General features: G+C 48.8%; 3 protein-coding genes, 1 long non-coding RNA gene and 1 other non-coding gene across 8 annotated transcripts; 1 reads left to right on the top strand and 4 right to left on the bottom strand.

Moving 5' to 3' along the window:
* Window positions 1-7,039: 7,039 nt before the first annotated feature.
* LOC134350332 (uncharacterized) lies at window positions 7,040-27,573 on the bottom strand. 3 transcript variants are annotated; one of them, XR_010018872.1, is made up of 4 exons: window positions 27,237-27,573; window positions 27,090-27,155; window positions 22,310-22,462; window positions 7,040-7,786 (listed from the first exon to the last, which is right to left on the bottom strand). It is a non-coding gene; the product is annotated as an uncharacterized LOC134350332 (long non-coding RNA). The 3 variants fall into 3 exon arrangements; XR_010018870.1 differs by having other exon boundaries at window positions 27,090-27,573; XR_010018871.1 differs by lacking the exon at window positions 7,040-7,786 and adding an exon at window positions 19,700-20,273 and having other exon boundaries at window positions 27,090-27,573.
* Window positions 27,574-31,367: 3,794 nt separating this feature from the next.
* LOC134350330 (E3 ubiquitin-protein ligase TRIM65-like) lies at window positions 31,368-70,570 on the top strand. Its single transcript, XM_063055386.1, has 7 exons — window positions 31,368-32,013; window positions 32,491-32,586; window positions 36,435-36,665; window positions 36,876-37,056; window positions 56,555-56,716; window positions 60,780-60,872; window positions 66,774-70,570. The coding sequence occupies exons 1-7, from the start codon at window positions 31,633-31,635 to the stop codon at window positions 67,307-67,309; spliced, it is 1,680 nt and encodes a 559-aa protein (XP_062911456.1). The 5' UTR covers window positions 31,368-31,632; the 3' UTR covers window positions 67,310-70,570.
* Window positions 66,236-66,354, bottom strand: LOC134351233 (5S ribosomal RNA). Its single transcript, XR_010019083.1, has one exon. It is a non-coding gene; the product is annotated as a 5S ribosomal RNA (ribosomal RNA).
* A 6,624-nt stretch (window positions 70,571-77,194) lies between the features above and the next one.
* On the bottom strand, window positions 77,195-87,937 carry LOC134350329 (uncharacterized). 2 transcript variants are annotated; one of them, XM_063055385.1, is made up of 2 exons: window positions 85,721-85,838; window positions 77,195-80,138 (listed from the first exon to the last, which is right to left on the bottom strand). In XM_063055385.1, the coding sequence occupies exon 2, from the start codon at window positions 80,119-80,121 to the stop codon at window positions 77,947-77,949; it is 2,175 nt and encodes a 724-aa protein (XP_062911455.1). In that variant the 5' UTR covers window positions 80,122-80,138; window positions 85,721-85,838; the 3' UTR covers window positions 77,195-77,946. The 2 variants fall into 2 exon arrangements, with proteins under 2 accessions (XP_062911455.1, XP_062911454.1); XM_063055384.1 differs by lacking the exon at window positions 85,721-85,838 and adding an exon at window positions 87,808-87,937 and having other exon boundaries at window positions 77,197-80,138.
* Window positions 87,938-93,572: 5,635 nt separating this feature from the next.
* On the bottom strand, window positions 93,573-97,532 carry LOC134350027 (uncharacterized). Its single transcript, XM_063054933.1, has 3 exons — window positions 97,302-97,532; window positions 94,906-95,385; window positions 93,573-94,475 (listed from the first exon to the last, which is right to left on the bottom strand). Exons 2-3 carry the CDS (start codon window positions 95,378-95,380, stop codon window positions 93,970-93,972), a joined length of 981 nt encoding a protein of 326 aa, XP_062911003.1. The 5' UTR covers window positions 95,381-95,385; window positions 97,302-97,532; the 3' UTR covers window positions 93,573-93,969.
* Between the last annotated feature and the right edge of the window lie 20,181 nt (window positions 97,533-117,713).

Here is a 117,713-nt window from a genome sequence, read left to right as displayed (position 1 = left end):
TCCTGCCTTTCCCATTCCCATTCCAGTGTCAGTCCAAATATAGAAACCATAGAAAAACAAGAGCACAGAAACAGGCCTTTTGGCCCTTCTTGGCTGTGCCGAACCATTTTCTGCCTAGTCCCACTGACCTGCACACGGACCATATCCCTCCATACACCTCCCATCCATGTATCTGTACACTTTATTCTTAAATGTTAAAAAAGAACCCGCATTTACTGCCTTGTCTGGCAGCTCATTCCATACTCCCACCACTCTCTGTGTGAAGAAGCCCCCCCTAATGTTCCCTTTAAACTTTTCCCCCCTCACCCTAAACCCATGTCCTCTGGTTTTTTTCTCCCCTTGCCTCAGTGGAAAAAGCCTGCTTGCATTCACTCTATCTATACCCATCATAATTTTATATACCTCTATCAAATCTCCCCTCATTCTTCTACGCTCCAGGGAATAAAGTCCCAACCTATTCAACCTTTCTCTGTAACTGAGTTTCTCAAGTCCCGGCAACATTCTTGTAAACCTTCTCTGCACTCTTTCAAACTTATTTATATCCTTCCTGTAATTTGGTGACCAAAACTGAACACAATACTCCAGATTCGGCCTCACCAATGCCTTATACAACCTCATCATAACATTCCAGCTCTTATACTCAATACTTTGATTAATAAACACCAATCTACCAAAAGCTCTCTTTACGACCCTATCTACCTGTGACGCCACTTTTAGGGAATTTTGTATCTGTATTCCCAGATCCCTCTGTTCCACTGCACTCCTCAGTGCCTTACCATTAACCCTGTATGTTCTACGTTGGTTTGTCCTTCCAACGTGCAATACCTCACACTTGTCAGTATTAAACTCCATCTGCCATTTTTCAGCCCATTTTTCCAGCTGGTCCAAGTCCCTCTGCAGGCTCTGAAAACCCTCCTCACTGTCTACTACACCTCCAATCTTTGTATCATCAGCAAATTTGCTGATCCAATTTACCACATTATCATCCAGATCATTGATATAGATGACAAACAACAATGGACCCAGCACTGATCCCTGTGGCACACCACTAGTCACAGGCCTCCACTCGGAGAAGCAATTCTCTACCACCACTCTCCGGGTTCTTCCATCGAGCCAATGTCTAATCCAATTTACCACCTCTCCATGTATACCTAGCGACTGAATTTTCCTAACTAACCTCCCATGCGGGACCTTGTCAAAGGCCTTACTGAAGTCCATGTAGACAATATCCACTGCCTTCCCTTCATCCGCTTTCCTGGTAACCTCCTCGAAAAACTCCAACAGATTGGTCAAACATGACCTACCACGCACAAAGCCATGTTGACTCTCCCTAATAAGTCCCTGTCTATCCAAATGCTTGTAGATTCTGTCTCTTAGTACTTCCTCCAATAACTTACCTACTACCGACGTTAAACTCACCGGCCTATAATTTCCTGGATTACTTTTTGATCCTTTTTTAAACAACGGAACAACATGAGCCACTCTCCAATCCTCTGGCACCTCACCCGTAAACAACGACATTTTAAATATTTCTGCCAGGGCCCCTGCAATTTCAACACTAGTCTCCTTCAAGGTCCGAGGGAACACCCTGTCAGGTCCCGGGGATTTATCCACTTTAATTTTCCTCAAGACAGCAAGCACCTCCTCCTTTTCAATCTGTACAGTTTCCATGATCTCACTACTTGATTCCCGTAATTCCATAGACTTCGTGCCAGTTTCCTTAGTAAATACAGATGCAAAAAACCTATTTAAGATCTCCCCCATATCTCCGACAGGTAGAGATGTATTTCATTCCACTACTTCCTCTGGCAGCAAGTTCTGGTTAACAACAGTCAAAGTGAGTTTATTGTCAGATGCACATCCTTGTCTACACGTGTGCTATGACAAACTTACCTGCAACAGGTTGAAACACAGAGCATCAGGATAAGCAGCATTCCCTCAGAAAACTCCAAATAGACAGCATAAACATGAGGTTCTGAAGGTGCTGGAAATCCTTTGCAACACACACAAAATGCTGGAAGAACTTAGCAGGTGAGGCACCATCTGTGTAGAGGAATAAACAGTCGTTGTTTCAGGCCCAGACCCTTCATTAGAACTCAGTGCTGATGCTCCCTAATCTGCTGAGTTCTTCCAGCAGTGAGTGAGTGAGTGTGTGTGTCCACATTTCCTGCATCTGTAGAATCTCGTGATTATTATTTTTTCTTTAGTTACAACCAAGACTTTGACTGTTCCTAAAGTTCAGGTGAATTCCCTCCTCTATATCTTTTTCGCAAAACTGATGAACCAGCCCTCTTGCAGGGCTGCACCTTATCTGGGTCCTGCATCGATCTGCGTTCTCAGACAAATTCCTGACATTCCCGCTGTTCAAAAGCTGTCGAAATGCAGGCTATCCAGTGCACAGATCACTCTCACTGGAGGGACAAAGTACTAACACATTTTGTCAGTCCTGTGTAAGCAGGCACCTGCCACTCATTTCCAACTCCTCCTATTTAAACCCAGTTCTCATCCACAGTCATTGTTAACCATTGAACCAGCCGCCTCAGCCAGTTGCTCCAAGCCCAGTCACCTTCTTGCCTGTCGACCTAAGTATCTGATCTCTCCTGTTTAGTCCCCCCCGCCCCCCCGTGGCTTGGTATTTCAGAATCAGGTTCATTATCACCGGCATGTGACCTGAAAGCTGTTAATGTAGCAGGATGCAATACATAATCTAGTAGGAAAAAATAAATAAGTAAATCAATTACAGTATACAGTACATATATTGAATAGATTAAAAAATGTGCAAAAACAGAAAAGCTGTTTATTAAAAAAAGTGAGGTAGTGTCCAAAGATTCAATGTCCATTTAGGAACTGGATGGCAGAGGGGAAGAAGCTGTTCCTGAATCGCTGAGTGTGTGCCTTCAGGCTTCTGTACCTCCTACCTGATGGTAACAGTGAGAAAAGGGCATGTCCTGGGTGCTGGACATCCTTAATAATGGACGCTGCCTTTCTGAGACAGAGCTCTCTGTAGATAGAAACTACTGCACAGAAACAGGCCTTTTGGCCCTTCTTGGCTGTGCCGAACCATTTTCTGTCTAGTCCCACTGACCTGCACACGGACCATATCCCTCCATACACCTCCCATCCATGTATCTGTCCAATTTATTCTTAAATGTTAAAAAAGAACCCGCATTTACCACCTCGTCTGGCAGCTCATTCCATACTCCCACCACTCTCTGTGTGAAGAAGCCCCCCCAATGTTCCCTTTAAACTTTTCTCCCCTCACCCTAAACCCATGTCCTCTGGTATTTTTCTCCCCTTGCCTCAGTGGAAAAAGCCTGCTTGCATTCACTCTATCTATACCCATCATAATTTTATATACCTCTATCAAATCTCCCCTCATTCTTCTACGCTCCAGGGCATAAAGTCCCAACCTATTCAACCTTTCTCTGTAACTGAGTTTCTCAAGTCCCGGCAACATCCTTGTAAACCTTCTCTGCACTCTTTCAACCTTATTTATATCCTTCCTGTAATTTGGTGACCAAAACTGAACACAATACTCCAGATTTGGCCTCACCAATGCCTTATACAACCTCATCATAACATTCCAGCTCTTATACTCAATACTTTGATTAATAAACGCCAATGTACCAAAAGCTCTCTTTACGACCCTATCCACCTGTGACGACACTTTTAGGGAATTTTGTATCTGTATTCCCAGATCCCTCTGTTCCACTGCACTCCTCAGTGCCTTACCATTAACCCTGTATGTTCTACCTTGGTTTGTCCTTCCAACGTGCAATACCTCACACTTGTCAGTATTAAACTCCATCTGCCATTTTTTAGCCCACTTTTCCAGCTGGTCCAAGTCCCTCTGCAGACCCTGAAAACTTTCCTCACTGTCTACTACACCTCCAATCTTTGTATCATCAGCAAACTTGCTGATCCAATTTACCACATTATCATCCAGATCATTGATATAGATGACAAATAACAATGGACCCAGCACTGATCCCTGTGGCACACCACTAGACACAGGCCTCCACTCAGAGAAGCAATTCTCTACCACCACTCTCCGGGTTCTTCCATCGAGCCAATGTCTAATCCAATTTACCACCTCTCCATGTATACCTAGCGACTGAATTTTCCTAACTAACCTCCCATGCGGGACCTTGTCAAAGGCCTTACTGAAGTCCATGTAGACAATATCCACTGCCTTCCCTTCATCCACTTTCCTGGTAACCTCCTCGAAAAACTCCAATAGATTGGTCAAATATGACCTAACACGCACAAAGCCATGTTGACTCTCCCTAATAAGTCCCTGTCTATCCAAATGCTTGTAGATTCTGTCTCTTAGTACTCCCTCCAATAACTTACCTACTACCAACATTAAACTTACTGGCCTATAATTTCCCAGATTACTTTTTGATCCTTTTTTAAACAACGGAACAACACGAGCCACTCTCCAATCCTCCAGCACCTCACCTGTAGACAACGACATTTTAAATATTTCAGCCAGGGCCCCCGCAATTTCAACACTAGTCTCCTTCAAGGTCCGAGGGAACACCCTGTCAGGTCCCGGGGATTTATCCACTTTAATTTTCCTCAAGACAGCAAGGACCTCCTCCTTTTCGATCTGTACAGTTTCCATGATCTCACTACTTGTTTCCCTTGTCCTGGGTACTTTGTAGGCTAGTACCTAAAATAGAGCTGACTAGATTTACAACCTTCTGCAGCTTCTTTCAGTCCTGTGCTGTAGCACCCACTCCCCCATACCAGACAGTGATGCAGCCTATCAGAGTGCTCTCCACAGTACAACTATAGAAGTTTTTGAGTGTATTTGTTGACATGCCAGATCTCTTCAAACTCCTAATAAAGTATAGACGCTATCTTGCCTTCTTTATAACTACATCAATGTGTTGGGACCAGGTTAGATCCTCTGAGAGCTTGACACCCAGCAACTTGAAACTGCTCACTCTCTCCACTTCTGATCCCTCTGAGGATTGGTCTGTGTTCCTTCGTCTTACCCTTCCTGAAGTCCACAATCAGCTCTTTTGTCTTACCGACGTTCAGTGCCAGGTTGTTGCTGTGACACCACTCACCACTAACTTTAGTGGTACTCTTTGCTGCTCTACTATGGGTCCATCCTCATCTATATTTCCTGATTCCTTTCATATTTAAAGCAGCTATCGATGGGAATCGTTAAGCTGTTGGTAAAGTTATTCTGCTTCTGAACCACAACTAAACAAAAGAAATTGATTCTCTTGCACTGCATGCTGTGTTTTTATTTATATTAGGAACTATCTGTAATGAATAGCCATTCCATATTAAGATAAAAACATAGCTGTTTGAATCACTCAGCTGGTTAGTCAGCAAATGTGGAGAAAGTATCACTGAACATTGCAGTCACAGACCTTGGAGAGAAAGAGAACTAGGTAGTTTTGGATTGCAGAGAAAATGGGGGCTGTGGGAGATGCCGATTGGGGAAATAGGAGGGAAGGGCTGTGGGAACAGTAGTGGGATGGACAGCCCACACATTCTGCGGTGGTGGAACCATGGTGAGGAAAGCAGAGGGAAGTCTGGTTGAGAGAGGGGTTGCACCTCTGGGAGTGATGGAACCATCCCCTCCCCTCCCCACCATCTCCAGACAAACCTAGAATGAGAGAGAGTCAACTGCAAAGGAAACATCATCAGCGGTCACACACAAATGACAACGGCTTCATTGTTCAATAGTGATATTATAACCTCAGTTAACTCTTAAACCTTCAGATTTGTGCCTGCAATTAATGCCAGCACTCAATATTCAATCCACAGAGGGAAGGGAGGGGTTTTCACACAGGCCAGGAGCAGAGCTGGGTGCTCGAGGGTGACATCAAAGTGTGTGGCTGCTGGGCTGGGGTTATAGGGAGATGCTGGGCAGGCTGGGACTGTTTTCGCTGGAGTGAAGGGGGAGGAGTGGTCCCCTACATAGTTCTGTAAAACCAGGAGGGCCAGAGATAATGTAACTTGGCCTCAAGGCACTAAGTTATGGAAAGAGATTGAGCAGATTGTGTCGGGGACTGAGGGTTGATCATACAGAGGTACACCATATACAATCAGTGGCCACTGTATTATGTACCTCCTGTACCTCAAACTGGCCACTGAGTGTATGTTCATGGTCTTCTGCTGCTGTAGCCCGTCCACTTCAAGGTTTGACGTGTTGTGCATTCAGAGATGCTCTTCTGCACACTACTGTTGTAACGTGGTTATTTGAGTTATTGTCACGTTCCTGTCAGCTTGAACCAGTCTGGACATTCTCCTCTGACCTCACTCATTAACGAGGTATTTTCACCCACAGAATGTTTTTGTTTTTCACACCACTGTCTGTAAACTGTCGACACTATTCTGTGTGAAAATTCCAGGAGATTGGTTGTTTGTGAAATACTCAAACCACCCTGTCTGGCACCAACAATCATTCCATGGTAAAGCACTTAGATCCCTTGTTTTCCCATTATACACACACAGAATGCAGGAGGAACTCAGCAGGCCAAGCAGGGTCTCAGCCTGAAACATCAATTGCTTACTTTCTCCCCCCGCCCCCCCCCCCAGCCCCAGAGATGCTGCCCGGTCTTCTGAGTTCCTCCAGCATTCTGTGAGGGCTGCTTGGATTTCCAGCACCTGCGATTTTCTCATTTGTGATTGGTCTTCCTCATTCTGATGCTTAGACTGAATAACAACTGAACTTCCTGACCATGTCTGCATACTTTTGCTGCTACATGATTGGTTGATTAGATATTTGCATTAATGAGCAGGTGTACAGGTATACCTAATAAATTAGCCACTGAGGGTAAGATTGTGAGAGTAAGATGAATGTGGCACAGTCTTCTTCCAGGGGTTGGGAAATCATGAACACTGTCATCATAAAAGACATCCTCATATCAGCCATCAGTCTGGTTTGGTGTTAGCATCCTCTCATGATATAGAAAAACTGCAGTGAACTGTCACATCAGCAGAAAAGGTCATTGGCTGCACTGCAAGACTTGTATGTTTCTAGGACAAAGCAGTAGGCAGTAAAAACGTTGCAGACACTACCCAACCTGCAAGCTGTTGTTTCCAAAAACACTCGTCTGGAAAGTGTTATAGATTAGATTATGAGAACACTCAGTCCTCTTTTACTGTCATTTAGAAATGCACACATGCATTAAGAAATGATACAATGTTTCTCCAGAGTGATATCACAGAAAACAAGACAGACCAAAGACTAACACTGACAGAACCACATAATTATACCATATAGTTACAGCAGTGCAAAGCAATACCATAATTTGATGAAGAACAGTCCATAGGCACAGTAAAAAAAAGTCTCAAAGTCCCAAGTCGATAGACTCCCGAGTCCCCGATAGCAGGTGGCAAAAGGCAGAAACTCCCTGCCATAAACCTCCAGGCACCGTTAACTTGCCAATGCCTTGGAAGCAGCCGACCACAGCCGACCCCGAGTCCATCCGTCCGAAAACTCTGAGCTTCCGAGCAGCCTCTCCGATACAGTCTCCCGAGCGCCATCCTCTGCCGAGCACCTTCAACCTCTCCCCGGCCGCTGAAACACGCAAAGCCGAGGATTTCAGGGCCTTCTGCTCCGGAGATTCCGGTTACCACACAGTAGCAGCGGCAGCAAAGCCGGCATTTCAGAAGTTTTTCCAGATGTTCCGCTATGCACTCATGTCTGTCTCCATCAAATCAGGATTGTGCACGGTCCCCACTTGACAGATAACAGATATTCATCACCGAAGCGGCCGCGCGCGCTGTCGTCACGCCACCATCTTCTCCCCCTTTCCTGGTGGAATTATAGCACTATTTTAAAAAAAACTTCACTCCATCTTAAAAGTTTCTTCCTCAAAGGGCAGTTAATCTGATCAACCATTCTTGTTAGCCCCACCACCCCCTCTATTACCCCCATCACAGCACAAAACGACTTAAGTTATTTTTTGTAATTTTTTTCGACGGTAACACATCGAAGCTGCACCCTCTCTAACATGCTGGTAGAGAGAGTTATATTTGGGTTTTTAGCGCTGGAAATAGTTACATCCCGACACGCAGGACAGAAGCAAGGTCGCAGGGACCAGCTACTTGCGCTTATGCCGGCCGGTTTAGCGAGCAGAGCGGCGGACACCCCTGCTGAAATCTGGAGGAAAACACAGAGGTTGCAGAGGGGAACACAAAGGCGAGGAAAGAGGACCGGGTCGAGACAACAGAGACTTATGGAGAAGAGGAGTTCGGTGGGTAATAAAATGGACGAGTTCACAGCACTAGCCAAGGCATCAGAGAACATTTCGGGAATGCAGTGTTATGTGTTTTACTGGAACGGGGCTGCACGAGGTCATACCCGATCAAAACTTTTCCATGGACGGCTTCCAGACTGTTCCGGCTGACCGGAAGTGCACTGAGAGTGGTAAGCATAAAGGAGTTGGGTGCTTACTGCTCTGGTTAACAACGGATGGTGCAATCCTGGTCATATTACGATCGAGGAACATGTTTGCAGACTGGATATTGAACTCTTTACTGTTGGACTTCAGCCACATTCCACCGAGATACAACACTGGGCGGCACGGGAGGCCATTCCTGCCTGTGGCCATCGAACTTGCAGCTCCTCCCGTGGAGGGTCAGACACCCTGAGCCAATAGGCTGGTCCTGGACTTATTTCCATCTGGCATAGTTTGCATTTTGTTGTTTGATTGTTTGTGGTTTTTGTATTGCTACATTTATGCTCTATTCTTGGTTGGTGCGGCTGTAACGAAACCCAATTTCCCTCGGGAATCAATAAAGTATATCTATCTATCTCTGTACTGTAAACTCTAAACCATATTTTATAACGCTGTTCATATTGTAAATACATGCTAGTACTTATACATTGAAACACATTTTATTCCACACCCTTCATGAGATTGTGCAGTCTGTGGATCATTAAAAGTACTTTGCCGAAAGGGGAATTGTACACAGCAGACATAACCCACTAACACAATCTATGGACGGTGGGAAGAAACGGAGCATCTGGGCGGCAGCACACGTGGTCACAGCGAGAAGGTACATTCTCCTTCTCGACCGTGGTGGGAACTGAACGCCAGTCGCTGGCACCGTAAAGCATTACCCTAACCACTAAGCTACCACGACACCCTCTTGGCCAGTTGGGTTGAGGCGTCTGCTTCAATATGGCATTGCTTTCCGATAGTGGACAGGGACGTGCAGCAAATGTGGGCAAATTGGGACAGATTAGACAGATTGGAGAATGCAAAGAAGTGGCTGATGGAATACAGTGGAACCAATTGTGTGGTCTTACACTTTGGTAAAAGGAATAAAGACACTGACTACTTTATAAATGCGAAGAAAATACAAAAGTTTAAGGTGAAAAGGGACTTGGGAGTCCTTGCACAGGATTCCCTAAAGGTTAACTTGCAACACACAAGATGCTAGAGGAACTGAGAAGGCCAGGCAGCATCATTGGAAAAAGTACAGTCGATGCTTCAGGCTAAAACCCTTCGGCAGAAGGAGGAAAAAGCTGAGGAGTAGATTTGAAAGGTGGGGGTGGGGAGGAGAGGGAGAAACACGAGGTGATAGGTGAAACCTGGAGCAGGAGGGATGAAGTAAAGAGCTGGGAAGTTGATTGATGAAAGAGACAGAAGGGCATAGAAGAAAAAGGGGAGGAGCACCTGAAGGAGGCAACGGGTGGGCAAGGAGATAAAGTGAGAGAAGGAAAAGGGGGATGGGAAATGGTGAAGGTGGGGGGGGGGTCGGGTGAGGGCCATTACTGGAAGTTTGAGAAATCGATGTTCATGCCATCAGGTTGGAGGCTACCCAGACAGGATATAAGGTGTTGTTTCTCCAACCTAAATGTGGCCTCACCACGACAGTGGAAAAGGCCACAGGTGGACACCTGTGGAATTCATTGCCACAGACAGCTGTGGAAGCCAAGTCATTGGGCATACTTAAAGCAGAGGTTGATGGGTTCTTGATTAGTCAGGGCATCAAAAGTTATGGGGAGAAGGCAGGAGAATGGGGATAGAGGGATAATAAACTGGCCATGACAGAATGGCAAAACTGAGTTGATGGGCAAATGGTCTAATTCTGCTCCTATGTCTTATGGCCTTACATGGGATTAGTTTAGATTGGAATCTGGGTTAGCTTGAATAAATTGGGCTGAAGGGTTTAACTCTGTGGCCCCGAGGTACCTGCTCCCCAAGCTGGTTCCAGTATCCAGACCAGCGGAAGCTTCAACCCTGGGTTCAGCAATGGGAATCTACCCCCCCAGCCCCTCCCACAGAAGGAAAGTTACATGGTGACATCTGGCCAATCAGAGCAGAGCTGAGCACTGGGGCCGAGGTGACTGAGTGGAGGCGGAGAGGGCGAGGGTCAGATTGACCACAGTAACCAGCACCACGGTACACCGCCCACCGTCAGGGGAGCGAGGGAGCGTCCCGCTCTGTGAGGGAGCAATGCAAGTGTGAGACAGCACTCAATCTGTGTTGAGAGCGCACCCACTCTGTGAGGGAGCGACGCACAATGTGAGGGAGCACTACCATGTAAGGGTGGACCCACTGTGTGATGGAGTGCCTACTGTGTGAGGGAGCACCCAGTGTGTGTGACAGTTCATGGGCTGCTATGTGTGGGTGAGTGGTAGAAACGGGGGGGGGGGGGAGGAGGAGGAGCATATGGTCCCAATAACTGTATTCATGGTCAGTTTGTGAAGGATGGAACCAATTCGGACAGTAAATTGCACCTGAATGGCCCTATTCTCACATGGCTCAACCTCTTGCTCTTCACATATTTGTAGAATGCCTTGGAGTTTTCTTTAATCCTGCTCACCAAGGCCCTTTCTAGCTCTCCTAATTTCATTCTTAACCACCTTCCTCACAACCTTGTAATTTTCTAGGCTCAAACAGTACCTGGTTTCTTGAACCTTTGGTAAGTTTTCTTTTCTTCTTAACTAGATTTTCTACATATTTGTACCCCATGGTTCTTTAACTCTACCATCCTTTGCCTGCCTCAATGGAACACGCCTTTGCAGAAATCCACGCAAACATCCCTGAAGATTTGCTACATTCCTGCTGTGTATTTCCCTGAGAACGTCTGCTGCCAAGTTTCTGACTAATAGTATCATATTTCCCCCTACATCAGTTAAATGTTTCCCAAATTGAGTCAGCGGTGAGGAAGGTGGTGAGGTTTAGAATACAAGAGCAAGGATGTGATGCTGAGGCTGTATAAGACACTGGTGAGGTCCCACCTTGAGTATTGTGAACAGTTTTGGGCCCTCATCTTAGAAGAGATGTGCTGGCATTGGAGAGGGTCCAGAGGAGGTTCCAAAGAATGATTCCAGGAATGAAAGGGTTATCATACAAGGAACATTTGATGGCTCTGGGTCTGTACGCGCTGGAATTCAGAAGGATGAGGAGTGATCTCATTAAAACCTTTCAAATGTTGAAAGCTCTAGACAGAGTAGATGTGTAAAGGATGTTTCCCATGGTGGGAGAGTCCAGGACAAGAGGGCACAGCCTCAGGATAGTGGGGCGCCCTTTCAAAACAGATGCAGAGAAATTTCTTTAGAAATTTCTTTAGTGGTGAATTTGTGGAGCTGAAGGTTAAGGAACCCCTATGGGAACAGTGGTCACAATACAATCGAGTTCATGGTGAAATTTGAGGAGAAACTAAAACCCAATGTGTCGGTATTTCTGTGGAATAAAGGAAATTACAATGGCACAAGAGGGAAACTGGCCAAGGTTGACTGGAAAGGGATACAAGCAGAAAGGACTGCAGAGTAGTAATGGCTGGAGTTTCTGTGAAAAAATGAGGGAAGTGCCAGACAGATATATTCCAAATAAGAAGAAATTTTCAAAGGGAAGAAGGACACTACCATGGCTGGCAAGTGAAGTTAGAGCCAAAGTAAAAGCAAAACAGAGGGCATACAAGGAAGCCAAAGCTAGTGGGAAGATAGAGGATTGGGGAGCTTTTAAAAACTTGCAGAAGGAAACTAAGAAGGTCATTAGGAAGGAAAATATGAATTATGAAAGGAAGCTGGCAACTAATATCAAAGAAGATACTAAAAGCTTTTTAAGCTTTTTAAGTATATAAAGGGTAAAAGAAAGTTGAAGGTAGATATAGGACCAATAGAAAATGACGCTGGAGTTAATGATAATGACACAGTTAATGAAGCAGAGATAGCAGAGGAACTGAATGCGTATTTTGCATCAGTCTTCACAGTGGAAGACGTCTGCAGTATACCGGACATTCAAGAGTGTCAGGGAAGTGAAGTATGTGCAGTGAAAATTACAGCTGAGAAGGTGCTCAGGAAGTTTAGTGGTCTGAGGGTGGATAAATCTCCTGGATCAGCATCCTCGGGTTCTGAAGGAAGTAGCTGGAGAGATTGTGGAGGCATTAACAATGCTCTTTCAAGAACCGTTAGATTCTGGCATTATACTGGATGACTGGAAAATTGCAAATGTTACTCTGCTATTTAAGAAGGGTGGGAGGCAACAGAAAGGAAACTTTAGACCTGTTAGCTTGACATCAGTGGTTGGGAAGTTGTTGGAATCGATTGTTAGGGATGAGATTATGGAGTACCTGCAGTCACATGACAAGATAGGCCAAAGTCAGCATGGTTTCCTGAAAGGAAAATCCTGCCTGACAAGCCTACTGCAATTCTTTGAGGAAATTACAAGCAGGGTAGACAAAGGAGATGCAGTAGACATGGTGTACTTGGATTTTCAGAAGGCCTTTGACAATGTGCCGCACATGAGGCTGCTTAGCAAGACAAGAGCCCATGGAATTACAGGGAAGTTACTAGCATGGGTGGAGCATTGGCTGGTCAGCAGAAAACAGAGTGGGAATAAAGGGATCCTATTCTGGCTGGCTGCTGGTAACCACTGGAGCTCCACAGGGGCCGGTGTTGGGACTGCTGCTTTTTACGATGTATATCAATGATTTGGACTATGGTATTAATGGATTTGTGGCTAAATTTGCTGATATACAAAGATAGGTGGAGGAGTGGGTAGTGTTGAGGAAACAGAGCCTGCAGAGAGACTTAGATAATTTAGAGAAATGGGCAAAGAAGTGACAAATGAAATACAATGTTGGAAAGTGTATGGTCATGCACTTTGGTGGAAAAAATAAATGAGCAGACTATTACTTAGATAGGGAGAGAATTCAAAATGCAGAGATGCAAAGACACTTGGGAGTCCTTGTGCAAGATACTCTAAAGGTTAACCTCCAGGTTGAGTCAGTGGTGAAAAAGGCAAATGCAATGTTGGCATTCATTTCCCGAGGTATAGAATATAAGAGCAGGGATGTGATGTTGAGGCTCTATAAGGCACTCGTGAGACCACACTTGGAGTATTGTGTGCAGTTTTGGGCTCCTTATTTTAGAAAGGATATACTGATGTTGGAGAGGGTTCAGAGAAGATTTATGAGAATGATTTCAGGAATGAAAGGGTTACTGTATGAGGCATCTCTTGGGCTGTAATCCCTAGAGTTCAGGAGAATGAGGGGGATATCATAGAAACATTCTGAATTTAAAAGGCCGGAACAAATTAGATATGGCAGACAACAGGAATTCTGCAGATGCTGGAAATTCAAGCAACATACATCAAAGTTGCTGGTGAACGCAGCAGGCCAAGCAGCATCGACAGGAAGAGGCGCAGTCGACGTTTCAGGCCGAGACCCTTCGTCAGGACTAACTGAAGGAAGAGTGAGTGAGGGATTTGAAAGCTGGAGGCGGAGGGGGAGATGCAAAATGATAGGAGAAGACAGGAGGGGGAGGGATGGAGCCAAGAGCTGGACAGGTGATAGGCAAAAGGGGATACGAGAGGATCATGGGAAAGGAGGTCTGGGAAGAAAGATAAGGGGGGGGGGTGACCCAGAGGATGGGCAAGAGGTATATTCAGAGGGACAGAGGGAGAAAAAGGAGAGTGAGAGAAAGAATGTGTGCATAAAAATGAGTAACAGATGGGGTACGAGGGGGAGGTGGGGCCTTAGCTGAAGTTAGAGAAGTCAATGTTCATGCCATCAGGTTGGAGGCTACCCAGATGGAATATAAGATGTTGTTCCTCCAACCTGAGTGTGGCTTCATCTTTACAGTAGAGGAGGCCGTGGATAGACATGTCAGAATGGGAATGGGATGTGGAATTAAAATGTGTGGCCACTGGGAGATCCTGCTTTCTCTGGCGGACAGAGCGTAGATGTTCAGCAAAGCGGTCTCCCAGTCTGCGTCGGGTCTCACCAATATATAAAAGGCCACATCGGGAGCACCGGACGCAGTATATCACCCCAGTCAACTCACAGGTGAAGTGATGCCTCACCTGGAAGGACTGTTTGGGGCCCTGAATGGTGGTAAGGGAGGAAGTGTAAGGGCATGTGTAGCACTTGTTCCGCTTACACGGATAAGTGCCAGGAGGGAGATCAGTGGGGAGGGATGGGGGGGACGAATGGACAAGGGAGTTGTGTAGGGAGCAATCCCTGCGGAATGCAGGGGGGGGGGAGGGAAAGATGTGCTTAGTGGTGGGATCCCGTTGGAGGTGGCGGAAGTTACGGAGAATAATATGTCGGACCCGGAGGCTGGTGGGGTGGTAGGTGAGGACCAGGGGAACCCTATTCCTAGTGGGGTGGTGGGAGGATGGAGTGAGAGCAGATGTACGTGAAATGGGGGAGATGCGTTTAAGAGCAGAGTTGATAGTGGAGGAAGGGAAGCCACTTTCTTTAAAAAATGAAGACATCTCCCTCGTCCTAGAATGAAAAGCCTCATCCTGAGAGCAGATGCGGCGGAGACGGAGAAATTGCGAGAAGGGGATGGCGTTTTTGCAAGAGACAGGGTGAGAAGAGGAATAGGGGAAGGCCTCAAAGCTCTACGCTTCTTTTTGGATTCCAGACCTAATCAGTTCCCCTCTACCACCACTCTGCTCCGTCTAGCGGAATTAGTCCTTACTCTTAATAATTTCTCCTTTGGCTCCTCCCACTTCCTCCAAACTAAAGGTGTAACTATGGGCACCCGTATGGGTCCCAGCTATGCCTGCCTTTTTGTTGGCTTTGTGGAACAATCTATGTTCCGTGCCTATTCTGGTATCTGTCCCCCACTTTTCCTTCGCTACATCGACGACTGCATTGGCGCTGCTTCCTGCACGCATGCAGAACTCGTTGACTTTATTAACTTTGCCTCCAACTTTCACCCTGCCCTCAAGTTTACCTGGTCCATTTCCGACACCTCCCTCCCCTTTCTAGATCTTTCTGTCTCTGTCTCTGGAGACAGCTTATCCACTGATGTCTACTATAAGCCTACTGACTCTCACAGCTATCTGGAGCCTCCGGGTCCAACATATTATTCTCCGTAACTTCCGCCACCTCCAACGGGATCCCACCACTAAGCACATTTTTCCCTCCCCCCCCCCTGCATTCCGCAGGGATCGCTCCCTACACAACTCCCTTGTCCATTCGTCCCCCCCATCCCTCTCCACTGATCTCCCTCCTGGCACTTATCCGTGTAAGCGGAACAAGTGCTACACATGCCCTTACACTTCCTCCCTTACCACCATTCAGGGCCCCAAACAGTCCTTCCAGGTGAGGCATCACTTCACCTGTGAGTCGACTGGGGTGATATACTGCGTCCGGTGCTCCCGATGTGGCCTTTTATATATTGGTGAGACCCGACGCAGACTGGGAGACCGCTTTGCTGAACATCTACGCTCTGTCCGCCAGAGAAAGCAGGATCTCCCAGTGGCCACACATTTTAATTCCACATCCCATTCCCATTCTGACATGTCTATCCACGGCCTCCTCTACTGTAAAGATGAAGCCACACTCAGGTTGGAGGAACAACACCTTATATTCCGTCTGGATAGCCTCCAACCTGATGGCATGAACATTGACTTCTCTAACTTCCGCTAAGGCCCCACCTCCCCCTCGTACCCCATCTGTTACTCATTTTTATGCACACATTCTTTCTCTCACTCTCCTTTTTCTCCCTCTGTCCCTCTGAATATACCTCTTGCCCATTCTCTGGGTCACCCCCCCCCTTGTCTTTCTTCCCGGACCTCCTGTCCCATGATCCTCTCGTATCCCCTTTTGCCTATCACCTGTCCAGCTCTCGGCTCTATCCCTCCCCCTCCTGTCTTCTCCTATCATTTTGCATCTCCCCCTCCAGCTTTCAAATCCCTTACTCACTCTTCCTTCAGTTAGTCCTGACGAAGGGTCTCGGCCTGAAACGTCGACTGCGCCTCTTCCTATAGATGCTGCTTGGCCTGCTGCGTTCACCAGCAACTTTGATGTATGTTGCTAGATATGGCAGAGTTATTTCCCATGATAGTGGTGTCTAGGACAAGAAGGTACGACTTCAGGATTGAAGGACGTCCATTTAGAACAGAGATGCAGAGAAATTACTTGAGTCATAGGGTGGTAAATCTGTGGAATTTGTTGCCACAAGCAGCTGTGGAGGCCAAGTCATTAGGTGTATTTAAGGCAGATGTAGATAGGGTCTTGATTAGCCACGGCATCAAAGGGTATGGGAAGAAGGCAGGGGAGTGGGGATGACTGGAAGAATTGGATCAGCCCATGATTGAATGGCAGAGCAGACTTGACAGGCCAAATGGCCTGCTCCTGCTCCTATATCTTATGTTCTTATGGTCAAGTTGTCTGTTTCTATCCCTCTCCAGCAGTAAAGGAGGTAGAGTTGTGATCACTACCTCCAAAATACTCTCCCACCGAGAGATCTGACACCTGGCCAGTTTCATTTCCCAATACCAGATCAAGTACAGCTTCTCCTCTAGTTGGTTTATCTACATATTGCATCAGAAAACCTTCCTGAACACAGCTAACAAACTCCACCCACCCCTCAACTCCTCGCTCTCAGGAGATGCCAATCAATATTAGGAAAGTTAAAATCACTCAACACAACAACCGTGATAGATAGATAGACAGACAGACAGACAGATAGATATACTTTATTGATCCCGAGGGAAATTGGGTTTCGTTACAGCCGCACCAACCAAGAATAGAGCATAAATATAGCAGTACAAAAACTACAATCAAACAACAATATGCAAACTATGCCAGATGGAAATAAGTCCATCTTATTTCTGCATCATTCCAGAATCTGTCCCTCATCTGCTCCTCGATATCCCTGTTACTCTTTGGGGGTCTATAAAAACACCCAGTAGAGTTATTGTCTCCTTCCTGTTTCTGACTTCCACCCACACTGACTCAGTAGACAATCCCTCCATGACTTCCTCCTTTTTTGCAGCTGTGATACTATCCCTGCTGCAACTCCACCTCTTTTGCCTTCTGCCCTGTTCTTTTTGAAACATCTAGCCCGGCACACTCAGCAACCATTCCTGCGCCTGAGACATCCAAGTCTCTGTAATGGCCACAACGTCACAGCTCCATGTATTGATCCACGCTCTAAGTTCATCTGCCTTGTTTATGATACTCCTTACATTCAAACAGACACATGTCAAAGCATCTGGCTGAGTGCATCTTTGCTCTAACATCTGTCTATCCTTCCTCAGACATTACCCACAAGCTGTCTCTACCTGTGCACTAACCACCCATCCTCTGCCTCCTGCAAATCTAGTTTAAACCCTCCCCTACAGCTTTAGCGAACCGCCTTCCCAGGATATTGGTTCTCCTCCAGTTCAGGTGCAACCCCTCCCACTTGTACAAGTCACCCCTTCCCTAGAAAAGATTCAAAGAACTTGAAACCCTGCCCCCTGCACTACCTCCTCAGCCACTAATTCCTCTGCGCTATCTTCCTGTTCTGACCTTCACTGGCTCAAGGCTCCAGGAGTAATCTGGAGATTACCACCTGGAGGTCCTGTTCTTCAGCTTCCTTCCCAACTCCCTAAACTGTGCAGGACCTCTACCCCTCTCCTGCCCATTTCATTGGTACCAACACATACCATGACCTCTGACTGCTCACCCTTCCCTTCAAGGATATTCTACAACCGCTCAGAGACATCTTCTGTTGCCACAGAATCTATCTGTTCCCTTAACTATTAAGTCCCTGTGACTATTGCTCCATCTGACTTCACCCTACCCTCCTGAGGTTCAGAGCTGACCACACTGTTATTGGTGTGGCTCCTGCCACCTTGCCCAGATAGGTCATCTCCCTCAGCAGTATCCAAAGGAGTATACCTGTTGTTGAGGAGAATGATTGTGGATGATCAGCCATGATCACAGTGAATGGCGGTGCTGGCTCAAAGGGCTGAATGGCCTACTCCTGCACCTATTGTCTATTGACCACAGGGAGACCCTGACTTCCTTCTCCCTTTTACCTCTCTCAGTGTTCACCCATCTACTCCCTGAATTCTGCACTCTGGGTGTAACCACCTGCTCAAAAGTTGTAACTGTCAATCGCTCGGCCTCCCGGATGATCCTTAGTTCATCGAACTCCAACTCCAGCTCCTTAATGCGGTCTTTCAGGAGCTGGAGTTGGCTGCATTTCCTGTAGGTGTAGATATCAGGGAGACCATCAGGTTCTATGAATTCCCACATCCCACAGGAGGAACATTCCACTGCCATATCTGCCATCCTGCCTGCACTGTACAATGGGCAACCAAGATCAAATCAGCAATAGGAAAAAAGGAAAAACCTAATCTTAATACCTGTCTCTTCGGTCTGTTGAAGGGTGTGAGGGAAGAGCACTGAGTGCAGTTACTATTACAAGAGAGAAGGTGCTCATCAAGCTAAAAGACCTGAGGGTACACAAGTCACCTGGACCAGATGAACTGCACCCCAGGGTTCTGAAAGAGGTAGCGTTAGAGATTGTAGAGGCATTAGTAATGATCTTTCAAAAAGCATTGGACTCTGGCATGGTGCTAGAGGACTGGAAAATTGCAAATGTCACTCCACTCTTCAAGAAAGGAGGGAGGTAGCAGAAAGGAAATTATAGACCAGTTAGTCTGACCTCAGTGGTTGGGAAGATGTTGGAGTCAATTGTTAAGGATGAGGTGATTGAGTGCTTGGTGACCCAGAACAAGATAGTACAAAGTCAGCGAGGTTTCCTTCAGGGAAAATGCTGCCTGACGAACCCGTTAGAATTCCTTGAGGAGAGTACACGCAAGATAGATAAAGGAGATGCAGAAGATGTTGTATATTTGGAGTTTCAGAAGGCCTTTGACAAGGTGCCACATATGAGGCTGCTTACCAGGTTAAGAGCCTCTGGCTTTACAGGACAGTTATTGGCTGATTGGTAGGAGGCAAAATAAAAGGATCTTTCTCTGGCTGGCTGCCAGTGACTAGTGGTGTTCCACAAAGGTCAGCGTTGGGATTGCTTCCTCTATGCTGTATATAAATGATTTAGTTGATGAAATAGATGGCTTTGTTGCCAAGTTTGCAGGTGATGCAAAGATTGGTGGGGGGCAGGTAGTGTTGAGGAAACAGGTAGGATGCAGAAGGACTTAGACCGATTAGGAGAAATGGCAGAAAGTGGCAAATGAAATACAGTGTTGGAAAATGCATGGTCATGTACTTTGATAGAAGTAAATGTACTATTTTCTAAATGGGGAGAAAATCCAAAAATCTAAGATGCAAAGGGACCTGGGAGACCTTGTGCAGAACACTCTAAAAGTTAACCTGCAGGTTTTGTTAGTGGCGAGGAAGGCAAATGAAATGTTAGCATTCATTTCAAGAGGTTTAGAATACAAGAGCAAGGATGTGATGCTGAGGCTTTATAAAGGCACTGGTGAGGCCTCACGTTGACTATTCTGAACTGTTTTGAATTGAATTGAGTTGACTTTATTTCTTACATCCTTCACATACGAGTAAAAATCTTTATGTTACATCTCCATCTAAATGTACCATGTGCAATCATAGTAATTTATAATAAATAGGACAGGCAATGTAATATAGAGTACACTCAAGTCTGAGAGAGTTCATCAGTTTGATGGCCTGGTGGAAGAAGCTGTCCCAGAGCCTGTTGGTCCTGGCTTTTATGCTGTGGTACCGCTTCCCGGATGGTAGCAGCTGGAATAGATTGTGGTTGGGATGACTTGGGTCCTCAATGATCCTACGGGCCCTTTTTACACACCTGTCCTTGTAAATGTCCTGAATCATGGGAAGTTCACAACTACAGATGCGCTGGGCTGTCCGCACCCCTCTCTGCAGAGTCCTGTGATTAAGGGAGGTACAGTTCCCATACCAGGCAGTGATGCAGCCAGTCAGGATGCTCTCAATTGTGCCCTCATCTAAGAAAAGATGTGCTGGCGTTGGAGAGGGTCCAGAGGAGGTTCACAAGGATGATTCCAGGAATGAAAGGGTTATCATACAAGCAACGTTTGATGGCTCTGAAAAAGCTGTAAGAAGGGAAAAGATGAAAAAATGAGGGCAAACCAGCCAATAATATAAAGCTGGATACCAAAAGTTTTTCAGTTAGATAAAGAGTAAAAGGGAGGTGAGCATTGATATTGGACCACAGGAAAATGATGCTGCTGAGGTAGTAATGGGGGACAAAGAAAGAGCAGATGAATGTAATGGGTACTTTGCATCTGTCTTCACTGTAGAAGACACTAGCAGTGTGCCAGAGAGCCATGTGTGTCAGGGAGCAGGAGTGAGTGCCATTGCTATTACAAAGGAAAAAGTGCTAGGAAAACTCAAAAGTCTTATCGTGGATAAGTCACCTGGACCAGATGGACTACATCCCAGAGTCCTGAGAGAGGTTGCTGAAGAGATAACGGATACATTGGTCATGATCTTTCAAGAACCACTTGATCCTGGCATGGTCCCAGAGGACTGGAAGATTGCCAATGTCACTCCACTGTTTAAGAAGGGAGGAAGGCAAAAGGAAGAACATTATAGGCCAGTTAGTCTAACCTCAGGGGTTGGGAAATTTTGCAGTGTGTTACTAAGGATGAGGTTTCGAGGTACTTAGAAACTGATGATAAAATAAGTCAAAGTTAGCATGGTTGCTGTAAAGGGATATCTTGCCTGACAAATCTGTCACAGTTCTTTGAGGAAGTAACAAAGAGTGTGGACAAAGGAGAGGCAGTGGATGTCACTTACTTGGATTTTCAGAAGGTGTTTGATAAGGTGACACGTGAGGCTGCTTAACAAGATAAAATCCTATAGCATTACAGGAAAGATACTGGCTTGGTTAGAGGAATGGCTGACAGGCAGGAGGCAGCAAGGGGGAATAAAAGGGGCCTTCTCTGGTCAGCTGCCTGTGACTAGTGGTGATGATCCTCAGGGGTCATATTGGGACTGCTACTTTTCACATTGTTTGTCAATGATTTAGAGAATGGAATTGATGGCATTAGATGCGGATGATATGAAGATAGGTGGAGGGGTAAGTAGTACTGAGGAATTAATGGGATTGCAACTGGGCTTGGACAAATTGGAAGAATAAGTAAAAAAGTGGCAGATGGAATACAGTGGAGGGAGAAGAGGGCGCTGCCTCAGGATAGAGGGGCGTCCATTTAAAACAGGTGAGGAGAAATTTCTTTCATGGGGGAAGAGGGGTGGTGAATTTGAGGAATTAATTACCACAGGCAGCTGTGGAGGCCAGGTCGTTGGATGTATTTAAGGCAGAGCTTGATAGGTTCTTGATTGGACACGGCATCAAAGGTTACAGGGAGGAGGTGAGGAGCTGGGAAGAAAGGATCAGCCATGTCTGAGTGGCAGAGCAGACTCAATGGGCCAAATGGCCTAATTCTGCTCCTATGTCTTGTGGTCCTATGGTCTAATGGGGTTGCTGTGTATGATAGTAGAAGTGTATATGGATTTTAGCAAGGTATTCCATAAGGTACTCCATGCAAGGCTTATTGAGAAAGTAAGGAGGCATGGGATCCAAGGAGAAATTGCTTTGTGGATTCAGAACTGACTTGCCCACAGAAGGCAAAGAGTGGTTGTAGACAGGTCATATTCTGCATGGAGGCTGGTGACCAGTGGTGTGCCTCAGGGATCTGTTCTGGGACCCTACTCTTTGTGATGTTGCAAGGGGTCATTGGGAGCAGACCCAAATGCAAGACACAGACACTGAAGTACTCGAAACAGGGCTAGGTTTCTCAAGATAGCAAGGTGAGTAAGGGAGAAACGATACTGGACATTGACACAGGCTCTGGATGAGACTAGGATTCAGGGCCTGGGCTAGGACTTGGATTAGCAACCCAGGACCCTTTCTAGGAGCACGGGGCCAGGATGTCTGGTGAAGTAAATTGCTGAGGGACTCCTGGAATGAACAAGAACACAAACCCTTGACTGGGACAAGACTGGAACTTGGAACACAGAGCCGGGACCCCTCCTAGGGAACAGGACCTAGGGCTAGAACTCTTCTTTGACACAGACACTAAACACAAAGAGATAGTTCAATACTCAGCGATAGATAGTTCCTTACCCTGGCGTGGCAAGGCTCCAGTCTCACTCCCGTGGTTGAACTTGACAGGGATGCAGGCAAGGCTTCAGGCGGAAGGGGAAGGAAACAGTCCAGCAGGGAATCTTCTTCTTCAATTTCCAGCTGTTCAGACGTATCTAGGCGTATTACAGCCCTCTGCAGGATGTGTAATTAATTATAGAACTTCAAGGAACTCAAATTCTCGAATACAACCTAGTCTCACGTATAAACTGAATAATAAACTCTTCAATCTGATGTTGATTCTCTTGATGGCCAAACAAAGATTTAATAGAAAACCAAAATAAATTTAAGCCAGATAGCCTCTTGAACAGCATGCTTCTTTCAACTTTGTATCGATTATAGCTCAGTAAAACATGCTGGACTGTCTCTGGACTACCACAGTCACATAATCCAGTAGGATGTTTTCCTATTATCTTTAAATAATAGTTTGGCCCACAATGCCCCAACCTAAGTCTTGTAAATTTCACCATATCTCTACGACTTAAAAGGTAACAGTCTGAGACCTTTTTAAACTAGTGGGTGACTAGAAAAATAATGCCTGCCCCTTAATTCATTTTTCCAATCCTCCTGCCACTTCTTCTCTATACCTTTTTTAAATCCTACTTCTCAATTCTGCTCTGCCTAAGGTAACTAATTTGTACTTGACTGCTCTGTAAGGAAGACTTTGCAATGCCATCCACAATTTCATTTTCCTTCAACCCAGCGTGCCCAGGTATCCATGAAAATCTAACTGCACAACCCATCTTCCCTACTCTAAACAACACTAAGGGAATCTCAATAACAATGTCAGGACGAGCTTTTGATTTACTCCCTTTTATAGACTCTAAGGTAGCAGCAGAATCCAAACAGATGATAACCCTACGTGGTCGAGAGTCTTCTATCCACCATAAGGCCCAGAGGATTGCTAATAATTCTGTTGCAAAGGCAGAAACACCATCTGAAACCCGGTTACCAATCTTAACTCCAAGTTGAGACACATACATCCCAAATCCTGCCCTACTGCTCTCTGGGTCCACTGAGCCATCAGTAAAAATCTTCAGATAAGATCCCTATTTATTATTTAAATATTCATTTGTGATCAACGCAGATGAAACAACACTGCTTCCTTGAAGCTGAAAAAGGAGGAATAGGTCCACTTCTGGTTCTGGGAAGAGCCAAAAAGCGATGGGTGGCAGGCAAATTTGGCCAACTATGTCTTCCTCAGTTAGTTTCAATTTCACAGCCCAGTTATTAACCAAATCTAAAAATGGGTATCTTTTAATTTTACTTTGGAGTTTCAACTTCCCCTGCAAAAGACACTTTGATGGACAACACACACCAAAGTTGCTGGTGAACGCAGCAGGCCAGGCAGCATCTGTAGGAAGAGGTACAGTCGACGTTTCAGGCCGAGACCCTTCGTCAGGACTAACTGAAGGAAGAGTGAGTAAGGGATTTGAAAGCTGGAGGGGGAGGGGGAGGTCCAAAATGATAGGAGAAGACAGGAGGGGGAGGGATGGAGCCAAGAGCTGGACAGGTGATAGGCAGAAGGGGATACGAGAGGATCATGGGACAGGAGGTCCGGGAAGAAAGACGGGGGGGGGTGACCCAGAGGATGGGCAAGAGGTATATTCAGAGAGACAGAGGGAGAAAAAGGAGAGTGAGAGAAAGAATGTGTGCATAAAAATGAGTAACAGATGGGGTACGAGGGGGAGGTGGGGCCTTAGCGGAAGTTAGAGAAGTCGATGTTCATGCCATCAGGTTGGAGGCTACCCAGACGGAATATAAGGTGTTGTTCCTCCAACCTGAGAGTGGCTTCATCTTTACAGTAGAGGAGGCCGTGGATAGACATGTCAGAATGGGAATGGGATGTGGAATTAAAATGTGTGGCCACTGGGAGATCCTGCTTTCTCTGGCGGACAGAACGTAGATGTTCAGCAAAGCGGTCTCCCAGTCTGCGTCGGGTCTTGCCGATATATAAAAGGCCACATCGGGAGCACCGGACACAGTATATCATCCCAGCCGACTCACAGATGAATTGTTGCATCACCTGGAAGGACTGTTTGGGGCCCTGAATGGTGGTAAGGGAGGAAGTGTAAGGGCATGTGTAGCACTTGTTCCGCTTACACGGATAAGTGCCAGGAGGGAGATCAGTGGGGAGGGATGGGGGGGACGAATGGACAAGGGAGTTGCGTAGGGAGCGATCCCTGCAGAATGCAGAGAGGGGGGGAGGGAAAGGTGTGCTTAGTGGTGGGATCCCGTTGGAGGTGGCGGAAGTTATGGAGAATAATATGTTGGACCCGGAGGCTGGTGGGGTGGTAGGTGAGGACCAGGGGAACCCTATTCCTAGTGGGGTGGTGGGAGGATGGAGTGAGAGCAGATGTACGTGAAATGGGGGAGATGCGTTTAAGAGCAGAGTTGATAGTTGATAGTTGATGGACAGCTGTGATTGAATCCATTTAGTTTTACCCAATACTGCAGGCTCAACTGAATTTGTCTTGAATGCAGAAGCACTTCTCCCATCTCCACACATAATGCCGGGACTGATGTTGTTCCATAAGCTCCACAACAGAGTCTAAGTGCTTTGGACTGCACAGTGTTTAGTTTTCCAAGCACTGTCATAGCAGTGGAACCATAAGCAATACAACCATAATCTATAACTGATCTAATCATAGCTAGATATATTAAATATGTAATTTCCCACCCTGCTCCCAGTCGCATCCAGCAATACTTCTCATAACATTTAAAACTTTCTCACACTTTCCAATTGTTTTATCTATATGAATCCTCCAAGTAAGCCTTTCATCAAACCAGACACCTAAAAACTTGAATACCTTGACTCTTTCTAGTGGAGAATCGTATAGACACAATTCACAATCAGGAATCTTTCTTCTAAAGCCAAAAATCATGTATTTAGACTTAGAAGCAGAAATCCTGAAACCCCATTTATTCACCCAGTTTTCAACTGATCTTAAAGCCTTTTGTACCTGCCTTAATATATACTTGATGTTTCTTCCTCTTTTCCAGATTGCACCATGTAACTAGTAGAGTGGATAGGGGAGAACCAGTGAATGTGGTATATTTGGATTTTCAAAAGGCTTTTGACAAGGTCCCACACAGGAGATTAGTGTGCAAACTTAAAGCACACGGTATTGGGGGTAAGGTATTGGTGTGGGTGGAGAATTGGTTAGCAGACAGGAAGCAAAGAGTGGGAATAAACGGGACCTTTTCAGAATGGCAGGCGGTGACTAGTGGGGTACCGCAAGGCTCAGTGCTGGGACCCCAGTTGTTTACAATATATATTAATGACTTGGATGAGGGAATTAAATGCAGCATCTCCAAGTTTGCGGATGACACGAAGCTGGGTGGCAGTGTTAGCAGTGAGGAGGATGCTAAAGGGATGCAGGGTGACTTGGATAGGTTGGGTGAGTGGGCAAATTCATGGCAGATGCAATTTAATGTGGATAAATGTGAAGTTATCCACTTTGGTGGCAAAAATAGGAAAACAGATTATCTGAATGGTGGCCGATTAGGAAAAGGGGAGGTGCAATGAGACCTGGGTGTCATTATACACCAGTCATTGAAAGTGGGCATGCAGGTACAGCAGGCGGTGAAAAAGGCGAATGGTATGCTGGCATTTATAGCAAGAGGATTCGAGTACAGGAGCAGGGAGGTACTACTGCAGTTGTACAAGGCCTTGGTGAGACCACACCTGGAGTATTGTGTGCAGTTTTGGTCCCCTAATCTGAGGAAAGACATCTTTGCCATAGAGGGAGTACAAAGAAGGTTCACCAGATTGATTCCTGGGATGGCAGGACTTTCATATGAAGAAAGACTAGATGAACTGGGCTTGTACTCGTTGGAATTTAGAAGATTGAGGGGGGATCTGATTGAAACGTATAAGATCCTAAAGGGATTGGACAGGCTAGATGCAGGAAGATTGTTCCCGATGTTGGGGAAGTCCAGAACGAGGGGCCACAGTTTGAGGATAGAGGGGAAGCCTTTTAGGACCGAGATTAGGAAAAACTTCTTCACACAGAGAGTGGTGAATCTGTGGAATTCTCTGCCACAGGAAACAGTTGAGGCCAGTTCATTGGCTATATTTAAGAGGGAGTTAGATATGGCCCTTGTGGCTACGGGGGTCAGGGGGTATGGAGGGAAGGCTGGGGCGGGGTTCTGAGTTGGATGATCAGCCATGATCATAATAAATGGCGGTGCAGGCTCGAAGGGCCGAATGGCCTACTCCTGCACCTATTTTCTATGTTTCTATGTTTCTATGTCTGCAAACAATGATTTGCCAAATCTTGTCCCTACCTGATCAAAGATATCATTTATCATGACATGAAAAAGAACTGGACTAATGACACTTCCTTGAGGGGTACCATTACCTCTTTTAACTGATCTGGAGCTTGTTCCATCTATTCTTACTTGAATTGTCCTTTCCTTCAATAAATCTTTGATCCAATTAAACATTCTACCTCCAATTCCCACATCATTGAGTTTAATTAATAAGCCATCCTTCCATAGCGAGTCATATGCTCTTTCAATGTCTAGAAATATTATTACTTCTCTATTTTGAAATGCTTTTTTAATATCATGATCTAAAAGGGCAACAGATTCCATTGTTGATCTTCCAGTTCTAAAACCATTTTGATAGGCGGCAAAACGTCCCTTATTTTCCAAAAAATAAACAAGTCTGTTGGTGACCATTCGTTCCATAGTTTTACAAAGCACTGATGATGTTAAACTATAGGCCGATACGAGCTAGGACTAGTCACGTCCTTACCTGGCTTTAAAACTGGAACTACCACCGCATGCTTCCATTCTACTGGTAATTTTCCTTCTTTCCACACTGAATTAAACAATGTTAGAATTTCTATTAATACAGAGTCATCTAAATGTTTAAGCAATTCATAACACAGTCCATCCCTACCAGAAGTGTTTGAACCTGATTGGACAGCTTCCTGCAATTCCTGAAAGGAGAAAAACAAATTTATGGAGCTATTATCATCCAAACTGTCCAATTTCCAACTTTCCTTTAACATAATTTCCTTTCTCAAATCACCTAACTCTCCAGAACTGTGTAACGCCTGGAACACCTCTACAAACATATCAGCCTTTTCCTTATTGGTTACAGCTTCACTATCTCCTTCCAGCAAAGCTGGGATAGATGGTTTCCTATATATCCCTGACGTTCTGTGAATGATCGTCCATAGCTGCTTTATAGGTGTCTCAGGGCTCAGGGTTCCACAAAATCTTCTCCAACTATACCTCTTTGCATTTTTAATTACTCTTCTTGCTGCTGCTCTTTCCTTTTTATACTCCATAATATTATCTAACACTGGGTACTTTCTTAATTTCCTGTAAGCTCTATTTCTGTTTCTTACTGTTATATCACAATTTTTATTCCACCACGGAACTAATGCTCGAGCCTTAAGTACATTCCATAGCGGAATAGTCAACTGAACAACTTTATGAATTATAGAACAGAGGGATTCATTCCAATCATCTATGGAGCCCTCGCTATTAATTGCTTCTATTATATCCACAGCTTTCTCCTGGTACTCATCCCAATGGGCCAAAGAAAAATTATACCTAGCAGACCTCTCCTCAACTTCTACTATCAAATTTCTACCAAATCGACATAATATAGGATAGTGATCACTTCCTAGTGTGTATCTGCCCATAACATCCCATTCCCCAACTCTAGCTAGGTTTGAGGAAGTGATAAGTCTAAGTGACTACAAGTATTCTTTACAATATTAAATCTTGTAGGCCTTCCGTCATTTAGCAGTACCAGGTTGTATTTATCTAGAAACTCCTCTACCACCACTCCATTACTATCTTTACTTTCACTACCCCAAATAGGATTATGGACATTGAAATCTCCAACCCAGATTACTGGGAATCTTACCTTATTCATAATTTCATCCAAATCTGATAACATCATATTACCTGGATTATAAAAGTTAAAAGTTATTTGACCACGAGAGCTCCAAACCTCCACAGCCACAATTTCAAATTTAGATTTAATATCAAGTCTTCTAAACTGGAGTCCTGTTTTTATGAAAGTTGCACACCCTCCACCAGATTTACCTGTTCTGTCAGCTCTGAAACTATCCTATCCAGGGATCACAAAATCTAAATGAGGCTTCAACCATGTCTCCTGTATACAGATCAAATCAGACTTGTCTTTAGAAGTTCCAACAAATCTTTTTAATTCTTGACCATTTGCAGATAAACTTCTTGCATTCCATTGTAATATTAAAAACATCCAAATACTAATTATTGGCCTCTTCATCCACATGAAGCTCCTCTGTACGCTCTGATCCCCACAACTGGGAAGTATTCAGTGATTGTTTGTCTGTCACATACTCATGTAATTTTTCTGGCGAAATCTGTTTTATATCAAGGAATCTCTCTGCAGCTCCAACAACTACTTTTATCATATCTGACCTCTTGGCCATAGTTTTAGCCCCAACCAGTACATCAACAACAAATGCCAAAAAAGACTCTTTAGTCAACAACAACACGCCTGAAGGAACCATAGTTGGAGAACTCAGAATGAACTGACTCCCCATCGTTCCAATCTTTTCTTTACTTATCCTTTGCTCTCTATCAACTTTCTTTACTGCTTCAGCATATGATATTTTTTGTCGGATACTAACATCCTGAATCTGCTTTGCCTTACTAAATACTCACATCCTCTGAACGCCACTGTATGGTCCCCTCCACAGTTACTGCACTTAGGCACCGCTGCCTTACATGCTTTAATATCATGATTCTCTACACATTTCACACATCTTCTTTTATCTCAACATGAACCAGCAACATGTCCAAATCTCTGGCAATTATAACAGCATAAGGGAGGCCTAATGTATTCTCTAACTTGATAAGACATGCACCCAAGATAGACTCTAGTTGGAAGAACATCACCTGCAAAAACCAGAAGAACAGGGGAATCCCAATTACCACCTCTCTCAATTTTAATTGTTTGGTCAATCACTCGACCACCTTTAATATTGTCCAAAATTTCTTTTTCAGTTATGCCAAACCAAATACCATACACTACCCCCTTAACTCCCTTCCTTTCTTTCAGAGTGATACACTCCACTTTCACAACCAATATTCCCACCATTTTAACACTGTTATATTGGTCAATGTCTTTGCAACAAATTTTTGGTAATCCATTAGACAAAATCTTGGCCTGGAATCCTTTACCTATTTGGTTCTCTAATGCTGCTGCCACTTTCAAAGGATTAAGAGCTCTAAACCCTCCTTCTCCCTCCTTCTGACCTTTAATTTTATACAGAACTATAAATTCCTCCAATTCACCCATTTTCCTCAATTTATTGTCCCCCATTACTTCAGGTCTTTCACTTGATGCACCCCTTTTTTTGGCTGCCCTTACTTCTGGAGTATTCCACAGTCTCCCACCCTCCCCCTTCAATCTCAACCCTCCCCTCCCTTTTGCAGCCATAGGCTATAAGCTAACCCTTTTCAAACTACTGGGCTCCTCCACACCAAAGTCCTCAATCAATCAATCAATGTTGTCCTGGCTCAGCTTCCTAGCCCCACCAAGGAATCCTTGGTTTGAGAAGTATTTATATGCCAGCCCAAAACGAGAATCAGGCGCCTCAATTTAGGCACCCAATGGAACAAGGGAAAACAGGAAAACCGGAAAACCCGGAATAAGGAATCAACGGACTGGACCATGAACTGGAATGCAGACTTCACGGACCGAACCATGACATGTGATTTTCATAAATGACCTGGATGGGCCCTTTGGAGTGGAGAGATGGGTTAGTAAATTTGCTGATGATACAAAGGTTAGAGGTGTTGTGGACAGTGTGGAGGGCTGTCAGAGGTTACAATGGGATATTGATAGGATGCAAAACTGGGCTGAGAAGTGGTGGATGGAGTTCAACCCAGATAGGTGTGAGGTGGTCTATTTTGGTAGGTCAAATATGATGACAGAATATAGTATTAATGGTAAGACTCTTGGCAGTGTGGAGGATCAGAGGGATCTTGAGGTCCGAGTCTATAGGACACTCAAAGCTGCTGCGCAAGTTGACTCTGTGGTTAAGAAGGCATATGGTGTATTGGCCTTCATCAATCGTGGGATTGAATTTAGGAGCCGAGAGGTAATGTTGCAGCTATATAGGACCCTGGTCAGACCCCACTTGGAGTACTGTGCTCAGTTCTGGTCGCCTCACTACAGCAAGGACATGGAAACCATAGAAAGGGTGCAGAGGAGATTTACAAAGATGTTGCCTGGATTGGGGAGCATGCCTTATGAGAATAGGTTGAGTGAACTCTGCCTCCTTAGAGCGACAGAGGCTGAGAGGTGACTTGATAGAGGTGTATAAAATGATGAGAGGCATTGATCTTGTGGATAGTCAGAGGCTTTTTCCCAGGGCTGAAATGGCTAGCACGTGAGGGCACAGTTTTAAGGTATTTGGAAGTAGGTACAGAGGAGATGTCAGGGGTAATTTTTTTACGCAGAGAGTGGTGAGTGCGTGGAATGGGCTGCCGGTGGCAGTGGTGGGGGTGGAAACGATAGGGTCTTTTAAGAGACTCCTGGATGGATACATGGAGCTTAGCAAAATAGAGGGCTATGGGTAAAGCCTGGGTAGTTCTAAGGTAGGGACATGTTCAGCACAGCTTTGTGGGCCGAAGGGCCTGTATTGTACTGTATGTTTTCTATGTATCTATGATGAAGAGGGTGGGGAGGCTATTGACAGAGGGAGGTTAGTGGGAGCCCCTGGTGATTCTGTGCAACTCTCTCCCTAGAGAGGTGGGTGGGCAGCAATGTCGCAAAGGAAAGTCCGAGAGACTCCAGCCACAACCCAGCTACCTCCGGAAGCAACTACAACCTAACCCCGGCCCCTCCGACGCCGCCCCGCTCAGCTCTGGACACACACGAAGGCGGAAGATCGGGACCCGCGGGCCGGCGGAGGAGTCGTGGATCTGCGAACCGGAGCCCGCTGGGGTACGGGCCGTGACCCGCTCGGGGGCGGCAGGGGGATGCCGGGGTGGGGAGGGCGGGCAAGTCTTCCGAAAGCGGCGGCGGTTTCACTTTCGATTCTCGGGAGCAGGGGCGGAGCGGAGCCGCGGAACGGAACGGGGAGGGAGGTTTGCTGGGCCGGGGATGTTCCTGACTGAACCTGGGGGAAGCGGGGTGCGCAGCGGAGGGGGGGACCCGGTCTGTCACAGTCGGATGTGGTGATGTCTCCTCGCATCCCGTCCGTGGGTCAGGCATCGGAGAGCAGGACTGGGGTCTAATCAGTGGTCAGGATCCGGGCCAGTTGCTGGATTCAGGGGTCAGCATGGACATTCAAGATGAGCTGAGCTGCTCCATCTGCCAGACCCTGTTTTCCTGCCCGGTCACTATCCAATGTGGCCACAGTTTCTGCACATCCTGCCTGGAGAATTACTGGTGCCACCAGAACAGCCTTGACTGTCCCCTCTGCCGCCAGCACTACCCCTCTCGTCCGCAGCTCTGCAAGAACGTGACGCTCAGCCACATCTGCGATGTGATCAGGCAGCGGGGGACCAAGGCTCTGTCCACTTCCTGCTGCCCTTCCCATGGCGACGAGCTGACCTTCTACTGCTGTGCTGAGGGATGCCTGATGTGTGGTCGGTGTGTCTGCCAGGACCAGATGGAACACAGGATCCTGCCACTGCAGTGGGCAGTTGAACAGGCTCAGGTACACACTTTCCCCAAACCAGAAACAGCCCACCCCAGTTCCCCACTGCTGTACCAGACCGACTGACCCCTACCCACCCCCTTAGCTGCTTCACAGTCCACACCACGCTCCCAACTCCATGGCCAGGATAACCTCCCCCCCCCCCCCCCGCCACTGGTTCAGCCCCAACATAATTTACAAAATCATATCACCGAAATACATTTGTGGGAAGCAGATCTTGAACTGGCTTCTAGAAGATCTTTCCACCTATCAGATCTGTAATGGTCTTCACGGAGTTACCCCACCCTCTGCCTGTACCCAGTCCCCCACTGCCCCACCCTCTGCCTGTACCCAGTCCCCCACTGACCCACCCTCTGCCTGTACCCAGTGTCTCACTGACCCACTCTCTGTACCCAGCTTCCCACTGACTCTCTCTGCAGGTATGTCTGTACTTTAGTTGTGTGGTGTGGAGGACTGATGTCTGTTCGGACTTTTCAGGACTCAATCCAGAAGCAGGTGGACGCCGTGGAGACGAGTCTGAAGGAGATGAGCGAAGCAAAGGCGAAGTTGTCACAGCAACTGGCATCCATCAGGGTGAGCCGCCCCCTGTGCTGGTACTGGGTGGGCCGGAGCGCGGGGAGAGGGCTCTCTCACCTTCCTGACCCCTGGCACCATCATGAGCATAAGGCACATTAGCAGAGTTACAACCCTCAGCCCATCAGGTCTGCTTTGCTGTTCCATCATCGCTTATTTATTTCTCTCTCAACTGATTTCTCCTGCCTTCCTGCTGTAACCTTTCATGCCCTGACTATTTATACCCAATGACTTGGGTTCCCCAGTCGTCTGTGGCAGTGAATTCCACAGATTCACAGCTTTCTGGCTGAAGAGATTTCTTCTCCTCTCTGTTCTAAATGGATGTCTCTCTTTCTGAAACTGTGTTCTCTGGTCCTAGACTCCACCACCATAGGAAACTTCCTCTCCAGATCCACTCTCTTGAGACTTTTCAACATTCCATAGATTTCAGTGAGGTCACCCCTCTTTCCTCTGAGTTCCAGTGAGTACAGGCCCAGATCTGTCAAACGCTTTTCATATGACAAGCCTTTCAACCCTGGAATCACTATCGTGAACCTCCTCTGGCCCTCTTCTAACGTCAGTGCATCTTTTCTCAGATAAGAAAGGACACTTGGAAGCACAGTCACTGGCCCATGCACCGGAAGTGGCTGTAGTGGGTGTTCATTCGAGAGCTTAAGATAATTAGAGGTCATAATGCAATTGAATTCGCCCAGAAATTTGAGAAGGCGAAGCTAAAGTCAGATGTATCAGTATTACAGTGGAGTAAAGGGAATTACAGAGGCATGAGAGAGGAGTTGGCCGGAATTGATTGGAAAAGAACAGGGATGAAGGCAGAGCAGCAATGGTTGGAATTTCTGGAAGCAATTTGGAAGGCACAGGACATAACACTCCTAAAGAGGAAGAATTTTCTGAAGGTAAGATGATTCAACCATGCCTAACAAGAGAAGTTACAACCAACATAAAAGCCGAAGAGGAGGCATAGAAACAGAAAAAATTAGTGGGAAGTTAGCAGATCTGAAGGCTTTTAAATATCAACATAAGGCAACTAAAAAAAGTAATTAAAAAGGTAAAGATGGAATATGAAAGTAAGCAGTTTGATGGAAGTTTCAGGAAGTTGAGGATGAGAGGCGACCTGATAAAGGTGTATAAGATGATGAGAGACATTGATCGTGTGGATAGTTGGAGGCTTTTCCCCAGGGCTGAAGTGGCTAGCACGAGAGGTTTTAAGGTGCTTGGAAGTAGGTACAGAGGAGATGTCAGGGGTAAGTTTTTTTTATGCAGAGAGTGGTGAGTGTGTGGAATGGGCTGCCGGTGACGGTGGTGGAGGCGGATACAATAGGATCTTTCAAGAGTCTCATGGACAGGTATATGGAGCTTAGTAAAATAGAGGGCTATGGGTAAACCTAGGTAATTTCTACGGTAAGGACATGTTCGGCACAGCTTTGTGGGCCAAAGGGACTGTATTGTGCTGTAGGTTTTCTATGTTTCTATGTGTCAGAGGTCATGAGATGTGTGAAATTACCATTAATAGGGAGAAGGTTCACGGAAAACTGAAAGGTCTGAAGGTAGATAAGTCACCTGGACCAGATGGTGTACACGCCAGGGTTCTGAAAGAGGTGGCCAGTCAGATTATGGAGGCATTAATAATGATCTTTCAAGAATCACTAGATTGTGGAATGGTTCTGGAAAACTGGAAAATTTCAAATGTTACTCCACTCTTCCAGAAGGGAGAAAGGCAGAAGAATGGAAACAATGGCCCAGTTATTCTGACCTCAGTGGTTGAGAAGACAGAAGACATTAGAGTTGATTACTAAGGGTGTGGTTTCGGGATACTTGGAGGCACATGATAAAAATAGGCCATAGTCAACATGGTTTCCTCAAGGGAAAATCTTGCCCAACAAATCTGTTGGAATTCTTTGAAGAAATAATAAGCAGGATAGACAAAGGAGAATTGGTTGATGTTGTATACTTGGATTTTCAGAAGGCCTTTGACAAGGTGCCACACATGAGGCTGCTTAGCAAGCCCATGGTATCACAGGAAGGATTCCAGCATGTTGAAAGTGGTGGCTGATTGGCAGGAGGCAAAGAGTGGAAATAAACAGAGACTTTTCTGGTTGGCTGCCAGTCACTAGTGGTGTTTCACAGGGGTCTGTTTCGGGACTGATTCTTTTTACATTATGTCAATGATTTGGATGATGGAATAGATGGCTTCGTTGCAAAGATTGCAGATGATATGAAGATAGGTGGAGGGGCAGGTAGTTTTGAGGAAGAAGAGAGCCTACAGAAGGACTTAGACAGATTTGGTGAATGGGCAATGTAGATACAGGTGGAGTACAGAGTTGGGAACTGTATGAACATGCAGTTTGGTGGAAGAAATGAAAGATTTGTCTATTTTCTAAATGAAAAGAAAATACAAAAAAACGGAGGTGCAAGGGGACTTGGGAGTCCTTGTGCAGGTTTCCACGTATATAACATATAACCATATAACAATTACAGCACGGAAACAGGCCATCTCAGCCCTTCTAGTCCGTGCTGAACGCTTACTCTCACCTAGTCCCACCGACCTGCATTCGGCCCATTACCCTCCATTCCTTTCCTGTCCATATAGCTATCCAATTTTTTTTTAAACGACAATATCGAACCTGCCTCTAACACTTCTGCTGGAAGCTCATTCCACACAGCTACCACTCTCTGAGTAAAGAAGTTCCCCCTCATGTTACCCCTAAACTTTTTCCCCTTAACTCTCAACTCATGTCCTCTTGTTTGAATCTCCCCTACTCCCAATGGAAAAAGCCTATCCACGTCAACTCTATCTATCCCCCTCATAATTTTAAACACCTCTATCAAGTCCCCCCTCAACCTTCTACACTCCAAAGAATAAAGACGCAACTTGTTCAACCTTTCCTCAAAGGTTAATTTGAAGGTTGAGTCTGTGGTGAGGGAGGCAAATGCAATGTTAGCAATCATTTCAAGAGGACTAGAATATAAAAGCAAGGATGTAATGTTGAGACTTTACAGAGCACTGGTGAGGCCTCACTTGGAGCATTGTGAGCAATTTTGGGTCTCTTATCTTCGAAAGAATGCTCTGAAACTGGAGAGGGTTCCAAGGAGGTTCACCAAAATCGATCCAGCATTAAACGGCTTGACATATGAAGAGCATTTGATGGATCTGGGCCATATATTTACTGGAACTTAGAAGAAAGAGCGGTGATCTTATGGAAACCTATCAAATGGTGAAAGGCCTTGATAGAGTGGATGCGAAGAGGATGTTTCCTGTGGTGGGAGAGTCTAAGACCAAAGGGGACAGCCTCAGAATAGAGGGCAGCATTTTGAATGGAGATGAAGAGAAATTTCTTCAGCGAGGGGATTGGTGAATCTGGAATTCATTGCCACAGGCAGCTGTGGAGGTCAAGTCTTTATGTATATTTAAGACAGAAGTTGATAGATTCTTAATTGGTCAGGGTATGAAGGGATATGTGGAGAAGGGAGGAGATTGGGGAGGAAACATGGATCAGCCTTGATGATATCACAGAGCAGACTCGATGGGCCAAATGGCCTAATTCTGCTCCTAAATCATATGGTCTTTTGAAATGTTGATGGTGATTGTGTGTGTGGGGGTGGGTGTGTAATTGTGTGTGTGTGGGGGGGGTGGTGACTGTGTGTGTGTGTGTGGTGGATGGATGTGAGCCCTCAGTCAGCGCTCTCTGGACGAGCCGTACTGTCCCCCCAGCAGAGACCATCACACCTCCCTCCATGATTGTAATGAGGATGCGATGTGTGACGAGGAGGCGGACAACACAGACTGGATGGGTAGAAGGGAATCCCCCCCACCACCACGCGGGTGGCCATGTTACTCTCTCTCTCCCCAGGATGATGTGAGCGAGCGAGGTGCGGGTTTGTTCCAGGCGCTGGAGGGGCTGTTGGTGGCCACGCAGGAGGCGCAGAGGCAGCTGGAGAGTTTGCTGGAGGGAGCAGCCGGATGTCTGCAGCGTGAGGCCATGGCAGAGGATGCTCGGCTGGAGACGCGGGAGCTCCAACTGAAGGAGCGACAGAGGGAGCTCCTCAAAATGCTCAGCCAGGACACAGTCACACTGCTCCAGGTATGGACCCTCGTTCCCTTCTCCCTTAGCCTCCCCTTGCTTTTCCTCCCTCCTCCTTTTCACTTCGCTCCCCCTCCTCCCCCTCCTCCCCCTCCTCCCCCTCCTCCCCCTCCTCCCCCTCCTCCCCCTCCTCCCCCTCCCTGCCCTCGCTCCCCTCCCTCACTACCCCCCACCGCTGCTCTGAGGTGTGTGCTCTGCTCTGTGCTGCAGGTTTGGCAGACGGAGTGTGGGGTCGAGGAGAGGCCGGCCCCTATCCACATCGGGGTGGAGGTGTGGGACGCCCTTGGGGGGCTGCGGGAGGTGGTGTTGGAGCTAACCAAGCGTTTGCAGTCAGAGGTCCAGACTGTCACCCGAGTGTGTTCACCACAACCAGAGCCTGTCTGCACACCAGGTCAGTCTTGCGGTTCGTCCATTGTGTGGCCTGTCAGTCTTAGAGCAGTTCTGTCCCATGGCTGTTCAGTAGTACGGCCGGTCGGTCCTCCAAAAGGTCAGTTCTACAGCCGTTAGGTTCCAGAGTAGTCAGTCCTGGAGCAGGTCAACCCCTCAGCTGTCTGTCCTGGAGGGGTCACTACCATGGCTGGTTGTTACCAGAGAAGTCATTCCTGGGCTGGTCAGTGAATGTGTGGTCAGTTCTGTAATAGTCAGCTTGAAGTGGTCAGCCCCAGAGTGGTCAGTTCTATTGCTGGTCAGTCCCAGAGTGCTTAGTTTCATGGCTGGTCAGCCCCAGAGTGGTCAGTCATGGACTGGTCAGTCTCAGAGCAGTCAGCCCCAGAGTGCTTAGTTCCGTGGCTGGTCAATCTCAGAGGGGTCAGTCGCAGAACAGTTAGACCCAAAGCGGTCAGTTCTGTGCCTGGTCGGTCCCAGAGTGATCATTCCCAGAGCGGTCAGTCTGAGACTGGTCAGTCCCAGAGCGGTCAGTCTCAGACTGGTCATCCCCAGAGCAGCATGCAGAACCTTAAGAAAATCTTCACTGAAGTCCACATATACTTTGTCCACCACTCACCCCATCAACTTCCTCGTCAGTTCAAAAAACTCAAATCCATAAGACAAGATTTTCCATGGATTAAGCCAATTTGTTTACCCTTAATCACCCCAGCCTTTCTAAACATGGGCATTTTATTCTTCAGAATATTTTCCAGCAACTTGCCTACCACAGATCTTAGGTTAGCAGGTTAATAATTACCAGCTCTATCCCTACAGGCTCAATATTTGCTATTGTCTGCTTCTGCACCACCTCATCAGAGGACAGTGATATTGCCAATATCTCAGGAGGGACTTTCACAATTATTTATTTTGAGATACGGTGCAGAACACGCCCTTTCGCCCACAACCAGCAACCCACGATTTTAACCCGAGCCTAATCACAGGACAGTTTTCAATGACCAATTAACCTACTAACCAGTGAGTCTTTGAGCTGTGGGAAGAAACCCATGCAATGTACAGAGTGGATGTACAGATTGCTTACAGAGCAAGTCAGAATTGAACTCCAACACTCTGAGCTATAATAGCGTTAAGCTAACTTCTGAACTAGTATGGTGCCCAATTTTGTTTCAGCCTCCAATGGAATTCTTTGAAATACCTTCCTCAGTCCTGGAGATTTCTCTGCCGAGGGTCATGGAACACTGCAGCTCGGAAACAGGCCTTTCATCCCATTTAGTCCATGCCTAGTACCATCAACCTGCACCTGGATCATTGCCCTCCATTCCCCTCCTATCCAAATCTCTCCAATGTTGAAATTGAAGCTGTATCCACCACTTCCACTGTCAGCTCGTTCCACACTCTCACCACCCTCTGAGTGAAGAAGTTCCCCTCATGTTTGCCTGAAATATTTCACTTTTAACCCATGATGTCCATCCAACCTGAGTGGAAAAAGCCTGCTTGCATTTACCCTATCAACCCTTCATAATTTGTATACCTCTGTCAAATCTCCTGTCATTCTCCTACAGTCCATGGAATACAGTCCAAACTTGTTCAGCCTTTGAAATGGGGAGCCACATTGGTGTAGCATGCCACAACTGAGCTGCCAGCGCAAGTGGTACATACGAGCTCGATTTCAATGTTTGAGAAGCTTGGATAGGTACATGGCAGACATGAAGGCAGAGGTGGTGGTGTGGCTCTGTTGGTAAGAGATGGAATCTCATCTTTAGAAAGAGGTGACATAGGGTCAGAATGTTGAATCTTTGTGGGTAGAGTTAAGAAATTGCAAGGGTTAAAAAAAACATGGGAATCATATATAGGCCTCCAAATGTGGGGTCAAGATGTGGGGTTGAGATTGCAAAGAGAGCTGGAAAGGGGATGTAATAAGGGTAATGTCACAATTGTAATGGGGGACTTCAGTTTGCAAGAGGATTCGGAAAATCAGGTTGGTGTCGGATCGCAAGAGAGGGAATTTGTTGAATGCCTATGACGAGGCTTCTTAGAGCAACTTGTGTTGAGCCTTCTCGGGGAAAAGCTATCTTAGATTGGGTGTTGTGTAATAACCCAGATCTAATTAGCGAGCTTAACATAAAGGAACGCTTAGGAGGCAGTGATCATAATATGATTGAATTCATACTGCAATTTGAGAGGGAGAAGCACAAGTCACATGTGTTAGTATTGCAATGGAATAAAGGGGTATGAGAACAGAGGTATGAGAGGAGCTTGCCCAGGCGGATTGGAGGAGGATACTGGTGGGGATGACAGCAGAGCAGAGGTAGCTGAAGTTTCTGGGAATAGTTCACAAGGCGCAGGATAGATAAGTCCCACAGAGGAAGAAGTTCTCAAATGGCAGGGGTGGGCAACTGTGGCTGACAAAGGAAGTTAAGAACTACATAAAAGCCAAGGAAAGGGCATATAAGGTAGCAAAAATGAGTGGGAAGTTGGATGGTCCGGAAACTTTTAAAATCTAGCGAAAGGCAACTAACAAAGCTAACTGAAGGGAAAAGATGAAATATGAGGACAGACTAGCCAGTAATATAAAGCAAGATACTAAAAGTTTTTTTCAGTTATATAAAAAGTAAAGGGGAGGCGAAAGTTGATATTGGACCACTGGAAATGATGCTGGCGAGGTAGTAATGGGGAACAAAGAAATAGCAGATGAACTTGGATACTTTCTATCTGTCTTCACTGTGGAAGACACTAGCAGTGTGCCAGAGGTCCATGAGTGTCAGGGAGCAGGAGTGAGTGACATTTCTATTACAAAAGGAAAAGTGCTAGACAAACTCAACAGTCTTAAGGTGGATAAGTCACCTGGGCCAGATGGACTACATCCCAGAGTCCTGAGAGAGGTTGCTGACGAGATAACGGATGCATTCGTCATGATTTTTCAAGAATCACTTGATTCTGGCATTGTCCCTGAGGACTGGAAGATTGCAAATGTCATTCTACTCTTTAAGAAAGGAGGAAGGCTGAAGAAGGGAAATTATAGGCCAGTTATCTGAACCTTAATGGCTGGGAAAGTGTTTGAGTCCATTATTAAAGATGAAGTTTTGAGGTACTTGGAGACTAATGATAAAATAAGTCAACGTATGTTTATGTGAAGGGAAATCTTGCCTAACAGATCTGTTAGAGTTCTTCAAGGAAGTAACAAGCAGGGTGGACAAAGCAGAGGCAGTGGGTGTTATTTACTTGGATTTTCAGAAGGTATTTGATAAGGTGCCACACATGAGGCTGCTTAACAAGATAAAATCCTGTGGCGTTTCAGGGGCGATATTGGCATGAATAGTGGAATGGCTGACAGGCAGAAGGCAGTGAGTGGGAATAAAGGGGACCTTTTCTGGTTGGCTGCCAGTGACTTGTGATGATCCTCAGGGGTCAGTATTGGGACTGTTACTTTTCGCATTGTTTGTCAATGATTTGGATAATGGAATTGATGGTTTTCCCAGATGGATTGGAGGAGGATACTGGCAGGGATGATGGCAGAGCAAAGATGGCTGAAGTTTCTGGGAGTATTTCACAAGGCACAGGATAGACGTGTCGATACGAAGATAGGTGGAGGGGTAGGTAGTGCTGAGGAAGCAATGCGATTGCAGCAGGTCTTAGACAAACTGGAAGAATGGGTAAAGTGGCAGATGGAGTATAGTGTTGGGAAATGTATAATAATGTGTTTTGGTAAAAGGAACAAAAGTGCAGACTATTATCTAAATGGGGAGAAAATTCAAACATCAGAGGGGGAAAGGTACTTGGGAGTCCTCGTGAAGACTCCAAGTGGGTTAATTTACGGGTTGAGTCTGGTAAAGAAGGCAAATGCAACGTGGGGATTTATTTCAAGGGGAATAGAATATAAAAGCAAGGAGATAATGCTGAGCCTTTATAAGACAGTATCAGGCCGTACTTGATATATTGCCAACAGTTTTGGGTCCCGGATCTTAGAAAGGATGTGTTGTCATTGGAGAGAGTCCAGAGGAGGTTCACAAGAATGATTCTGGGAATGAAGGGGTTAAGATACGGTGAGTGAGTGGTGACTGTACTCACTGGAATTTAGAAGAATGCCGGGGGGGCGGGGGGCGGGGAGGGTCTCATTCAAACCTCCTGAATGTCGAAAGGACTAGATGGGGGGACGTGGAGAGGATGTTTCCTTTGGTGGGGGCACAGCCTCAAATTTGAGGGGGCAACCACTTAGAACAGAGGTAAGGGTGGGAGCTGGGATCAACCATGATGAACAGCAAAGCAGACTTGATGGGGTGAATGGCCTAATTCTGCTCCTATGTCTTATGGTCTTGTGAATGACAGAAGTATGGATGACTATGGTCTCAATGTAGGTCAATGGGACTAGGCAGTTTAAATGGTCGGGCATAGACTAGATGGGCTGAAGGACCAGCTTCTGTGCTGTACAGCTCTACGTATATGATTCTTTCCCTGTAACTTCGGTCCTCAAGTACTGACAACATCCTTGTAAACTTTCTCTGTACTCTTTCAATCTTGTTTACATCTTTCCTGTAGGTGCACACAATACTCCAAATTAAACTTCTACAATGTCTTACAAAACTTCAACATAACATGCTAACCTTTGTATTCAGTGGATTCATCTGTGAAGGCTAATGTGGCAAAAGCTTTCTTTACAACTCTACTGTCATGTCACTTACAAGGAATTTTGACAAGTATTCCTCGATTCTTCCTGTTCTAGCACACTCCTCAGTGCCCTACCATCACTGTGCAAATCCTGCGCTGGCTTGTCCTCACGTGTTAGGGGATTGGGAAGCTTTCAAATACCAAGAGAAGGCAACTAAAAAAGTTATTAAGAAGATGAAGGTGGAATACAAAAGTAAGCTCACCAATAATATTAAAGAGAATACCAGAAGTTTCTTCAGATACATAAGGTTTAAAAAAAAAAGAGGCACAGTGGATTTGGACCATTGGAAAATGATGCTGGAGAGGTAGTAATAGGGACAAGGAAATGGCGGATGAACTGAATAAGTATTTTGAATCAGTTGAGTCACTAGTTGTATGGTGGAAGTTTCAGGTCTCAAGGAACATGAAGTGGGTGAAGTTACCATTACTACAGAGAAGTTTCTTGGGAAACTGAAAGGTACGAAGGTAGGTAAGTCATCTGGACCAGATGGTCCAGGGTTCTGAAAGAGGTGGCTGAAGAGATTGTGGAGGCACTAGTAATGATCTTTCAAGAATCACTAGATTCTGGACTGGTTCCAGTAGACTGAAAAATTGCAACAGTCACTCCACTCTTCAAGAAGAGAGAGAGGCAGAAGAAAGGAAATTATAGGCCAGTTAGCCTGATGTTAGTGGTTGGGAAGATGTTGTAGTCCATTATTAAGGATGAGATTTCAGGGTACTTGGAGGCACATGATGAAATAGGCTGTAGTCAGCATGGTTTCCTCGAGGGAAAATCTTGCCTGACAAATTTATTGGAATTCTTTGTAGAAATATCAAGCAGCAAAGACAGGAGAAATGGTCGATGTTGTGTACTTAGATTTCCAGAAGTTCTTTGACAAGGTGCCACTCGTGAGGTGCTTAACAAGCTACAAGTTCGTGGTATTACAAGAAAGATTCTGGCATGGATAAAGTGGCTGATTGGCAGAGGCATAGAGTGGGAATAAGGAGCCTTTTCTGGTTGGCTGCTGGTGACTAGTGGTGTTCCACAGTGGTCTGTGTTGGGTCTAATTCTTTTTTACGTTATATATCAATGATTTGGATGTCGGAATTGATGGCTTAGTGGCAAAGCTTGCAGACGATATGAAGATAGGTGGAGGGACAGGCAGTTTTGAGGGAATAGGGAGGCTACAGAAGGACTTATATAGATTAGGGGAATGAGTAAAGAAATGGCAGATGGAATACAGTGTCAAGTAGTGTATGGTACCTTGGTAGAAGAGAAAACACAAAATTTTGAGGTGCAAAGGAACGGGAGTCCTTGTGCGGGATTCGCTGAAGGTTACTTAGCAAGTTGAGTCTGTGGTGAGGAAAGCAAATGCTGTATTTGCATTCATTTCAATAGACAATAGACAATAGGTGCAGAAGTAGACTATTCAGCCCTTCGAGCCTGCACTGCCATTCTGAGATCATGGCTGATCATCTACTATCAATACTACGTTCCTGCCTTGTCCCCATAACCCTTGATTCCCCTATCCATAAGATACCTATCTAGCTCCTTCTTGAAAGCATCCAGAGAATTGGCCTCCACTGCCTTCTGAGGCAGCACGTTCCACACCTCCACAACTCTCTGGGAGAAGAAGTTCCTCCTCAACTCTGTCCTAAATGACCTACCCCTTATTGTTAAACCATGCCCTCTGGTACTGGACTCTCCCAGCATCTGGAACATATTTCCTGCCTCTATCTTGTCCGATCCCTTAATAATCTTATATGTCTCAATCAGATCCCCCCTCAATTTCCTTAATTCCAGCGTGTACAAGCCCAGTCTCTCTGACCTCTCTGTGTAAGACAGTCCGGACATCCCAGGAATTAACCTAGTGAACCTATGCTGCACCTCCTCCACAGCCAGGATGTCCTTCCTTAACCCTGGAGACCAAAACTGCCCACAATACTCCAGGTGTGGTCTCACCAGGGCCCTGTACAAATGCAAAAGGATTTCCTTGCTCTTGTACTCAATTCCCTTTGTAATAAAGGCCAACATTCCATTAGCCTTCTTCACTGCCTGCTGCACTTGCTCATTCACCTTCAGACACTGATGAACAAGTACTCCTAGATCTCTTTGTATTTCACCCTTACCTAACTCCACACCATTCAGATAATAATCTGCCTTCCTGTTCTTGCTCCCAAAGTGAATAACTTCACACTTATTCACATTAAATGCCATCTGTCAAGTTTCTGCCCACTCACCCAGCCTATCCAAGTCACCTTGAATTCTCCTAACATCCTCATCACATGTCACACTGCCACCCAGCTTAGTATCATCAGCAAACTTGCTGATGTTATTCACAATGCCTTCCTCTAAATCATTGACGTAAATCGTAAACAGCTGTGGTCCCAATACCGAGCCCTTTGGCACCCCACTAGTCACCACCTGCCATTCCGAGAAACACCCATTCACTGCTACCCTTTGATTTCTATCTGCCAACCAGTTTTCTATCCATGTCAATATCCTCCCCCCAATGCCATGAGCTCTGATTTTACCCACCAATCTCCTATGTGGTACCTTATCAAATGCCTTCTGAAAGTCAAGGTACACCACATCCACTGGATCTCCCGCGTCTATCTTCCCGGTTACATAGAAAACATAGAAAATAGGTGCAGGAGTAGGCCATTCGGCCCTTTGAGCCTGCACTGCCATTCAGTATGATCATGGCTGATCATCCAACTCAGAACCCTGCACCAGCCTTCCCTCCATACCCCCTGATCCCTTTAGCCACAAGGGCCATATCTAACTCCCTCTTAAATATAGCCAATGAACTGACCTCAACTGTTTCCTGTGGCAGAGAATTCCACAGATTCACCACTCTCTGTGTGAAGAAGTTTTTCCTCATCTCGGTCCTAAAAGGCTTCCTCTTTATCCTCAAACTGTGACCCCTCGTTCTGGACTTCCCCAACATTGGGAACAATCTTCCTGCATCTAGCCTGTCCAATCCCTTTAGGATTTTATACGTTTCAATCAGATCCCCCCTCAATCTTCTAAATTCCAACAAGTACAAGCCTAGTTCATCCAGTCTTTCATCATATGAAAGTCCTGCCATCCCAGGAATCAATCTGGTGAACCTTCTTTGTACTCCCTCTATAGCAAGGATGTCCTTCCTCAGATTAGGGGACCAAAACTGCACGCAATACTCTAGGTGTGGACTCACCAAGGCCTTGTACAACTGCAGTAGTACCTCCCTGCTCCTGTACTCGAATCCTCTTGCTATTAATGCCAGCATACCATTTGCTTTTTTCACCACCTGCTGTACCTGCATGCCCACTTTCAATGACTGGTGTATAATGACACCCAAGTCTTGTTGCACCTCCCCTTTTCCTAATCGGCCACCATTCAGATAATAATCTGTTTTCTTGTTTTTGCCACCAAAGTGGATAACCTCACATTTATCCACATTAAATTGCATCTGCCATGAATTTGCCCACTCACCTAACCTATCCAAGTCACCCTGCATCCTCTTAGCATCCTCCTCACAGCTGACACTGCCGCCCAGCTTCGTGTCATCCGCAAACTTGGAGATGCTGCATTTAATTCCCTCATCCAAGTCACTAATATATGTTGTAAACAACTGGGGTCCCAGCACTGAACCTTGCGGTACCCCACTAGTCACTGCCTGCCATTCTGAAAACGTCCCGTTTATCCCCACTCTTTGCTTCCTGTCTGCCAACCAATTCTCTATCCACATCAATACCTTACCCCCAATACCGTGTGCTTTAAGTTTACACACTAATCTCCTGTGTGGGACCTTGTCAAAAGCCTTTTGAAAATCCAAATATACCACATCCACTGGTTCTCCCCTATCCACTCTACTAGTTACATCCTCAAAAAATTCTATGAGATTCATCAGACATGATTTTCCTTTCACAAATCCATGCTGACTTTGTCCGATGATTTCACCGCTTTCCAAATGTGCTGTTATCACATCTTTGATAACTGACTCTAGCAGTTTCCCCACCACCGATGTTAGGCTAACCGGTCTATAATTCCCTGGTTTCTCTCTCCCTCCTTTTTTAAAAAGTGGGGTTACATTAGCCACCCTCCAATCCTCAGGAACTAGTCCAGAATCTAAAGAGTTTTGAAAAATTATCATTAATGCATCCACTATTTCTTGGGCTACTTCCTTAAGCACTCTAGGATGCAGACCATCTGGCCCTGGGGATTTATCTGCCTTTAATCCCTTCAATTTACCTAACACCACTTCCCTACTAACATGTATTTCCCTCAATTCCTCCATCTCACTGGACCCTCTGTCCCCTACTATTTCCGGAAGATTATTTATATCCTCCTTAGTGAAGACAGAACCAAAGTAGTTATTCAATTGGTCTGCCATGTCCTTGCTCCCCATAATCAATTCACCTGTTTCTGTCTGTAGGGGATCTACATTTGTCTTAACCAATCTTTTTCTTTTCACATACCTATATAAGCTTTTACAGTCAGTTTTTATGTTCCCTGCCAGTTTTCTCTCATAATCTTTTTTCCCCTTCCTAATTAAGCCCTTTGTCCTCCTCTGCTGAACTCTGAATTTCTCCCAGTCCTCAGGTGAGCCACTTTTTCTGGCTAATTTGTATGCTTCTTCTTTGGAATTGATACTATCCCTAATTTTCCTTGTCAGCCACGGGTGCACTACCTTCCTTGATTTATCCTTTTGCCAAACTGGGATGAACAATTGTTGATGAACATCCTCGAAAAACTCCAATAGATTAGTCAAGCATGATTTGCCCTTGGTAAATCCATGCTGGCTGGGCCCAATCTTATCACTGCTATCAAGATATGCCGCTATTTCATCTTTAATAATGGACTCTAGCATCTTCCCCACTACTGATATTAGGCTAACAGGGCGATAGTTCTCTCTGTTTTCTCCCTCCCTCCTTTCTTAAAAAGTTGGATAACATTAGCCATTCGCCAATCCTCAGGAACTGATCCTGAATCTAAGGAACATTGGAAAATGATCACCAATGCATCCGCAATTTCTAGAGCCACCTCCTTTAGTACCCTAGGATGCAGACCATCTGGACCTGGGGATTTTTTAGCCTTCAGACCCATCAGTCTGCTCATCACTGTTTCCTTCCTAATGTCAATCTGTTTCAGTTCCTCTGTTACCCTACGTCCTTGGCCCATCCATACATCTGGGAGATTGCTTGTGTCTTCCCTAGTGAAGACAGATCCAAAGTACTTATTAAATTCATCTGCCATTTCTCTGTTTCCCATAACAATTGCTCCCAATTCATTCTTCAAGGGCCCAACATTGTTCTTAACTATCTTCCTTCTCTTCACATACCTAAAAAAACTTTTGCTATCCTCCTTTATATTCCTAGCTAGCTTGCGTTCATACCTCATTTTTTCTCCCCATATTGCCTTTTTACTTAAGTTCTGTTGCTCCTTAATAATTTCCCAATCATCCGTCTTCCCACTCACCTCAGCTCTGTTATACTTCTTTTTTAATGCTATGCTATCTCTGACTTCCTTTGTCAACCACTGTGGCCACCTTCCCCCCTTTGAATCCTTCCTTTTCCGGGGGATGAACTGATTTTGCACCTTGTGCATTATTCCCAAGAATACCTGCCATTGCTGTTCCACTGTCTTTTCTGCTAGGATATCCGACCAGTCAACTTTGTCCAGCTCCTCCCTCATGGCTCCATAGTCTCCTTTGTTCAACTGCAATACTGACACTTCTGATCTGCCCTTATCCCTCTCAACTTGCAGATTAAAACTTATCATTTCAAGAGGACTAGATTATAAAAGCAAGAATATAATGTTGAGATTTTATAAAACACTGTTGAGGCCTCACTTGGAGCTTTGTGAGCCGTTTTGGGCCCCTTAGAAAGGGTGTGCTGAAACTGGAGAGGGCTCAAAGAGGTTCAGAAAAATAATTCCAGGATTAAATGGCTTGTCACATGAAGAGCATTTGATGGCTTTGGGCCTGTATTCACTAGAATTCAGAAGAATGAGAGGTGACCTCATTGAAACCTATTGAATAGTGAAAAGCCCTGATAGAGTGAATGTGGAGAGGATGTTTCCTCTGGTAGGAGAGTCCAAGACCAGAGGATGCAGCCTCAAAATAGAGGAATATCCTTTGAGAACAGAGATGAGGAGGAATTTCTGTAGTCAGAGAGTTGTAAATCTGTGAGATTTGTTGCCTCAGACAGCTGTGGAAGCCAAGTCTTTATGTATACTTAAGGCAGAGGTTGATGAATCCTTAATCGGTCAGGGCATGAAAGGATATGGGGGGGGGGAGGTGTTGGTGGGGAGGAGGAAGGCAGGAGACAGGGGCTGAGAGGAAAATGGATCGGCCATGATGAAATGGCAGAGCAGACTCAATGGGCCAAATGGCCTAATTCTGTTCCTATATCGTATGGACTTATATATTTAAATATACTGTAAAATGGCTCCTATGGCTGTACATGATTGGGAGTCTAAGCGGGTGCCTCATTTTGCCCAAGGGTGACCTGCAGTCCAGTGGAGGGAAGGAGAGCACCTTGTACCTCATTTGGTAGAGATGTATCTCCACCCACCATCCATGCCTCTACGTTAGGAAAGTTAAAATCCCCAACTATGGCAACCCAGCACACTCAAAATGCTGGAGGACCTCACCATCTACAGAATAATGCAAGCAGCCAACGTTTCGGGCTGACCCTTCATCAGATCTCGGACCGATAGCTTGACTGATGACAGCTATAGATGCTACCTGAGTTTCTCCAGCATTCTGTGGGTGTTGCCCTGAATTTCCAGCATCTGCAGAATCTCTTGTGTTTATTTCCGCAGATGTTGCCTGCTCTGCTGAGTTTCACCAGTGTTTTGTGTGCGTTGCCCTGGATTTCCAGATCTGCAGGTTTTCTCTTGCTTGTACAATGACGCGCTATAGTGTTTACAACTTTCCACAACCCCCAACAGATTTGTTCCCTATATTCCTTATCCAAAGCTGAATCAGGTTTAATATCACAGGCACAAGTCATCAGATGTATTGTTCTGTGGCAGCAGTACATTGTAACAAAAGCTATAAATTAAAGTAAGAAATATATTGAAGTCAGTTGTGCAAAGGGAGCAAAGCAATTGGTGAGGTGGTGTTCATAGGTTCATTGTTCACAACCTTCCTACAATGAGGCGACCAGATTGACAGCTGGGGACCGACAGTGCAACTTCAACAAGGTGCCCAGCTCCTTCCCATCCCCATATTCTCACTGGATAATCCCTCAGAAATTTCATCCTTGACTGACTGCACTGATGTTCTCTCTAATCATAAAATCACCATTTTCTTCCCCTCTCTCTCCTTGTCCTCGACCACATCGTTAGCTCCTCTGCCTTGGAACAACTAGCTGCCACTCATGCTCCTGCCTTGGCCTCGTTTCTTTTTTTTAAAATTCTTTTTATTGAATTAGTACACAAAAGGTAAAACATATGGCAACCAATACATTGTTAACATATAAATATACAAGTAATATTAATACGATAAAAAACAATGCAAACAACATAAGTCAGTTATAAAATAACAAGGTAATATAGTTGTATACTAATTTTCCATATATATCAATAGAACGAGAAAAAAAAACAGAAAAAAAACCCCATAAAAAACCTAGCTTGCAACTAACCTACAAAGCAAAGCAATGGGCTGACTAGGTAAATAGTAGACTTGGACAAATTAAACAATCACGTCCTCAAACCCGACCTCCGCTAATAGCAGATAAAATCCACGAAGGGAGTGTATGTGTGATCAGAGAGGGGAAAAAAATAGTTACATTAAATGAAAATATTGAATAAAAGATCTCCAGGTCTGTTCAAATTTAACTGAAGTATCAGAAAGATTACTTCTGATTTTTTCCAAATTTAGACACTATCATTTGAGAGAACCAAAAAATGTAGTTGGGGCATTAATCTCCTTCCAGTGTTGTAGAATACATCTTTTCGCCATTAAAGCAAGAAATGCAATAATTCTACGCGCTGAGGGGGATAAATTACTAAAAGCTTTAGGTAATCCAAAGATACAGTAATAGGATGGGGAGAAATATCACTATTCAAAACCTTTGAGATAATATTAAAGCAACATACATCAAAGTTGCTGGTGAACGCAGCAGGCCAGGCAGCATCTGTAGGAAGAGGTGCAGTCGACGTTTCAGGCCGAGACCCTTCGTCAGGACTAACTGAAGGAAGAGTGAGTAAGGGATTTGAAAGCTGGAGGGGGAGGGGGAGATGCAAAATGATAGGAGAAGACAGGAGGGGGAGGGAGAGAGCCAAGAGCTGGACAGGTGATAGGCAAAAGGGGATACAAGAGGATCATGGGACAGGAGGTCTGGGAAGAAAGACAGGGGGCGGGGTGACCCAGAGGATGGGCAAGAGGTATATTCAGAGAGACAGAGGGAGAAAAAGGAGAGTGAGAGAAAGAATGTGTGCATAAAAAAGAGTAACAGATGGGGTACGAGGGGGAGGTGGGGCCTAGCGGAAGTTAGAGAAGTCAATGTTCATGCCATCAGGTTGGAGGCTACCCATACGGAATATAAGGTGTTGTTCCTCCAACCTGAGTGTGGCTTCATCTTTACAGTAGAGGAGGCCGTGGATAGACATGTCAGAATGGGAATGGGATGTGGAATTAAAATGTGTGGCCACTGGGAGATCCTGCTTTCTCTGGCGGACAGAGCGTAGATGTTCAGCAAAGCGGTCTCCCAGTCTGCGTCAGGTCTCGTCAATATATAAAAGGCCACATCGGGAGCACCAGACGCAGTATATCACCCCAGTCGACTCACAGGTGAAGTGATGCCTCACCTGGAAGGACTGTTTGGGGCCCTGAATGGTGGTAAGGGAGGAAGTGTAAGGGCATGTGTAGCACTTGTTCCGCTTACACGGATAAGTGCCAGGAGGGAGATCAGTGGGGAGGGATGGGGGGGACGAATGGACAAGGGAGTTGCGTAGGGAGCGATCCCTGCGGAATGCAGAGAGATGGGGGGAGGGAAAGATATGCTTAGTGGTGGGATCCCGTTGGAGGTGGCGGAAGTTACGGAGAATAATATGTTGGACCCGGAGGCTGGTGGGGTGGTAGGTGAGGACCAGGGGAACCCTATTCCTAGTGGGGTGGTGGGAGGATGGAGTGAGAGCAGATGTACGTGAAATGGGGGAGATGCGTTTAAGAGCAGAGTTGATAGTGGAGGAAGGGAAGCCCCTTTCTTTAAAAAATGAAGACATCTCCCTCGTCCTAGAATGAAAAGCCTCATCCTGAGAGCAGATGCGGCGGAGACGGAGGAATTGCGAGAAGGGGATGGCGTTTTTGCAAGAGACGGTGAGAAGAGGAATAGTCCAGATAGCTGTGAGAGTCAGTAGGCTTATAGTAGACATCAGTGGATAAGCTGTCTCCAGAGACAGAGACAGAAAGATCTAGAAAGGGGAGGGAGGTGTCGGAAATGGACCAGGTAAACTTGAGGGCAGGGTGAAAGTTGGAGGCAAAGTTAATAAAGTCAACGAGTTCTGCATGCGTGCAGGAAGCAGCGCCAATGCAGTCGTCGATGTAGCGAAGGAAAAGTGGGGGACAGATACCAGAATAGGCACGGAACATAGATTGTTCCACAAACCCAACAAAAAGGCAGGCATAGCTAGGACCCATACGGGTGCCCATAGCTACACCTTTAGTTTGGAGGAAATGGGAGGAGCAAAAGGAGAAATTATTAAGAGTAAGGACTAATTCTGCTAGACGGAGCAGAGTGGTGGTAGAGGGGAACTGATTAGGTCTGGAATCCAAACAGAAGCGTAGAGCTTTGAGACCTTCCTGATGGGGGATGGAAGTATATAAGGACTGGACATCCAAGGTGAAAATAAAGCGGTGGGGGCCAGGGAACTTAAAATCATCGAAAAGTTTAAGAGCGTGAGAAGTGTCACGAACATAGGTCGGAAGGGATTGAACAAGGGGTGATAAAACAGTGTCGAGGTATGCAGAAACGAGTTCGGTGGGGCAGGAGCAAGCTGAGACAATAGGTCGGCCAGGACAGGCAGGTTTGTGGATCTTGGGTAGGAGGTAGAAACGGGAAGTGCGGGGTGTGGGAACTATAAGGTTGGTAGCAGTGGATGGGAGATCCCCTGAGCGGATAAAGTCGTTGATAGTGTGGGAGACAATGGCCTGGTGCTCCTTAGTGGGGTCACGATCGAGGGGTAAATAAGAGGAGGTATCCGCGAGTTGTCGCTGTGCCTCGGCAAGGTAGAGGTCAGTACGCCAGACTACAACAGCACCCCCTTTATCAGCGGGGTTAATAATAATGTTAGGATTAGTGCGGAGGGAGTGGAGAGCAGAGCGTTCCGAAGGAGTGAGGTTGGAATGGGGACAAGGTGCGGTGAAGTCGAGACAGTTGATGTCCCGTCGGCAGTTGGCAATAAAGAGATCCAGAGCAGGCAGAAGACCAGAGCGGGGTGTCCATGAAGAAGAGGAGGGTTGAAGACGGGAGAAGGGGTCATCGGTGGGGGTGGAAGAGTCCTTGCCGAAGAAGTAGGCTCGGAGACGGAGACGGCGGAAGAAAAGTTCCGCATCATGGCGAACACGGAACTCGCTGAGGTGTGGGCGAAGGGGGACAAACGTGAGGCCCTTACTGAGAACAGAGCGTTCTGCCTCCGACAGTTGAAGGTCGGAGGGGATGGTAAAGACCCGGCACGGATGAGAGCTGGGATCAGAGGGAGGGGGGAGGCTGGGGGTGTCAGTGGAGAAGGGAAGGTCCAACATATTATTCTCCGTAACTTCCGCCACCTCCAACGGGATCCCACCACTAAGCATATCTTTCCCTCCCCCCCCTCTCTCTGCATTCCGCAGGGATCGCTCCCTACGCAACTCCCCTGTCCATTCGTCCCCCCCATCCCTCCCCACTGATCTCCCTCCTGGCACTTATCCGTGTAAGCGGAACAAGTGCTACACATGCCCTTACACTTCCTCCCTTACCACCATTCAGGGCCCCAAACAGTCTTTTCAGGTGAGGCAACACTTCACCTGTGAGTCGACTGGGGTGATATACTGCGTCTGGTGCTCCCGATGTGGCCTTTTATATATTGGCGAGACCTGACGCAGACTGGGAGACCGCTTTGCTGAACATCTACGCTCTGTCCGCCAGAGAAAGCAGGATCTCCCAGTGGCCACACATTTTAATTCCACATCCCATTCCCATTCTGACATGTCTATCCACGGCCTCCTCTACTGTAAAGATGAAGCCACACTCAGGTTGGAGGAACAACACCTTATATTCCGTCTGGGTAGCATCCAACCTGATGGCATGAACATTGACTTCTCTAACTTCCGCTAGGCCCCACCTCCCCCGTACCCCATCTGTTACTCTTTTTTATGCACACATTCTTTCTCTCACTCTCCTTTTTCTCCCTCTGTCCCTCTGAATATACCTCTTGCCCATCCTCTGGGTCACCCCCCCCCGTCTTTCTTCCCGGACCTCCTGTCCCATGATCCTCTCGTATCCCCTTCTGCCTATCACCTGTCCAGCTCTTGGCTCCATCCCTCCCCCTCCTGTCTTCTCCTATCATTTTGCATCTCCCCCTCCAGCTTTCAAATCCCTTACTCACTCTTCCTTCAGTTAGTCCTGACGAAGGGTCTCGGCCTGAAACGTCGACTGCGCCTCTTCCTATAGATGCTGCCTGGCCTGCTGCGTTCACCAGCAACTTTGATGTATGTTGCTTGAATTTCCAGCATCTGCAGAATTCCTGTTGTTTGAGATAATATTAAAAATATCTTTCCAAAAAGTTTCCAGAGTAGGACAAGACCAAAACATGTGGGTCAAGGAAGCTATCTCCCCATGACATCTATCACAAAGAGGGTTAATATGAGAGTAAAAACGAGCTAATTTATCTTTAGACATATGTGCTCTATGGACAACTTTAAATTGAATTAAGGAGTGTTTGAGACAAATAGAGGAAGTATTAACAAGTTGTAAAATGTGAGCCCGGTCATCAGCTGGGATAGTAAGGCCCAATTCCTTTTCCCAGTCAGTCTTAATCTTATCGAATGGAGCTTTCCTAAGTTTCATGATAGTATCATAAATAATAGCCGTTACACCTTCTGACACGGGTTGAGGTTAATGATAGCGTCTAAAATATTTGTAGGGGGTAACGCCGGAAAGGAAGAAAGTATGGTATTTAGGAAATTTCTAACTTGCAAATCTCTGAAAAAATGTGTTCTTGGTAAATTGTATTTGTTAGATAACTGTTCATAAGACATAAGGGAGCCATCTGAAAATAAGTCCAAAAACAGTGATATACCATTAGTCTTCCAAATTTGAAAGGCACGGTTCGTAGAGGAAGGGGGAAAGAATATATAGCCAACAATAGGAATCGCTAGCACGGCCTCGTTTCTGTACTGGCTGTGACATCCCAGTCCCACGTGGCTCTCTCAGCCCAGTGTTCATCCCTCAATAGACAATGGGTGCAGGAGTAGGCCATTCAGCCCTTCGAGCCAGCACCGCCATTCACTGTGATCAAGGCTGATCATCCACAATCAGTACCCCATTCCTGCCTTCTCCCCATATCCCTTGACTCCGCTATCATTAAGAGCTCTATCTAACTCTTTCTTGAAAGAATCCAGAGAATTGGCCTCCACTGCCCTCTGAAGCAGAGCATTCCACAGATCCACAACTCTCTGGGTGAAAAAGTTTTTCCTCAACTCCGTTCTAAATGGCCTATCTCTTATTCGTAAACTGTGGCCTTCCTCAAATTTGGAGACCAAAACTGCACACAGTACTCCAGGTGTGGTCTCACCAGGGCCCTGTACAGCTGCAGAAGGACCTCTTTGCTCCTATACTCAACTCCCCTTGTTATGATGGCCAACATGCCATTAACTTTCTTCACTGCCTGCTCTAACTGCATGCTTACTTTCAGTGACTGATGAACAAGGACACCTAGATCTCGTTGTACTTCCCCTTTTCCTAACTTGACACCATTGAGATAGTAATCTGCCTTCCTGATCTTGCCACCAAAGTGGATATCCTCACATTTATCCACATTAAACTGCATCTGCCCAATACCCCAGCCTGTCCAAGTCACCCTGCATTCTCATAACATCCTCCTCACATTTCACACTGCCACCCATCTTTGTGTCATCTGCAAATTTGCTAATGTTACTTTTAATCCCTTCATCTAAATCATTAATGTATATTGTAAATAGCTGCGGTCCCAGCACCGAGCCTTGCAGTACCCCACTAGTCACTGCCTGCCATTCTGAAAGGGATCCGTTAATCCCTACTCTTTGTTTCCTGTCTGCCAACCAATTTTCTATCCATGTCAGTACCCTACCCCCAATACCATGTGCTCTCATTTTGCCCACTAATCTCCTATGTGGGACCTTATCAAAGGCTTTCTGAAAGTCCAGGTACACTACATCCACTGGCTCTCCCTTGTCCATTTTCATAGTTACATCCTCAAAAAATTCCAGGATATTAGTCGAGCATGATTTCCCCTTTGTAAATCTACGCTGACTTGGACCAATCCTGTTACTGCTATCCAGATGTGCCGCTATTTCATCTTTTATAATTGACTCCAGCACCTTCTCCACCACTGATCTCAGGCTAACTGGTCTATAATTCCCTGTTTTCTCTCTCCCTCCTTTCTTAAAAAGTGGGATAACATTAGCTATCCTCCAATCCTCGGGAACTGATCCTGAATCTATAGAACATTGGAAAATGATTGCCAATGCGTCCACAATTTCTAGAGCCACCTCCTTAAGTACCCTGGGATGCAGGCCATCAGGCCCTGGGGATTTATCAACCTTCAGTCCCATCAATCTATCCAACACCATTTTCTGCCTAATGCGAATTTCCTTCAGTTCCTCCGTTACCCTAGGTCCTCTGGCCACTATTACATCTGGGAGATTGTTTGTGTCTTCCCTCGTGAAGACAGATTCAAAGTACCTGTTCAACTCGTCTGCCATTTCCTTATTCCCTATAATAAATTCACCTGTTTCTGTCTTCAAGGGCCCAACTTTGGTCTGAACTAACTTTTTCCTCTTCACATACCCAAAGAAGCTTTTACTATCCTCCTTTATATTCTTGGCTAGCTTACCTTCGTATCTCATCTTTTCTCCCCGTATTGCCTTTTTAGTTATCTTCTGTTGCTCTTTAAAAGTTTCCCAATCCTCTGGCTTCCCGCTCATCTTTGCTATGTTATAATTTTTCTCCTTCATTTTTATACTGTCCTTGACTTCCCTTGTCAGCCACGGTCACCCCTTACTCCCCTTAGAATCTTTCTTCCTCTTTGGAATGAACTGATCCTGCACCTTCTGTATTATTCCCTGAAATATCTGCCATTGTTGTTCCATTGTCATACCTGCCAGAGTATCTTTCCAGTCAACTTTGGTCAGCTCCTCTCTCATGGTTCCATAGTCCCCTTTGTTCAACTGTAATACTGACACTTCCAATTTTCCCTTTTCCCTCTCAAATTGTAGATTAAAACTTATCATATTATGGTCACTACCTCCTAATGGTTCCTTTACCTCGAGTTCACTTATCAAATCCGATTCATTACACAACACTAAATCCAGAATTGCCTTCTCCCTGGTAGGTTCCAGTACAAGCTGCTCTAAGAATCCATCTCGGAGGCACTCCACAAACTCCCTTTCTTGGGGTCCAGTACCAGCCTGATTTTCCCAGTCTACCTGTGTGTTAAAATCCCCCATAACAATCGTAGCATTGCCTTTGCGACATGCCAATTTTAACTCTTGATTCAACTTGCACCCTATATCCAGGCTCCTGTTTGGGGGCCTGTAGATAACTCCCTCCTCTCGTCTGCATTGAAATAACTGAAATTTTATCCAGTGTCCTCAGTGTGGGGAACTAACACACTCCTCTCTCTGCAGAGCATCCAGACAGCCAGACACCATGTCCAGACGATCACCCATCAAATGCTCCTGCTCCTTCTGGAATCTTGCATCCCGAGAGCAGTACCAGCACAGCAGTGGCTGTAGAATCCACCTCCTGTACGGTCGGTATGACAGTCACGGATACAGTCACTGAGACAGGTACGGCGCGCGCACACGCACACACACACAACCGCTCAAACCACCCTCACACCACTCACACCCCAAACCTCTGAAACCTCCCCCACACCACTCACTCAGACCCCAAACCCCTCAACCCCACACCACTCACTCACACCACACACCACTCAAACAACCCCACACCACTCACTCAGACCCCAAACCTCTGAAACCTCCCCACACAACTCACTCAGACCCCACACCACTCACTCACACTCCAAACCTCTGAAACCTCCCCCACACAACTCACTCAGACCCCAAACCCCTCAACCCCACACCACTCACTCACACCACACACCACTCAAACAACCCCACACCACTCACTCAGACCCCAAACCCCTCAACCCCACACCACTCACTCACACCACACACCACTCAAACAACCCCACACCACTCACTCAGACCCCAAACCTCTGAAACCTCCCCACACAACTCACTCAGACCCCACACCACTCACTCACACTCCAAACCTCTGAAACCTCCCCCACACAACTCACTCAGACCCCAAACCCCTCAACCCCACACCACTCACTCACACCACACACCACTCAAACAACCCCACACCACTCACTCAGACCCCAAACCCCTCAACCCCACACCACTCACTCACACCACACACCACTCAAACAACCCCACACCACTCACTCAGACCCCAAACCTCTGAAACCTCCCCACACAACTCACTCAGACCCCAAACCCCTCAACCCCACACCAATCACTCACACCACTCACTCACTCTCCAATGACCTCAAACCACCCCCACACCACTCACTCACACCCCAAACCCCTCAAACAACCCCACACCACTCACTCACACCCCAAACCTCTGAAACCTCCCCACACAACTCACTCATACCACACACCACTCAAACAACCCCACACCACTCACTCAGACCCCAAACCTCTGAAACCTCCCCACACAACTCACTCAGACCCCACACCACTCACTCACTCTCCAACGACCTCAAACCACCCCCACACCACTCACTCACACCCCAAACCCCTCAAACAACCCCACACCACTCACTCACACCCCAAACCTCTGAAACCTCCCCCACACAACTCACTCATACCACACACCACTCAAACAACCCCACACCACTCACTCAGACCCCAAACCTCTGAAACCTCCCCACACAACTCACTCAGACCCCAAACCCCTCAACTCCACACCACTCACTTACACCACACACCACTCAAACAACCCCACATCACTCACTCAGACCCCACACCACTCACTCACTCTCCAATGACCTCAAACCACCCCCACACCACTCACTCACACCACAAACCCCTCAAAGTACCCCCACACACTCACAACTCAAACCCCTCAGACTACCCCCACACCACTCAAACCCCAAATCACTCAAACCACCCCCACACCACTCACTCACATCCCAAACCCCTCAAACCACCCCCATACCACTCACTCACATCCCAAACCCCTCAAACCACCCCCATGTCACTCATTCGCCCCACAAATCACTCAATCCACCTACACAGCACTGACTCACACCCAAACCCATCAAACCGCCCGAACACCACCCACTGACCCCCCAAACCCCTCAAACCACTCCCACAACACTCAGTCAAACCCCAAACCCCTCAAACCAGCCCCACACCACTCACTAACACACCAAGCCCCTCGAACCAGCCCCACACCACTCACTCAGACCCCCAACCCCACAAACCAGCCCCACACCACTCACTCACATCCCAAACCCCTCAAACCACCCCCATGTCACTCACTCACCCCACAAATCACTCAATCCACCTACACAGCACTGACTCACACCCAAACCCGTCAAACTGCCCGAACACCACACACTCACCCCCCCAACCCCACAAACCAGCCCCACACCACTCACTCACACCCCCAACCCCACAAACCAGCCCCACACCACTCACTCACACCCTAAACCTCTCATACCCATCACCAGACCCTTGTCAGCCTCCCAGGAAACAGCACCAGGGGAGTGCTAACCTCCTCACCCCTTGGGACACACTCCTCTGTCCAGCTGTGTGGGATGGCGATCCAGGATTGCTTCAGTTCCCCTTGTGGACTAGACGCTCTTCACGCGGGGCACTTGGCCTCAATTGAGGCAACAAATCTGGAGACCAGTCCCACTGACGACCCTGTACCCACAGGCGACCCTGCTCTGCAGGGCTTTGCCCCTCCCCAGGGGATGCGTGCTCCAAGTGGAGAGTCTTGTCCAAAGGCAAGTCCTACTCTCCAGCAGCCCATTCACAGTGGCACTGCTCACCAGCCCGGAGGCTGTGTTGTCGGGAGATGTCTCCCCAGCAGAGGACCCCGGTACAACAGGGCTATCCTGCAGCCCTGAGGGAACATAATCCACATTTATGGCCTTCACCGGGGGTGTATCCTCTTTCTCCTCGTGGTTCCTGATCCCCATTCTTGGGGGATACATCCCTCCGCCATTTCAGGCCGCAGGTACGCTGACCTCTATCACAGAAACATCCTCAGCCTCCGGCCCCCCCCCCCCCCGCCGACTCGCCCAGGCTCTTGCTGAATTTCAGGAGCCACGGGACCATCTGGGCTTGATTCAACAGCAACTACCTGCTCCTTTTCTGGGGGAGAAGCATTCAAATGCTTTTTCTTCTGTTTTGCCTTCCTGCCCGCCACCCGAGCCTTCCCTTCCCCGTCACCCGCCCCACGTCCAACTACGACTTCCATAGCCGGAGGATCGGGGAGGAGGGACAGTCAGTGGGGGGAGGCACAGCAGTATCACCCTCTGCCTGCAAGGCAGAGTTGGCAGCCTGATAGTTTGTGTAATTCTTCCGAAAATGCCCAAACTCCTTACAGACTTGGCACCTTGGGCGGCCCGTGCCCAAGAAATGGTATAATAATGCCCCTCAAAGTATACCTGGTTGCCCCTTGGCATCCTCACCCCGCTTGAGCTGCATAAGCAGACTGAATGAGAATAGGTGATAATGACTCCGCGGAGGTGCCCTGCACCGTGTCGGGGTTATCTTTAAACGCACCTCGCCGTTGGAGCGCAGATAGGGGAATAGGGCTTTGTCAGGGAGATGGGGGTAGACATCAGAGAGTTTTGTCATCTGCACAGGGGCCAACACAGGCTCCACCTACATTAAACTCTTCCCACCTCTAACTCCCAGCTCGGGGCCAAATACACACCCCACGGTGACTTCAAATAAAAGAGAGTTTTCCCATTCAAAGCCGCTACCGCAACAAAGCCCTGGTGGCCTCCAACAGCCTCCGCCACGGCCTTTATGGTGGCATTCCTACGGACTGAAGTAGGCAGGGTACATTAAAGTCAGTCATTTGAACGGGTGGTCCTCTTTGGGCGTGGCAACTCCTCAGCCAGCAGCCAGCGTGTGGGACTTGGCTGAGCCAGCTTTGAGCCACACCAAGCCATGGTGCAGTTCCAATTGAAGAGTTCAACCACTGCCGCTGGAAAGTTACAGTCTACACCCAGTGGAACACCAGCAAACAGTCAAAAGGAAACAGTCTGGAGATGAGACTGGACGGGACGGGAGGGAGAAGGAGTGGATAGGCAAGGAGGTCTGTGCGGTGTTAAAAGAAGCCTCAGCAGTCACGAACAGGTGAAAACTTCCTTCTGGCTGGTCCACTACTCCAAAATCCAAAGTGCTCTTCACCCAGTCGCCCTTGGCTAGGCACTCTGAACGGGAGGGGTTTTCCACTGTTACAAACTGATAAATCCATCCCCGCTCCCGGCAAAATCAGACTCGAACTCAGCGCCAAGAGACACGGACCGAAAAACTTCAGCGAAACAAATCCTTCCAGGCAAGGAAACTGTTTCAGTCTACTACCAAGGAGATGTTCCACACACCCAAAGTGCTCTGGCAATCTCCAAAACCGTTCTTCGGCAATTTTACAGCAAATATTCAACTTCAGGAGAGAGAGCTCCCACAGTGTGAGCCTCTCTCGGTACCTGCCCTCAGTACCACCGCTCCCTTGGTATCACTTTGTGCTCAGTATTGCCCCTCCCTCATTACAGCCCTTCCCTGGTCTGACCTTGATTCTGGCCTGAACTTTCCCCAGACCTCCTGCAGTCACCAGTGCCTCCAGTGCCAGGAGCCATGGCAGAAGACTGGGCTGACACGGGACCCGTGAACAGGCAGCAGCTGTTGAAGTGTGAGTAGTGGAGGGGGCAGGACCTCTCTCCGGAACAGAGGCGTGGTGGGCTGGGTGGGCCATCACAGTCCAGGGAGTGGAAGCTTCAGCAAAGGAGGGAAAGGAGCAGAGAAGGGCATTGACCAAGAGCTTTCTCATTATGGTGTTAAGAGAGAGGGTCCCTGAATATCCCATGCATGGGGCCAGCCACGTTGAGATCAGAAGCAAAAAGGGTGTGGTGTCAGACCTGGGGGTGTTCTGCATATCGACAGACTGCTCTGGTGGAGACCAGGAACGAACGAGATGGTGACAGAGCTGGGGATGTTCTGCATATTGCCAGAATGGTCTCATTAGACCAGAAATGAACGAGGTGGTGTCAGAGCTGGGGGTGTCCTGCATTTTGACAGACTGGGCAGGTGGAGACCAGGAACGAACGAGGCAGTCACAAGCTGAGGATGTTCTGCAGGTCACTCAGTGGTCAGAAAGGGGAGAGGAGCTGGTATATCAGACAATGACAGTGATGTGCAGGTAATCAGTCTGCGGTTGTCTGGGGATGTTAACTCTCCTGTTCATATTCAGATTTAGATTTCTTTATCACATATACATTGATGCCTGCAGTGAAAGTCATCATTTGCGTTAACAACCAATACAACGTAAGAAGTGTGCTGGGGCAGCTCGGGTGTCAACATCGCTTGCAACAATGTTACATAGAATGGCACAACACAGCACCCGATCTTCAACCCACAATGTTTTGTTTACCTTTTAACCTATTCTAAGATTAATTTAACCCTTCCCTCCTACATAGCCCTCTATTTTTCTTTCATCCATGTGCTTATTGGAGAATCTCTTAAATCTCCCTAATGACTCTCAGACTCCCAGACATCCAGCCTACAATTTATGGACATGCCAGCCCAAGGGCTTCAAACTTCAGCCTCAACCTCTGGTATCGATCCAGGCCTCACCAATCACAGGTCAACCTCTGGTATTGATCCAGGCCTCAGCAATCACAGGTCAACCTCTGATATTGATCCAGGCCTCACCAATCACAGGTCAACCTCTGGTATCGATCCAGGCCTCACCAATCACAGGTCAACCTCTGATATTGATCCAGGCCTCACCAATCACAGGTCAACCTCTGATATTGATCCAGGCCTCACCAATCACAGGTCAACCTCTGATATTGATCCAGGCCTCACCAATCACAGGTCAACCTCTGGTATCGATCCAGGCCTCACCAATCACAGGTCAACCTCTGGTATCGATCCAGGCCTCACCAATCACAGGTCAACCTCTGATATTGATCCAGGCCTCACCAATCACAGGTCAACCTCTGGTATCGATCCAGGCCTCACCAATCACAGGTCAACCTCTGATATTGATCCAGGCCTCACCAATCACAGGTCAACCTCTGATATTGATCCAGGCCTCACCAATCACAGGTCAACCTCTGATATTGATCCAGGCCTCACCAATCACAGGTCAACCTCTGGTATCGATCCAGGCCTCACCAATCACAGGTCAACCTCTGATATTGATCCAGGCCTCACCAATCACAGGTCAACCTCTGGTATCGATCCAGGTCTCGCAAATCACGGCACTTTAAACTCTGGGCCTCCACCTCCGACATCCTTCATGATGTTATTGGCCCTTTTCTGGCACCTTCTGTATGCAGTGCATGTTCTTGATGGTGGGTAGGCTGTTGCCAGTGATGTGTTGCACAGTTTTAACTGCCTGTTGTAGAGCTTTCCAGTCCGATGCGGTTTGTTAGGATGCTCTCTACTGCGCATCTGTAAAATGATGTGTGAAGTCCAGCCCTGTTCGTAGTTGGGGTTCCTGACCAGAGGGAGGGAATCTGGGAAAGTGTCAGTGGGAGAAGGCAGCCTCCCTTTAGGAAGGTTCATTCTGGATGATGGTGCTGAATTGAGGGGAGGCGTTTCCAACACTATAACACAGGACCCGGCAAGAGTGTATGTATTTTACAACATTGGAAAGAGACTAATGCTCCAACTACGTTCTTTTGGTTTTCCCAGATGATATTATGCTTAAATTTGGAGAAAATTAGAAGTGATCTTTATGATTCTTCAGTTAAATTCGAACAGACCTGGAAATCTTTTATTCAACATTTTCATTTAATGTAATTTTTTTTCTCTGGGTCCATATTTATATTCCCTTCTTGCTTTTTAACTGTTTTTAATGGAGGTCGGGTTTGAGGACATGATTGTTTTAAGTTGTTTAACTCTACTTGATTCCTAGTTAGCCCATTGCTTTGCTTTGCTTTTTAGATTAGTTGCACGGTGGGTTTTTTTGGGGTTTTTTTGGTTTTTTTTCTCTCTTATTGATATATATAAAAATCAGTATACTATTATATTACCTTGTTATTTTATGTTTAAATTGCACTGTTTGTATTAATTTTTTTCTGTATTAATATTTCCTGTAATATATTCTAACAGTGTATTAGTGCCTATATGGTTTACCTTTTGTGTACTAACTCAATAAAAAGATTTAAAAAGAGTGTATGGGTGGGGAGGTGGGTGTGTAGCTGACAGGAGGTGAGATGCAATGATGAGAGTTCAGGGCCAATATGTTCCAACGCCATTCAGTCATGGGCTGATCCAATTCTTCCAGTCATCTCCACTGCCCTGCCTTCTCCCTGTACTCCTTGATGCCCTGGCTAATCGAGAACCTATCTATTGCTGCCTTAAATACACACCATGACTTGGCTTCCACAGCTGCTCATGGCAACAAATTCCACAGATTTACCACTCTCTGACTAAAGTAATTTCTCCGTCTCTGTTCTAAAGGGACGTCCCTCTGGTCCCGGAATCCCCCACTATAGGAAACATCCTCTCCACATTCTAGGTCTTTCAATATTCGATGTGGAGGAACTTCCTACAAATGAGGGCAGAAAAGATGAAGGGGTTATCAAAGTTGAGAGTAAATTTATTATCAAAGTACTTTTATTTCACCATATACAGCCCTGAGATTCACCTTCCTGTGGGCATGCTTAATAAACCCTGTATCCATAACAGAGTCAATGATCGTGTATAAATTTTATTGAGGACCACGGGTTTCTAGAGCGAGAGGGGAGCCCATTAGTGAACAAAGAGGCAATCCGTGTTCAGCCAGAGGACATGGGTAACTCTGAAATGAATACTTCTCACCTGTATTCCCTGTGGCAAAGGATGGTGGGTGAGGATTATCACAGAAAAGCTATTTGATGTGGTTGTGGGTGTACAGGTAGGTGATGCCCAGGGCCTGTGCGTATCGCAGGCTGCGATGAGACAGGTGGGGGCTGAAGAATATGCCAGGGTTCCAACAGATTTTTAAACACAAGACATTCTGCAGATGTTGGAAATCTTGAGCAACACACACAAAATGCTGGAGAAACTAGGGCATAGTCATAGTCCTACTTTATTGATCCTGAGCGAAATTGATTTTCGTTACAGTTGCCCCAACCAAGAATAGAGTATAAATATAGCAATATAAAACCATAAATAATTAAATAGTAATATGTAAATTATGCCAGGAAATAAGTCCAGGTCCAGCCTATTGGCTCAGGGGAGGAGTTGTAAAGTTTGATGGCCACATAGAAACATTTCGAATGTTAAAAGGCATGGACAGAGTGGATGTGGCAAAGTTGTTTCCCATGATGGGGGAGTCTAGTACGAGAGGGCATGACTTCCGGATTGAAGGGCGCCCTTTCAGAACAGAAATGCGAAAAAATTTTTTTAGTCATTGGGTGGTGAATCTATGGAATTTGTTGCCACGGGCAGCAGTGGAGGCCAAGTCATTGGGTGTATTTAAGGCAGAGATTGATAGGTATCTGAGTAGCCAGGGCATCAAAGGTTATGGTGAGAAGGCGGGGCAGTGGGACTAAATAGGATAAAATGGATCAGCTCATGATAAAATGGTGGAGCAGACTCAATGGGCCGAATGGCCTACTTCTGCTCCTTTGTCTTATGGTCTTAAATGCAGAAGGTGTTGACATTTCGGGTGAGACCCTTCATCAGGATCTTCGTCAGGATTCATGTGTGATGACCTCCCCTCTCCTCATCTTCGTACTATTGAACCCCCCCTTCCCTCCGTTTCGCACATTCCTACCAGCCGAACCCTCCCTCCTTCCCTTCCCCTTCTCACATTTGTACTATTGAACCATCCCTCCCCTTCTCACATCGTACCAACTAAAACCTCCCTCCCTCCCTGCGTCCATCGCGGCCTCGCCCTCCCTCCCTGTGTCCGTCCTGACATTCTTCTCCTGGACTGACCCTGTGAGGATCACGGTTGTTGTCCCTCACTGACCCATGTCTCATCATGCTTGAAGTGCTGTTGTGCTTGCTTTTTACCTTATGGGGGTGGGGGAGGTCAGTGTGAGCACAGAAAGATTGAATAAGTCTGGAGCAGAGGAGAGTGAGGGGAGATTTGATAGCTAGGTTATGAGGGGGGCCGACAGGGTAAATGCAAACAGGTTTTTTTCCACTGAGGTTAGGTGGGACTACAACTGGAGGTTATGGGTTAGGGGTGAAATGTCTTCACTCAGAGGGTGGTGAGAGTGTGGAATGAGCTGCCTACACAAACAGTGGGTGCGGGGAGGATAACAACACTGAAGAGAAGTTTGGATAAGTACATGGATGGTCGGGATATGGAAGGCTGTGATGGGACTTGGCAGAATAATAGTTCGGTACAAGCAACACACATCAAAGTTGCTGGTGAACGCAGCAGGCCAGGCAGCATCTCTAGGAAGAGGTGCAGTCGACGTTTCAGGCCGAGACCCTTCGACAGGACTAACTGAAGGAAGAGCTAGTAAGAGATTTGAAAGGGGGAGGGGGAGATCCAAAATGATAGGAGAAGACAGGAGGGGGAGGGATGGAGCCAAGAGCTGGACAGGTGATAGGCAAAAGGGATATGAGAGGATCATGGGACAGGAGGTCCGGGAAGAAAGAAAAGGGGGAGGGGGGGAGAAACCCAGAGGATGGGCAAGGATATAGTCAGAGGGAGAAAAAGGAGAGTGAGAAAAAGAATGTGTGTATAAAAATAAATAACGGATGGGGTACAAGGGGGAGGTGGGGCATTAGCGGAAGTTAGAGAAGTCGATGTTCATGCCATCAGGTTGGAGGCTACCCAGACGGAATATAAGGTGTTGTTCCTCCAACCTGAGTGTGGCCTCATCTTTACAGTAGAGGAGGCCGTGGATAGACATGTCAGAATGGGAATGGGATGTGGAATTAAAATGTGTGGCCACTGGGAGATCCTGCTTTCTCTGGCAGACAGAGCGTAGATGTTCAGCAAAACAATCTCCCAGTCTGCGTCCGGTCTCGCCAATATATAGAAGGCCACATTGGGAGAGACAGCACCTCCTGGTGGGGCAGTTGGGCAGAGGGGCAAAAGCCCTACGGCACCTGGTATTCCCAGGCGGTCTCCCATCCAAGTACTAACCAGGCCTGAACCTGCTGAGCTTCCGAGATCAGACGAGATCGGGTGTTTTCAGGCTAGTATGGCCATAGACAGGATCTCCCCTCCCCCTCCCACTTTCAAATCTCTTACTAACACTTCCTTCAGTTAGTCCTGTCGAAGGGTCTCGGCCCAAAACGTCAACTGTATCTCTTCCTGGAGATGCTGCCTGGCCTGCTGCGTTCACCAGCAACTTTGATGTGTGTTGCTTGAAATTCCAGCATCTGCAGAATTCCTCGTGAATAGTTCGGTACAGACTAGATGGGCCAAAGGGCCTGTTTCTGTGCTGAGGTCTGCTGAGTGATTATATTTTATAATTTTCTGAACTATGCGTGGAAATCCGTGTTGTGTCTGAGTTATCTCTACTGTGTTGTGCACCTTGATCGAGAGGAACATCGTTTCGTTTAGCCGTATACACGTGTGTGGTGGAATAACAATAAACTTGAACTTCATCTTCTCCCTCTTTCTCCCCAGACTGGACAGCAGTGACCTTTGACCGGAGCACGGCCTCGGACTATCTGTGGATCTCAGAGGAGGGTCTGGAGGCCACTAACCTGTGGCCAGAGACTCAGCCGTACGGGGCAGACAAGCACCGCTTCGAGCGCGTGCCGCAGGTGCTGGGTCTGCCGGCGCTGGGGGAGTGCCACTACTGGGAAGTGACATGGAGCGGGACTCCGGTAGTGGTGGGAGTGGCATGCCGCTCGCTGCCCCGCCAGGGCCGTGGCACTGGCTGCCTACTGGGCCGCAACCCCTTGTCGTGGGGCCTGGAGCTGTCGCAGGACACGGCCACCCCCTTGCACCAGAATCAGCCGGGACCCAAAGTCCGCCTGGCGTCCCCCAACATCGGCCTGTTCCTCGATCTGCGTCGGCAGTCCCTCGCCCTGTACAGCATCGGCCATAACTGCTGGCTCACCCACCTGCACTCCTTCGCCCTCACTGCTCCCCCGCCCCTAATCCCTGCCTTCTACATACACAGGGGCACCACTGTCAGCATCCTTCCCCGAAATTGAACCCTGGGGGCTGAGGCAGGGTGTTCGTGACAGAGGTCAGAGGTCGGTGAACAAGGTTGGTGTGGCGTCCAGGGGCTGGCACGCAGAGGTTGGGAAATGTTGGTGGGTCAGATGTCTGGGATGGTGAAAGAAAGGCAAACATCAGGGAACAGGGACACAGGAATAGTCAAAGCTAGGGGAGTCGGTGTTTTCAGGCAGTCAGAGGGATCAGGAATCAGGATCGGATCAGGGCATGAATGACAGGAACTGTACAGGAGACTCGACTCAAACATAGAGCAGCAGACATGATTTAGCAGTGAGTGGTCACTTCAATAATACACTGTAAAACAGCAAGCCATGATGGGACAGATACGGAACACCAGAGGCAACAGGGTAACTGACGGCTTGGAGCAACTGGTTGTGGCCAGCTGGTTCAGTGGGTGAACAAGAACTGTGGATGAGAGCTGGGTTTAAATAGGCTGCAAGTGACTTGGTGGCGATTGAAGGCCTGATAACCAGTGCTATAGGTGAAATGGTCAGAAAAAAATGGTAGGTGAGGGTTCAAGGGGTCTGCATGTCCACTCCCAGGCTGTTAACGCACCACCCTCTTCGTCTGTTAATGTCTCCAAGTGCTGGTCATTATCTCCCCTCCCACATCCCCTACCCATTCCTCCCCTTTACTCTGCTCCCCTCTCCTATCCTCGTGCCTCACAGCCCTGTGGTTGTGGAGGTAACGCAGTCCCACGGTCACTCCTAGCTGGGTGCTAGGCAGACTTGGAGCAGGGAGACAGAGCAATGAAAGGTGGGGTCACGAGGTTCATTGAAGGGAGACGCGGGGTGGGGGGGGTGGAGGAGGTTGTTAAACCACTCTGTAACCAGGCACAGAATTAGCAGAATAAAACCCATGTCTGGCTGCAGGTTTGGACCCCCGGAGCCTGACATGACCCATTAATAGTGTAATGCCCTGGTTCACAGCTTCACTGTTATGCTGGAGGTATTTCAGTTAGCAGCTCTGCAAGAGCAGTCTCTTCTGCTTTCAGCCTGTTCGGGTTTTTGAAGATGAGGAATGAGTGCCATCCAATTAGGGTGGCAGAACTGAGGAGAGGTTTTTTTGGTGAGTCACTGAGATTGGTCTTGGGGCTTTGAATGAATGAATTGACTTTATTTCTCAGATCCTTCACACACATAACATAAAGATTTTTACTCCTCGTCTCCATCTAAATGTGCAATCATAGTAATTTATAATAAATAGAACGGTCAATGTAACACAGAAATACACTCAAATCAGCGTGAGTTAATCAGTCTGATGGCTTGGTGGAAGAAGCTGTCCCAGAGCCTGTTGGGCCTGGCTTTTATGCTGTGGTACCGTTTCCCGGATGGTAGCAGCTGGAATAGACTGTAGCTGGGATGACTCAGGTCCCCAATGATCCTTCGGGCCCTTTTTTCACACCTGTCCTTGTAAATGTTCTGAATAGTGGGAAGTTCACAACGACAAACGCGCTGGGCTGTCCACACCACTCTCTGCAGAGTCCTGCGATTAAGGGAAGTACAGTTCCCATACCAGGCAGTGATGCAGCCAGTCAGGATGCTCTCAGTTGTGCCCCTGTAGGATTTGGGTGTCCATACTAAACTATTTCAACTGTCTGAGGTGAAAGAGGCGGTGTTGTGTCCTTTTCACCACACAGCTGGTGTGTACAGACCATGTGAGGTCCTCGGTGATGTGGATGCTGAGGAACTTAAAGCTGTTTACCCTCTCAACCCCAGGTCTATTAATGTCAATAGGGGTAAGCCTGTCTCCATTCCTCCTGTAATCCACAACCAGCTCCTTTATTTAGCGATACTGAGGGAGAGGCTGTTTTCTTGACACCACTGTGTCAGAGAGATGACTTCTTCCCTGTAGGCCACCGCAGTATTGTTCGGCGGGAGATGAAGAGAGAAGACACTGGAGAGAACAGATCGTAGGATATGACCTGGTGGGAGACCCGTTTGTTCAAAATGGATTGCGAGTGATGTTTGGAAGGTGGTGAGGGCGTTCACGCTGATCGAGGGCCCAGTGCGTGAGTGACAGAGAAGTTCCAGATGAGCTCTAACTTGTGCACATCTGACTGTTTAATTAGAATGGGCCCTTTTCTTTTTGTTTTGTAACCCTTAAGGTTCATAAATATTCCTTTAATCATCTGCAGTGTACTGTCTGTCATTTTGTGGCGCTGATTTGTAACGGTAGCAAATTACACGGCATGCACACAAACCGGGGATTGGGATGGGAGAACACCTCAATCTCATGAGTTTGGCAAGACCGGAGGGTGTCTTCGCTAGACTTACTCAGCTGAGTAAACCAGCAGGGTTTCCCTGAGAATGATCACGGGAATGAAGGGGTTACTGTATGAGGTGCGTTTGATGGCCCTAAGCCTGTACTCACTGGAGTTTAGAAGAATGGGAGGGAATCTCATTGAAACCTATCGAATGTTGAAAGGCCTCGACAGTGGATTTGGAGAGGATGTTTCCTGTGCTGCACCTGATGCAGATGTGACCACCGGGGAGGCACGGGGGATGTCCATTTAGAACAGAGATGAGGAAGAATTTTTTCCATGCAGAGGGTGGTGAATCTGTGGAATTCATTGCCACAGACAGTAGTGGAGGCCAAGTCAATGGGCATATCTAAAGCGGATGTTGATAGGTTCTTGATGAATCAGAACATCAAAGGTTATGGAGAGAAACATTCATACGCGTGTCCGGGGAAGTTTTAAAAACGCAGTCTCTATAATAAAGAGAGGTACCACAGCAGAGTGGTGGTTGTCGGAGCAGGCTGAATCAGAGTAGAAAGGTTTTGGCTCAACAGGGCTTCGGCAGGAACAGACAGAAGCAAGGTAAGTTCATTTCTTATTTCTTTTTTACTTCTTTAACTCTCAGGAAAATAGGAGGTATGTCTGCAGAGCCAGTATTCTGTTCTGGGTGTCAGATCAGGGATTTCCAGATTGCCAGCCTCCCTGATGGCCACATCTATGGAATTGAGGGAATCAAGTAGTGAGATCATGGAAACTGTACAGATTGAAAAGGAGGAGGTGCTTGCTGTCTTGAAGAAAATTAAAGTGGATAAATCCCTGGGACCTGACGGTGTTCCCTCGGACCTTGAAGGAGACTAGTGTTGAAATTGCGGGGACCCTGGCAGAAATATTTAAAATGTCACTGTCTACGGGTGAAGTGCCGGAGGATTGGAGAGTGGCTCATGTTGTTCCGTTGTTTAAAAAAGGATTGAAAAGTAATTCGGGAAATTATAGGCCGGTGAGTTTAACGTCAGTTGTAGGTAAGTTATTGGAGGGAGTACTAAGAGACAGAATCTACAAGCATTTGGATAGACAGGGACTTATTAGGGAGAGTCAACATGGCTTTGTGCGTGGTAGGTCATGTTTGACCAATCTGTTGGAGTTTTTCGAGGAGGTTACCGGGAAAGTGGATGAAGGGAAGGCAGTGGATATTGTCTACATGGACTTCAGTAAGGCCTTTGTCAAGGTCCCGCATGGGAGGTTAGTTAGGAAAGTTCAGTCGCTAGGTATATATGGAGAGGTGGTAAATTGGATTAGACATTGGCTCGATGGAAGAAGCCAGAGAGTGGTGGTAGAGAATTGCTTCTCTGAGTGGTGGCCTGTGACTAGTGGTGTGCCACAGGGATCAGTGCTGGGTCCATTGTTATTTGTCATCTATATCAATGATCTGGATGATAATGTGGTAAATTGGATCAGCAAGTTTGCTGATGATACAAAGATTGGAGGTGTAGTAGACAGTGAGGAAGGTTTTCAGAGCCTGCAGAGTGACTTGGACCAGCTGGAAAAATGGGCTGAAAAATGGCAGATGGAGTTTAATACTGACAAGTGTGAGGTATTGCACGTTGGAAGGACAAACCAACGTAGAACATACAGGGTTAATGGTAAGGCACTGAGGAGTGCAGTGGAACAGAGGGATCTGGGAATACAGATACAAAATTCCCTAAAAGTGGCGTCACAGGTAGATAGGGTCGTAAAGAGAGCTTTTGGTACATTGGCCTTTATTAATCGAAGTATTGAGTATAAGAGCTGGAATGTTATGATGAGGTTGTATAAGGCATTGGTGAGGCCAGATCTGGAGTATTGTGTTCAATTTTGGTCACCAAATTACAGGAAGGATATAAATAAGGTTGAAAGAGTACAGAGAAGGTTTACAAGGATGTTGCCGGGACTTGAGAAACTCAGTTACAGAGAAAGGTTGAATAGGTTAGGACTTTATTCCCTGGAGCGTAGAAGAATGAGGGGAGATTTGATAGAGGTATATAAAATTATGATGGGTATAGATAGAGTGAATGCAAGCAGGCTTTTTCCACTGAGGCAAGGGGAGAAAAAAAACCAGAGGACATGGGTTAAGGGTGAGGGGGGAAAAGTTTAAAGGGAACATTAGAGGGGGCTTCTTCACACAGAGAGTGGTGGGAGTATGGAATGAGCTGCCAGACGAGGTGGTAAATGCGGGTTCTTTTGTAACATTTAAGAATAAGTTGGACAGATACATGGATGGGAGGTGTATGGAGGGATATGGTCCGTGTGCAGGTCAGTGGGACTAGGCAGAAAATGGTTCGGCACAGCCAAGAAGGGCCAAAAGGCCTGTTTCTGTGCTGTGGTTTCTATGGTTATCTGCACCAGGTGCATGGAGATACAGCTCCCTTCAGACTGCGTTAGGGAACTGGAGCTGCAGCTCGATGACCTTCCGCTTGTTTGGGAAAGTGAAGCAGTGATAGGAGCTACAGGGAGGGAGTCACCCCAAGGCTGCAGGGGACAGATAAATGGGTGACTGTCAGGAGAGGGAAGGGGGAACATCAGATAGCGGAGAGCACCCCTCAGCAATAATTACTCCATTTTGAGTACTGCTGGGGGATACAACCTACCTGGGGGGAAGCGACTGTGACTGTGCCTCTGGCACTGAGTCTGGCCCTGTGGTTCAGAAGGGAAGGGATTTGAAGAGGATGGCAGCAGTAACAGGGGACTCTATAGGGGGTCAGACAGGCGATTCTGAGGGTGTGAAAAGGACACACGGGTGGTAGTTTGCCTTCCAAATTCCAGGGTCCACATTGTCAGGGAGCTGGAGTGAGTGCCATTGCTATTACAAAGGAAAAGGTGCTGGGCAAACTCTTAAGATGGATAAGTCACCTGGACCAGATGGACGACATCCCAGAGTCCTGAGAGAGATTGCTGAAGAAATAACGGATACACTGGTCATGATCTTCCAAGAATCGCTTAATTCTGGCATGGTCATGGAGGACTGGAAGGTTGCAAGATATCATTTACTTGGATTTTCAGAAGGCGTTTGATAAGGTGCCACACATAAGGCTGCTAACAGGTTAAAATCCTGTGGTGTTACAGGAAAGATACTGGCATGGATAGCAGAATGGCTGACAGGCAGGAGGTATCAAGTGGGAATAAAAGGGCCTCTTCGTGTTGGCTGCCTGTGACTAGTGGTGTTCCTCAGGGGTCAGTTTTAGGCCTGCTTACTTTTCACATTGTTTGTCAATAATTCGGATAATGCAATTGATGGCTTTGTGGCAAAGTTTGTGGGTGATACGAAGGTAGGTGGAGGGGTAGGCAATGCTGAGGAAGCAATGTGTTTGCAGCAGGACTTGGACAAATTGGAAGAATGGGCAAAAAAGTGGCAGATAGCATACAGTGTTGGGAAATGTATGATAATGCATTTTGGTAAAAGGGAAAAGAGTGTGGACGGTTATCTAAAAGGGGAGAAGGTTCAAACATCAGAGGTGCAGAAGGTGTGATAAAGAAGGCAAATTCAATATTGGCATTTATTTCAAGGGGAATAGAAGATAAAAACAAGGAGATGATGCTGAGCCTTTATAAGACACTAGTCAGGCCGTGCCTGGAGTATTGTCAACAATTTTGGACCCCATATCTCAGAAAAGATGTGTTGTCATTGGAGAGAGTCCAGAGGAGGTTCACAAGGATTATTCTGGGAATGAAAGGGTTACCTTATGACGAGTGTTTAGCAGCTTTGGGCCTGTACTCACTGGAATTTAAAAGAATGCACGGGGATCTCTTTGAAACCTGCTGAATGTTGAAAGGACTAGATAGGGTGGATGTGGAGAGGATGTTTCCTCTGGTGGGGGTATCCAGAACTAGAGAGCACAGCCTCAAAATTGAGGGGAGACCCTTTGGAACAGAGGGAAGGAATTTTTTTTAGCCAGAGAGTAGTAAATCTGTGCAATGCTGTGCCACAGACTGCGGTGGAGGCCAAGTCCGTAGGTGTATTTAAGGCGGAAGTTGATAGATTCCTGATTGGTCAGGGCATCAGAGGATGTGGTGAGAAGGCAGGTGAGTGGAACTCAGGATCAACCATGATGGAATGGCAGAGCAGACTGGACGGGCTGAATGGCCTAATTCTGCCCCTATGTCTTATGGTCTGATGTTTCTGAATGCATCGACAACAGCCTGAAAAGGGAGGGTGAGCAGCCAGAAGTCGCAGTACATATTAGTACCAATGACATCAGTGGAAAAACGGAGAAGGTCCTGAACAGAAAAGAATACAGTGAGTTGGGAAGGAAGCTGAGAAACAGGACCTCAGAGGTAGTAATCCTGAGATTAATGCCTGTGACATGCAATAGTGAGACTAGGAATAGAATGAGGTGGCAGATAAATGTGTATCAGAAGAATTGGAGCAGGGGGCAGGGATATTTGCGACCTTTTCTGGGACAGGTTGCACTTGAATCTGAGGGGGACCAATATTCTTGTGGGCAAGTTTACGAGAGCTATTGAGAGTGGTTTAAATTAATATGGCAATGGGATGGGAAACAGTTTGACAGAGCTGAGGATGAGTTAGCAGGTTACCATTAGATGATGGGTGTAACATGAATGTAAGGAAGGAGAAGCTAATAATTGTGTACAAATGCAGACAGAGCAAAGAGTTAAATTGTACTACAGAAATACAATTCAAAAGGGCGAATAATGCAAGACTGAAGATGCTGTATTTAAATGTGTGTCACGTTTGGAATAAGGTGGAGGAACTCATGGCATAATTAGAAATTGGTATGATGTGGGCATCACTGAGTCATAGCTGAAAGGCCATAGTTGGGAGCTTAACATCAAAGGATATACTTTATATCAAAAGGACAGGCATGAAGGCATAGGCAGGGCGTGGTTCTGTTGGTAAGAGATGGAATTACATCTTTAGAAAGAGGTGACATGGGGTCAGAGAAGGTTGAATCTTTGTGGCTGGAGTTAAGAAACCGCAATAGTAAAAAAAACATGATGGGAATCATATATAGGTCTCCAAATAGTATCCAAGATGTGGGGTCGAGATTGCAAAGGGAGCTGGAAAGGGCATCTAGTAAGAGTAATGTCACAATTGTAATGGGGGACTTCAATATGCAAGGTAATTGAGAAAATCAGGTTAGTGTCAGATTGCAAGAGAGGGGATTTATTGAATGTCTACGGGATGGCTTTTTAGAGCAGCTTGTGCTTGAGCCTACCTGGGGAACGGCTATCTTAGATTGGGTGTTGTATAATAACCCAGATCTTATTAGGGAGCTGAATGTAAAGGAATCCTTAGGAGGTGTTGATCATAATATGATTGAATTGATACTTCAGTTTAAGAGGGAGAAGCATAAGTCATATGCACCAGTATCACAATGGAATAAAGGGAATTACAGAGGCATGAGAGAGGAGCTTGCTCGGGTGGATTGGAGGAGGATACTGGCGGAGATGATGGCAGAGCAGAGATGGCTGACGTTTCTGGGAATAGTTCACAAGGTGCGGGATAGGTATGTCCACTTCAGTGATGATATCTGTTATCTGTCAAGTAGGGGACCGTGCTCAATCCTGATTTGATGGAGACAGACGTCAGAGCACGGAAGAACATCTGGAAAATTTCTGAAATGCTGGCTTCGCTGCCGCTGCGACTGTGTGGTAACCGGAATCTCCGGAGCTGAAAGCCTCAAAATCTTCGGCTTTGCGTGTTTCAGCGGCCGGGGAGAGGTTGAAGGCGCTCGGCAGAGGATGGCGCTCGGGAGGCGGTATCGGAGAGGCTGGTTGGAAGCTCGGAGTTTTCGGATGGATGGACTCCGTGTCGGGTGCGGTCGGCTGCTTCCAAGGCATCGGCAAGTTGACGGTGCCTGGAGGTTTATGGCAGGGAGTTTCTCCCTTTTGCCACCTATCGGGGACTCAGGAGTCGATCGTCTCGGGACTTTGAGACTTTTTTTTTACTGTGCCCATGGTCTGTTCTTCATCAAATTATGGTATTGTTTTGCACTGCTGTAACTATACGGTATAATTATGTGGTTCTGTCAGTGTTAGTCTTTGGTCTGTCCTGTTTTCTGTGATATCACTCCGGAGAAACATTTCTTACTGCATGTATGCATTTCTAAATGACAGTAAAAGAGGACTGAGTGTTCTCGTAATCTAAATGGCAGGGGTCGGCCACTGTGGCTGAGAAGGGAAGTTAAGGACTGCATAAAAGCCAAGGAAAGGTCATATAAGGTAGCAAAAGTGAGTGGGAAGTTGGATGGTTGGGGACTTTTAAAATCCAACAAATGGGAACTAAAACATTATAAGGGAAAGATGAAATATGAGGGCAAACTACCCAATAATATAAAGCAGGACACTAAAAGCGTTTCAAGTTTCTAAAGAGTAAAACAGAGGATATTGGACCACTGGAAAAAGATGCTGCTGAGGTAGTAGCGGAGGACTAAGAAACAGCAGATGAACTGAATGGGTACTTTGCATCAGTTCTCACTGTGGAAGACACTAGTAGTGTGCCAGAGGTCCGTGAGTTTCAGGGAGCAGGAGTGCTAGACAAACTCAAAGGCCTTGAGGTGGATAAGTCACCTGGGCCAGATGGACTACATCCCAGAGTCCTGAGAGAGGTTGCTGAAGTGATAACAGATGTATTGGTCATGATCTTTCAAGAATCACTTGATTCTGGCATGGTTCCAGAGGGCTGGAAGATTGCAAATGTCTCTCCACTCTTTAAGAAGGGAGGAAGGCAAAAGAAAGGAAATTATAGGCCAGATAGCCTAACATCAGTGGTTGGGAAAGTGCAGGAGTTTATTCTTAAGACCATAAGAATTTGGTCCATTGAGTCTGCTCGGCCGTACAATCATGGCTGATCCTTTTTCTCCCCTCCTCAGCCCCACTCCCCAGCCTTCTCTCTGTAACCTTTGACGCCATTTCCAATCAAGAACCTATCAAGCTCTGCCTTGAATACACTCAACAACCTGGCCTCCACAGCTAAGGATGAAGTTCCAGGGTACTTGGAGACTAAGGATAAATAAGTCAAATTCAACATGGTTTCTGTAAAGGGAAATCTTGCCTGAAAAATGTTAGAGTTCATCAAGGCCTGCAACCGGGACACCCCCCCCTCCCTAGACATTCCTTCTCTGCCACCCGTCCTACACCCCTCCAGCATTGCTCCACCCTCACCATTCCTAACATCCTTTGTCCCAGCAGATTTAGAAGCTGGCTCCCCGGTCCACGTTGACAAATACAGTCCTGTGTAAAAGGCTGAGGCACCCTAGCCGTGTGTATGTGTGCCTAAGACTTTTGTACAGGACTGTAACAGCAGAATTAGGCCATTCAGCCCATCAAGTCTGCTCCACTATTCGTACAGGTTACCCTCAAGGTTAACCTCCAGGTTGCGTCGGTGGTGAAGAAGGTGAATGCAATGTTGGCATTCATTTCTAGAGGAACAGAGTATAGGAGCAGGGATGTGATGTTGAGGCTCTATAAGGCCCTCATGAGACAACACTTGGAGTATTAATGCTCGGACTAATCAAGAACCTATCAACCTCACTTTAAGTATACTCAATAACTTGGCCTCGACAGATGTCTGTCAGCGAATTCAAAGATTCACTACTCTCTGGCTACAGAAATTCCTCCTCATCTCGGTTCTATTCTGAGGCTGTGTCCTAAGGCACTGGTTCTAAATACTTAACTGATTGAAGCAAAAAAATACATAAGCTGCAGAATTAGGCCATTTGACCCATCGAGTCTGCTGTGCTATTCCATCATGACTGATTCATTATTCCTCTCAACCCAATTCTCCTTCTTTCTCCCATAACCTGACTAATCACAAACCTATCTGTGTTAAATATAAGACCGTAAGACACAAAACAAGACCATAAGGTAATTGCAGTATTTATTGATTTTATAACATAGTACTTTTTCAGGTATCGCACTGTACTGTTGCCACTGAGCAATTTCCACAAAATACGTCAGTGATAATGAATCTGATTCAGAAGCCCAAGTGATAACCCCTTTCACAGAGCGTCCACCAAGTCCCACGAGTTGACCGTTGGGCTGGGAAAGAGGGAGACAGGCACACCGCAGCATAATGGTTAACACAACAGTAGGTTAATTGGTTATTGTAAATTGTCCCGTGATTAGGTTTGGGTTGAATCGGGATTGTCGGGATGCTGGGTGACATGGCTCGAAGGACTGTTAGAGCCTACTCTGCACAAAATCTTTAAGTTAAAATGAAATAAAATTCCAGTTCTGGCTGAGCATTCCCACCCAAACTGGGCGGGGGGGGGGGTCACATCTGTCCCAGACCAGGCACTCCCCTCTAAAGCACACCCCCATGTCCCTCACTGTGTCTCAAGACGCTCTCCTGAGGCCTCTCCCTCCGTTTGCTGACCCTCAGGCCCACTGCTCCTCCTCCTCCTGGGAGATCTCCTGGAAGATGGAGTGGGCGGGCTGCGCGAGGGAGCTCTCGATGGCCTGTTGCTCCTGAGGCGAAGCGGGGGGCAGCGCGGACCTCAGGCCCTTCTCGATGGCCTCGATGCGCTGCTGCACCCGCTGCTCGAACTCCTGGCGGCTGCTCAGCACGCGCTCCATGATCATCCTGCGGGCGTCGTCGCAGCCCTGCTGCAGCAGCTGGCGCTCAGACGCGAACCGCGGATCCTCTGGGTCCAGCGTGATGAGGCGGCCCAGCCGAGTGACCCGCTCCATCAGAAAGCAGCCCGACACATCCACGTAGGTGCTGGAGATCATGTGCACCAGGCAGGAGATGTTGGATGCCTGGAAGGCCTGTGCGTAGACCAGGTCTCGGACGAGCTGCTGTTGGCTATAGTTCTGCAGCTCCTGCACGTCTTCACTCTGGGCGGCAAACATCTGCAGCGACTTGCCCAGGCACACCTGGATCAAGTTGGAGACCATCTCGAAGAAGCGGATCATCTTGGTCCACTGCTCCCTCACCCTGGACAAGGCCTCCAGGCCCTGGGCCAGCATCTTCAGCGTAGTGCCAAAATCCACCTCGGCCACCTGGCAGCGCCTCATCCGCTCCACCACTTCGTCCAGCTCCCGGTTGCTCTGCTTCAGGCCCTCGAAGCTCCTCTCGTACTCGCGGCGGGTAGTCTCCAGCTGTGTCCGGGCGTTCTCCACCCTGAGCCGTGCCTGGGTCACTAGTGCCTGCACCATGCTCTTGTCCTCGGGATCAGCGGACTGCGCCAACTTTGACAGGTTGGGCGCGCTGGGGGTGAGCACCGGCGACCCGGCGGCCAGGCAGCCCGCGCTGAACTTCAGCGCCTTGTTGTAGAGGTGGCCGATGGCGGCCGATGTTCTGGCCAGCTGCTCCTCGCTGGGGCTTGGGCTCCCCCGCAGCTCCTCCAGCTGCTGACAGACCCCGATGCCCCGGTGGCAAAGGGCGAGGGCAGCCTGCCTGGGCCCATCTTCCTCCTCTCCCTCCTCTTCCATTTCCTCCCGGGACAGCTCGGCCTCCACACTCTGGAAGATGCGATGGGATGTCTGGCTCGTGTCGGGCTCCCGCAGGGAGTCGGTGCACAACTCGGCCTCGGGGGACAGGAGATCCCGCAGCTTCATGGAGGCCACCATCAGCTCGGTGGAAGTGGAGAGCAGGCGGCTACTAACAGGGTGTTGGGGCTGCGGCGGGGGTTGCGGTGCTCTGCCCTCCTTATTCCGCACCTTCTCCGCAATGGCGTTGCCCACGTTGGCCAGAGACTCGACCACGGTGGTGGAGAGGCTGACGGGGTCGGCAGTCACCGTGGACAGGAAGCCCGACACCAGGTTGCTGACCACACCAATGGAATTCTCCACCGCCATCATCCCCAGGACCCCCCACTCGCTGGGCGCCCGATCGACCGCACTGCGGTAACTGTACTGAGCCTCTTCCACCTCCCGGGTCATTCGGGTGAAGTATTCTTCCGCCCGCCTCCTCTCCCCCTCCATCGTCACCTTCCGGCGCTGCGCCGCTTCCAGCACCCGTCTCGCCTCCTCCACCTCCGCCTCGTACGCCCCCCGGGCACTGGTGCAGGCCTCCAGAAGCTCGTGGATGAGGTCAGTGACAGACAGGAAGGCTCCCTCTACCTCCTGAGCCAGCGTCTGGCACTCGCACGCCACAGCGCGGATGCTGCCCAGCTGCCGGGGAAGGAGACGGGCCAGCGCGGCCCCATCTCCCCGCAGAAGGGTGTGCAGTGCGGCCCGCGTGTGCTCGGGCACGCTCTGGGAATGCAGTCGAATCTGGTCCATGTTCTTGTGGGCCAGGTTGAAGGTCTTCCAGCCCTGGTTGCTGAGCTGCGCCAGGCAGGCACGGAAGGACTCCGGGTAGCGGAGGTGCTGGTAGTGGTGTTCCGTGTTGTGCCGGTTGAGCGGGAAGTCACCGGCCGAGGACAGCGCGATCAGTTCGCCCAGGATGGAGATGGCAGTGGGCGCAGGCACCAGGAACTCCTCCCAGTTGGCGTAGGGCTGCATCAGGAGCTGGCTGTCTCTGCGCACCTCCTCCGCCCGGCTATGCCGCAGGAAGGCGCCCTGGATGGGGGCGAGCACTCCGCCCTCTGCCGACGCCGACGCAGCCATGGGATCGTTCCGGCCACCTGTCGACCAATGGGGTGACACGGGTCAGTGCATGACAGCATCATCTACCAATCAAAACACAGCCCCAGCAGAGGGCGCTCACACAAGCAGGAGGTGTGGGGGTGGGGACAGCTCAGTGTGTGTACATACAAACCCGACAATGGCAGTGACACAGACACTCCCACAGGCACAAAGAACTGAACATATATTGAAAGGCCTAGATAGAGTGGATGTGGAGAGGATGTTTCCTATGGTGGGGGTGTCTAGGAGCAGAGGGCACAGCCTCAGAACAGAGGAACGTCCAGTTAGAACAGAGATGAGGAGGGATTTGAGGCTGTTTAACAAGAGCCCATGGTACGACAGCAAAGGTACTAGCATGGGTAGCATGCTGGCTGACTGACAGGAGGCAAAGAGTCAGAGTCTGCTTGGCTGCCAGTGACTTATGGTGACTGTGTTTTATTACAGAACCTTTTCATGTTGTTGGGCAATTATTTGGATGAAGGAATAGATGGTTTTGCAGCCAAGTTTGCGATGGAATGAAGACAGGCTAGAATCAGAATCAGGTTTATTGTCACTGGCATGTGACGTGAAATTTGTTAACTTAGCAGCAGTTCAATGCAATACATAATCTAGCAGAGAAAAGAATAATAATAATAAACAAACAAGTAAATCAATTATGTATATTGAAGAGATTAAAAAACATGCAAAAACAGAAATACAGTATTAAAAGGAGGGGCGGGTAGTGTCGAGGAAGCAGGGATCTGCAGAAGTTCTTAATTTAGGAGAATGGGCAGATGGAATACAGTGTCAGAAGGTGCTTAATCAGGCACTTTGGTAGAAGAAATGGAAGTGTAGACTATTTTCTAAATGGAGAGAAAATTTTTCTCGTTTTCCCAGGGCTGAAATGTTTGCCACAAGAAGACACAGGTTTAAGGTCCTGGGGAGAAGGTACAGAGGAGATGTCAGGGGTATGTTTTTCACTCAGAGAGTGGTGAGTGCGTGGAATGGGCTGCTGGCAATGGTGGTGGAGGCGGATACAATAGGGTCTTTTAAGAGACTTTTGGATAGGTACATGGAGCTTAGAAAAATAGAGGGCTATGTGTAAGCTAGTAATTTCTTAGGTAGGGACATGTTCGGCACAACTTTGTGGGCCGAAGGGCCTGTATTGTGCTGTAGGTTTTACATGTTTCTAAAATTCAAAAAAACCGACACACAAGGGGACTTGGGAGTCCTCATGCCGGATTCCCTAAAGGTTAATTCACAGCTTGAGTCAGTCTTATGAAAAGCAAATGCAATATTAACAACACACATCAAAGTTGCTGGTGAACGCAGCAGGCCAGGCAGCATCTATAGGAAGAGGCGCAGTCGACGTTTCAGGCCGAGACCCTTCGTCAGGACTAACTGAAGGAAGAGTGAGTAAGGGTCTCGGCCTGAAACACGACTGCGCCTCTTCCTATAGATGCTGCCTGGCCTGCTGCGTTCACCAGCAACTTTGATGTGTGTTGCTTGAATTTCCAGCATCTGCAGAATTCCTGTTGTTTGCAATATTAACATTCAGTTTGTGAGTACTAGAATACAAAAGCAAAGATGTAATTCTGTGGCTTTGTAAGGCACTGTGAACAGTTTTGTGCCCCTTATCTAAGAAAGGATGTGCTGGCATTGGAGGGAGTCCAGAGGATATTCAGTAGAATGATCCCACCAGTGAAAGGGTCAACATCAAACACTTTTCATAGGTCTCTGGGCCTGAAGTGCATGCCCTCTGTTATATCAACCCTGGAAAAATGATACTGTCTGACTACTCTTCATATTCCTCATATAATCTTATAAGCCTCTATCACATCTCCCTCAGCCTCCAACACTCTAGAGAAAACAACCCAAGTCTGGGCAACCTTTGTTGTAACCCATGCAGCCAGCATAGAACAGTACAGTCCTTCGGTCCACGATGCTGTGCAAGTGTTGAACCTGTTGTAAGATCCCTCCCACGTAGTCCCCCATGTTATTTTACATTTGTTTGCCGTCTAAGAGTCTCTCTAATGCCTCTAATGTAGCTGTATCTACCACCACCCCTGCCCGTGTGTCCCACATACCCACCACTCTGCGTAAAAAAAACCTACCTCTGCCATCCTTTCTATACTTTCCTCCAATCTCCTTACAATTACACCCGCTTGTATTAACATCACTTTAACGTGGCACCACCAATCTTTGTATCAACTTGCGCAGCAACTTTGAGAGATCTACGGACGTGAACCCCAAGATCTCTCTGTTCCTCCACACTGTTCAGAATCCTTCCATTAATCCTGCGTTCTGCCATCAAATTCAACCTTCCACAGTAAACTACTTCACATGTCCCCATGTTGAACTCCATCTGCCACTTCTCAGCCCAATTCTGTATCCTCTCAATCTCCAGTTGTAACCTACGACAACGTTCTACACTATCCACAGCTCCACCAAGCTCCATGTTACCTGCAAGTATCCCCCCCCCACCCTGCATCCAGTAAACCTAAGCCCCCACAGCTTTCCTGTAATAGGGCAACCAGAAGGGAGAGGGGCTTCTGTGGAGGGGCATGGGAGTGGAGGTTTCAGGCCAAGACTCTTGGGTTTGCTCTAATACCTGGCAGCTAAGGGCAAACAGTTACAAGATTTCTCTCCTCAATCCGAGCTGATGGGAGGAGAGAGTCTGAGGGCTTCCCATCAAGATTGTGCTGGGATGTGGGATGAGGCGCTGTGCTGGAATGGGCCAGCACAGTGAACGGGAGCTGGTTACCCATCCTGGGACGGTGGAGTGTGTGGGGAAAATAGAAGGGGCAGAAACTGGGCAAAGTTGATATAGGAGTGGATGTGGAGGGTGTAGAGTGAGACAGAGCAGGGAGAGGGGAAGGCTGGGATGTGAGGGTGGAGTGGAGGAGGAGAGGTAACAGAGAGAGGGGTAGGCTGGCTGTACTCGGACACTTTCCTGAGCGATGGTGTCTCACAGATATGGCTTCACCAGCCCTCCCACTGAGGGCATGGACTGCTTTCCAATCTCCAGCTCCCAGTTCCCAGTCCCAGAGCTGACAAGGTTCCACCGTCGAGGAACAGCACGCAACCACAGCTCTCTCTCTCACTTCCCACAGCCTCGCCACCAAGGGGAAGTGGGCCTGAGGATGTCCAACATCACACACCGTCTGGGAGAGCTGTGTGCATGCGTGTGTTTGCTGTTTGTACATATCTGCGAGAGAGCGTTTGTGTTGGGTGTGTGTGACTTCAGCCCATTGAGTGTGCTCCACCATTCCATCATGGCTGATTTATTATCCCCCTCAACCCCGTTCTCCTGCCTTCTCCCTCTGACACCCCGATTAATCAAGGACCTATCAACCACTATCAACTGAACTGGAGAACCTGCTGAGCACTTTGTAAGGTACGACACGGAACACAGAACTTTACAGCACGGTACAGGCCTTTCGACCCATAATCCCCGCACCTGCTGTCTCTCATATGCCTGCGCTTGTATTTACCCTGTCTATACCCCTCATCATTTTGTATACTCGATCAAATCTCCCTCATTCGAGGAAATAAAGTTTTTACGTACTGAACCTTTCCCTGTAACTCAGGCCCTCAAGTCATGGCAATATCCTCATAATCTTTCTCTGTACTCTTTTAACCTTATTTACATCTTTCCTGTAGGTTTGTGACACACAACTGCACACAATACTCCAAATTAGGCCTCACCAACATCTTGCACAACTTCAACATCTCCTGCACTCAGTACTTTGATTTATGAAGGCCAATGTGCCAAAAGCTTTCTTCATGACCTATCTACCTGTGACGCCACTTTCAATGAATTATGGACCTGTATTCCCAGTACCCTTTGTTCTATCATACTGTTCAGTGCCCTACCGTTCACTGTGTAAGACCTGTGTATGGACTCCGGCCATATTCCACCGAGATACAACACTGGGCGTCATGGGAGGTTGTTCCTGCCTGTGGCCATCGAACTTTGCAGCTCCTCCCGTGGAGGGTCAGACACCCTGAGCCAATAGGCTGGTCCTGGACTTATTTCCATCTGGCATAGTTTGCATTTTGTTGTTTGATTGTTTGTGGTTTTTTGTATTGCTATATTTATGCTCTATTCTTGGTTGGTGCGGCTGTAATGAAACCCTCAGGATCAATAAAGTATGTCTATCTATCTATCTACCCTGGTTGGTCCTACTGAAGCACAACACCTCATACTTGTCTACAATAAATTCCATTTGCCATTTCTCAGCCAGTCCAGATGGTGCTGGAAGCTTTGATAGTCTTCCTTGCTGTCCACTACACCCCAAACCTGGTGTCATTCACAAATTTGCTGATCCAAATACTCGCATAAAACACACAACGTAAAACAGTACAGGCCCTTCAGCCCACAATGTTGTGCTGACCTTTTAACTTACACTAAGATCAATCTAACCCCTCCCTCCCACACAACCCTCCATTTTTCGACCATTCACGTCCCTATCTCCTGCCTTCTCCCCGTATTCCTTCATGCCCTGACTAATCATAAATCTATCAACTTCTGCCTTAAATATACATAAATATCTGACCTCCACAGCTGCCCGTGGCAACAAATTCCACAGATTCACCACTCTCTGGCTAAGGAAATTCAATAGACAATAGGTGCAGGAGTAGGCCATTCGGCCCTTCGAGCCAGCACCACCATTCACTGTGATCATGGCCCATTCCTCCTCATCTCTGTTATAAAAGAATGCCCCTCTATTCTGAGGCTGTGTCCTCTGGTCTTAGACTCTCCCACCATAGGAAACATCCTCTCCACATCCACTCTATCAAGGCCTTTCACCATTCAACAGGTTTCAAATAGGTCTCCCCTCATTCTTCTGAATTCTAGTGAATACAGGGCCAGAGCCATCAAACACTCTTCGTATAACAATCCATTCAGTCCTGGAATCATTTTCGTGAACCTCCTTTGAACCCTCTCCAGTCTTAGCACATCCTTTCGAAGGGGCCCAAAACTGCTCACAATACTCCGAGTGAGGCCTCACCAGTGCTTAAAGTCTCAACATTACATCCTTGCTTTTATATTCTAGTCCTCTTCAAATGAATGCGACATTGCATTTGCCTTCCTCACCACAAATTCAACTTGCAAATTAAACTTTAGGGAATCCTGCACAAGAACTCCGCAGTCTCTGTGTCCCAGTTTTTTTGTATTTTCTCTCCATTTAGACAATAGTCAAACCTTTAATTTCTTCCACCAAAGCACATGACCATACACTTCCCAGCACTGTATTCCAACTGCCATTTCTTGGCCCATTCTCCTAATCTGTCGAGGACCTTCAGTAGCCTCTCTACTTCCTCAAAAGTACCTGCCCCTCCACCTACCTACATATCATCAGCAAACTTAGCAACAAAGCCACCTATTCCATCTTCCAAATCATTAACATATAACGTAAAAGAAGGGGTCCCAACACAGACCCCTGTTGGACACACGAGTCACCGGCAGCCAATCGGAAAAGGATCAGTTTTTCCCCACTCTCTGCCTGCTGCCAATTAGCCACTGCTTTCTCCACGTTGGAATCCTTCCTGTAATACCGTGGGCTCGTAGCTTATTAAATAGCCTAATGTGTGGCACCTTGTCAAAGGCCTTCTGAAAATCCAAATACACGACATCAACCAATTCTCCTTTGTCTGTCCTGGTAGTTATTTCCTTTACAGAATTCCAACATGATTTGTCAGGCCCGATTTTCCCTTGAAGAAACCATTTTACAACCCATTTTATCAAATGACTGATTCCTCCCTCCCTCTGCCACCCCTCCCCTCCATCCTTCCCCTACCCCTCTCCCTTCTCCTCCTCCCCATCTCCTCCCTCCCTCTACCCACTCTCCCCTCTCCTTACCCCTACCCATTATTTCCCTCTCCCGTTCTCTCCTCCCACCTTCCCCCTCCCATCCCTCCACCCAGTCCCCCTCTCTTCCTCCTGCCTTCTCCCCCCCTCCTTCCCTTCCCCCTCTCCTCCCCTACCCTCCATCCCTCCTCGCCCTTCTCCTCCCTCCTTTCCCTCCATCCTTCTCCGCTCCTTCCACCTCTCCCCCTCCACCCACTCCGCCTCTCCCCTCCCACTTCTCCCTCCCCCTCCCTCCATTCTTCCTCCCCTCACCACTCTCTCCTCTCCCCTCTCTTCTGTCCCTCCTCTCCCATCGCCTCGCTCCCTCTCCCTTCCTCTCCTCCATCCCCTCCCCCTCCTCTCCTCCCTCCCACTTCTCCCCTTTCCCCTTTCTTCCTCCCCCTCGCCCCCACCCTCACCACTTTCTCCTCCCCTCCCTCCTCTCCCTTTTCCCCACCTCCACTCCCTCCTTTCCCTCCTCCCCTTCCTTCCTCCCCTTTGCCCCCACCCTCACCACTCTCTCCTTCCCCTCCCCTCTCCCCACCTCTCCCCTCCCTCCCTCCACTCCCCCTCTCGTCCCCTTCCTCTCCCCTCCCCCTCACACTCTCTCCTCCCCCTCAAACCTTCCCCTCCCCTCCGCCCTCACCCCCTCACCCCTTCCCCTCCCCTCACCACTTTCTCCTCCCCTCCCTCCTCTCCCTTCTCCCCACCTCCACTCCCTCCTTTCCCTCTTCCCCTTTCTTCCTCCCCTTTGCCCCCACCCTCACCACTCTCTCCTTCCCCTCCCCTCTCCCCACCTCTCCCCTCCCTCCCTCCACTCCCCCTCTCGTCCCCTTCCTCTCCCCTCACCCCTCCGCCCTCACCCCTTCCCCTCCCCTCCTCACCCCTTCCCCTCCCCTCTCCCCACCTCTCCCCTCCCTCCCTCCACTCCCCCTCTCGTCCCCTTCCTCTCCCCTCACCCCTCCGCCCTCACCCCCTCACCCCTTCCCCTCCCCTCACCCCTCCGCCCTCACCCCCTCACCCCCCCTCCCTCCCCCTCCCTCTCCCCCTCCCCCCCTCCCCTCCCTCTCCCCCTCCCCTCCTCCCCCCCTCCCCCTCCCCCCTCCCTCTCCCCCTCCCCCCCTCCCCTCCCTCTCCCCCTCCCCTCCTCCCCCCCTCCCCTCCCTCTCCCCCTCCCCTCCTCCCCCCCTCCCCCTCCCCCCTTCCTCCCCTCCTCCCCCTCCCCCCTCCGCCCTTCCTCCCCCTCCCCTCCTCCCCCTCCCCCCCTCCCCCCTCCCCTCCCCTCCTCCCCCTCCTCCCCTCCTCTCCTCCCCCTCCCCTCCTCCCCCTCCTCCCCTCCTCTCCTCCCCCTCCCCTCCCCTCCTCCTCCTCCTCCCCCTCCCCTCCTCCTCCTCCCCTCCTCCTCCTCCTCCCCCTCCCCTCCCCTCCTCCTCCTCCCCCTCCCCCTCCCCTCCTCCTCCCCCTCCCCTCCCCCTCCTCCCCCCCTCCCCTCCCCCTCCTCCCCCTCCCCTCCCCTCCCCTTCCTCCCCCTCCCCTCCCCTCCCCCTCCTCCCCCTCCCCTCCCCTCCCCCCCTCCCCTCCTCCCCTCCTCCTCCTCCCCCTCCCCTCCTCCCCCTCCCCTCCTCCCCTCCTCCCCTCCTCCCCTCCTCCCCCTCCCCTCCTCCCCCTCCCCTCCTCCCCCTCCCCTCCTCCCCCTCCCCTCCTCCCTTCACTCCCTCCCCTTCCCTCTTCCCTCCTCCCCGCTTCCTTCCTCCTCCCCCATCGCTTCCCGTCCCACCTTCCCTCCACTCGCCCCTCCCCGTGTCCCCTTGTCCTCGCACCCTTTACCCACTCACCTGCTCACCCACACCGACAGTCCGACCCCACCCTCGGGCTCCGAGTCTGGGGGCGGGACAGCGCGGAATAAGACCAATAACATCGCACTCTGCCGCCGCGCCAGCCAATCACTGTGCAAACCTCCAGGACCAATCCGATTAGTCCGCAGCCTCCAAGATTCCGGAAGCACTTGTGCGAGTGGTGATTGGTTGGACGTCACGAAGAGGTGGTACTAGTGATCTCTAGTTGGGCGGAGGGTGATTCGATAGACCGATAGAGGGAGGGAGGGAGGAGAGGAGGGAAGGGAAGGGAAGGAGAGAGAGAGGGAGGGAGGGAAAGAGAGAGAGAGGGAGGGAGGGAAGGAGAGAGAGAGAGGGAGGGAGGGAAGGAGAGAGAGAGAGGGAGGGAGGGAAGGAGAGAGAGAGGGAGGGAAGGAGAGGGAGGGGGAGGGAAGGAGAGGGAGGGGGAGGGAAGGAGAGGGAGGGGGAGGGAAGGAGAGGGAGGGGGGAGGGAAGGAGAGGGAGGGGGAGGGAAGGAGGGGGGAGGGAAGGAGAGGGAGGGAGGGAGAGAGGGAGGGAGGGAAGTAGAGGGAGGGAGGGAGGGAAGTAGAGGGAGGGAGGGAGGGAAGGAGAGGGAGGGAGGGAAAGGGAGGGAGGGAGGGAAGGAGAGAGAGAGGGAGGGAAGGAGAGAGGGAGGGAGGAAAGGAGGGAGAGAGGGAGGGAAGGAGGGAGAGAGGGAGGGAGGGTGAGAACAGTGTGAGAGAGTGGGGAGGAGGGTGATTGAGGGGAAGAGGCTTTTAGGGAGATGGACGGAATGGGAGGGAGAGTTGACAGGTGGTCAGTGAGGAGTGAAGGTGTCTCGGCGGGGTGAAGGTGGTTTAGGCTCGGTTCTGTCTGCTGTTACCTCGGAACAGCCAGTCATTCACTCCCTCCCTCCCTGTTTATTTAGTTTCAACACTATCTCCTTTCATTCTTTGTAGCTCTGGAGAACACAGACCATCAACGGCCTTCTTTCTCTTCCCACCTTCGCTATCTCTACAATTACATTCTCCATTAAATAAGAACACAATACTCCAGGTGTGGTCTTAACGCAGGTCTGTGCAACCGTAATGATCTCGGTACTTTCTCACTTGTCATGAATATACACTGGAGTCCTGGCCCGCTGAGTTCCTCCTGCGTTGTGTGTGTGTTACTCTGGATCTTTGGCATCTGTAAGGCCCTCCCTCACCGCTCCCCTCTGTCCTCTGACTCTAACCCACACTGGCTTGCCCCTTCCCCCAGTCCTGAAGAAGGGTTTCGACCAGATACGTCAACCGTTTATTCCTCTCCATAGATTCTGCCTGACCTGCTGAGTTCCTCCTGTGTTTTGTGTGTGATGAACATACCTTGTTGAGTCACCTCTCAGTAATGGATGCACGCAGCCTTTGTACATCAGCGGTCCACTGTGTATCCCCTGGCCTTTGTCCAGCTACTGTCACTAGCCCTCTGCCTCCCCTCAGCAAGCCAGCTTTGGATCCCATGTACCAGCTTACTTTGGAGACTTCTTCTGAAGTCCACCACCACCACTAGGCTCGCCAGAGTCCTCTTTCCCAGGCCAGGCTTCCATGTTGCCTCCTGGTGTCCCTCACCGCAGGTATGAGGTGTGTGGAGCTTCCGCTGGTGGTTGTGCAGCTCTGGGCTTTTACAGGATGGGTTTTCTGGTCCCGGGTGCAAACCTCCTTTGGTAGCCTGCTTGCGACCGTCCACGATGGGGTTACGCCTTGGATTGGTTGTGCTGCAAAACTTTCTGGAGCTGCCTCCTGTGTGGCACTTTCTCAGACACTGTGGGGAGGGGGAGGGGGAAGGTGATGTGGGATGGGGATGGGGAGGTTGGGGTGGGGTGGGGAGGGGGAGGGAGAAGAAGAGGGGAAAGAGGGAAGGGTATGGCTGAGACAGGGAGAGAGGGAGGGCGAGGTGGATAGGGAGTGCTTTTTACAAGCTAAATGAAAGCATCCAAGTCTGAGCCACAATTGCGACGGAGACTGCTGCTTGACTCCCACCCCACCCCACCCCCTCCCTCTCACTCCAACCCCATCCCTTCCCCACCCACCCCCCCACACACATTCCCACTCCCACTGTGTGTCTGACACTTGGGGTGGGTAATAGGATGGTGTGGAGGGAGGTACATTCGGTCTGACACTGTGAGTTTGTGATGGGATGGTGTAGAGGGATCTTTGCTCGGTCTCTGACCCTGTGAGCATATAATGGGTGGTTATGAAGGGTGCTTCTCTCTGTCTGTGACCCCGGGAGTGTGTGATGGGAGGATATGGAGGGAGCTTCATCCTGTGTCCTGATGTTGGGCATTTGTAGTGGGTCAGTAATGGAGGGAGCGTAGCTCTGTTTCTCACCCAGAACTACATGATGGGACTGTGGTTTGCACACTGCAGCAGTGGCCTTGACTGTGTTTTAACCGGAGATGTCTCTGCTGATTCCTGGCACCGTTCAGTACTCGGCAGTGCTGAACAAGGTCACTGCAGAGCGTTGTGTCCGGTCAGTGAATCACCGTCTTCCTGGATGGTCCAGGGATTAACCCCTCTTTGGCTGGGCCAGTTGCAGCTCACCCCTACATCCTGCTCTTGGCCCTCAACACCCCTTCCCAAGCATCAAACATCAAACAGTACAGCACAGAAACAGGCCCTTCGGCCCACAGAGTTGTGCCGAACCAATCATTAGCAACCAGATGGCTAACTAAAGTAATCCCTTCACCATACACAATGTTCATACCCTTCCATTTCCCTCACAGTCTTGTGCCTATCTGAACCTCTTTTAAAAGTCCCTGATGTACCTGCCTCTACCACCACCCCCAGACAGGTACCCACCACTCTCTGAGTGAAAAAACTTGCCCCTTGCATCTCCTTAGAAATTCCAGCCTCTCACTCCAGGTACAGGATGCTCAGTGGGATTGACTACAACTGCCCCCGGTTGTAGTTGTAAGGAGAGACGGGGTGGGAAGGGGCGTGTTTACTTGTCTGGTTTGTTGGGAAGGGACTTGTTTACTTGTTTGGTGTTGTTCAGCTGAACACTGTGGGCATGTATGTTTGCACTAGAGTGTGGAATTCATTGCCACAGATGGCTTTGGAGGCCAATTACTGGGTATATTTGAAGTGGAGGTTTGTATGTTCTTGACTAGGATCTTGATCTTTCAAAAATCATTCGACTCTGGAGGTGGTCCTGGAGGACTGGAAAATTGCAAATGTCACTCTATTCTTTAAGAAGGGAGGGAGGCAGAAGAAATGAAATTATGGACCAGTAAGCCTGATTGACCTCAGTGGTTGGGAAGATGTTGGAGTCAATTGTTAAGGATGAGGTGATGGAGTACTTGGTGACACAGGACAAGATAGGCCAAAGTCAGCATGGTGTCCTTAAGGGAAAATCTTGCCTGTTGGAATTCTTTGAGGAAATTATAAGTAGGATCAATAAAGGGGATGTAGTGGATGTTGTGTATTTGGAATTTCAGAAGGCCTTTGACAAGGTGCCGCACATGAGGCTGCTTACCAAGTTAGAAGCCCGTGGTATTACAGGAAAGTTACTGGCATGGTTAGAGCATTGGCTGATTGGTAGGAGGCAGCGAAAAGGATCCTTTTCTGGTTGGCTGCCAGTGACTAGTGGTGTTCCACAGGGGTCGGTGTTGGGACCACTTCTTTTTATTCTGTATATCAATGATTTAGATGGTGGAATAGATGGTGTTGTTGGCAAGTTTGCAGATGATACAAAGATTGGTGGAGGGGCAGGTAGTGTTGAGGAAAAAGGTAGGCTGCAGGAGGACTTAGACAGATTAGGAGGATGGGCGAGAAAGTGGTAAATTAAATACGAAGTTGGAAAATGGATGGTCAGGCACTTTGGTAGTAGAAATAAATGTGCAGGCTATTTTCTAAATGGGGAGAAAATCCAGGAATCTGAGCTGCAAAGGGACTAGGGAGTCCTTGTACAGAACACTCTGAAGGTTAACTTGCAGGTTGAGTCGGTGGTGAGGAAGGCAAATGCCATGTTAGCATTCATTTCAAGAGGTCTAGAATACAAGAGCAAGGATGTGATGCTGAGGCTTTATAAGGCACTGGTGAGGCCTCACCTTGAGCATTCTAAAGAGTTTTGGGCTCCTCGTCTAAGAAAAGATGTGCTGGCATTGGAGAGGGTCCAGAGGAGGTTCACAAGGATGATTCCAGTAATGAAAGGGTATTCGTTTGAGGACCATCTGATAGCTCTGGGTCTGTACTTGCTGGAATTTAGAAGGATGAGGGGAGATCTCATTGAAACTTTCCGAGTGTTGAAAGGCTGAGACTGAGTATATGTGGAAAGGATATTTCCTGTGGTGGGGGAGTCTAGGCAAGTCTAGGATAGGGGGGCGTCCTTTTAAAACAGAGATGTGGAAAAAATTCTTTAGCCAGAGGTTGGTGAATTTGTGGAATTTATTACCACAGGCAGTTGTGAAGGCCACGTTGTTGGGTGTATTTAAGGCAAAGGTTGGTAGGTTCTTGATTGGACATGGCATCAAAGTTTACAGGGAGAAGGCCGAGGAATGGGGTTCAGGAGGGGAAAAAAGGACCAGCATGATTGAATGGCAGAGCAGATTTGATGGGCCAAATGGCCTAATTATGCCCCTATGCCTTATGGTTTACGAGACTACAGTCAATTCACTCCCAACCCAGCACCCACAGATCAAATCCAACACCCGCAGACTACTCCAGCACCCACAGATTCTACACCATGCCCAGAGGCAACACCCAGCACCCACAGACCCCACCCAGAATCGCAGGCCCCACCATGTATCCATCAAACCCATCTAGTACCCATAGACTTGACACTGACCCCACCAAAAATCCACAGACTCCATCCGGAACCTACAGACACTACTGTGTACCCACTAAAACCCATCTAGTACCCATAGACCTGACACTGACCCCCACTATGTACCCACCAAACCCAGTTGGTACCCGTAGACCTCCCACTGACCCCACCCAGCACCCACAGACTCCACTCAGCACCCACAGGCCCCACCGGGTGTCCATCAAACCCATCTCGTACCCATAGACCCGGCACTGGCCCCACCCAGCACCCATTGACCCCACCATGTACCCACTAAAACCCATCTAGTACCCACAGACCTCCCACTGGCCCCACCCAGCACCCACTGACCCCACCTAGTACTCACAGACGTCTCCATGTACCCACCAAGCCCATTTACTACCCATCGACCTCCCACAGACCCCACCCAGCACCCATTGAACCCATCTAGAATGCATCAACCTCCTACAGACCCCACCCAGCACCCACTGAACCCATCTAGAACCCATTGACATCCCACAGACCCCACCCAGCACCCATTGAACCCACCAAACCCATTTACTACCCATCGACCTCCCACAGACCCCACCCAGCACCCATTGAACCCACCAAACCCATTTACTACCCATTGACCTCCCACAGACCCCACCCAGCACCCACTGAACCCACCAAACCCATTTACTACCCATCGGCCTCCCACCGACCCCACCCAGCACCCATTGAACCCATCTAGTACCCATTGACCTCCCATAGACCCCACCCAGCACCCATTGAACCCATCTAGTACCCATCGACCTCCCATAGACCCCACCCAGCACCCATTGAACCCATCTAGAACCCATCGACATCCCACAGACCCCACCCAGCACCTACAGACTCCACCACGTACCCACCGAACCCAACTAGTAGCCATAGACCCACCCAGCACCCAGCACCCAACACCAACAAGATGGGGAGACTTGAAGGAACAATATTTTATTTGTAAGCTCGGTCACAGAGATGCAGGAGGTTCAGAAATATGTGTGATCCAGGAGTTGAGATCCATGGGTCAGGGGCATAGGTTGGGGGTCAGAGGCACAGCCCGCGGGCCAGAGACACAAGTTGAGTGTCACTATCCAAGGATGCAGCCAGGTGGAGGTGTCAGTGTCCCCCAACCTGTGAGGCATTCTGCCCAGGGTTAGCATGTGCTGGTTGGCAGTGGGAGTTAGGCATTTGGCTGCTCTCCTGCCCATCCCTGGGCTCCAGCATCCTGGGTACTGCCCTACCCATGGAATCTCAGACCCCACTGTCCTGAACCCTCATGTGCTACCCTCCTCCAGGATCCTGTGAGCCAGGCCTGACCTGGGCCACCCTGAGGTGGGTTCACTTCAGGTATTCATCATTGTCCTGTGATAGATGCAGGGTCTTGAGCCGGGGCTGAAGGGTCTTCAGGTCTCCCATCAGCCTCTGCAGGGAGGCTTGGGTGAAGGGGGGCTGGTTGGGCAGCATCAGGCTCTGGAGAATGGCCTCCTCGAGTGGCGGCAACAAAGGCCTCAGGCTGTAGAGGTTCTGGCACTGCAGGCTCAGTGCGCCAACCTTCCCCTGCAGACCACCCAGCTGGTGGAAGGAGGCACGCAGGCGGGCCTGGGCCTCAGACAGCTGCCCCCGCCGCTCCTTCAGTTCCTGCTCAGCCCCCGCAATCTCGCTGAGCTCCATCTCGAGCTGCTGGGCCTGGGCCTGCAGCTCAGGCAGCTCCCCACCCAGCCGCTCGAGCAGCTGCTCGTCCTTGGAGACGCTGGAGCGGAGCTGGGAGCTGTCGTCCGATGCCACCTCCACCTGCGACTTGCTCAACTGGCGCTCCTTCTCAAAGGCCACAGCCATCGGGATCCCTGTGGTGGGGAGGGTAGAGGGGAAAGTGAGGCAAGTGACCACCCCCCTTCCCAGGGCCACCCGCTTCCGACCCCTCTCATCCCATTCACACCTAACCAAACCCACAGCCACGGGAATTGCAGTTGGGGGGAGGGGAAAGTGAGACGGGGTGATATCCTCCCACACCCTCATCCCCTCCATCCCACCCACAACCCCTCCACCTGTAAGGCCTCCCACAACCCCTGCATCAGATCAGTGCAGGCCACTGTTGATTAGTGCCCTTCCCAGATGACCAGCATTGACTAGTGCTGACTATGGCTGACCACCATTTACCAGTGATTCCACCCCCCCCCCGGTGATTCCCCCCATTGATAACCAGCATTGACTAGTGCCCGCTCACTGTTGACCACCGTTTAGCACTGTTGGGCAGCACCCTCCCCGAAGACTCACCCACACAGGGCAGCAGGAAGCTGAGCCCAATGCCGACGTCTCGCCCAGTCTGCTTCTCTCCGGCCTTGGCGCGAGCTGAACGCAGTGCGTCCTCGGCCTGGCGCAGGGAGACGGTGGCAGCCTGCAGCCGGCCGGCAGCCAGCTCCTTCTCACTCTCCATCTGCCGCACCTTGGTCTGGAGCTCCTGTAGGGCCGCGCTCTTTTCCCGGCGCTGGGTGCTCAGCTGACCGTACTGCGCCGTTGCCTTCTCACACACCTGATCCATCTGCTCGGACGCCTCCTGTGCGTGGCCGACTGCCAGCTTGGCCCCCTTGCTGGCCAACTCCACCTGCTGCTGGATCCCATCCACATCCAGCTCCTGGCCGCCAGGAGGGCTGCTGAGTGCAGTCCGCACCACTTTCAGCAGTGCGCCCAGGCTCTGCACCAGATGGGGCAGCGTACGCTCCTCAAACATCCGCTCCACTTCCTCCTCCATGGTCACTGCAATCACAGGATCAGTGATTCCATTTACCACCCGAGAGTGCAGACAGTATACAACCTGAAACTCTTACTCTTCACCGACATCCATGAAACAGAAGAAAATCCTCGAATGTCAGAAAATTTAGAACCCTCCCCTCCCGCGCACAAGCAGCAGCAAAGCATCACCCTGTCCCTTTCACTCCCCCCACTTATTCCCGAAGAAAGCATCAGCTGCCCCCACCATCCACCATGAAAACGACAGGTAAGCCCCCAAGAGACAGTGATCTGGAATCCGTGAAAGACCATTGTTCATCCCAACAACTGGACATGCTACAGGCTCTCTCGAACAGTCAGTATATTGCCAGAGGGGTGCCAAGGTAATACATTGCCCAAAATCACAGTCCCAAATTAAACATTTCAGTAAACACAATCCTGAAATGCGCTGACTGGAAACACAGTCCCAAAATATATTGGCCAAAGACACATTCCCAACGGACACTGCCGGAAACACAGACCCGAAATATGCAGCCTGGAAACACAGTCCAACATGAAACATAGTTCTAAAATACACCGTCCGAAACGCAGTCCCAAAACGCCTGCCTGAAAACAGCCCACCCCAAAACATAGTACACAAGTCCAAAAACACAGAGTGCAACACAGCCCACCCTGAAACACCCAGCCACCCAACACCTGCACAAAAATTTCACCCCGAAACACCCAGCCACCCAACAGCACCCACTGCAAACCCAGCACCCACACGCCTTCTTCACACCCTGTCAACCTGTAACACCACCTGCAGGGAGCTATGTACATGTTCCCTACGGTCTACGACACCCCCCTAGGGACTTGCCGCTCTCTGTGTACGTCCTGTTCTGGAAATTCCCAAAATAAATCACCACCCATTGGGCGAATTGCATCTTCCATTCCAACAGGCACCCTGCCCGTCGTTCGAGATCCCACTGTAACCTCCCTCCCGGTCGTGGTGTCCGGCACAGACATATTAACCACCTCACCTACAATCTCAGCACCCCGTACAGATGACGGACAGCAGTGGACCCAGTCCCGATCCCTGCAGCGCACCACTGGTCGCAGGCTTCTTGTCTGAACGACAACCTACCGCGACCCGCCGTCTCACCTCACCTTCAGCTCTCCACCCAGTCGACGACCGCACCTTCGGTCCACGGGTTCTCACCTTCCAACCCAGCCAGCCCCCGGCAGAGAGGAACGGTGAGGAAGAAAACTGGGAGAGGGACAAAGAGGGGAGGAAGGGAGGGGAAATGGTGGAGGAAGAGCGGGGAGAGAGAAGGGGATGGAGAAAGTTTCGGGGGAGAGGAGAATAGGGCGAAGAGCGAGGGATAGACAGAAATTCGGATGAAGGGGAGAGAGATCCAAAGGAGGGGGGAGAGAGAGGGGGGGGATGGAGAAAAATTCGGAGCAGAGGAGAGAGAGAGGAAACGAGGAAAGAAAGAGGAGACGGAGACCTAATTGTGAAAGAGAGAGGGTGTGGGCGAATGATTGAGGAGAGGGCAAATGAACAAAATGGCTGAAGAAAGAATGGATAGATGGATAGTAAAGATCGTGTTGGAGAGAAAGGGGATGGAGGGAGGGAACGTGGAGACAGGGGGAGTAAGGGCGAGGAGGAGGACCGTGAGACTCGGAATGTGGAGAGAAAGGAGAAAATGCAGACACAATGGTGGGTGGGGGATGTGAGGAGGAAGGGGATTGTGGCACCGAGACCGCGGAGGGGTATCTACGAGTCTCTGGGTGAGACCTGGACGCGACGGCGCCCCGTCCGACGAAGCGTTAAGGCAGAAGGAGAAAGGTCGGAGAAATTCTAGCACCACAGTTCGCCGCCCCCTCCCCTCTCATCCCCAGCCTCCCCTCCTTCCATCCATCCACCCACTAACCCCACTTCCCCACCCCTCCGCCCTAATTACCTTCCCCAGTCGCAGGCACCTGTCCCGACGCCGAGCGAACCTCAGCCGCGAGTCCCGCAGGTGACAGGCGCAACTGCGTGCGGGAAGGAAGGGAGCCGGGGAGGGAAGGAGGGAGCGCTGGGGGAGGAGGGAAGGGAGGGAGCACCGCGGAGGAAAGAGAGCGGAACGGGGGGGAAAGGAGGGAGCGCGATGTCCGGGCGAGGAATGTGCAGACGGGGAGTGAGCGGCTGACGCGGACCGCGACTCACCGACGTCCACTCAGCCGCCAAGGTCCCGGAATGGAGCAGACTGATTTGGAAATTTTCCAGAAGTCCGGGACATCTGGACCAGCCGCCACCTGGGTGAAGACAGAGCAGTCCCGACAGGCCGAATGGCCAACTCCTGCTCTCCTTTCGTATATCCAGATAAGCAGTCTGCCCCCTCCTCTCTCAGACAGACTGACCCGTCCTTTACAGACAGTCTGACCACTCGGGTCCCATACATTCCATCCCAGAAAACCTGACCCCTCCTGTTCCAGACAAACCAGCCTCCTACCTCAGATAGACCCATAAAACCATAAGATATAGGAGCAGAATTAGGCCATTTGGCCCATCGAATCTGTTCTGCCATTTCATCAAGGCTGATCCATTTTCCTCTCAGCCCCAATCTCCTGCCTTCTCCCCATATCCCTTCTTGCCCTGACCAATCAAGAATCTGTCTACGCTGCCTTAAATAAATATAAAGACTTGGCCTCCACAGCAGCATCTGGCCACAGATTCAGCCTTCCTATACCAGACAGACAGACCCATACAGTCGAGACAGTCTGAACCCTCCCGTCCCAGATGGACTGCCTCCTTCTGTCCTAGGCAGCCCGACACCTCCCTTGTCCCAGACAGACTAACCACTCTCCTGTCCCTGACAGACTGACTCCTCCTGTCTCAGTCAGACACACCCCTGCTATGCCTGACAGACTGATACCTCCTGTACCAGAAAGAATGACCCCTCCTGCTCCAAATAGACTGACCGCTTGCCATTCCCAGACACTCTGTCTTTTCTTATCCCAGACATACTGACAACTTCCCGTCCTTTTCAAGCTGACTCCTGTTTCAGGCAGCCTGACCATCCCATCCCAGACAGAATAACCTCTGCAGTCCCAGGCTGACCGCACCCGTCCCAGACAGATAACCTCCACCTGTCCCAACCATCTGACCACCCCTGTAATAGACAGACTGGCACCTCCATTCCTCGATCATCTGCCACCTTCCTATCCCAGACAGTCTGAGCCACATGTCAGACAGAGTAACCAGTCCCATCCTAGACAGACTGACTTGTCCAGTCCTAGAGAGTCTGACCAACCGCCTTTTCTCAGACAGGCTGACCCACTCCCCTGTCCCAAACACTCTCACCACTCCTGTCCCAGATAGTCTGACCCTCCTGACCAAGACAGACTGACCCTCAGGTCACAGACAGACTGACCCCCCGTCACAGACAGACTGGCCCACCCATCACAGACAGACTGACCCTCCCACTGAGACTGACTGACCATCCTATCAGAGACAGACTAACCCTCCCGTCACAGACAGACCGACCATCCTGGACTGACAGACCCTCCCGTCACAGATAGACTGACCCTCCCACTGAGACTGACTGACAATCCTGTCAGAGACAGACTAACCCTCCTGTCACAGACAGACTGACTGACCCTCCCATCATGGACAGAGTGACTCTCTTGTCACGGACTGACTGAACCTGGTGTCACTGACAGATTGACTCCCAGAATGACTGACCCTCCCGTCACAGACAGACTGACCCACCCATCACAGACAGACTGACCCTCCAATCACAGACAGATCAATCCTCCCGTCACAGACAGACCGACCATCCTGTCACAGACGGACAGGCTGACCCTCCCATCACGGACGGACAGATCGACCCTCCCATCACGGACGGACAGACTGACCCTCCCATCACAGACAGTCTGACCCTCCCGTCACAGACAGTCTGACCCTCCCATCACAGACAGTCTGACCCTCCCGTCTCAGACAGACCGACCCTCCCGTCTCAGACAGACCGACCCTGCCATCATGGGCAGACTGACCCTCCTGTATCAAACTGATCCTCCTATCACAGACAGTCTGATCCTTCTGTCGCAGACAGAGTGACCATCCTATCCCAGACAGACTGAACCTGTCATCACGAACTGACTGACCCTCCTGTCATCACGGACTGACTGACCCTCCTGTCACACACAGACTGACCCTCCCATCACACACAGACTGTACCTCCTATCACTGACAGACTGACCCTCCCGTCACAGACTGTGTGATCCTCCTGTCACAGACAGACTGACCCTCCCATCACAGAGAGACTGACCCTCCTGTCACAGACTGTGTGACTGTCCTGTCACAGACAGACTGAACCTCCCATCACAGAGAGACTGACCCTCCCGTCACAGACTGTGTGACCCTCCAGTCACAGACCGACTGACACCCCAGTCACAGACTGACTGACACCCCCGACACAGACAAACTGACCATCCCATCATAGACTGACTGATCTTCCCATCAGAGACAGGTAACTGAACCTCCTGTAACAGACAGTCTGACTCTCCCATTACAGACTGACAGACCCTCCCGTCACAGACTGACTGACTGATCCTCCCATCACCGACAGACTGATCCTCCCATCACAGACTGTGTGACCCTCCAGTCACAGACTGACAGACTCTCCCATCACAGACAGACTGACCCTCCCTTCACAGACTGACTGATCCTCCTGTCACAGACTGACAGACTCTCCTGTCACAGACTGACAGACTCTCCCGTCACAGACAGACTGACCATCCCATCACGGACAAACTGACCCTCCTGTGTCAGTCAGTTTGACACCTATGCACTCCGTGCAGACACGCTGGCATCCTCTCTCCTGTCACAGACAGTCTGACTACCCATTTTCCAGACACGCTGACCTCTCCAGATAGACTAGCGTCTCTGTTGCTGAGAGACTGATCACTCCCATCCCAGACAGAACGTGCCCTCCTGTCCCAGAGAGTCTGACCCCTCCCGCCCCAACACGGACACCCTGACCCTCCCGTCACAGACAGACTGACCCTCCCATCACACACAGTCTGACCCTCCCGTAACATACAGACTGACCCTCCCGTCACAGACAGTCTGACCCTCCCGTCACGAACACCCTGACCCTCCCATCACAGACTGACAGACCGACCCTCCCGTCACAGACAGACTGACCCTCCCATCACAGAATGACTGACCCTCCTGTCACAGACTGACAGACCGACCCTCCCGTCATGAACACCCTGACTCCCCCATCACAGACAGTCTGACCCTCCCATCACAGACTGACAGAACGACCCTCCCGTCACAGACAGACCGACCCTCCCATCACAGATAGACTGACTGACCTTCCCATCACGGACAGACAGACCCTCCCATCACGGACAGACAGACCCTCCCGTCACAGACAGACTGACCCTCCCATCACACACAGTCTGACCCTCCCGTAACATACAGACTGACCCTCCCATCACGAACACCCTGACCCTCCCGTCACAGACAGACTGACCCTCCCATCACACACTGACAGACCGACTCTCCCGTCATGAACACCCTGACCCTCCCATCACAGACAGTCTGACCCTCCCATCACAGACAGATCAATCCTCCCGTCACAGACAGACCGACCATCCCGTCACAGACGGACAGACTGACCCTCCCAGCACGGACGGACAGATCGACCCTCCCATCAGGGACGGACAGACTGACCCTCCCGTCACGGATAGACTGAGCGACCTTCCCATCACGGACAGGCAGACTCTCCCGTCACAGACAGACTGACCCTCCCGTCACGGATGGACAGACTGACCCTCCCGTCACAGACGGACTGACCCTCCTGTCACAGACTGACGGACCGACCCTTCCGTCACGGATAGACTGACCGACCTTCCCGTCACGGACAGACAGACCCTCCTGTCACAGACAGACTGACCCTCCCGTCACGAACACCCTGACCCTCCCATCACAGAAGGACAGATCGACCCTCCCATCACAGACAGACCGACCCTTCCGTCACGGATAGACTGACCAACCTTCCCATCACGGACGGACAGATCCTCCCGTCACGGACAGACAGACTCTCCCATCACAGACAGATCGACCCTCTCGTCACGGACAGACTGACCATCCTATGCCAGTCGGTCTGCACCCCACCCCCCCACCCCGTGCAGACACACTGGCCTCCTCTGTCCAGTCAGATTAACCCCTCCTGTCACAACAGTCTGATTACCCCTACCCAGTCATGCTGACACCTCCTCACCCAAACAGACTGATGCCTCCTGTCTCAGAAAAACTGATTCCTCACATTCAAGATGGAATAACCCCTCCAGTCACATACTGAATGACTTTTCCCATCTCAGACTGTCTGACCAATCTCCTGTCCCAGACACAGCAACCTGTCCCTGCCATTGTCTGACTTTCCCTGTCTATGACAAGCTGTCCCACTCTGTCCCAGACAGTCTGACCTCTTCTAACCCAAACTGTCTGGCCCATCCTAACCCAGACGGACTGACCCCTCATAACCCGGATAGCCTGACCCCTCCTAACTCAGATAGACGTAACCACTTCTGTCTCAGATAGATTGACTCCATTCATCCCAGACAGACTGACCCAAACAGCCTGTCCCACTCCCCGACCCAGACAGACTGATGCCTCCTGTCCCAGACAGACTGGCTCCTCCCTTCACAGACTGACAGAAGCCTCCCATCCCAGACATTCTGCCTGCTCCTCATCCAATGACAAGACACTACTGTCATTCTGGGCCTCACCCCCTGTGCTGGGTACAGGAGAGGCCATTCAGCCTGTGAACCGAACCCTACCTGCATCACCCTCAGCACCCTTCTCTACCCCAACCCACCTTATTCCTTGACAGCCTCTGCCAGCCTATCGTTCTCACTGCTTCAGGTGAATTCAGTGACTGGGGTGTCACATCTCGGGGGAGTGTGTTTCCAAGCTTCCTCCCTCATCCCTCTGGGTGAAGACCCTTTCCCATATGTCAGTCCCATACTGACCAACATGTCATTCCCCCCACCCCTCCGGTCCTGAACCCAGCCTGTGTTTCACTGAGATCATCTCAAATCTGGAGAACAGAACCTTTCACCTAGTTCAGCACACCTCCCACACCTTCACTCTGCTCTTCCTGTGCTAGGTAGATCTTTGGGTAAGGAGACCAGCGCATAGACCATAGAGAACAGGCAGCGTCCAGGTAAATCTCCTCTACCCCCTCTCCAAAGCTTCCAAATCCTTTCTATAGTGAGGCAACCAAATCAGAACACAATCCTCCAAGAACCGTCCACCACACTCACCAAGGTCCTGTCTAATTGTTTGGACAGTCTGCTTATCCACTTGAACTATCTCAGGTGAGGCCAACGTACAACTACCCCTCCCAGTCACCCCCTGGGGGTGTGGGGGTAGTTAGGAAGCTGGCACTTGGGAGACTGCAGAGGAGGACAGGGAGTGGGGAGATCATAGACAACATTAATGATGGGAGATGGCACTTCAGCTGAGTGGGGAAGGAGATGGAGGCTGTTGATCTTAGATGATGTACTAGGGTCTGGTAGACACTGAGGGAGCTGAGTGAGGGAGCAGACTATAGCAGTGATCTGTGACTTCCGCTACCTCCCAGCACTAATCTCCAGCCCCTAATCCCACTTCCCTACCCACACTCCAGACCAATGTTGCCACCAACTCCCACTGACAACACTCACAGACACACAGCAGCCCTGCATTTCAACAGCTGTGTGTGTGTGTGTGTGTGTGTCAGTATCTCCATCCTGCTCTCTCAGTAATCTGTAGGCTCTCCGCCGCAGTTGTGGGTGTGGGGGGATGGAGTGGTGGGTTTGTGGTTTGGGAGGGTGGGGATGCGGACTGTGACAGTGAATTTCTCTGAGAGAACAAACAGCCGCTGGAGAGAGTGAGGCAATGGAATCAGTGAGTGTGCCCTGGGGGAAGAGGCCATCCCCAGCCACTGCCTCCTGTTTACCTTCCTGATCCTGATCCTGATCCTGCCATTTCCATCCTGGGGAAATGTTTCGTTCTTTCCAGCGACTGGCAGCAGAACCCAGGGGAATTCACCAAAAACACAGCCTTTCCCCACCCATCAAAAACAACTGGAGACAACAGCCACAACTGGCCAAACAGGCTGCAGCTTGTAGGGAGTCAACCCTTCACCTGGCAAGGAGATCCCGGCCCCACAGAGGCTACCCAACGTACTAACCACTCTGACCACCCTCTCAGCCATACCCTCCCATTACCCCCAACCCTACACTTTACCCCACAACCCTACCCTTAACCCCACAACCCACCCATCACCCCAACCCACCCATTACCCCACAACCTACCCATTACCCCCAACTGACCCATTACCCCAACCCTACACTTTACACACACCCCACCCATTACCCCAACCCTACCCTTTACACCACAACCCACCCATTACCCCCAACTGACCCATTACCCCAACCCAACCCAACCCTACACTTTACACACACCCCACCCATTACCCCACACCCCACCCATTACCCCAACCCTACCCATTATCCCATACCCCACCCATTACCCACAACCCACCCATTACCCCCAACTGACCCATTACCCCAACCCAACCCTACACTTTACACACACCCCACCCATTACCCCCAACTCACCCGTTACCCCAACCCTACCCATTAGCCCCAACCCTACCCTTTACCCCACAACCCACCCATTACCCCATACCCCACCCATTACCCACAACCCACCCATTACCCCCAACTGACCCATTACCCCAACCCAACCCAACCCTACACTTTACACACACCCCACCCATTTCCCCCAACTCACCCGTTACCCCAACCCTACCCATTAGCCCCAACCCTACCCTTTACCCCACAACCCACCCATTACCCCATACCCCACCCATTACCCACAACCCACCCATTACCCCCAACTGACCCATTACCCCAACCCAACCCAACCCTACACTTTACACACACCCCACCCATTTCCCCCAACTCACCCATTACCCCAACCCACCCATTACCCCCAACCCTACACTTTACACACACACACCACCCATTACCCCACACCCCACCCGTTACCCCAACCCTACCCATTACCCCCAACCCTACCCTTTACCCCACAACCCACCCATTACCCTCAACCTTACCCTTAACCCCACAACCCACCCATTACCCCACAACGCACCCATTACCCCACAACCCACCCATTACCCCAACCCTACCCTTTACCCCAACCCTATCCTTTACCCCACAACCCACCCATTACCCTCAACCCTACCCTTTACCCCACAACCCACCCATCACCCCAACTGACCCATTACCCCACACCCCACCCATTACCCCAACCCTACACTTTACACACACCCCACCCATTACCCCCAACTCACCCATTACCCCAACCCTACCCATTACCCCCAACCCTACCCTTTACCCCACAACCCACCCATTACCCCACAACCCACCCATTACCCACAACCCTACCCTTTACCCACAACACACAACCCACCCATTACCCCAACCCTACCCTTTACCCCACCCCTACCCTTTACCCCACAACCCACCCATTACCCTCAACCCCACCCCTAACTCCACAACTCTACCCTTTACCCCACAACCCACCCATTACCCTCAACCCCACCCTTAACTCCACAACTCTACCCTTTACCCCACAACCCACCCATTACCCTCAACCCTACCCTTTACCCCACAACCTTACCCTTAACTCCACAACCCTACACTTTACACACACCCCACCCATTACCCCCAACTCACCCGTTACCCCAACCCACCCATTACCCCAAACCCTACACTTTACACACACACACCACCCATTACCCCACACCCCACCTGTTATCCCAACCCTACCCATTACCCCCAACCCTACCCTTTACCCCACAACCCACCCATGACCCTAACCCACCCATTACCCCACACCCCACCCATTACCCACAACCCACAGCCCACCCATTACCCCAACCCTACCCTTTACACCACACCCCACCCATTACCCCAACCCTACCCTTTACACCACAACCCACCCATTACCCCCAACTGACCCATTACCCCAACCCAACCCAACCCTACACTTTACACACACCCCACCCATTACCCCACACCCCACCCATTACCCCAACCCTACCCTTTACCCCACAACCTACCCATTACCCCATACCCCACCCATTACCCACAACCCACCCATTACCCCCAACTGACCCATTACCCCAACCCAACCCTACACTTTACACACACCCCACCCATTACCCCCAACTCACCCGTTACCCCAACCCTACACATTAGCCCCAACCCTACCCTTTACCCCACAACCCACCCATTACCCCACAACCCACCCATTACCCCATACCCCACCCATTACCCACAACCCACCCATTACCCCCAACTGACCCATTACCCCAACCCAACCCAACCCTACACTTTACACACACCCCACCCATTTCCCCCAACTCACCCATTACCCCAACCCACCCATTACCCCCAACCCTACACTTTACACACACACACCACCCATTACCCCACACCCCACCCGTTACCCCAACCCTACCCATTACCCCAACCCTACCCTTTACCCCACAACCCACCCATTACCCTCAACCTTACCCTTAACCCCACAACCCACCCATTACCCCACAACCCACCCATCGCCCCAACCCACCCATTACCCCACAACCCACCCATTACCCCAACCCTACCCTTTACCCCAACCCTATCCTTTACCCCACAACCCACCCATTACCCTCAACCCTACCCTTTACCCCACAACCCACCCATCACCCCAACTGACCCATTACCCCACACCCCACCCATTACCCCAACCCTACATTTTACACACACCCCACCCATTACCCCAACTCACCCATTACCCCAACCCTACCCATTACCCCCAACCCTACCCTTTACCCCACAACCCACCCATTACCCCACAACCCACCCATTACCCCAACCCTACCCTTTACCCACAACCCACAACCCACCCATTACCCCAACCCTACCCTTTACCCCACCCCTACCCTTTACCCCACAACCCACCCATTACCCTCAACCCCACCCTTAACTCCACAACTCTACCCTTTACCCCACAACCCACCCATTACCCTCAACCCTACCCTTTACCCCACAACCTTACCCTTAACTCCACAACCCTACACTTTACACACACCCCACCCATTACCCCCAACTCACCCGTTACCCCAACCCACCCATTACCCCAAACCCTACACTTTACACACACACACCACCCATTACCCCACACCCCACCTGTTATCCCAACCCTACCCATTACCCCCAACCCTACCCTTTACCCCACAACCCACCCATGACCCTAACCCACCCATTACCCCACACCCCACCCATTACCCACAACCCACAGCCCACCCATTACCCCAACCCTACCCTTTACACCACACCCCACCCATTACCCCAACCCTACCCTTTACACCACAACCCACCCATTACCCCCAACTGACCCATTACCCCAACCCAACCCAACCCTACACTTTACACACACCCCACCCATTACCCACACCCCACCCATTATCCCATACCCCACCCATTACCCACAACCCACCCATTATCCCATACCCCACCCATTACCCACAACCCACCCATTACCCCCAACTGACCCATTACCCCAACCCAACCCAACCCTACACTTTACACACACCCCACCCATTACCCCCAACTCACCCGTTACCCCAACCCTACCCATTAGCCCCAACCCTACCCTTTACCCCACAACCCACCCATTACCCCATACCCCACCCATTACCCACAACCCACCCATTACCCCCAACTGACCCATTACCCCAACCCAACCCAACCCTACACTTTACACACACCCCACCCATTACCCCCAACTCACCTGTTACCCCAACCCACCCATTACCCCAAACCCTACACTTTACACACACACACCACCCATTACCCCACACCCCACCTGTTATCCCAACCCTACCCATTACCCCCAACCCTACCCTTTACCCCACAACCCACCCATGACCCTAACCCACCCATTACCCCACACCCCACCCATTACCCACAACCCACACCCCACCCATTACCCCAACCCTACCCTTGACCCCACAACCCACCCATTACCCTCAACCCTACCCTTTACCCCACAACCCACCCATTACCCTCAACCCTACCCTTTACCCTCAACCCTACCCTTTACCCCACAACCTTACCCTTAACTCCACAACCCTACACTTTACACACACCCCACCCATTACCCCCAACCCACCCATTACCCCCCTTACCCTTTACACACACACACCACCCATTACCCCACACCCCACACCCCACCTGTTACCCCAATCCTACCCTTTACCCCCAACCCTACCCTTTACCCCCAACCCTACCCTTTACCCCACAGCCCACCCATTACCCTAACCCACCCATTACCCCACAACTCACCCATTACCCCACACCCCACCCATTACCCACACCCCACCCATTACCCACAACCCACAACCCACCTATTACCCTCAACCCTACCCTTTACCCCACAACCCACCCATTACCCTCAACCCTACCCTTTACCCCACAACCTACCCATTACCCCACACCCCACCCATTACCCCCAACCCTACCCATTACCCCTGACCCTATCCATTACTTCCACACCCACCCATTACTACACCCCACCCCCATACCTACCCATTACCTCCACACCCCATGTTTCACCCCCAACCCTACCCATTACACCCACACCTAACCCATTACTTCACAGCCTACCAATTACCCCAACCCTACCCATTACACCCACACCCCACTCCTCATCCCTGACCCTACCATTACTCCCGCACCCACCCATTACCGCCACACTATTACATTCAGGGGTGAGAGAGACAATCATGTGGGCTGGGGAAAGAGGAATATCTGGGGTGAGAGAGGTATACATCTTGGAGTGTGAGAGAGAGGAACATCTGGGGGAGAGAGAGGAACATCTGGGGTGAGAGAGAGGAACATCTGGGTTTGTGAGAGAGAAACAGCTGGGTGTGAGAGTGCGGAACATCTGGGTGTGAGTGAGTGGAACACCTGGGTGTGAGAGAGAGGAATATCTGGGTTTGTGAGAGAGGAACATCTGGGTGTGAGGGAGAGGAACATCTGGGTGTGAGAGAGAAGAACATCTGGGTGTGAGAGAGAGGAACAGCTGGGTGTGTGAGAGAGGAACATCTGGGTGTGAGGGAGAGGAACATCTGAGTGTGAGAGGAGCAGCTGGGTGTGAGAGTGTGGAACATCTGGGTGTGAGTGGAACATCTGGGTGTGAGAGAGAGGAACAGCTGGGTGTGTGAGAAAGGAACATCTGGGTGTGTGAGAGAGGAACATCTGGGTGTGAGGGAGAGGAACATCTGAGTGTGAGAGGAGCAGCTGGGTGTGAGAGTGTGGAACATCTGGGTGTGAGTGGAACATCTGGGTGTGAGTGGAACATCTGGGTGTGAGAGAGAGGAACAGCTGTGTGTGAGAGAAACAGCTGGGTGTAAGAGAGAGGAATATCTGGGTTTGTGAGAGAGAAACAGCTGGGTGTGAGAGTGCGGAACATCTGGGTGTAAGTGAGAGGAACATCTGGGTGTGTGAGAAAGGAACATCTGGGTGTGAGAGAGAGGAACAGCTGTGTGTGAGAGAGGAACAGCTGGGTGTAAGAGAGAGGAATATCTGGGTTTGTGAGAGAGAAACAGCTGGGTGTGAGAGTGCGGGACATCTGGGTGTGAGAGAGAGGAACATCTGGGTTTGTGAGAGTGCAGAACATCTGGGTTGTGAGAGAGAGGAACATCTGGGTTTGAGAGAGAGAGAGAGGAATATCTGGGTTTGTGAGAGTGTGGAACATCTGGGTGTGAGTGAGAGGAACATCTGGGTGTGAGAGAGGAACATCTGGGTTTGTGAGAGTGCAGAACACCTGGGTGTGAGAGGAACATCTGGGTTGTGAGAGAGAGGAACATCTGGGTTTGTGAGAGAGAGAGAGAGAGAGGAATATCTGGGTTTGTGAGAGTGTGGAACATCTGGGTGTGAGTGAGAGGAACATCTGGGTGTGAGAGAGAGGAACATCTGGGGGTGAAACAGAGGACCCATTTGGGAGTGAGAGGGGGCACCCCGGGAAGACAGAAAGAATATCTGGGGGTGAGGAAGAGAGAGAGGGTTTGAGGGAGGGGAACATCTGGGCAAGGGAAAGGAACATCTGGGGATGAAGGAGAGGCACATCCTTGGTAAGAGAGAGGAACATCTGGGTGTTAAAAGGCTGTATAGATGGGGTCAGAGAGAGGGAAAGAGTTGGATATTGTGTCCTGGGTTCAGTGTTTGCTCTGCTGTAAAAATTATGCCGATAAGGTAGAAAGAATTCAGAGGAGATTTATGATGCTGTTGCCAGGGATTTGGAGACTGAGTCCTGGAGAGAGGGTTGCCGTGTAAGGAATAAGTGTTTAAAATCGAGAGGACTGGAGGTAGTGTGAATGTGTACAGTCATTTCCCCAGGGTTGGCGAATCAGGAAGCTGAGGGCACAGGTTTAAGGTGAGAGGGGAGAGGTTTAATAGGAACCTGAGGGGGGAAGCTTTTCACCCAGAGGGTGGTCAGTATATGGAATGAGCTGCCACACGAGATGGTTGAGGAAAGTTCATTAACAGCATTTAAAAAACAGATGGACAGGCTCGTGGCTAGGAAAGGTTTGGAAGGTTATGGACAAAACGCTGACAAATGGGACTGGCTTGGAGGGGCCACACTGGCCAGCAGGAAGCAGATAGGCCGCGGTGTCTGTCTCCGTGCTGGGTTGCTCTATGACAAGTGTCAGAGTTTGCCTGCAACTGTAGGGGAACTGAGGCTGTGTGCATGTGTACGTGTGTATGTCTGTGTGTGTCTGTCTGTGTATGTGTGTGTATGTATGTCTGTGTATGTATGTCTGTGTGTGTGTGTGTGTGTGTGAGTGTGTGTATGTCTACGTGTCTGTGTGTGTATGTCTATGTGTGTGTGTGTACGTGTGTGTGTATGTGTATGTGTGTGTGTGTGTGTGTGTGTGTATGTGTGTGTGTGAGTGTGTGTGTATGTGTGTATATATCTATGTGTGTGTATGTGTATGTTTGTGTATGTGTGTATATGTCTGTGTATGTGTGTGTGTGTGTGTGTGTGTGTGTGTATGTGTGTATATGTCTATGTGTGTGTATGTGTATGTCTGTGTATGTGTATGTGTGTATGTGTGTGTGTGTGTCTGTGTGAGAGTGTGAGTGTGTGTGTGAGTGTGTGTGTGTATGTGTGTATATGTCTGTGTGTGTGTGTGTGTGTGTGTGTGTGTGTGTGTGTCTGTCTGTGTGTGTGTGAGTGTGTGTGTGCGTCGATGTGGGTGTACCTGTATGTGTGTGTGAGTGTGTAGTTGTACGTACTGTGTGAGGTATTATAATCTGTGAGTGAGGTATTGTGCACTGTGTTGTTTGCTTCTGAGTTTGTCCTGGATTACGATGTACCCCATTGTGACGCACTACTGAATACCAGCCAGCGACCGCAGGAACAGCTGCAAGCTGATTCCCATGGGACGTACAGTGGGAGAATTGCTGTTGGGAGACACCCAGTGACATCACCAGCTGCTGTCTCGGTTAACTCTCCACTCCCCACAGGTGTACCCCCGGGGTGCTGTCCTTTAGGGGTAGAGCTCCCATTAGGGGCAGGAACAATGTCAGAGCAGAGACCAGGGTTGGGTTGAGCGGGTCCTAGGTCCTGGGTCCCCGATGCATTGGCTGGTTGTGTTGATGGAGGGCACTGCCTGCAGGAGACAGACATTGTCAGCACTCTGGTGATGTCAGAGCAGTGCTGGGACCACTTCTTTTTATGCTGTATATAAATGACTTAGATGATGGAATAGTTGGCTTTGTTGCCAAGTTTGCAGATGATATGAAGATTGGTGGAGGGGCAGGTGTTGAGGGAACAGCGAGGATGCAGAAGGACTTAGACAGATTAGGAGAATGGGCAAGAAAGTGGCAAATGAAATACAATGTTGGAAAATGCACGGTCATACACTTTGGTAGTAGAAATAAATATGCAAACCATTTTGTAAACGGGGAGAAAATCCAGGAATCTGAGATGCAGAGGGACTCGGGAGTCCTCGTGCAGAACACCCTGAAGGTTAACTTACAAGTCAAGTTGGAAGTGAGGAAGACAAATGCCATGTTAGCATTCATTTCAACGGGTCTAGAATACAAGAGCAGGAATGTGATGCTGAGGCTTTATGAGGCACTGGGGAGGCCTCACGTTGAGTATTGTGAACAGTTTTGGGCCCCTCATCTAAGAAAAGATGTGCTGGCATTGGAGAGGGTCCAGAGGAGGTTCACAAGGATGATTCTAGGAATGAAAGGGTTATCATACGAGGAGCGTTTGATGGCTCTGGGTCTGTACTCGCTGGAATTCAGAAAGGTGAGGGGGGGGATCTCATTGAAACCTTTTGAATGTTGAAAGGCCTAGACACAGTCAATGTGTAAAGGATGTTTCCCATGATGGGAGAGTCTAGGACAAGAGGGCGTCAGGATAGAGGGGCGCCCTTTCAAAGCAGAGTTGCGGAGAAATTTCTTTAGCCAAAAGCTGGTGAATTTGTGGAATCTGTTGCCACAAGAAGTTGTAGGGGCCAGGTTGTTGGGTGTATTTAAGGCAGAGATTGATAGGTTCTTGATTGGACATGGCATCAAAGGTTACAGGGAGAAGGCCAGGAACTGGGGTTGAGGAGGAGGAAAAAAAAAGTATCAGCCACGGTTGAATGGCGGTGCAGACTCAATGGACCAGATAGTCTAGTTCTGCTCCTACGTCTTATGGTCTTATGACGGGGAAGATGGTTTATGAGACTAGAGAGCTCAATGAAAGGAGACCGAAAGAGATGTGGAGGATGGTTTATGAGACCAGATATCTCAGTGATAGGAGGCCGAGTGTGATGGGGAAGATAATTTATGGAACGAGGTAACCATAAGACCACAAGTTAGGAGCAAAATTAGGCCATTTGCCCCTTCGAGTGTGCTCCGCCATTTCATCATGACTGATCCAATTTTCCTCTCAGCCTCAGTCTCTTGCCTTCTCCCCATATCCCTTCATGCTCTGACCAGTCAGGAATCTATCAATCTCTGGCCCATAAAGACTTGGCCTCCACAGCTGCCTGTGGCAACAAATTCCACAGATTTACCATTTTGTGGCTAAAGAAATTCCTCCTCATTTTCATTCTTAAAACACGCCCCTCTGTCCTGAGGCTGTGTCCGGCAATCGAGGCCTTTCACCATTTAATAGGTTTCAAATAGGTCCGTCCCCCCTCATTTTTCTGAATTCCAGTAAAACAGGCTCAGAGCCATCAAATGTCCTTCAGATGAGAAGCTGTTCAATCCTGGTATCATTTTCATAAACCTCCTTTGAACCCTCTTCAGTTTCAGCACATCTTTTCTGAGATAAGGGGGCCAAAAATTGCTCACAATACTCCAAGTGAGGCATCACCAGTGCTTTATAAAGTCTCAACACAAATTACAGTCTCTCCAATCCTGATGACAGCAGACTGAGAGTGATGGGAGGATGGTTTACGAGACAAGGCATCTCCCATGTTTTGTCCTGTACATTGCCCGACCTGTGTTTCCTCTTTAACTCGTGTTGCAGTTCCCTAGAACCCTACAATTACCTTCCATTACCAGCACCTGATGGGGACTGATTAAAGACAAGGCCACCCCCACTCCCACTCTCCCCATTCTGCAGCCAGCACTACCATATCTCACATCACCCTTTTCCCCTTCACCCTTGACTTTAATAAAATAAATATCTGGTTTGTAATTCCTGTTGTGGACTGACTCCTTTATGTCACTTCCTGAGAGTGGAGGTTGTAGCATAATGGGGACTTGTCCAATTTATTTTACTTTTGAAAGAATAGGCCTAAGTTGTGTTTGGATTTCTTTGTAGTGTGTTTTTTTTTGTCTGTTTGTTACTTTGTTTTGTGGTGTGATGTGCTGTTTATCTCCCTCTCGGTACAACTGCTGCTGGGTGAGGTTGGTTGTTTGAGTTCTGTTACGTTAATTAGTATATGACTACCTTGCTAAGATAAGGAGTGTTCCAGCTGGACAGAGTAAGCAGTTCTCCCTGCGGTTCACGCCTTTATCATTTTTTCTTTGTTGGTTTTGAGGTTATCCCCGGGGAAGTGTTTCAGGACTGCATGACCTTTAGACTGATGGCTGATGCTTCCTGAAGGCTTGCTTTTAAAGTCACCGCTTGCCCAGTACACCTCAGAAAATGGGTAGGATAGAGAAAAAGCCAGGCAGGTATGTGGGGCGGGGCAGCGGCTGGGGGGGGCGTGTGCATTGGAGTTCTCATTTGTCTGTTTGGTTAGATCTACACTTACTCTGTATTGTCTAGATTAGTACTCATTGACCATTCTCAGTCTGCAGTCGGGGCGTGGGGGGAGGATGAGAGTGAGAGGGAAGCCTTTTAGGACCGAGATGAGGAAAAACTTCTTCACACAGAGAGTGGTGAATCTGTGGAATTCTCTGCCACAGGAAACAGTTGAGGCCAGTTCATTGGCTATATTTAAGAGGGAGTGAGATATGGCCCTTGTGGCTAAAGGGATCAGGGGGAATGGAGGGAAGGCTGGGGCGGGGTTCTGAGTTGGATGATCAGCCATGATGATACTGAATTGCGGTGCAGGCTCGAAGGGCCGAATGGCCTACTCCTGTACCTATTTTCTATGTTTCTAGGTTTCTATGAGAGCATTAGTGAATTGATTAAGCCAGGAGAGTGAAAGTGACAACATTTTAGACACTTTTGTGGTGGGTCTATGATCAGTTCTGTGTGAAGTTCTAGCTTTGAACTTATTTGTAGACTAACACCCTGAGTTTTGATAATTAGGATGACTGACAGGCTCCATTGGAGAATTGTGGTGCTTGTTTGGGGTGGGTAATCCACTCTGTGCTATGTTGGTAGTTGAGGGGTAATATCTAGTTCTGCTTTTGTAGTTGTGGTCTTAATGGCGAATTTGTAGAGAGAGCAAAATTGGCTTCAACCACATTCAGTGCATAGGTAGCTGTGTGCTGTACTGGGCCCTCTTGGTTAGTGTTGCTTTTTATTAAACACCCTACTTGTATGTTGCTGCTGACCTGTCTGTGCTTTAGTGTAGTGTAGGAAAGCTTTTTTAAATATGGCACCTCATTAAAGAACCCTCTGAGGAGCTGTTTGAGCTGTCTACAAAAGATCAGCTTTTGCAACGGGCTTCTCGTTACAAAATGGAGCTTAAGCTGATAGACACTGGGGTTCTTGAGGTTATTTCAGCTCCCCCATCCCCATCCCCATCCCCGGTGCCCAAACCTGTTCCTTTGTCAGAGGCTGCTGTTGCGTTGAGACTGAAGGAGATGGCGTTGCAAGAGAAACAGTTAGAGGACAGGCACCAAATGTATTTAGAACATAAACTATAACTCCTTAAGGAAATGCTTAAGTTTTCTGTATTTGTTGTAGGTAGCCATATTAAATTAGTTCCACCATTTGCAGAGAGGAATGTTGAGAAATACTCTCAATTTGAATGGGTGGCTGCCACTTCAAATTCTGCGAAACACATCTGGACTCTGCTTTTGCAGAGTGTTTTGAAAGGTATGCTTCGGAACCCTACTCAGCTCTTAGCATTGAAAAGAGCACAGCTTTTTGCCAGTACTTTAGGAACTACAGTAAGCTTGACCAACAAACGTATGTTCTGTTTGCCAGAGAGTAAAATAATTATTTGACCACTGCTGATTAGCTCATCGAGTAGAAACTGAAGAACAACATAGTTCTTGCTTGACCTTGCTTGAGGAATTTAAGAGCCGTCTGCCTGATGTTGTATCTGTTTACTTAAATGAGCAAAAGGCATCAACGCTTGAGCAAGCTGCTATATTGACAGATGATTATGTCTTAACCCACACATTTAGTGTTAGCTGTAAACAGTGAGCCGAGTACAGAGGCAAAGGCCTATCTTTGAAACCAGGACTTCCGGCCTCGCCCTTAATTTTACATCTGAGAATGCCACAGCTGACTGAGTGTGTGATTCTGATGCAAGAAGCCTGGCTATCTCACTCGGAATGCTCAGAGCTTAGTAAGAGGCAGAAATCTGTGAAGGCTGTAGCTTTTGTGAAAACTGTAGCAAATTCCTCTGTCTCCGGAGAGTGATGTCTCAGCTAGAAACATGAGTTGGCTGGCTCTATTTTACAGCTGCAACTTGCTTCGAGCTCTTCAGAATGAAGTTTCACTTGCAAACAATTAAACCAGGAGCTGGTGACACAAAAGTAGAAAGCTAATGTAGTGGAGACCAAGTTAAGGGAACAACACATTACCCTTGAAAAAGAACTGGGAGCTCTGTAAAACAAGCTGCCGGTCAGCTACCCAAGATCATGTGAGTGAAACCAAGATGCGGTTTCAGCAACTTCAAGAGCAAACAGAGGCAGTGAAACAAGAAAGTAGGATCCTGAGGAAAGCACCCAGTCAAGTGGAGAGCAAGCAGTCAACAGAACGAAACAAACGAGCAGGATGATGCTAGATCAATTTACAGAGAAAATAAATCACCTTCAGTAGGAAGAGGCACAGAATAACAGTCTAGAAGTTTCCTATGAACAGGCAGATTAACAATTTAAGAATGAGCTGCAGGAGGAAGCTGAAAGGAGACAAGAGGAAGTGCAGAAAAATCTCAGGAACGTAACTACAGAGCACTTGAAAAGACTTCACAGAAGTTCTGCATGCAAAACAAGAGTTACAAAATAAACTTACGGTTGCTGAAAGTGAAATTAGCAAAAAAAAGAGGTGCAGAGCTTGCAAAGATACCGTGTTATCTAAACAACATCTAGAACAAACGGCAATGCAGCTGGTAAATGCAGAACAAAAGTGAGATACTGCAGATGATGCTCTGAACATCTATGTGCAGGGTCAAACCATGAGTACTCAAATCAAAACCTCCACACCCAGACTTCAGCACTTTACGTAGTTGAAGAGTTGCAGGAAAGGAGAGACAAACGAGGTTAATGGAAAAATCTTAACATCTTTGTGTAACAAGAAAGGAACAGGATATACAAAGTTTGCACAAAGAGAACGAAACTTTAACAGCTGAAGGACAAAAGCTACAAGTTCAGACATCTGAACAGGCTTCAGCTTTACGCAAGATGTTACAGACGAAAAAATATCTTCAGGAATAGGATGAAAAAATAAAAAAACTATTGAACTCTTGGAATCCGGACTTCTTCAGGTCACAGAATAAAAGAAAGAATTGAGATCTTGAATTAAGAAAATAATAGCTTAAGGCAGAAGCTTCAATAACTTGAAGTGAAAAATGCTGAACAGATTTTTTCTGTACCCAAAGTAGAAGAACTTCAGCAAGTCATTAAAGAGAAGAGTGAAGCAGTAAAGCTCATTGAAGGTCTTTTGGAGCCTCTGGTATTTACAATGGAAATTAAAGAGAAAACTACTCAGGCCCTGTGCAAGGGACAATGGACTAGCAGATGCCCTTTTGAGGTCGTAAGTGTACCTGGCATCTGTTTATGGCCTATATCCTTTGTTGAGCATACTGTATGCATTATTAGGGTTGCCTTAGGTTGCCCCAGAGCAACCTTTTTAAGGGTGGGAGTGTCACATCCTGGCCTGTGTTTCCTCTTTAACCTGTTCCATTCCCTTTCCCAATTATCTTCCATTACCAGCACCTGATGGGGACTGCTTAAAGACAAAGCCACACACTCCCATTCTCTCTCCCTCATTCTGCAGCCAGCACTACCATATCTCACATCACCCTTCTCCCCTTCACCTTGACTTTAATGAAATAAATATCTTTGGTTTGTAATTCCTGTTGTGGACTGACTCCTTTGTGTCACTTCCTGAGAGAGGAGGTTGTAACACTCGATGATGGGAGACTGAGAGAGATGGGGAGGATGGTTTATGAAACCAGATATCTCGATGACAAGAGACTGAGAGTGATAGGGAGGACAACACTGTTGTCGTATAACAGAAAGGAGGTTCTGTGGACAAGAACGAGATTCCCAGATAATATGTTGCCTCATGGTCGCAAGTGTCAGGGACATCTTCGACGGGTCTGCAGTATTCCTTAGTGGGTGGGTGAGCAGCCGGGAGTCGCGGTCCACGTCGGTACCAATCAAATGGGTAGGAGGGTGATGAGTTTCAACAAAGTGAGCTCAGGGAGTTAGGTGCCTAGTTAAAGGTCAGGAGCTCCAGGGCCCTGATCTCAGGAGTGCTATCCATACCACGTGTTAGTGAGGCCAGTAATAGGAAGGTCATACAGTTTAACACATGGCTGAGGAGATGGTTCTGGAGGGAGGGTTTCAGATATTTGGGTTTGCGCTTTCTTCCTGTGAAAGTGGGACCAGTACAAAAGGTATTGTTTCCA

This window comes from Mobula hypostoma, chromosome 8 (assembly GCF_963921235.1).
Source record: "Mobula hypostoma chromosome 8, sMobHyp1.1, whole genome shotgun sequence".
Lineage (NCBI taxonomy): Eukaryota > Metazoa > Chordata > Chondrichthyes > Myliobatiformes > Myliobatidae > Mobula > Mobula hypostoma.
Note: the sequence above shows the minus strand (reverse complement) of the source record. Positions and strands in the feature narration are given on the sequence as shown.

Excerpts from the sequence above, each read along its gene's own strand:
- LOC134350330 (XM_063055386.1), top strand. The coding sequence starts at position 31,633 with ATGGACATTCAAGATGAGCTGAGCTGCTCCATCTGCCAGACCCTGTTT. Across the intron at positions 37,057-56,554 it reads AGAGCCTGTCTGCACACCAG|AGCATCCAGACAGCCAGACA; the intron begins GTCAGTCTTGCG and ends CTCTCTCTGCAG. Across the intron at positions 60,873-66,773 it reads CAGGCAGCAGCTGTTGAAGT|ACTGGACAGCAGTGACCTTT; the intron begins GTGAGTAGTGGA and ends CTTTCTCCCCAG.
- LOC134350329 (XM_063055384.1), bottom strand. The coding sequence starts at position 80,121 with ATGGCTGCGTCGGCGTCGGCAGAGGGCGGAGTGCTCGCCCCCATCCAG.
- LOC134350027 (XM_063054933.1), bottom strand. The coding sequence starts at position 95,380 with ATGGAGGAGGAAGTGGAGCGGATGTTTGAGGAGCGTACGCTGCCCCAT. Across the intron at positions 94,476-94,905 it reads CTTCCTGCTGCCCTGTGTGG|GGATCCCGATGGCTGTGGCC; the intron begins GTGAGTCTTCGG and ends TCCCCACCACAG.